The following is a 112,698-nucleotide window of genomic DNA, read 5'->3' as shown; positions in this document are numbered from 1 at the left end:
AAAATATTTCGTTCCACGATGAATTCAAGTTTTTGGTCTTAAATACAAAGCATGAAAATATATTAAGAACTTAACATTCAATTTAATTGAAAACTCACAATCAGAATTTTGTTTTTCTTATCCGTGATTAAAAGATCAAAGTATTTTTTTTAACAAAGTTTGGAATCAGAATATTGCTTAAGTAACCGTACCCCCCCCCCCTTTTCAAAGTGAAATGGTCGTACCTTAGTAGAAAAGCCCGAGAATATTCGATGGAAAATGACTGGTTCTTTGTAAACCGATTAAAATGAAACCAGTTGTTTTCCTGTTCGGAAATGTGGGTTGAGGACTGATATTTTTTAGTGCCTGCAAGAATTCGAGAGTTTTGCATCTATAAAACAAAAAGGTAAGACAAAAGTAGCTGCATTTTAGTATGACACAGGTTTACCTCGCTGCGGTAAAATGGTTTACATCGCATGACACAAATTATAAGATGAAACAACTGGCAAATGTAAGCCGGCCGGCTTGGCATACGTTGGCATACTTTCATTTTCAATTTCGCCGGGATTAAATAAAGTAACGTTGTCATTGCAAATTCACAGTGTTAATCATTTTATTTCACTTTTATTTTAGTTGTTTTTATTCTGATTTTTTTGCATTTTATTTTAATTTCTTGTAATGCATTGTTTTACGTGATAATGAGATGCGCATAAAATATCCTCAATAACATTGAAGGTTCAAGGCCAGGTTGTTTATCGTTTGTGCGTCTTGTTATTGCTGATACAGGTGTTTCGAAATAATTAAATGACGTATATATATCTTATATTCTTTTACTTATCTGTCTGCTATCGTGTAGTAATTGCACAAACATTGCAAACAATGAAAATTACGTGCAATTGTTATTGTATTTTGTTAAACAGCTATTGATATTTTTAAAAAGTTGTAATTTTGTGAAGATCTGGAACTAATCTACTATCAGTTAAAGGTAAAACCTGTATAATGTGATAAATTAGTCATTATAGAGGTAGGATATAATTATCAGGTGAAAACAAGTGTGAGACAAGTTTTTTTTATAGATGTATATATGCTCAAACATTTAATTGTTGCGGTGTCTTTTAAAAGTATATATATATGCATTTATTTTAAAAAATCTTGTGTTGCACCAGAGCTTTATAGCTCGTGGTTCTATTTTTTCTTTTATCTTTTTTTAGGGAAATGTCAAGTTACTTTTCTGGAAATTTTCCAGTATATATAATACAAAAACATAATTATATTTAGGACCCCATATTTTTTTTTTTGATAAGTATGTATTGCCTCTTAATGTCTTTTTTTTTTAGTGTTGTAAGATTGCTGTCTGATTCATTAGTTTATATCTCACATTTCTTTTAATTGTATTCAACCTTTTTTTTTTAGAATGATGAATTTTAAAAATCTTAAGAAATTCAAGAGAAATTGGTCATTTGTAAAAAGTTGTGACTTCCAGATACAATCATATTGAGAAAAGTTGTGACTTTCGGGAAGGATTAATTGAAAAAGTTGGCCTCCAGGTAGAATCATTGAAAAAAGTTTTGTGACTTTCTGGTAGAGTCTTCTTGAAAAAAGTTGTGACTTTCAGATACAATCATATTGAAAAATTTTGCGACTTGCAGGTAGAATCATATTGAAAAAAGTTGTGACATTCAGGAAGAATCATATTGAAAAATGTTGTGACTTTCAGATAAAATCATATTGAAAAAAGTTGTGACTTTCAGGTAGGATCATATTGAAAAAAGTTGACACTTTCAGATAAAATCATATTGAAAATGTTATGACTTTCAGGTAGGATCATATTGAAAAAAGTTTTGTGATTTTCGGATAGAATCATAGTGAAAAATGTTGTGACTTTTAGGTAGAACCATATTGAAAATTGTTGTGACTTTTAGGTAGAATCATATTGAAAAATGTTGTGACTTTAAGGTAGAATCATATTGAAAAATGTAGTGACTTTTTAGGTAGAATCATATTGAAAAATGTTGTGACTTTCAGATACAATCATATTGAAAAATTTTGCGACTTGCAGGTAGAATCATATTGAAAAAAGTTGTGACTCTCAGGTAGAATCATATTGAAAAATGTTGTGACTTTCAGATAAAATCATATTGAAAAAAGTTGTGACTTTCAGGTAGGATCATATTGAAAAAAGTTGTGACTTTCAGATAAAATCATATTGAAAATGTTATGACTTTCAGGTAGGATCATATTGAAAAAAGTTTTGTGATTTTCGGATAGAATCATATTGAAAAATGTTGTGACTTTTAGGTAGGATCATATTGAAAATTGTGACTTTTAGGTAGAATCATATTGAAAAATGTTGTGACTTTCAGGTAGAATCATATTGAAAATTGTTGTGACTTTTAGATAGAATCATATTGAAAAATGTTGTGACTTTTAGGTAGAATCATATTGAAAATTGTTGTGACGTTAAGGTAGAATCATATTGAAAATTGTTGTGACTTTTAGGTAGAATCATATTGAAAAATGTTGTGACTTTCAGATACATCATATTGAAAAAATGTTGTGGCTTTCAGGTAGAATCATTTGAAAAAGTAACTTTCAGGTAGAATCTTATTGAAAAATGTTGTGACTTTCAGGTAGAATCATATTGAAAAATGAGTGATAATAAAGCTGCGGAGAACACTAGTGTGTTTAGCCCAGAGAAAACTCAGTATTATGAGGTCCACAATATAGTGGTTCCACATATTGGACCAGTTCCTATTGCTAAGGGAGACTTTCACAAACTTCCTCAAAAAGTACAGAAATTCATTGCAAAATGGGTGAGTACATGTATCTAAGACATATGAAATTTTATGAACAAAAGGTGAAAGTCTTTGAGATTCCATTTGATAATTATAGTATTCATTGATGAGCATGCAGAGTATCATGCATACAATATATGCCAATGTTAACCCATATTTTTGATATAAAAAACATATCTGTCGGATGGGTGTATCTACAACTGTATTTTTGTGGAAAAAAATTGCACACCTTATTGTTACTGGCTTGACCACTTTATTTATACATACTCCAGACCTCTTCTCTTCCTTACCCAATATAGTGCAGTAAGGTGAAAATTCTTTAGATTCTATCCATGCCTATGTCCAGCAATTTATTTCAATAATTTATTTCAATAATATATACTTGGATATTCAAGGTACAAAGTGATGTGTATGTGGATAACCATTCTTGACCAAGAAGACTATTTTATTAGAAATTACATAAGTTGCAGAAATTGTGCATGGCATATGAATCTTTCTGTTCTTCCTATAACTATGGCATAGAAACATACATTACATTCAAAACATTGCCTAAATTTGTTTTGTTGCTTAATACAATGCATTGCACAATGCAAAATGAAAGTTGTTTAAGCAATCTCTCAGTGCTCAAGTGCTTTGATTTATAAATGATATCTTTTTGACATTTTTTTTAAGCAATATTTGCTGTCTTGATCTATAGAATCTATTTTTTTAAAAAGGTTGACATTTGTGCACCAAGAGCTTTGTACATCTGTGATGGTTCTAAAGCAGAGTCTGATGAGATCATACACAAATTGGTAGAAAGAGGTGTTCTAACAGAACTTAAAAAATATGAAAACTGGTAAGTTTATTATCCTTCAATTTTAGACTTCCCTTTCCAAGGTATCAACTTAATATTCTTGTGCAATGTTAGGGACGACATCAAAGATCGATGTCGGATAAAAAACTTAATCAAATAGTTTGCGGGTGGGGGGTAAAAATCGCTGCAAGTTTTGTTATCCGACATCGATTTTTGGATTGAAAAATATGGACTCGTTTGGCTCGAACATATGTTTGGACTTTTAAACCAAATGATTGCCATCAAATCGTACCGGAAAGCAAATTTTTGGCTGAAAGTATTTGGGCGAAATTAATCATAGTATCTTATGTCGTTCAAACGCTTTATCGATCGTGAATTTTGAATGATACGAAACCATATACAGATCAACACAGACTGTTTTGGTCCACACTGCATGGTGGCATTCTAAAACAATAAAAAAAATTTTGAATTGTGTTAATTATTTTATTATTAAAATGAAAACTGAAATATAAATTCAAATAAAAAGTTGAAAGTTATATAGAATTTTTTGAGACAGCGGTCAACAGACATTGAATAGAAATTACATAGATCATATCACATTCACTACATTCATTTGGGATCATTGTGCATTTCCCTCTCTCCACAGTTGGCACAAATGCACTGCCCTGTCATCATCATACATTTCAATGGACCACTACCTAGTTTAAAGCTATATATTTTATATGAAACAATGAACTGTTTTATATTCATTCGAGAAAAGAAACAAAAACAATCAAAACCATAAACCCACTATCTATACATGCCAATAGTGGGCAGATGAAAAATGCAGAATCCACTCTGACTGTAGTGTTTATAAAGTTATAATTTAACAGAGCCTTTTTTTATGCATACTAAAAAAAAACATCACTTTTTTCCAATATTTTTTAAAAGTGATGTCCAAGTCAATATACAGAACAAACATACATTGTTGAGGAAAAACAGGACACATGATACAAAAATTATACTCTGAAAGCATATGCCCATATTGGTCAATCAATTTTTCCCAAATTAAGTTAAGATGGGGGGTGGGGGGTCAGTGAAAAAACTATGTGAATTAAGTTTTTCATCGTACATTGAACTTTTGATGTCGTCCCTTACTTGTAACACCATTTTTGTCGAGCCTGCGACTTTTGTCGCAGAAAGCTCGACATAGGGATAGTCATCCGACTACAGCGGCGGCGGCGTTAGCTAGCTTCTTAAAAGCTTTATATTTTAGAAGGTAGAAGATCTGGATGCTTCATACTATGTATATGGATGCCTCATGTTACGAAGTTTCAGTCAGTCACATGTCCAATGTCCTTGACCTCATTTTCATGGTTCAGTGACTACTTGAAAAAAGTTCAGATTTTTTGTAATGTTAAATTCTCTCTTATTATAAGTAATAGGATAACTATATTTGGTATGTGCGTATCTTGCATGGTTCTCGTGCCCGTCAGACAGTTTTCACTTGACCTCGACCTCATTTCATGGATCAGTGAACAAGGTTAAGTTTTGGTGGTCAAGTCCATATCTCAGATACTATAAGCAATAGGTCTAGTATATTCGGTGTATGGAAGGACTGTAAGGTGTACATGTCCAACTGGCAGGTGTCATCTGACCTTGACCTCATTTTCATGGTTCAGTGGTTATAGTTAAGTTTTTGTGTTTTGGTCTGTTTTTCTTATACTGTATGCAATAGGTCTACTATATTTGGTGTATGGAATGATTGTAAGGTGTATATGTCTAGCTGGCAGGTGTCATCTGGCCTTGACCGCATTTTCATGGTTCAGTGGTCAAAGTTAAGTTTTTGAGTTTTGGTCTTTTTTTCTAATACTATATGCAATAGTTCAACTATATTTGGTGTATGGAAATATTTTATGATCTATATGTCATTCACATAGGTTTTTATTTGACCTTGACCTCATTTTCAAGGTTCATTGCTCAGTGTTAAGTTTTTTGTGTTTTGGTCTGTTTTTCTTAAACTATAAGCAATAGGTCAACTATATTTGTTGTATGGAAGAATTGTTAGCTGTACATGCCTGCCTAGCATGGTTCATCTGACCTTGACCTCATTTTCATGGTTCATTGGTCAATGTTTAGTTTTCTTGATTAAGTCTGTATCTTAGAAACTATAAACAATAGGTCAACTATATTTAGTGTATTGAATGATTGTAAGGTGTACATGTATTTCTTGTTTGGTTTATTTGACCTTGACCTCATTTTCTTGGATCATGTTAAGTGTATGTGATAGTTGTAGTAAAGCTTTATATTTAGGACTATCAACATAATATCAATGATTAGTAAAGAAGGCGAGACATTTCAGCGTGTGCACTCTTGTTAATTAAATGAATCAGCCTTCAATTCCATGGTTGATATTCAGAGTCATTGGCAACGTTCAATTGCAGTTTTCCACATTTCTGAAGTATTCCAAATGTTTTATTTTTTAAAGATTTCAGTGTCATCAGATTAGGGATAACAGTTCCATATTTGTGGCGGCGGATGACATTTTAGCGAAAAAATCAGACGATTTAGCGCTAAAGTATAACCATTTTAGTGCTAGATTGTTAACACGTTTTAGCTAAAAGTGAAATTATCAATGCCCTTTTTAGTGACAGAAATTAATTCATAGTAAAAATATCAAGTCCATTGAAATATACCACTTAATGTGTAAAAAGTTAACTCAAATGTCCATTCCGTTCTAGCAAGGAATATATATCCCAGAAAATGTAATGTCTCTTGATATACCCCCTATACAATACTGTTCATAAATTTTTTTATAAGAACTGTTCCTTCTATTTATCTTGCCCAGATTGAGATGCAGATTTATCGATACTGCTTATTTTAAAATAAGTTGTTGTTTGTAATTTGACGATAATTAGTTTAAAATTAACCCCACATATTGTACTTTATTTGACGATAATTAATTTAAAAATAACCTCACATATTGTACTTTTATTTCCTGTTACATCATTTCTTTACATGTTTAACCAAATTGTAAATGCAAACAACTTTAACATTAATCAATCATGAATTACTGTTTTAGTATGGTGAGTATTATTCAACCAGGTAAGTTTTCTCTAAATTGGGCTATCAAAAAGACTGGTGAATGGATTAATCCAGCACTAAAATGGGTCTGTGCTAAAATGTTCCTTTGTAGTTTTAAATATTTCGCCAAAATGTCCTGAGCCCATTTGAGGGTCTGAATGGGGTTTACAGAATAGAGAACAATGGACAAAAAGTGCAGAATGAATGCAAAAAAAGTAAAGAATAGAGAAAAATGGGCAAAAAATATCAAGAATAGAGAAAAAATGACCAAAAAAATTAAAAGAATATAGAAATGAAGGACACTCCATCAAGGCCCTCATTTACAGTACTTTAAATACTTGTTAGAAAAGAAAAAAGAACCATCTACTCAGAAAATGTTTAAAAAGTTGCCGCTGTCCATTTTGGATTTGATGTCTGTAAATCTGCATTTACGATTGTCAAATACTCAACTGATAGTGGCTACTCTTCAAATACTGCACACTGATTGAATAATACAACAGTACAAACAATCAGAAGACCTCTAGAGGGCAGGCAACATATAGTCTTCAATAGTAGACCTCTAGAGGGCAGGCAACATATAGTCTTCAATAGTAGACCTCTAGAGGGCAGGCAACATATAGTCTTCTATAGTAGACCTCTAGAGGGCAGGCAACATATAGTCTTCAATAGTAGATCTCTAGAGGGCAGGTAGCATATAGTCTTCAATAGTAGACCTCTAGAGGGCAGGCAACATATAGTCTTCAATAGTAGACCTCTTGAGGGCAGGCAACATATAGTCTTTAATAGTAGACCTCTAGAGGGCAGGCAACATAGTCTTCAATAGTAGACCTCTAGAGGGCAGGCAACATATAGTCTTCAATAGTAGGCCTCTAGAGGGCAGGTAACATATAGTCTTCAATAGTAGACCTCTAGAGGGCAGGTAACATATAGTCTTCAATAGTAGACCTCTAGAGGGCAGGTAACATATAGTCTTCAATAATAGACCTCTAGAGGGCAGGTAACATATAGTCTTTAATAGTAGACCTCTAGAGGGCAGGTAACATATAGTCTTCAATTGTAGACCCCTAGAAGGCAGGTAACATATAGTCTTCAATAGTAGACTTCTAGAGGGCAGGCAACATATAGTCTTCAATAGTAGACCTCTAGAGGGCAGGTAACATATAGTCTTCAATAGTAGACCTCTAGAGGGCAGGTAACATATAGTCTTTAATAGTAGACTTCTAGAGGGCAGGTAACATATAGTCTTCAATTGTAGACCCCTAGAAGGCAGGTAACATATAGTCTTCAATAGTAGACTTCTAGAGGGCAGGAAACATATAGTCTTCAATAGTAGACCTCTAGAGGGCAGGTAACATATAGTCTTCAATAGTAGACCTCTATAGGGCAGGCAACATATAGACTTCAATAGTAGACCTCTAGAGGGCAGGTAACATATAGTCTTCAATAGTAGACCTCTATAGGGCAGGCAACATATAGACTTCAATAGTAGACCTCTAGAGGGCAGGTAACATATAGTCTTCAATAGTAGACCTCTAGAGGGTAGGCAACATATAGTCTTCAATAGTAGACCTCTAGAGGGCAGGCAACATATAGTCTTCAATAGTAGACCTCTAGAGGGCAGGTGACATATAGCCTTCAATAGTAGACCTCTAGAGGGCAGGCAACATATAGTCGTCAATAGTAGACCTCTATAGGGCAGGCAACATATAGACTTCAATAGTAGACCTCTATAGGGCAGGCAACATATAGTCGCCAATAGTAGACCTCTAAAGGGCAGGCAACATATAGACTTCAATAGTAGACAGATTATTGTCTATACAATATGTCAAGCTCTAAATCTTCCCAGTCCAGAAAAGTTGTGAATAAATTAAAGTGAGACAAAGATCTGAATCAGAACATTAGAGAACTTCATGACTCATTTGACACAAGGAAGAAAAAAACAGAATCTAGTTAACACTCCCTTCTAGCTCACCTGGCCCTGTAATAGATATGTAGGCTCTGTAAACAACAAAAATGGCCAATGGACATGATGGAAGCTATATTTTTGTCAGGTGAGCAATTCAGGGTCTTAGGAGCCTCTTGTATGAATGACAAGTGGCTCATGATACAGTTTGCCAATTGATCTGTCTCTGATTATAATAAAGTTATTTTAAAATTGATTTTTTCGCAGCTTCCTGTGTAGAACTGACCCTGCTGATGTCGCTAGAGTGGAGGCTAAGACATGGATATCAACAGAACAAAAGTATGATACAGTCCCTCATGTTAGGGAAGGTGTCAAAGGTATTTTGGGACAGTGGATTTCACCACCAGAAATGGAAAAAGAGATGAATGACAGATACCCTGGCTGTATGAAAGGTAAGCATAAATAGTATATCCACTATGTCATAGACAGTATCACAATGTGTAAAGTTGTTTATTAAATCATTTGCTCCTGGTTTTTGTGGGAACTGTAGTAGAAAGAGAGAAACTGTAAACAGCAAAATTGAACAGCAGGACAAGGTCTGCAAAAAGCCAATACATGTATGGCTAAAATTGTCATTTGACTCCTTATGACTTTTTGCCCTTGAGAGATGATTTTTGCCCATTTGTGTGCTTTTGCAGAAATTATAGAAGATAGATTGAACTGCATACAGGAGTTAGTGCCCTTGTAAATGATAATTTCTAGCCTTTTATTGCCAGAAACTATCAAGAAATCTTCTTATTGCATTGTATTAATTTTATGCTAAAATGCCAGGTGAAAGATACAGCTCCTTGGAGGAACCACTATTTTTTTTGTTTTTCTTTTAATCCATTCATAATTCTTTGAAATATGCCCTTTGAGAATTTTTTTCATAAAATTTTGCTATGTCACTGTTGTATGTCTTACTTTTACTGAATTTCAATATACTATCATGTACATTTCCATGTAAGAATCTGTCAAGTATGATCCAATAGGTGGAAAATTTACTTATTTTATTTCATTAAATAGTTGCCGTTTTGATAGGTCTAAATTACAATTTAGATACTGTCAAATGTAGATGGCAAATTGATACAATTAACATAGATATGTTTGAATATCAGTCAGTGAAATATGAGCGTAGCTCAACGTTTTTAACTTCTTTTTTACCAAAGCTATATTCAGGCATAACAAAGTTTTTGACTCTGTTCAGTATATGACGTATTGCATGAACAATCAGTAGAACAGGAGTACAGATTTTTATTTTCAGGAGAACTTGTGATTCCATTAAGTATGGGACCTATTGGAAGACCTTGAATCAGTAAAATTGGTATATAGTCCACATATTTCTAGCTATGTATTTGTTTTTTTTTCAGGCAGGACTATGTTTGTGATTCCATTCAGTATGGGGCCTACTGGAGGACCAATCAGTAAAATTGGTATACAGCTGACTGATTCTAACTATGTATTATTATGTATGAATATTATGACCCGTGTGTCACCAAAGATTTGGGAGACATTAGGAGATGGTGATTTTGTCAAATGTATACACTCTGTTGGCTGTCCTAGACCTGTTACAAGTGAGTATTATGACATCCCTCTCCCCATAAGAAATTGTTAACTATGTCTTGAAAGGTACATGTATGATAGCTATCTACTTCAGTGTTAAATTTGAAATTGATGGCATAATTATATAGTATGCATTTTGTCCACTTCAATCTGAATAGTAAACACTTATATTGATCTTTTTTTGTGATAATTTTTATACACCCGTCAAAATTTTGACGAGACATATTATGGTATACAAATGTCTGGCGTCCGTCTGTCTGTCTGTCTGTCTGTCTGTCTGTCCGTCTGTCCTGCGTCCACATGTCGCACCGTAACTTGAACTTGAGAATGACTTATCCAAATTTCATGAAACTTAACATAGTTGTTTCTTATGATGGTCAAACGATATGTATACTTTTTGGTGAAAATAAGATTAAAACTTTTTGAGTTACGGGACTTTGTAACTAAAACAGGGGGTGTCACATGTCGCGCCGTATCTCGAAAACGATTTATGATTTTTGATTAAAACTTTACACACTTCTTAATTATATTAATCTTAAGATCTGTATACTTTTTGGTGATGATTCAAAATTTTATTTTAGAGTTATTGATTTTTTTATTAAAAAAAGGGGGGTTTTCACATGTCGCGCCGTATCTCAGAAACGATTTATGATTATCGCATAAAATCTCACACACAAGACGACGGGCGTATCATACGCTCGTGGTGCAGCTGTTTATTCATATCATGCCTCTTGCTTGCAATAGTAAATTATCTCTAGAAACTAAGGGCCCATCAATGATGTCATAGACAAAATAGCAATAAACAGATTATCAATGGTCTTTCAAACTTGAGGGTGTTTCTCGACCACATCTCATCTTAGGGCTATTGCCCTTCCATGAGGTTGTAGCTGAGAAACACCCTCTCAATTGAAAAACCATCAATATTCTATAAGAATGGATAATTTACAGATGTAAATGATTTATTCTAGTATATTATTTAGTGAAATAATTTAATACTCAGTCAAACCTGTCATAAATGTTCCATCTTTTAAGCAAAAACCTCTCTTATCAAGTCACCTTCTTTTTAAAACATTGTAGGTCAGTTTTCTCTGGTACCGAGGATGACCTTTATTTACAGGTTTGTCCTATCTATCTATATAAGAAATTGATGACTGTGTGATGAACTCTTTATCTTACAGGAAAGGTTGTAAACCACTGGCCATGTAATCCAGAGAGAATCATGATAGCTCACAGACCAACACAGAGAGAAATCATGTCATATGGTAGTGGGTATGGTGGAAACTCCTTGCTTGGAAAGAAATGTTTTGCCCTTAGAATAGCCAGTGTTATTGCTAGAGATGAAGGATGGCTTGCAGAACATATGTTGGTAAGTCCTTAGAATAGCCAGTGTTATTGCTAGAGATGAAGGATGGCTTGCAGAACATATGTTGGTAAGTCCTTAGAATAGCCAGTGTTATTGCTAGAGATGAAGGATGGCTAGCAGAACATATGTTGGTAAGTCCTTAGAATAGCCAGTGTTATTGCTAGAGATGAAGGATGGCTTGCAGAACATATGTTGGTAAGTCCTTAGAATAGCCAGTGTTATTGCTAGAGATGAAGGTTGGCTTGCAGAACATATGTTGGTAAGTCCTAAGAATAGCCAGTGTTATTGCTAGAGATTGAGGATGGCTTGCAGAACATATGTTGGTAAGCCCTTAGAATAGCCAGTGTTATTGCTAGAGATGGAGGATGGCTTGCAGAACATATGTTGGTAAGTCCTTAGAATAGCCAGTGTTATTGCTAGAGATGAAGGATGGCTAGCAGAACATATGTGGGTAAGCCCTAAGAATAGCCAGTGTTATTGCTAGAGATGAAGGATGGCTAGCAGAACATATGTTGGTAAGTCCTTAGAATAGCCAGTATTATTGCTAGAGATGAAGGATGGCTTGCAGAACATATGTTGGTAAGTCCTTAGAATAGCCAGTGTTATTGCTAGAGATGAAGGATGGCTAGCAGAACATATGTTGGTAAGTCCTAAGAATAGGCAGTGTTATTGCTTTAGATGAAAGATGGCTTGCAGAACATATGTTGGTAAGTCCTGAGAATAGCCAGTGTTATTGCTAGAGATGAAGGATGGCTTGCAGAACATATGTTGGTAAGCCCTTAGAATAGCCAGTGTTATTGCTAGAGATGAATGATGGCTTGCTGAACATAAGTTGGTAAGTTCATGAACGTTTAGTTTGAATAGGAGATTGTGCTATCCAGTATGATTATCCTTAGACTATCTAATTTGATTATCCTTGAACTATTCAGTATGATTACTCCTAGACTATCCAGTGTGATTACTCTTATACTATCCAGTATGATTATCCTAAGACTATCCAATATGAGTATCCTTAGATTATCCAGTATGTTAACCCTTAGACTGTCCAGTATGATTACCCTTAGACTATTCAGTTTGATTACTCTTGGACTATCCAGTATGATTACCCTTAGACTATCCAATATGATTATCCTTAGACTATCCAATATGATTACCCTAAGACTATTTAGTATGATTACTCATAGACTATCCAGTTTGGTAACTTTTAGACTATCCAGTATGATTACCCTAAGACTATTTAGTATGATTACTCTTAGACTATCCAGTATGATTACTCTTAGACTATCTGGTATTATTACCTTATTATTCTTAGACTGCACAGTATAATTACTCTTAGACCACCCAAAGTATGATTACTGTTAGACTATTCAATATGATCATTAGACTAACCGGTATGATTATTGATAAACTACCACATATGAAACCCTTAGACTACCCAGTCTAATTACTGTTAGACTACCCAATATGGTTACTGTTATACTATCAGTATGATTACCCTTAGACTATCTAGTATGATTACTGATACTCTTTGCTATAATGAAAACGTTGGGAAAAGTTCTGAATTTACAGTACTTTAAATACTTGTTAGAAAAGAAAAAAGAACCATCTACTCAGAAAATTATTCACCCTGATATACTTTTCAGATTCACACAAATTTCATGGAAGTTGAAAATTCATTTCCTATTTAATATAGATCTTTTGATTGTAGAATATGAAGATTGAGATTAATTTTTGTCTATTTTTTCCAGATTATGGGACTTAAAAATGATAAGACAGGTGAAGAAAAATTTATTTGTGCAGCTTTCCCCAGTGCTTGTGGTAAAACAAATTTAGCCATGTTACAGCCATCTGTTCCTGGATACACAGTCAGAGTCGTAGGTAGGTATGAGAAGAACAGTTTGCAGGTCTTATAAACTAAACATCTTGTCTAAGAATTAAGTCAAGAAAAATCTGTAGAATATAATTTTTGATTTTAATTTTTATGCTGTAAGATAACTTAAGCATAATATTTCTTCAGGTAATATGACATTTATTTTGCTTTTTGCAACATTTGGCTAATGTGCTCACACTTCAGGATAATGTTTTTGTAATCCGTTATTACAGTGACACAGGCCTTAATCCTGTTGTAATCTACTTAAAAAAGCATATATTTATTAAACCCTTCTCTTGCAAGATATTTTTTATGTTGAAATATATACTTATTTTCATGTCCAAAATTTTCTTACTTTTTCCCATAATATTTCAAAACACTAGGAATTTTTTTTCTGCTTGGAATTTGATTTTTGTCATGCTCTGGGTATGATAAAAGCGGCATTGTATTTTCCAGTCTGTGCTTCTGTCCATTTATTAGTCCATTTTTAGCTCACCGTACCGGAGGAACTTGGAGCTTTTGCCATCACTTGGCATCCGTCGTCGTCAACCATCCGGTGTAAACTATTTCAAACATCTTCTCTGAAACTACTGAACCAATTCCAACCAAACTTAAGCTGAATGATCCTTAGGGTATCTAGAATAAAGTTTGTGTTTTATTTTTTGTTTCGTCAAAAAACATGGCCGCCATGGCTAAAAATAGAACATAAGGGTAAAATGCAGTTTTTGGCTTATATCTCAAAAACTAAAGCATTTAGAGCAAATCTGACAAGGGTAAAAATGTTCATTAGGTCAAGTTCCTTCAGCCCTGAAATTTTCAGATGAATCTAACAACCCATTGTTGGGTTGCTGCCACTAAATTGGTAATTTTAAGGAAATTTTGCAGTTATTGTCCTTTAAAGACAATTTTTTCACAATTTGTTCATCTAATCTAGTGTGCTTACTTTAAGAAAATCTTCTCCTTTGAAACTGCTGAATCAATTTCAACCAAACTTGGGCTGAATGAGTTTCATAGCATCTTGTATAAATTTTGTATTTTATTTCCTTGTACGTCAAGAAACATAGCCACTATGGCTAAAATGGAACATAGGGGTAAAATGCATTTTTTGGCTTTTGAAGAAAATATGACAGATACAAAGAACATTTAAATGGCACTCATTAATATATATTGAAAAGCAAAAATAATCGTTGATGAAAGATTTAAGCAAAAAATTACAGGTGTGCGATTCAGGCTCTTGAAAGCCTCTTTTTCAGTTAGCCCTACCGGTCTTGAGGGAATTTTTTTTTGGCAGCATCATTTTCATTTTTTATTTTCAGAAAAAAAAAACTGAAATTCCAAATGATTGACTTCTAGTTTTTTCAGTGTTATGGTACCGACCAGATTTTAGAACTACAAAATCCTTACTTCATGTACAAACTTCTGTTACAGGTGATGATATTGCATGGTTGAAGTTTGATAAAGAGGGTACCCTGAGAGCCATCAATCCTGAGGCAGGATTCTTTGGTGTAGCACCAGGTACCAACTTTAAAACCAACCCTAACGCCATGAAGACATTCCAGAAAAACTCCATATTTACAAATGTAGCTGAGACTGCTGATGGAGGATTTTTCTGGGAAGGCATGGAAGATGAAGTAGACAAGGTATTTATCCATTTTTATGACCAATCCACAATAATGAAAATGGTTTTTAATTAGTCCTTGCTGTTTTCCCAAATGTATGTACAGATTTGGTAAAGTTTTGTGCTGAAGATAGCTGTCTGTAATTCATTGTAATACAACAATGGTGTTCATTTATGAATGACCAAGTTCTGTTCACTACAGTATAGCCAACAATTTGGTAAATACAAGCTATATTTTATGCATGTTTACTTTTGTGTTTAGGTCCATTTTTATGTATTTCACCCTGACAATCTCCTCATATCACCCAACAGCAGTTCTGGACTGTTACCCTTTTCTGGTGTAGGAAATATTTAATGCATTGGTGATTATGCTTCTTTGCATCTTTTGTTTTTTGTTTTTTCTAGAACATGATGATAACAACATGGTTGAATAAGAAATGGCAGATTGGATCCCCAGGAAAGGCAGCACATCCTAACTCTAGATTCACTGCCCCAGCTAGTCAGTGTCCTAATATACATCCTGATTGGGAGAAACCAGAGGGAGTTCCTATTTCTGCAATTATCTTTGGTGGAAGGAGACCTACAGGTAAGAGTTAGGGGTACCAGAGGGAGTTCCTATTTCTCCAATTATCTTTGGTGGAAGGAGACCTACAGGTAAGTTTTGAGGGACACCAGAGGGAGTTCCTATTTCTGCAATCATCTTTGGTGGAAGGAGACCTACAGGTAAGAGTAAGAGGTACCAGAGGGAGTTCCTATTTCTCCAATTATCTTTGATGGAAGGAGACCTACAGGTAAGTGGTACAAGGCATCAGAGGGATTTCCTATCTCAGAATTTATATTTAATGGGAGACGACCTGCAGGTAGATTCTTAGGGTATGAGAAGAAGTTATTATCTCTGCATATATATGTGATCAGAAACATTCATGTAGGGTCTGAGAGGCACCAGGTGATCATTAGATGAATTTATCTTTGATGAGAGGAGACCTACAGAAAGGACTTCATATCAGCAGTTATATTCAATTGAAGGAGACCTACAAGTAGGTTTCTCAGAGGCAAAGGGAGTTACTATCTTAGAATGTAACTATGGTGATAAAATGTCAAAATTTCTGTTAGTCATACATCAATAAAAAAAACGGAAATATAGTAATTGATTGGTAGGATTGTTTATAACTGATATTACCTTTGTGTGTAAGTAGCATATGACTACAGTATATTTCTAACACAAGAGCAGAACTACTTGATTGGACCAATTTTGTTGTTGAACATATAAATGCATGCAGGACAGTTACAGGTAAAGGTTGATTTGTAAAAACTTGGCAAAACATAAAGGGAACTATTGTTTTCAAAAGCCATTATGACTAAAGTTTATTTTCTCTAAGATTAATTCCTTTCTTGTTTTACTTGGTTACAGGTGTACCATTGGTGTTTGAGACTTTCAGCTGGCAACATGGAGTATCTGTAGGAGCCTGTGTAAAGTCTGAAGCTACTGCAGCTGCTGAATTTAAAGGTAAAATAATTTATAATAACCAGTTATAGTATAGTGTTATAACATAAATTGGTGGGTATCAGTTTTTATGGTTTTAGCAAAAGTGGCACCAGGAGCATTTTTCTTTCCTATTTTCATATGAAAGCAAAAGAAAATTTGCATCAGATGAATATTGAAGTAGGAAAGGGTGAGAAAAGAAGTATATTTGGCAACACATATAAACATAGCAATTATATTTGTATAATTTACAGTCTATATAAATAAGAAGATGTGGTATGAGTGCCAATGAGACAACTCTCCATCCAAGTCACAATGTATAAAAAGTTAACAATTATAGGTCAAAGTACGGCCTTCAACACAGAGCCTTGGCTCACACCGAACAGCAAGCTATAAAGGGCCCCAAAATGACTAGTGACTAGATTAGATATATTGAAGATTTGAATGACAGCAATAAAATTATTATAAGTACACCCTTCCTGTATCACGTCCTCTTACAATATTTAGATGTCAATTTTGTGATTTAATAGTCTAATGGTTATGCTTTATACAACTTATTCAATTATATCTTGAATTTAGAAAAGGCTATAAAACACTTGCAAAATTAAAAAATATGCCAGTTGTACAATATGGTCTTCTGATTGTTGAAGGCCGATCTGTGACCTATAGTTGCTTTCATCCAAGTCCTATGATCTCTTGTGGATGTAGTTGTTTCTTTGGCAATCATACCAGCCGAACAAAGATTTTCTATGCAGGAAAAACATAACTGATGACAATGCTAAAATAATGGGTTCACACTAGCCTGCTAATCAACCTATATAGATTTGCCATTTGTTTATTTTTTGCACACAGTAACTCTTACATTAATAGTGAAATACAAATAATTCTGTCTTCAATTTTTATTATAAAAAAGACCACATTGTTTCCATTTCATTTGAAAAGGTTTTATGAAATATTTGATTGTGTCAATGTAATCATTACATTTCATTATGGTAAATTTTTTTTTTTAGGAAAGATGATCATGCATGATCCAATGGCTATGAGGCCATTTATGGGATATAACTTTGGAAATTATCTAAAGCACTGGTTAGATTTGGAAGCCAAACCACACAAGGTAGGAAAAAAATATGGTCTGCTTCTCCAAAAATTCTCATACTTCACTTTGTAGTGATTCTTGGAAGTACTTCTCAGACACAGCATAATTTTCCAGAAAAAGATGAACTAATGATTTCGTGAATTAGTGACAAAGTTCAGCATATTAAAACTTAGAATTTTGTGGGAACCTCAGTAACTTTAAAATGTTTGACTTGACCTTAAATTGTTTGAGTTCAGCTTTCAAGTATTGTTCGTTTGATTGATTTTAAAAGTACAGAATGACCTTGAGTTATGTGCTCGTATGAGGATAAAAATGGCTAGATATATATAGTAGTTATGATTATTGTTTTTACATAATTTGTTGACCTTATAATGTAACTAGAGTACAAGTTTCCTGTTAGGGACTACATTTTATGGCTATAAATGTGTTTCTGATCATTCTGATATGACTGAACTTTTTTAGGTTCCTAAAATCTTCCATGTGAACTGGTTCCGAGTAGATGAAGAAGGTGAATTCCTATGGCCAGGTTTTGGTGACAATATCCGTGTATTGGATTGGGTATTAAGAAGATGTGCTGGAGAGGAAGGCATTGCCGAGAAAACTCCTGTAGGTTTTATACCCAAAAAAGGTAAATATTGAAATTATATTTAGGGAAAATACCCATAGGTTATGTACTAAACAAGGTTGAATATCTCTCATACTGCCTTAGCTTTTATAGCTAAGAAAGGTAATTGACACAGAAAAATCACCCATACTACAATAGCCTATACATATATCCTCAAGAAATGGTTAATACTGGCAAAGAAAAATCACTCATAAAGCCATAGCTTATATACCTTAGAAAGGTTAATACTGGCAGAGATAAATAACCTGTACTGCCATAGATTTTATGCACAGGAAATATAAAAACTGACATTAATTTTGAGATAACACATCAAAAAAAGATACACTAATTTTGGAAACCAAGTAAATAAAAAAACGAGTGCATTAAAGGAAGTTCAATAGAACAGCCAAAAGTATATATGTATTTTTTTGGGGATTAATTTTTTCAGAGTCATTTAATTTGACCAACCTTGGTGATCTTAAATGGAATGAACTGTTCAGTATTCCTAAATACTATTGGCTGGACGACATCAGAGAAAGCAAAAGATTCTTAGAAGATCAAGTAGGAACAGATGTACCACAAGTTATCTGGGATGAACTTGATGAACAAGAAAAGAGACTACGGGAATTACTGTAAAACATTTGTTGACCAGGAATCCATGTCTTGCAAATGTTTTGAGTCAAGGTTACTGAAGTGTTTGGTGGCTTTTTCACAGTAGACAGAGATTGAAGTGGTGATAATATATCAAAATATCTCGTTATTTGTTGTTATTTGTTAAAGACATATATTTTATATACATCGTTAAAGATGCAATACAAGTGCTTTTAGTAAATAAAGAAATATTTATCAGATTAGATGTTGACCGTAAAGTATATACATGTGTTATAGTTTGTTACAATTCTTGTTATTAAAATGTCTCAGAATCAGATCACTTCATGTTTGATCATATGGTCAAATTTGTGATTGTTAAATTTTTTTTCATGTTAAGTGAAAAACATGTCAAATTTTTAATGAAATAGATTTAGATATTTCAAAACTGATTTTAATACTAACTTTTGTTTTATAATATTTTTCACTGTTATCTGAATTATGAAATATTAGAAATAAAATTGATTTTTCCAAATTTTAGTAGCAAATTGCAAGAACTCACATATAAGCATTTATCAAAAGTTGCCACCATTTGTTGACAGATATTCCAAATAATCCATATTAAATCCACGTTAACAAAGGAAAATAGAGCTGTCTACATTTAATTTGAAAAGTGTAGTTTTAATACAGTATAAAAATTACTCCAGACATGAAAGTTTTTTTTAAACATTTATAAGCAACTTTTGTAGGTACTGATTTTATATGATTTGACTATGTTAAACCATACTTGTTTTAATTGTTTGCATAGTTTAGAGGTTTTCTCATATTTTTATGTCTGACTTAGTACATCAACTTTGTTTTATGCCATTAGAGAACATGCTAAATCCAAGCCTGTATATGTGGCATTATGGACCTTACACCATATTTTTATGTTTGACTTAGTACATCAGCTTTGTTTTATGTCATAAGAGAAAATGCTAAATGTGGCATTATCAACCTTACACCATATTAATATCCGTAGGAGATTTCTAGGTTATACTGTTATAGTATTTTCAAGGTATGTTGATTGTGACTGAAATCCCAAGAAGATAATCATTTTATATCGGATAGTTAAATCCTTAGTTAGTCAATCAAGTGGTGCTATAAGTACAAAATTTACAAATGACCATTCCACTGTTGTTATATGTGATTTTAGAAACCTTAAAATATCAGTTTAGATCCTTTGTTTCAATTATGATAATCCAATGGTTTTAGTCTATTTTAGCTAAATATCAAATATTTCTTGGCATTATTCAGACGTGATGATTGTGTTCTTGGCTTTCTGGGAATAAATACAATTTCTGGTATTTTAAAAACTTGATTTTATAGCTAAAGCTTTTATATATATACAGAGTAGCTAATTTCCGAAAGCCATTTTCTAATTGTACACCATTCCTGCAGTATATATAGGTGCAATTTTTATTATATATACATTTATTTACGAGATTTTTACTCGCACAGAATACCCGGTATTAAGCATTACGTTTTATTTAGTTATTATATATTTTTGTTTTTGTTTATCAACTTTTTTTTGGATAAATTAATTGATATTGTTAGATGTAGTCATTCCATAAAACATTTCAAATGTAAAACTATGATACATGATATTAAAGTTGAAGCTTCATTTTCCAGAAGGCAGTGTAAGATTTGTTCACTTTTGCCAGCCTTTAATGTCATCAAATGCCTTTGCCTGCAATAAAGGTGTTACTTTTTTGGAGTAACAATTGTCTGCACCTTAATTAAAATTGATTAGGTAAATTGAATAAGTATGTATGCTGCATCATTTAGAAGAGTAAACAGTTGAATATGCACCCATGCATCTCAGTAACAGTGATTAAGTTACTTTTTAATTTATATATAGGCTTGTTAAATTGATGAATCTGAGTTTTTTGGGAAATAATTTTCCTGGGGAGGGGGGGGGGGGGGGCAATACATGGTGAAATGAGAGCCTTTATCTCATATAATTATGTCCTGAATTTGCAAACAATGTTTGCCATTGGACATTATTCAAACAACAATCAATAAATCTTTAGATAGTTTATTTGTTACATTTCCATTTCAGCAAGAACATTTATCCTATTAAAATTTCAAGTTTTTTCTGTGATTAGTTTTTTTTCTTTGTGCCATTAAAAGGATTAATATTATGTTATTTTTTATTGTGAGAAATCTCTTTCAAAATATCAATCCTGTATCTTTAAGGAGAATTGTAATGGTTTCCTTATATTTATATTGTTACACTATTGTTGATATATAAGTGTGCAAAAATAAAGTAGTATTGCTTGAAATTGTTTTCTCTTTGGATAATTTGCCATATGTTCTCTAGATGTATTTCTTTTTGTTCATTTGTGTTAGGTTGCTGTCTCAACGACATGTATCCAAATATCTTCTTTTACTAATATATGTCATCACTATGTCATATTGATACACAACATTGTGGAGTAAATTTCAATGACACAGCAGCCAAACAGCACAAATTTATCAAAAACACAGATAAACGTCATCCAGACAGGAAAACTATTTAGCAATATTTGTTCACTATTTCCTACATTTCATGCCATATTGGCTTTGGATTATTATCCAATCTAGTCCATTTTTTTCAATAATCTTAGTATGATGATAATGAAGCTTTCTTACCACAGGCTTCCTGTTTAATTTGATGTGGCTTAGTAACAATTTGGTCACTGAACATTATTGTAAGACATTGCAGCTCTGCCATACATTTCATCAAGGTTTTAGTAGTAGTTACAGTAGCAGTTATATGTTGTGGTTAAATGGGTCAAATAAGGATGGTTCATATCTAGCAGACTACATAAATGATTTAAAAAATATCTGATATATAAAACTTCAACAACTCAAAATCATTGATGATTCGTTTGACATACAGTGGGTGCCTAGACAACACTAGAACAAGATACTAGTAAATTTATAAATAACACTGACAAGACAGGTGTTCAAACAACACTATAAACTTGATGTGTGTAATTAACACTGCAGGCAAAACAGGTGCAATAAAGAACACTGACAAAACAGGTGTAAAAACATCACTTAAAACAAGATGTGCACAGACAACACTAACATGACAGGTGTACAGACAACACAAACAAAACAGGTGTAAAAACAAAATTGACAAAACAAGTGTAAAAACATCACTGAAAGCAAGATGTGTACAGACGACATGAACATGACAGATGTACAAGCAACGCTGACAAAACAGGTGAAGAAAGTGTACAAACAACACTAACAATAAGGGTGCACAAACAACGCTGACAAAACAGGTGTACAGACAAAACTAAACACAAGGTGAATGTACAAACAACACTGACAAAACAGGTGCACAAACAACACTGAATACATGATAAGTGTACAAACAGCACTGGCAGGATATGTGTAGACAACACTGAAACCAAGATAAGTGTAAAAACAATGCTTATAGATAATGCTATCAAAATTTGAAATGCAAGTTTTAATTTTTGCGACCCTGTCTCGTTGCAATTTTCTCAATAATAAAAAAAAACATTACAAATATTTCCGAATTTACAGTATGTAATCAAAGCTGCAAGTAAAAAAGTGTACAAAAAACACTGAAAACAAGATGTGTATAGACAACACTGGTAAGAAATGTGTACAGGTAACACTGAAAAAAGATAAAATGTACAAACACAGACAAGACATATGTACAGACAGTTATAAAAACAAAATTTTAAAGTGTACAAACAATATTGACAAGACAGGTGTAACAAACAGCACTAAAAACAAAATAAATGTACCAACAACACTGACAAGACACGTGTACAAACAACACTAAAACCAAGATAAGTGTTAAAACAACGCTGACAAGTCAAGCATATAGACATCACTGAACTAAGATAAAATGTAAAAACATTGACAAGACCGATGTACAGACAGTTATAAAAACTATATTTTTAAGTGTACAAAGAATATTGACAAGACGGGTCACTGAAAATTTAAATTAGTCACTATGACTATTCAGTTAGTCAAATATTAGCCGAAAGGTAGTCAACAGAATATATGACTACCCATCATGTCATTATGACTACCTACATAGTCAATTGACTATGTTAGGTGGTCACAGCACCACGTGGTGTAGAGTATCGGTTTTCACGCGCACTCTTTCGCGTTCCCTTTGTTCCGTAGATCGTGTACATGTAAACAAACCAGGAGGCACGAAACTGCTATTTTGTCAATTAAACCAATTGTTTAAAGTAAGTATCATGTACATTTGTTTTAATTCTAACTTACAAAAAATTAAATTTGAGAAAAAGAAATGTAATGAATGTAATATATCGGCACATGTTGACGTAAATTAATGACAATACAAAACAGAGGGAGATATGTATACGGGATATCAATTTTGATACACATACAACGTATTTTCGATTGAAAAGAGTATTTAGCGATATCTATTTTTCACCTGATCAAAAACTGTTAAAAATAAACACTGCAATCGATATTCACAACAATGAATTAAAAAAAAACCCTCAGGGTAGCTGTCAAGATCCTGGTGCTTACATTACAATGCTGTGATATAACATGGGTGGCTGTCAAGATCCTGGTGCTTACATTGCAATGGTGTGGTATAAGATGGGTGGCTGTCAAGATCCTGGTGCTTACATTACAATGTTGTGTTATAAGATGGGTGGCTGTCAAGATCCTGGTGCTTACATTACAATGTTGTGTTATAAGATGGGTGACTGTCAAGATCCTGGTGCTTATATCACAATGTTGTGGTATAAGATAGGTGGTTGTCAATATCCCGGTGCTTACATTACAATGTTGTGGTATAAGATGGGTGGCTGTCAAGATCCTGGTGCTTACATTACAATGTTGTGGTATAAGATGGGTGGATGTCAAGATCCCGGAACTTATATTACAAAATAATGGTATAAAATGAGTGACAAAATCACTAGATCAAAGATTTTAAAATTTGTTTTTTCTTTTAACTTTTACATGATTTTTTATTGTTATATTTTAGCTTCTAAAATGATATAATTATATTTTTCAGCAAATGAAGACATTGCTATTTGTATGAACACAGCTTAGAGATTTTTGACCAGAGAGATTATTACACTGACACAGTTGATACCGAAAAAATATCTGAAATAAACACTTCAACTTAACAATGAGTTTATAATAAATATATTTTCTTTATTTGATTTTTAGACTTCAATATATGTCACTGAGTAATGGCAACACATGAAAATCATGAAGATATAGGAAGGTCTTGAACACTTTGTGGTCCTATACGGTTTCGATGTTAGTTTTGCTGTTGTGGTATTTTTAATGATATTATATTCCAGATGTATTTGTCAATCCTATGGAAGAGAAACAACAAAAAGTAGAATAACAGACGAATGAAACATAAAAGTACAAAACAGATAGAAACACACACAAAGTAAATTGGTGGAACAAAAAACACAACACAAATTAAAATAACAGTCTAACAGTCGTGACTATTCACAGTAATCATGTTGACTAAACAACATGGTCACTTTCGACTATTTCAATAAGTCATATGGACTGCATTCAATTGTCAAACTGACAAATGTGCATAGTCAATTGAACAATCCAATTCGGCATAACGAGTATAACATATGGTCATTTTGACTTCCAAACATAGTCATAATTACCACCCTACTCAGTCAAATGTGACTACCCATCTAGTCAAACGACAAAGAGCATAGTCAAAATGATTAAAGTGCATTGTCATCTAGAGGACAGTCAAAATGACCAATTAAATTGGTCAAATTGACTAATTTATGTTTTCAGTGGTGTAACAAACAGCACTAAAAAAATGTACCAACAACACTGACAAAACACGTGTACAAACATCACTAAAACCAAGATAAGTGTACAAACATCATTAGAAGCAAGACAATCATGCAAATAACATTGACAAAACAGGTGCACATGTAACACTGACAAAACAGATATACAAGAAACACGAACGTGAAAGGTGTTCAGACAACACAAGTGTGCAAACAACACTGACAAAACAGGTGCACTAACAACACTGAAAACAAGATAAGTAAACAAACAACACTGACAAGTCAGGTGTAGAGACAACACTGAAAACAAGATGAGTGTACACACAACACTTGCAATTCAGGTGTACATACAATACTGACACACGTGCACAAACTACACTGAAAACAAGGTAATTCTACAAACAACACTGATAAGACAGCAGTAGAGACAACATTGAACAAATAGATGCACATACAACACTGAATATGAGATAAGTGTACAAACAACACTGACAAGGCAGGTGCACAGACAACACTAAAAATCACCAGGACTGTAAATTCAAAAATGTGTGAGTACATTTATTATTTCGATTGTTGAACAAATGTTGATTATTGCGATTTCAGGAAATGTTGCATATAGATAATGCTATCAAAATTTGAAATGCAAGTTTTAATTTTTGCGACCCTGTCTCGTTGCAATTTTCTCAATAATAAAAAAATCATTACAAATATTTCCGAATTTACAGTATGTAATCAAAGCTGCAAGTAAAAAAAGTGTACAAAAAACACTGAAAACAAGATGTGTATAGACAACACTGGTAAGAAATGTGTACAGGTAACACTGAAAAAAGATAAAATGTACAAACACAGACAAGACATATGTACAGACAGTTATAAAAACAAAATTTTAAAGTGTACAAACAATATTGACAAGACAGGTGTAACAAACAGCACTAAAAACAAAATAAATGTACCAACAACACTGACAAGACACGTGTACAAACAACACTAAAACCAAGATAAGTGTTAAAACAACGCTGACAAGTCAAGCATATAGACATCACTGAACTAAGATAAAATGTAAAAACATTGACAAGACCGATGTACAGACAGTTATAAAAACTATATTTTTAAGTGTACAAACAATATTGACAAGACGGGTGTAACAAACAGCACTAAAAAAAAATGTACCAACAACACTGACAAAACACGTGTACAAACAACACTAATACCAAGATAAGTGTACAAACATCATTAGAAGCAAGACAATCATGCAAATAACATTGACAAAACAGATATACAAGAAACACGAACGTGAAAGGTGTACAGACAACACAAGTGTGCAAACAACACTGACAAAACAGGTGCACTAACAACACTGAAAACAAGATAAGTAAACAAACAACACTGACAAGTCAGGTGTAGAGACAACACTGAAAACAAGATGAGTGTACACACAACACTTGCAATTCAGGTGTACATACAACATTGACACACGTGCACAAACTACACTGAAAACAAGGTAATTCTACAAACAACGCTGATAAGACAGCAGTAGAGACAACATTGAACAAATAGATGCACATACAACACTGAATATGAGATAAGTGTACAAACAACACTGACAAGGCAGGTGCACAGACAACACTAAAAATCACCAGGACTGTAAATTCATAAATGTGTGAGTACATTTATTATTTCGATTGTTGAACAAATGTTGATTATTGCGATTTCAGGAAATGTTGCATATAGATAATGCTATCAAAATTTGAAATGCAAGTTTTAATTTTTGCGACCCTGTCTCGTTGCAATTTTCTCAATAATAAAAAAATCATTACAAATATTTCCGAATTTACAGTATGTAATCAAAGCTGCAAGTAAAAAAAGTGTACAAAAAACACTGAAAACAAGATGTGTATAGACAGAACTGATAAGAAACGCGTACATGTAACACTGAAAACCGGATAAGTTTGTAATCAATACTGCACGCAAAAAAGGTGTGCAATCAACACTGAATCCAGACGTGTACAAACAACACCAACAAAAAAGATGTACAGACAACACTGAAAGACAGGTTTTCAGATAATGCTGAAAAAGAGGCATTATATAGTTGACTATACGTTATAGATTTTGCTCATAGTTGAAGGGTGTATGGTGATCTACAATTGCTTACATCCACGTGATTTGAACTCTGGTAGATTGTTTTCCTATTGGCAATCATACCACATCTCTTAATTTTATACGCTAACAAAATAGTTGTACAAATAACAATGAAAAGTAACAAAGCAAACGTGTGTCTTTAATAATACGAGAACATAACAACTTCATATTTTATATAAGCAATAATAAACAATTATACTGTTTTAAAGAATGCTCACATTCATAGAAAGCAATACCAGAGTGCTAAACCTCGGCTCCTGATATGAAATTATGCCTTTTTTTAATCTAATGCTATATCATATAACTATATTCCAGTTGATTTTCAATACATTGCGCTTCATATCAGGACCTCCTTGATAAAAGGTTAATACACACATCAAAGTTACTGGTATATAATAATTTCTTTAAATTTTTTACGGACACAATTATGAGATTGTTGTCCATTATACGAAAAATATTGTGTCACAGATGACAACTGATATATTACATTGACTATGACCCGGTTTGGGCAAGGTTTATATTATTCGTCTGCATTTCAATCTATAGACCGACTGAAAACGAGTCCACCATTTGTTTTCTGTCGGTAGCCACCTTCGAGTACATTTGCTGCAGCTACTTGTTGAAAAATAAGATACGGCTTTATCTGGGTTTTTTTCTCGTTACCAGGTCGTCTCCAAAACAAAGTTTCCTGCTAAGATATGCACAGTTAGTTTAACAGTTTCTTATTTAGTGTTTTAAGCGAAATTATGTGCACATTTATATTTTTAAAAATGTTTCAATTAATTTCTAGGTTTAAATGATTAAGTAGAATATCTAATCATGCAGGAATACAGTTTTAGTGCTTTATTCTATGTTTAATTTTGTGATTTCGTGTTGCACGATATGCCGATTTGTTTTATTACATCAAGTTTTGGTGCTTTATTTTTTGCTTTAATATTGTGGTAGCATTTAAGTTTGATATGCTTTCATCTTACTGCATATATTATGTATATTTTTATATATCTCAAATGTACTGTATTGTTTTATGTAGTCGATTCAACAGCTTTTCAAAAGTATGTTTTTTTTATATAAACATTGTTCTTCAAGTCACGACTTCAAATAAAACTTTTGATTTGACTTTGACTTGAAACCAAAATCGTTACCAATACTTTCTCCAGAGCTCCATATATAGAAAACCCCTTTTTGGGGCATCTACTTTCTACAAATTGCACAGAGATTCCCCTGACCCTGGCTAACCTGTCGGGTGTTGGTGAACACGGCCAATTATATTGGTAAGAATAAAAGAATAATAAGTTTCATTTCAAGGTAACTATCCTTTTCCAGAAAGTGACTATTTTAAATAACAGTGACCTTTAACTTTGATATATTGACTCCAAAATCGATATGTGTCTCAGAGTCCCTCTTTCCTAGACCTTCCATCTACATAATCTTCATTTCAATCAAGCAAGGGAAACTCAAGATACCATTTGGAAACGGATTTTTTCAAGAAGTTTGTATTTTTATAACATTCAGTAGCAGTGACCTTCAACTTTGACCTATTACCAAAATAAACAGGTTACAGTATCCACACAGGCACATTTTCTCTGAAAAAAAAACCCTTACATGTATGTATCTGCCTATAATTTTCGATATTTGTATAAGCTTAGTACCAATCAGACAAGAGAAACCACCAGAAAACCATTTATCTATTATAAAAATTAGTGACCTTGAACTTTAACTTATTGACCCCAAAGCGATAAGTGTCTTCCTCTTCCCTATCTCTTTCATATGTATAAGTTTTCGTATCGAACACGGAAGGATGAACAAACAGACGGACGCACAAAGCAATGACTATATTTTCCGATTTTTTCGTGGAGCAAAATAAAAAAATAATATCGTTTAATTTCAATATATGGCGGGAAAATCAGGGGAGTTAACAGTAGCTTCCATTTGTTTCTCTCTGGACTTTTCATGTCGAAGAAGCCGGTTTGGTGTCATCCCAGGTCACTATTCATCATTACATCTTAAAATTATATCTAACAGGTAAGGCACATTTTACAGTTTATTGATAATTGTCTATTACATTGATGCAAATCATCTACATTTGAAAATTACTTTAAAAAGATGAATGAAAACATTGCCGATTGCAAGTTGAATTTCTTCCTTGTGCATTTTTATACACCGGCACTTTTTACGATGTTGCTGATTTTTAACTTGGGTAAAAACCTTGTTTTACGAAGTAGCACTAAAATTAACTTTGTTATTACATATTTTTAGGGAAATGAATTGTCATTTCAGAAATTCAAACTTAATTTATCAGTGTCTGCAAACAATAATACGATGCGCATAAAATAACCTTCGGCGATAAGTTCAAGGCCAGGTGAATAGTCTATTATTAGTTTATTGAAACAGCTGATTCAGGTATATTTGAAATGTTAAATTCGAACCCAGATAATACCTTTGATTCTTTATCTGTTAATTTCTGATATAGTGTATCTGGGACCAAAACAGTGTATTTGTCACCTACCTCTATTTGGTACAATTTATTATGTTTCTACAGAGACATTATATACACATATAGGCCTATATGTATATATGTCTCTGGTTTCTATTTCATATTACTTTAACACATTTGTTAAAAAATATTTACAAACCAGGGTTTAAAAGAGGCAAAATTGTTTGAACATTAATTGATATGGACTGAAGTTGTGTTTTGTTTTCTCCTTAAGTGAATGCTTAGAAGAAAAAAAACAATTACTTTCAGAGAATCTGCAGTTAAATTAACATGTATAGCAAACAAAAAATAAAATATTTGTGTTTGTATTATCAGAAAATGAAAAATGCTGCACAACAAAAATATAACCAAATTAACAAATAAACATGTAACAACTCTGCTTCTAATGCTACCAAGTTCATTAAAATCTGACCAGAAATGACGACCCCAAAAAATGAAATATATACATGTACTAGCTAATAATAATATAATAAAAAATCACAACTGACAATGCTTTAAAGTGAGAAGTATGCAATCTTGTAATTACTCTAATAATCTCCCAAGACTTCAAACTGTAATTAGTAGGAGGAACAAAAGAACTCTTCTGATGCATTCTTGGTAGAGAAAATTTATGAATAATATCCCGTGTGTTGACATGTTTGAAAAGCATGGTCAAATCAAATAGGCCTGTACAAAAATATTTGTTATTTATCATGTTTGATTAAGAATATTTTCATTTCACTTCCCTTGCTTCATTCTATAACAACTTTAAATTGCAATGTGCTAAAACTTTTCACTTTGCAACTTGGAAAAACATTTGAGCCAATAGGTATGGTGAAAGGACAAAGCCTATGTAATATGCACAGTAAATGTTAAAGTGTTGGAAATATGGTGTCCTAGTCTGCAGCTCACTTAGTTATTTTTGGGGAGGAATGTTATGTTACAAAAATGTACACCATGTAAAACACAAACCTGTTCCATGTATTTAGATAGCTATACATAACAAAACCTGACTTTTATAACTCTGACATTTTAGAAAAACTCTTGACGCTTGCAAAAATTCTGTGTTGAAGTGCATATAGATATAAGGTACATGTAGTACATGTGAGTTTATATTTATATAAATGATACATTTTTTTTTGTAATGAAGTAAGCTATCATGATGTGTATGAGTTTGTTATTCATCCCTCACCATTTTGTACTCAGAAAAAAAAATCTGAAACCAGGAGATTTTATTGACACTTTCAGAGAATCTTCAGTAACAAATTCCATTATGTATGCACCTCCATATTTGGAAGGTTTGATAGGATTTTTGTGTTCTAAACATCAAAACATTTAGAATTGGGCACCCACAAACATGTTTAATCTCGCCATATCTGTAAGTGCCAGTTCCAAGTCAAGAGCCAGTGATTCAGTGGTTTTGCTTGATGCTGTATATCATATTTTTTTTACATAAATCAGGCTGTCAGTTTTCTCATTTATATTATTTGAATTGTTTTTCTTTTGTCATGTCAGAGCCTTTATAGATTGCTATACAGTATGGGTTTTGCTTATTGTTGAAGGCTGTATGGTGACCTGTAGTTGATAACTTCTGTCTCATTTAGTCTATGGAAAGAAGTCTCATTAGCAATCATACCACATCTCTTATTTTTATATTTATATACCGGTACTCTAGTTTGAATAACTACTGTGTGTCATGAAAATAAATTATTTTCATTTCCCATGTAACCTATAGAATTTAAAGTGAAAGTTATACATAAGAGGATGAAAAGAATACACTGATTGACGATAATAAAAGAACTTTTTAACTTAGAAAAAATTTACTTTTTTGCCTAAAGAATATAATTTGTAGATCAATCCCTGCCACATTCATTATAGATAACAACTACATTTTCACTAATCTTGCAAAATGATCAATTTACTGTAACAGCTAATAAAATTAAACACGGCACAGAATAGATTTTATACGAAGTAATTGTGATTGACATATTGGGGTAAATTGAAATACTCATTCTACAAATATCAGGACATAATATTAAATAGTAAATAGTTCTGATCCATATGAAAAGAAAACAAAAGGAAAGATCACCACAGTTGGTAAGCTTTGTTTAGACCAAAACTGTATAAAAAATGAAGATTGACCCTAGTGACTGTTTAATATATCAACTGTCTCTTTCATACTGACACTAGTTAGAAAAAAATACAGTTTAAGTAGTAGCAATGTTAAGAATTGTACAAACATGTATCATACTGTCAACTTCACTTATCCTGTTTATATCAGCACATTTGTCCTTGATGTAACCTTGTACTATCATTAACTCATTACCAGTACATATATAATACTTTTAGTTTCACCTGGCTGGTGAAGTTACAAAACAAATGTATTTTGTTATTTCCTCCTTTAGACTTTTTCATTTAAATGTCTGTGAAATTTTCTGTTACTGGGAAATGATGAAATATAACAGTACATTATTGATTAAAATATCTGTTATATGACATTTTATGTTGCAATTTAAATGATTAAATTTTTATAATATGAATGAATGGAGTATAATATAATTCACATACTCTTATAGTTAGGCTATTGTATTGAAAGGAGGGGGGAAAAGAGTTATCTGAAATATGTATGATGTGATAAAAAAAAGTATATATCCTATGATCAGTAGGATTTAAATATGGGTGGATAGTTGTTTCATTGGCAATCATACCACATCTCCTTATTCTTATTATAATTTCAGTCGCAGATATAATTATTATTAAGAAAATTTTAATCACCGTCATCACATGTACAGATGCCCAAAAATGGGAAATAACACTAGAAGGGATCCTTAAAAGATATCTTATTGGCCATTACAGAATCTCATACTGAGATTTAAAATTCTTAATGCTTAGGATTGTCTAAACTTATAAAAAGCTTTGCTTGCAAATAACAAAAATTAAAAAAATATGATCCAGATGAGTCAACAGACATGATTCGTAAGGTTGTTTTACTTCATCAAATGTTGATTTCTTTGCACTTTTTTCCTAAGCACCTTTACTAACTTCACTCAAGAGAATTCCTGCTTTTGCAGGTCATGATTTAAGTTTTTTACTACCTAACTTATGGTGCTTTATAGGTTTTAATAGGGTAAGAGACAGAGAAATATTGACAAAGGGCATACTTTCAAATGAAGGGTACATGGTCTTTTAATTCAGAACCTCTTAGTTTAGTTTAACCAAATATCTTTATGCCCCTGAATTACTTCTTTAATAATTTATATGCAATTGCAGTAAAGAACCTTGATCTTATAGACATTTATAGTTTTTGGTGGGGTTGAGTTGCTCAGTCTTTGGTTTTCTATGTTGTGTTTTGTGTACTGTTGTTTGTATGTTTCTTTTTTAGCCATGCTGTTGTCAGTTTAGCTTCGACTTATGAGTTTGAATGTCCCTTTGGTATCCTTCGCCTCTCTTTTTCCCAACATATGGTTCAGTTACAGTAAATTTAAGTGTGTCCACTCTTATTTCCAGTACATAACATCTTTACCCAGGCCAACATTTGTATAGTCTAAAGATCTTAAATAATTTGAATAAACTATCAAATAAGTGACAATGTGTGATAATTGTCAATTTTAATATAATAGTATTACAGAGGTCAAAATAATGAAGAGAATGATGATGTTTACATAGAATTAGGTCATTGTTTTATGAATGAAGTACATGAGTGATGTACCCTAGACAACCTATAGATACAATGTCTGTTTTCTATTAGTACTTGTGAAACACCTATACATTATATATCTTCTTCTTTATTGTGTTTGGTATATATACATCTGTAGTATATACTCCTTGGTAAAGTTCTACTTATATTGTGGACAAAAGATGTTTTTTTTTTTGTTTTTTGTGATAGTTGATGACTTTTATGTGTTGTGTTAACAATGGTTTGTGTAACGCTTTAAGCTTTGCGTTGTGATGCTTTAAGCTTTGCGTTAAATGACAGTTTCCAAATATACCCCAGAAGTCAGAGTATCAAATCTCATTTTAGTGACAATTGTGTAAGTCCTAATCCATTTTCAGCCATTTTGACCAGCAGATTGTTATGAATAGTTTATAAAAGCAACAAAATGGATTTATTCAAGCAACAATATGGACATGCTCCAGAGGATATGTGGGATATGGGTTCCCAGTATGGATATATGCCATGGCTTGGAGCAGACATGCTTGAAAATCTAGCAGATAGAATTGACATGGTAGAGTAGCTGTACTGTTGGTCATGTAAACTATGGATAAGTTAATCTAAAAGTTCTTTGTTATTTAGACATTTTTATTGTGGATTTCAGTTTTCAAACTAAACAAAGTAGCTCTTTCATTAGGTAAAAGTTTTAAAGGAAGAATTCAATTAAAAGAGATTATAAGGATTTAAAGGTTATTTGGGGCTACTTTATTTTATTTAGATAATGGGTTGTCTTAAAGTGACCTTTAGGATGAGACTTCATTTTTATACGACCGCAAAAAAATTTTTGTAGTCGTATATTGGTATGACGTTGGCGTCGTCGTCGTCGTCGTCCGAAGACGCATTGGTTTTCGCACTCTAACTTTAGTTTAAGTGAATGGATCTCTATGAAATTTTACCATAAGGTTCAATACAACAAAAGGAAGGTAGGGATTGATTTTGGGGGTTATGGTACCAACAGTTAAGGAATTAGGGGCCAAAAAGGGGCAAAAAATAAGCATTTTCTAGTTTCCAGACAATAACTGTGGAACGGTGTATGGATCTCTCTGAAATTATACTACAAGTTTCCATACGACAAAGGGATGGTTAGGATTTGCTTTGAGGGGTTATGGCTCAAACCGTTTAAGAATTAGGGGCAAAAAAGGGGGAAAAACAAGGTTGTCCTGGTTAATGGACAAATACTTTAGTACAAAACATAATTTAAAGCAGTGTAAGGGAGATAAATCAAATACATCATTGAAATTATCTCCCTTACACTGCTTTTAAATCATGTATAAAGTAATGGTTAATGAACAATTAAGATAATTTAAAACAGTGTAAGGGAGGTAATCCAAATACAACGTTTTGGTTACTTCCCTTACACTGCTTTTAAATTATGTTTAAAGAAATGCATATTTATAAAGGAAGACCAGTAAAAATATCTGCAAATGTTGCATCTTTTTTTTTTACAAAAAAATCCATATGAAAGATTTGACACTATATTTTAAATTCTATTATAAAATAGATTAAGTTAGCACTATGGTAAATTTAAATAGGTAATTATGGTTTGGGGGAAAAAATGGGGGGGGGGGGTAAAAAGAAATTGTGGGGGGTCAATTTTTTCTCATTTCAGATTTCAGAAATTAAAAAGAATTATTCTTCAAATATTATTTTTTTTTCAAATTTCAAATATTGAAAAATTTCAAGAAGTAATCTTTAATTGCACAGTATGGCGCATTAGATTTGTAAAATCTTTGACCACATTTATTTATTTGTTATGCCGAATCTAACGATGTATTTAGATTTTTAATTTTGGATCCAGTTTTCAAATTGGTCTACATTAAGGTCCAAAGAGTCCAAAATTAAAATTTGTTTGATTTTAACAAAAATTGAATATATGGGGTTCTTTGATATGCTGAATCTAAACATGTATTGAGATTTTTGATTTTTGGCCCAGTTTTCAAGTTGGTCCAAATTGGGGTCCAAAATTAAACTTTGTTTGATTTCAACAAAAATTGAATATATGGGGTTCTTTGATATGCTGAATCTAACCATGTATTTAGATTTTTTATTTGTGGACCCCGCTATCAAATTGGTTCATATTGAGGTCAAAAGGGTCCAAAATTAAACTTTGTTTGATTTCATCAAAAATTGAATTATTGGGGTTCTTTGATATGCCAAATCTAACCGTGTATTTAGATTTTTAATTTTGGGTCCCGTTTTTTAAATTGGTCTACATTAAGGTCCAAAGGGTCCAAAATTAAACTTAGTTTGATTTTAACAAAAAATGAATTCTTGGGGTTCTTTGATATGCTGAATCTAAACATGTGTTTAGATTTTTGATTATGGGCCCAGTTTCCAAGTTGGTCCAAGTTGGGGTCCAAAATTAAACTTTGTTTGATTTCAACAAAAATTGAATATATGGGGTTCTTTGATATGCTGAATCTAAACATGTATTTAGATTTTAGATTTTTGGCCCAGTTTTCAAGTTAGTCCAAACTGGGGTCCAAAATTAAACTTTGTTTGATTTCAACAAAAATTGAATATATGGGGTTCTTTGATATGCTGAATCTTACCATGTATTTAGATTTTTTTATTTGTGGGCCCGCTATCAAATTGGTTCATATTGAGGTCAAAAGGGTCCAAAATTAAACGTTGTTTGATTTCATCAAAAATTTAATTATGGGGGTTCTTTGATATGCCAAATCTAACCGTGTATTTAGATTTTTAATTTTGGGTCCCGTTTTTTAAATTGGTCTACCTTAAGGTCCAAAGGGTCCAAAATTAAACTTAGTTTGATTTTAACAAAAATTGAATTTTTGGGGTTCTTTGATATGCTGAATCTAAACATGTGTTTAGATTTTTGATTATGAGCCCAGTTTTCAAGTTGGTCCAAGTTGGGGTCCAACAAAATTAAACTTTGTTTGATTTCAACAAAATTTGAATATATGGGGTTCTTTGATATGCTGAATCTAAACATGTATTTAGATTTTAGATTTTTGGCCAAGTTTTCAAGTTGGTCCAAATTGGGGTCCAAAATTAAACTTTGTTTGATTTCAACAAAAATTGAATATATGGGGTTCTTTGATATGCTGAATCTTACCTTGTATTTAGATTTTTTATTTGTGGGCCCACTATCAAATTGGTTCATATTGAGGTCAAAAGGGTCCAAAATCAAACTTTGTTTGATTTCATCAAAAATTGAATTATTGGGGTTCTTTGATATGCCAAATCTAACCGTGTTTTTAGATTTTTAATTTTGGGTCCCGTTTTTTAAATTGGTCTACATTAAGGTCCAAAGGGTCCAAAATTAAACTTAGTTTGATTTTAACAAAAAATGAATTCTTGGGGTACTTTGATATGCTGAATCTAAACATGTGTTTAGATTTTTGATTATGGGACCAGTTTTCAAGTTTGTCCAAGTTGGGGTCCAAAATTAAACTTTGTTTGATTTCAACAGAAATTGAATATATAGGGTTCTTTGATATGCTGAATCTAACCATGTATTTTGATTTTGGACATTGGACCATAATAGGTAGATTAAAAAAATTGAAGTTCTTAGACCACATTCCTTCTGTGTCAGAAACCTATGCTGTGTCAAATATTTAATCACAATCCAAATTCAGAGCTGTATCAAGCTTGAATGTTGTGTCCATACTTGCCCCAACTGTTCAGGGTTCGACCTCTGCGGTCGTATCAAGCTGCGCCCAGCGCAGCATTTTATTAACAAGTCAGTTTCCATGAAAAAGCTTTCTTTTTTTGTACCTGTACTTTAATGAATTCTTTGAATATCATACACTTTTTTTTATCATGTTTATTTAATGAATTAAAACCAGAATTATCAGAAATATGCTGGATAATGATAGAAGTTAATTAACAGAGAACTTTATGAATTATCTGTGGATATCAAAATTCATTTACTATCTTGCATGGAATGTACACCAACTCACTAGATTACTAATGAATTGGCAATCATATAATGAAGCGTATTTGCAACTGAAAACAGTATGGACCTGGTATCTGTAAGAAATGCTTCCATTTCTTTTGTCCTGGTTGTTAATGTGAAACTGAATTTTCTTCTTGTCTGTTCATACATCTATAAATGCGACAGTTTGAGTTGTAAATTGGTTTACTTTTGGTTAGGTTATGCACAATGTCATTTTAATCCAGGTATCTGCATAATTAAACAGTCTGTTATTTCAAGTGCAAGCTAGCTTGAGGTTAAAAAGTACACCTTCGTTAAGCAATATTTGGTTCAACACATTTTTTTTAAATTTTCTGTGTTACTTGAATCTGTTTACTTGTTTGACAGTGCTTTAATCTGCTTTAATTTACCGTCTTGGCTTAAAATTTTCTTTAATTTTCCTTTTCATTTGCCAGAGCTTTAGTTTGCTTTTTCATTTGCCAGTGATTTAATTTACTTTCTTATTTGCAAATAATTTAATTTGTTTTGTTATTTGCAAGTGCTTTAATCTGCTTTTTTATTTGCCAGTGCTTAAGTACATTTGTTATATGTCAGCACTTTAATCTGCTTTCTTTTTTTACCAGTGCTTTAATCTGCTTTCATATTTGCCAGTTCTTTATTTTGCTTTCTTATTTGCTAGTTCTTAAATCTACTTTCTTCTTTGTCAGTGCTTTTATCTGTTTTTTTTCCTAATCTACCTTCTCATTTGCCAGTTCTATTTTCTTTCTTTCTTATATTATGATACCAGGGTACCGTTTCACAAAGCCTTCGTAAGTCTACGTGTCATCGTACCTTCATCGTATATAAATTGTAGGTTTGACAGCCGTTTCACAAAGCCGTCGTAAGTTAAGATGAGCGTAAATAATACGTAAATCCTGGCGTAACTTACTACAGCTATACCCCGTCGTATCTCTATCATAGTTTTTCCGCAAATATGAATTAAACCATATCTAAGAAACTTTATTCTCGATCAAGATGGCGCAAATGTTAGAAGACGAAGAAGAATCTTCAATATTAGAACCACACTTTCTTCGTTTGATCATTTTGAAAATGAAATGGATATTATATCCAGATACAAACTGGATAGACACAGTATCAATGAAATAACACTGGCAATAGAAGCAGATATAAAACATGATACAAATAGGTCCCATGCACTTACTCCTGAAACGCAGGTTTTGTTAGCTTTGCGCTACTCACTGGTACTTCGATAAAGCGCCCATTTTATGACGCTGATTTGTCCCACCGTAACAAAGCAAAACTAACGACTTCGAGCTATATACCCGTAGCTTATTATACTTATATCTGAGATTTTTCGACAGTAAACATGTATCGCATAACGAAAACAGCATAGTGGAATTTAATTCAATATCAACAAGCTGAATAACAAAACCTGTTTTAAGTTAAACAACAATAATAATTATGTCAAAAGGTACATTTTTCTGCAAATGAAACTTAACTGGTTTTGTTTATTTTTATTGGACTTTCTTTTAATTCTTTTTCAACGATAACGCATCATCAGCAACTTCTTATTTCTTGTTTGAAAATTCTTCTCTTGGTCATAAATCTGCATGAAATATTTGCCACTGTACGTTTAGAAAACAATCAATCATATCTCCTCTAAAATTGCAGTACATTTTGTACTATAATAACTTTAGACATTATCAAATAATTGTTAAAAAATTCGTTTAATCCTTTGATCAGATATAAACACGTCTCGTCACTCTCCTATTATTTCAAATTTCAGATACAAAGAAAAAAAGTATTATTGAATATCAAAGGAAGTAACCCATCAAAGATACGAGGCTTGTGTTTTGTCTACAAATGAAAAACATACGAACACACCCACTCACCTGATTGGCTCGTCCTCACAAATATAAAAATTCAAAATATAAAAACAATTATATACAAAATAAAGGATAAGTTCACCCCGGAAGCCTCACAAATGCCAAGGCAACGAACGAGAAACCGGAAAGGACATACTTGGATTCCAAACCAATACCGCTAAATGCCCAGCTGTATTCCTGGTTGAGGAAAGCCAAAAATCCTACAATAAAGCATCTCGGAAAGGAACTACCGATCCATTAGGGGAACAACAGCTAAAACCCTCAGACATCAAATAGATTGGTCTGATAGTTTCCCACATGGAAACTACTAATGGATCCCATCTGACCACATGTCTCAAACAAACCTGAAAATATCTGCAGAAACTTTCCTCAAAAATATAATCAAAAACATAAAATATAAGATGTAAGGATAACAATATTTATCCATGAAACCAATTTGGCAAAACAATTTCAATGATGTTGTCAATGATTCTCTCTGCAAACATTTTCACGTCCGCTCTCATCGGCATGCTTGACTCATCTATCTGTGAAAGAAGAGTGTGCAATATTCCGATATAAATAAACTACGATTCACACCTCCTGTTTACAGCTAGAGTTCCGTTTTACGATACACTTACGATGATACACAGTGCGTAACTTATGATCAACTTAGTAGTCCTTTACGATGCCTTTGTGAAACACACGTAACAGGACCGTAGAACCACACGTAAACGGATCGTAAAATGATACGGTGATCGTAAGTTAAGAAGGCTTTGTGAAACAGTGGCCTGGTTTGCAAGTGCTTTTAACCTACCGTACTTCTTATATGTCAGTTCTTATAACTACTTTCTTGTTTTGCATTGATTTGATTAACTGTTTTATTAGCTAAAGCTTTGTACTACTTTCTAGATTGCAAATAAGTTATCTTCTTTCTCATTCATATTTGCAACTTCATTAATCTAGTTTTATATTTAGTTATGTCTTTGAACTCATAACTGACCTACAGCTTTGCACAAACATAAAATGTATTAATTTTGTAACAATGCACAAGTGATTGAAATATTCATACTACAGCATAATTAGATCATACAAAGCTTATTTATAGTTATACCACTTTAAACCAAAAGTAATTTTAGCTCCATTATTATTATGCCACCCATTGGAATTGAGTTGGGGCCAGGGGCATATACATTTACCCAAGTCTCACTGTATAAATGTCTCTCTGACTTTGGCTAAATTTTATGAATTTCTATATTTCTCAGAAACAAATGTTTGAGTTGTTGTGACCCTAACTTCATACTTGAGTGAGTTTGATAAAGTTTAATGCTGAGATTTATTTCTCAATATTTACATTACTTTATATTAATATTCAGTACAATTAATTTTTCAAACATGTTCAGCACTGCATGTCTGTAATATTTCAGAAACTTTGAGCTAGCTCTTATATATTACAACACACTAACTGTTCAGTAACATTTTGAATACTTAGTTAAAATTGGACCTAAATCTTATACTGTAGTCATTTATGGTAAACTTTTGTATGTAGGTCAAAACCTCAGAAAATTCGGAAAAATTTTCCTTTGTAGAATACAAAATTTATGTTCAATCCAAAAAGTCACCAGGGGATACATTTTCTGTTTGACTACTTATGCAATTAGCTGTTTCAGAATCTAATGCATTCTGGGTAATGTTGTCAAAAGTGTACACCAAAACATTGTGATTGGTTAAAAATGTCTTGAACTATAGAAATTTAACTAATTTCTTGATGATATTGTCACTCGCAACTCGGGACATGGAAATAACAGGCGTCCCTCTGACTGTGCGTCCGTCCTTCCAGTCTTGTTAGCGCTCTCACGTGTACAATTCTTAACATATTTTCATGAAATTTATATCAGCAATGTCTTGGACGAGTTCCAAAAGTGCTGATCAATTAGTTTTAAAGAGTTATACATAAAATTGAGAATGGAAATGGGGAATGTGTCAAAGAGACAACAACCCGACCATAGAACAGACAACAGCAGAAGGTCACCAACAGGTCTTCAATGCAGCGAGAAATTCCCGCACCCGGAGGCGTCCTTCAGCTGGCCCCTAAACAAATATATATACTAGTTCAGTGATAATGAACGCCATACTAAACTCCAAATTGTACACAAGAAACTAAAATTAAAAATAATACAAGACTGACAAAGGCTAGAGGCTCCTGACTTGGGACAGGCGCAAAAATGCGGCGGGGTTAAACATGTTTATGAGATCTCAACCCTCCCCCTATACCTCTAGCCAATGTAGAAAAGTAAACGCATAACAATACGCACATTAAAATTCAGTTCAAGAGAAGTCCGAGTCTGATGTCAGAAGATGTAACCAAAGAAAATAAACAAAATGAAAATAATACATAAATAACAACAGACTACTAGCAGTTAACTGACATGCCAGCTCCAGACTTCAATTAAACTGATTGAAAGATTATGTCTTCATCATATGAATATCAGGCACAATCCTTCCCGTTAGGGGTTTAGTATCATACCATCATAACATATATGAGAAGAACATAACCCGTGTCATGCCATACATGCTCTCATGTGTACAATTCTTGCCAGATTTTTATGAAACTTATATTATAGGTTTATATTAGCAATGTCTTGGACAAGTTGGAAAATCAGTGCCTATCAGTTATTTTGAAAAGAGTTATGCCCATTGGAAACATTAATTTTATGGAAAATTGCATTGTTAGAGCTCTCATGTGTTCAATTCTTGCCAGATTTTAATGAAACTTATATCATAGGTTTATATCAGCAATGTCTTGGACGAAATCAAAAATTAGTGCTGATCAATTATTTTTATGAGAGTTGATGTTCCTTGGAAATATAAATTATATGGAGAATTACATTGTTAGTGCTCTCATATATACAATTCTTTCCAGAATTTTATGAAACATATATCATAGGTTTATATCAGCAATGTCGTTGACACTTTCCAAAATAAGTTCTGATCAAATATTTTTAACCAGTTATGCCCTTGGAAATATAAATTTTAATAGAAATCACATTGCATTTGCTCTGAAGCCTTCATTACTCTTAAGATATTAATAAAAGTTTTAAAGAACAAAAAAAAGTGTTTTTTTTTAGTTTTTGCCCTTGTGCCTTAATTGTATAGATAAAATATGTGCAACGCAGGGGACATAACTCTCTTCTTTTATTTTCACTTTTCGGTACGATCAATAAAATTACCCATAGTTCTTTAGATTCTGAAACGGCAAATTAACTATATTTCACTTTCTGTGTTATAGTAACAGTACATTGTAATTATATTGCACAATACATTTCTTGAACAATTTGAATGATTTTTTGGCAAAGTAGTAGCTTTTTTCACACACCTTGTAACTCAAGCATCCATGTTAACAGGCACATCATCTAGGTTTCACTATTTTGACATTCAAACAAGTACTGTTATGAAACAATAGATATACTATAGATGTAAATTTATATTATACAGAACATATTTGCATAATATATTGTGCTTAAATTTGGTTTGGTTAACAGTCTCCAAAAATTTGTTGAGAGTAGGTATATGTCACGTGTTATCACGAATCCTATTTTACATGTGAATAGATTTACAACAAAGAATGACATTTCTGTGAAAGGAAGCATTTAATAAAAACGTATATCTACAATAACACGTGATAGCTAGTTTCTGTTATGATCTCCCCCCCCCCCCCCCCCCCCCTTTTTCCCCATTCATATGTTAGAATTACCAGGGGAATGTGTTCTTCCCTTAGTAATGAAATGTTCCACTTGCCGTAGCCACAATCTTGTCCTCCTTCTCTCGTTTGTGACATCATCCAATGCGACCAGATTTTTACTTGCCCTTTGGCAACAGGATAGGTGGTGCTAGTGGAGCAGGAACTCCATACCCTTCTAGAGCATCTGAGTTGACACCTTTTAATAATTTATTAATTATATGGAAAGTTGCCTTGTGAGCGCTCTAATGTGTACAATTCTTGCCAGATTTTTATGAAATTTATATTATAAGCTAATATCTTCAAAGTCTCGAACAATTTCGAAAATCAATGCCTATCAATTATTATTAAAAAAGTTATGCCCCTTGGAAATATTGATTATATGGAAAATTGCATTGTTAGTGCTCTCAGGTAGAATTCTTGCCAGAATTTTATGAAACTTATATCATAGGTTTATATTAGCAATGTCTTTGACACTTACGAAAATAAGTGCTGATCAAATATTAAACGAGTTATGCCCCTTGGAAATATTAATTATAATGGAAATCACATTACTTTTGCTATGAATCCTTTTTTTCTCTAAGATATTTATAAAAAGTTTTAAAGAGTGAAAAGATATTGCCCTTGTACCTGGGATAGATAAAATATGTGCAAGGTGGGGGACATTGGAACTCGGTTCTTATATTAATGAGTATTTTTTGTCAGTGTGGATACAATTTGCGACTAACTTCTCTCCTTAGTGATACATTATCAACTCCTCACTGAAAAATATCTGCTTAATTGTTTGAGCGATATTATAGTACTCAGAGAAAAATTGACCTTAAAGTGTCAAAAATAGGTGATGGACAAAACCAGAAAGGTCAGTTATCTACAAAATCTTCAGACATGAAAAAGTGAATTTGAGATAATTGAAATGCTTGTTTATCAGTTTATGGTAGATTTTTGTTTGTTTTTTATCTAAAATATTAAATATAATTATTAATATAATATCATTATTTGTAGACACGCAGAGAACACAAAATGACCAGTGTGTTTGGTAAAGAAGAAACTCAGTTTTATGAGGTCCACAATATTGTAGTCCAGCATATTGGGCCAATACCAATTGCCAAGGGAGACTTCCATAAACTTCCTAAGAAATGTCAGAAGTTCATTGCAAAATGGGTGAGTTGAGTAAAATGAAGGTACTGAAAGTTTTATGAAGAAAATATTATTGAAATTTTGTTGTCCTTTATTTGTTCACCTTATTGTTCTTTGCGGAAGAAGAGTATGCTTTCAGATTGGCTTTTGTATGAAAATAACTGTACAATCAATCAAGCAAGCTATAACTAGTTTTTAGCTCACCTGGCCGGAAGGGCCAAGTGAGCTTTTCTCATCACTTGGCATCCGTCGTCCGTCGGCGGCGGCGTCGTCATCGTCCGTCGTCGTTAGCTTTTTACAAAAATCTTCTCTGAAACTACTGAGACAAATTTAACCATACTTGTCTATAATCATTATTAGGGTATCTAGTTTAAAAAATTTGTCTGATGACCCCGCATTCAAACCATCATGGCCGACTTGGTTAAAAATAGAACATAGGGGTAAAATGCAGTTTTTGGTTTATATCTCTGAAACTAAAGCATTTAGAGCAAATATGACAGGTGGCAAAAATGTTCATCAGATTTAGATTTATCTGCCCTGAAATTTTCAGACAAATCCGACAACACGTTGTTGGGTTGCTGCCCCTGAGTTAGTAATTTTACAAAAATTTTGCAGTTTTTTGTTATTATCTTAGATATCATTATAATATCTAATATCCAATACTATTAATTATGATTTTAACCTTATTTTACATGATTTCCAAAGCATCAGTAAATACAGGTGAGCGACACAGGCTCTTGAGAGCCTCTAGTTTAAGTAACTTTAAATAGTGCCAGGTAAGGGGACAGCAACTCAATATTATCATCTATAATTATATGTCTTAATTTCAAACCAAAACCAATACACAGTATTAAAGGGGATAGTGGTGTCATCCCGAATTACCGGAAGAATAAATACTGAATCCAGAATTCACCTAAAAGATAAAGCATTCTTTCGCAGATGCTGAAAAAATTAATCATCAATTCCTGAATCCTGATTAGTGTAAATCTGGAATTCCAAAAAATGAAGGTCCAATCATGACATCCCTTAAATGGTCTTTCAGACCTTCTATATAGTGCTAAATCAGAAATATGTACCATTAGGTCCATTACAGTGAGTCTATATTTATATAGTCTTCTATGCTGTTTTCTTTAAAAAAACAATTATTTAGCATATTTAATTTTATTGAGGTTATGATACTCGAGTTGATACCAAATATTGATGAAAAGTTTCATATTGTTGAATTCTCACACACGTTGTCCTTTCAACCACATTATTTGTATGCTACACCTGAGTTTGAATATTATATGTATGCCCTCTTATTTGTGATAAGAAAGAAACTCTTCCTTAAAGAAAAATACATCTATTTCTAGGTTGACATTTGTGCACCTAGAGCATTGTACATCTGTGATGGTTCTGAAGCAGAGGCTGATGAAATCACACACAAACTGTTAGAAAGAGGTGTTCTTACTTCACTTCCTAAATATGAGAACTGGTAAGGTGATTATCCTCAACCCTTAACTGGATCTCCCTTCTTGTTTAACATTATGTAGAAAATTACAGAAAAACATCCACAGTACATTCCTGTGAAGGAATGACGCTTATAATTTTTGATATTGGATGTTTTGTGATTATTATTTATGTCTTAGCTGACTGACAGTTGCCCCATTCGCAATGTAAAAAATAATAATTATTTTCTCAGTTCAACAAAATATTTTTTCATATAGATTTCTATTTTGATTTTGTTTTAAAATTATTTGATTTCTATCTTAAAAAAAAATTGAGTAAATAAAAGAATTTTTTGAATGTAGAGAATATCAAAAGGGGAATAACTCATACTGTGTTCACTATGAAATGTTATATACATATAAATGAACTCAATGGAATTATATTCTGTGTACTGTTAATGAAGCAAAATTGATATTAAAATCTGTAGTCACTGTCTGCCTTGGAGAAGACTCAAGCAGATATACAATTAGAATGTTTAAAATATGACTGACCTTTTGTTAAAAAATTCAAATGTCTTGATTATTGTGTGACTATATTATGTTGCATGTGTTATATTTAGATAGGGATAACAAAGTAGATTTTCTTTAATTATTTTATTAAGTTTTCCAATTAAATATGTGTTATGAGGAAGAACAAATTTGTATATGAGCATTTTACTTAATGTAGGTATCACCTACTGATTAATGAAAAGATGTATTGATGATGTTATGAATAATAAACATATTTTGTTTACTGGTATATACTTTTTCTTTTGAATACATTCATTATTAGTCAGCATGACCATATAAAGTTATAGAAATACATTATAAGTCAATGACAAAGTTGATATAAATGTAGGTCTTTTATCTATATGCTGTTCAACTTTCCTGCACACATACTATTTTGGTTGAATGTGTTTACAATGTATGTAAACATTTTTTCTTTTTCTTGTGTTTTATAACAAAGAAAACCAAAACAGGACGTTAGTGTATACAAGCCAAAAAACAAAAGAGATGAATGTATAAGTGAAAAAACTGTGATGGAATTTCTGAGGGTGATTGCTTGTTACCATTTTTCATGTGTGCTTGTTGTTCTAATATGCTCATAGAAACACGGTGTAGGCCAAATATTTGAAGAAGCTGCTGTTAAATGTCCTTCACTTATTTTCACCAGCTGTTCTCATGACAGCAATGTAAGGGATTTCATGCTTGCATTTCTTGCATTTCTTGAATATCATATATTTATGAAAAGTTTAAATTACCCCGAAAAATATTTGTTAGAGTTATTGCCCTTTTTCAAAAATTCTAATTTTTCAAATGGTTGCATCCAAAAAACAGTCACATCTTTTTTTTTTTCATTTTATGATGTATTTTACATTATGCCTTAAGAAAGAAATACTTTATGAAAATATTCCTTTTTTGATCATACATAACAACTTCTTGTGTAGAAAGCTGTACAGTGAACTGTTGATGTTAACATCTTAATTAGCAAATTAATTTCATTTGTAAACTATGACAAGGTTTGATCTTAAAGTTCTATGGATTGTTTTATTACAGCTTCTTGTGTAGAACTGACCCTGCTGATGTCGCTAGAGTGGAGGCTAAGACGTGGATATCAACAAAAGAAAAGTATGATACAGTCCCTCATGTTAGGGAAGGTGTCAAAGGTATTTTGGGACAGTGGATTTCAGAGCCAGATATGGAAAAAGAGATGAATGACAGATACCCTGGCTGTATGGCAGGTAAATATATCAAATAAAAAAACTTAATGTAACAAATGAGGACTTTTGAGGATTAATTAACCTTCATACTGATAGGAACCAGATGACATGAAAGGTCATGTGACTAAGCAGCCATTGGTTGTTTTCACTTCCTTTTCAATCACTATTCTTACTATTATAACAGCTAACAAATAGTGATACACATTTTCATTGTTGTAAAAATGGAAAATTCAAGAAAATAAAAAATCTTGAGAAAGAAAGAAGACATATTTTTTTACCTTAAAATTACAAAAAAATTTAAATGTTATTTGTTTTTAGCTCTTTTGTCAGCTTTTGCTATCATTTTGAGTCTGCCATACATCTGTCTGTTGTTTGTCATCCTTCGTCCTTAACTTTTCTTTTAAAACTTCTTCAGTGAAATGCTCATTCATTGGTGTCAAAGTTTGTCTGTCAACTAAAAAGTCTGTGATTTTCGTCTAGATTAATTAACCAAGATGGCTGCCATTTCTTCAAGTAGAACATAGGGTTCAAACTACAGTTTTGGCTAGTATCTTAAAAAACTATCATTATGACAATATCTATCTATTCTGAAAATTTGACAACCGGTTTTATTGCCTCTAAAATGTTGATTCTAATGTTTTTTGCAGTTTTGGCTGTTATATTAATAACTATTGGTAGTAGGTTATAGATGTAAATTGAAAAAGTAGTCAGCAACACAAAGAGTAACTATAGTATGTGCATGTAAAAGTCCAAATGAGCAAACTGGGATTTTTTTTTCACCAGGTGAATGATATAGGCACACTTGTTAAATTACAAAATGTATATAAATGTTATGATCTACAGTAATGTATGTTACAAAGTCCTAACAGAAAATTATTTGAAAAGATCAATAAAATCCAAAACTGAGCATTGTTTATAAACAAATAACCTGAATAGTATTGTAATCTTAAAAGACTAATTTTCCTTTAGGAAAGGTTATGTGATTCAGTTAAGACTTATCAAAGGTTAAGGCAGTATAATTAGTGTACAGTTGATAGACTTTAACTGTTTAGCAGTGGGAGCTATTGCTATCACCTGGTTTCTGTCATCTGTTGCCCATTAATTTTGTCATCGTCTGTCTTCCCACAAAACCTTTCCTCAGAAACTGCTGGGCCAATTACAACTAAAGATTGCCACAAATATCCTTGGGGTACGTTGATCCAGCCTGCTGAACCAATTTATATAAAAATAAGGATATGTTGTATGATTGCCAATGAGACAACTATCCACCCAAGTTCAAATGAAGTGGATGTAAGTAATTATAGGCAACCGTATGGCCTTCAACAATGAGAAAAACCCATACTGTATAGTCGGCTATAAAAGGCCCTGACATGAAAAATATAAAACAATTCAATTGAGAAAACTTACGGCCTCATTTATAACAAAACAATTTACGAAAAACAAATATGACAGACATGAACCAACGACAACCACTGAATTGCAGGCTCCTGACTTGGGACAGGCACATAAAGAATGTGATGGAGTTAAACATGTTTGTGAGTGCTCAACCCTCTCTCTAACCTGAGGCAGTGGTGTTACAGCACAACATAAGAACAAACTATAAAAATCAGTTGAAAATGGCTTAACTCATCAGTTCGGTACAAAGCAGAAAAACATCTAACAAAAACACAGACCGGACGTAGTGTCTATTATCTTGAGAACTGTTATTACTATTTTTTTTTATTTTCAGGCAGGACTATGTTTGTGATTCAATTCAGTATGGGGCCTACTGGAGGACCAATCAGTAAAATTTGAAGAATACTCCACAGATTTCTAACTATGTATTTGTTACTTTCAGACAGGACTATGTTTGTGATTGCTTCAGTATGGGGCCTACTGGAGGACCAATCAATAAAATTTGTAGAATAGTCCACAGATTTCTAACTATGTATTTGTTACTTTCAGACAGGACTATGTTTGTGATTGCATTCAGTATGGGGCCTACTGGAGGACCAATCAATAAAATTTATAGAATAGTCCACAGATTTCTAACTATGTATTTGTTACTTTCAGGCAGGACTATGTTTGTGATTCCATTCAGTATGGGGCCTCCTGGAGGACCAATCAGTAAAATTTGTAGAATAGTCCACAGATTTCTAACTATGTATTTGTTTTTTTCAGGCAGGACTATGTTTGTGATTCCATTCAGTATGGGGCCTACTGGAGGACCAATCAGTAAAATTGGTGTACAGCTGACTGATTCTAACTATGTATTACTATGTATGAAGATTATGACCCGTGTATCACCACATGTTTGGGAGACATTAGGAGATGATGATTTTGTTAAGTGTGTCCATTCTGTTGGTTGTCCTAGACCTGTGAAGAGTAAGTATTGTTTGTAAAATATCTATTTTTTGGTAAGGCCGTGGCTAATATCTAATTCGTACAAAAACTATGTGTTAAATAGCCATTTTTAGGTCAAGTACATCAACTTCCACATGTGTATGACATCGTAGTAACATCACACATTTATGCGTCAGTGTGAAAATACTCAAAATGAGTCCAACCATTAACCAGAAGAAGAAGATACAAGCGACCTTTCTACACTAAAGTGTTCAGATTTTATCATTTTGTTCATTTATCAATAATATTAATGTCATTTTGTAATGCCTAAATAATTTTACTATTTTTGTAGTTTTATGGGCAAAATAATGGCTCTTTTCATACCTTCTCCTTTCTGTCCCTATCCAGCATTCTCTCATTTTCCAGTGGCTGTTGAAATATTTTGCCCTTCGTTTACTTTGAAGAGCCTTCTAAATATCAGATATATATTTAAATTTGAACTTGTTTTAAATATGGATGAAATATTAACCACTAAATGTTAAGCAAACAATGATCAATAAGATAAATCTATATTCATAATTTTGTCAAGACAATATATCATGACAATATCATTAGATGTAAATTATGGAGGAGCTCTTACGATGTCAAATATAGTAATTATTTTAAAGATGGTTTATCTTATGACAGGAAAGCAACATTTCTTCTGAATGTGAATGTTTTAAGCTTCCTTTGTTTTACAGGAAAGGTTATAAACCATTGGCCATGTAATCCAGAGAGGATAATGATAGCTCACAGACCTGAACAGAGAGAAATCATGTCATATGGTAGTGGGTATGGTGGAAACTCGTTACTTGGAAAGAAATGTTTTGCCCTAAGAATAGCCAGTGTTATTGCTAGAGATGAAGGATGGCTTGCAGAGCATATGTTGGTAAGTCCTTAGAATTGCCAGTGTTATTGCTAGAGATGGAGGATGGCTTGCAGAACATATGTTGGTAAGTCCTAAGAATAGCCAGTGTTATTGCTAGAGATGAAGGATGGCTTGCAGAACATATGTTGGTAAGTCCTTAGAATAGCCAGTGTTATTGCTAGAGATGAAGGATGGCTTGCAGAACATATGTTGGTAAGTCCTTAGAATAGCCAGTGTTATTGCTAGAGATGAAGGATGGCTTGCAGAACATATGTTGGTAAGTCCTTAGAATAGCCAGTGTTATTGCTAGAGATGTAGGATGGCTTGCAGAACATATGTTGGTAAGTCCTTAGAATAGCCAGTGTTATTGCTAGAGATGAAGGATGGCTTGCAGAACATATGTTGGTAAGTCCTTAGAATAACCAGTGCTATTGCTAGAGATGGTGGATGGATTGCAGAACATATGTTGGTAAGTCCTTAGAATAGCCAGTGTTATTGCTAGAGATGGAGGATGGCTTGCAGAACATATGTTGGTAAGTCCTTAGAATAGCCAGTGTTATTGCTAGAGATGTAGGATGTCTTGCAGAACATATGTTGGTAAGTCCTTATAATAGCCAGTGTTATTGCTAGAGATGGAGGATGGCTTGCAGAACATATGTTGGTAAGTCCTTAGAATAGCCAGTGTTATTGTTAGAGATGTAGGATGTCTTGCAGAACATATGTTGGAAAGTCAGTAGAATAGCCAGTGTTATTGCTAGAGATGGAGGATGGATTGCAGAACATATGTTGGTAAGTCCTAAGAATAGCCAGTGTTATTGCTAGAGATGTAGGATGTCTTGCAGAACATATGTTGGTAAGTCTGTAGAATAGCCAGTGTTATTGCTAGAGATGTAGGATGTCTTGCAGAACATATGTTGGTAAGTCTGTAGAATAGCCAGTGTTATTGCTAGAGATGTAGGATGTCTTGCAGAACATATGTTGGTAAGTCCTTAGAATAGCTAGTGTTATTGCTAGAGATGAAGGTTGGCTTGCAGACCATATGTTGGTAAGTCCTAAGAATAGCCAGTGTTACTGCTAGAGATGAAGGATGGCTTGCAGAACATATGTTGGTAAGTCCTTAGAATAGCCAGTGTTATTGCTAGAGATGGAGGATGGCTTGCAGACCATATGTTGGTAAGTCCTAAGAATAGCCAGTGTTATTGCTAGAGATGAAGGATGGCTTGCAGAACATATGTTGGTAAGTCTGTAGAATAGCCAGTGTTATTGCTAGAGATGAAGGATGGCTTGCAGAACATATGTTGGTAAGTCCTAAGAATAGTCAGTGTTATTGCTAGAGATGAAGGATGGCTTTCAGAACAAATGTTGGTAAGTCCTTAGAATAGCCAGTGTTATTGCTAGAGATGAAGGTTGGCTTGCAGAACATATGTTGGTAAGTCCTTATAATAGCAAGTGTTATTGCTAGAGATGGAGGATGGCTTGCAGAACATATGTTGGTAAGTCCTTAGAATAGCCAGTGTTATTGCTAGAGATGAAGGATGGCTTGCAGAACATATGTTGGTAAGTCCTTAGAATAGCCAGTGTTATTGCTAGAGATGTAGGATGGCTTGCAGAACATATGTAGGTAAGTCCTCAGAATAGTCAGTGTTATTGCTAGAGATGAAGGATGGCTTGCAGAACATATGTTGGTAAGTCCTCAAAATAGCCAGTGTTATTGCTAGAGATGGAAGATGGCTTGCAGAACATATGTTGGTAAGTCCTAAGAATAGCCAGTGTTATTGCTAGAGATAAAGGATGGCTTGCAGAACATATGTTGGTAAGTCCTCAGAATAGCCAGTGTTATTGCTAGAGATGGAAGATGGCTTGCAGAACATATGTTGGTAAGTCTGTAGAATAGCCAGTGTTATTGCTAGAGATGAAGGATGGCTAGCAGAACATATGTTGGTAAGTCCTTAGAATAGCCAGTGTTATAGCTAGAGATGAAGGATGGCTTGCAGAACATATGTTGGTAAGTCCTTAGAATAGCCAGTGTTATTGCTAGAGATGAAGGATGGCTTGCAGAACATATGTTGGTAAGTCCTTAGAATAGCCAGTGTTATAGCTAGAGATGAAGGATGACTTGCAGAACATATGTTGGTTAGTCCTTAGAATAGCCAGTGTTATTGCTAGAGATGAAGGATGGCTTGCAGAACATATGTTGGTAAGTCATTAGAATAGCCAGTGTTATTGCTAGAGATGAAGGATGGCTTGCAGAACATATGTTGGTAAGTCCTTAGAATAGCCAGTGTGATTACTAAAGATAAGTGATGGTCTGGTGAATACATATTGGTAAGGGTTTTATTCCTGAAAAGGGTTTAGAAAACAGTAATAAGATTGAATATTGTGAGATATTAATGGTGGTCCTACACATCGAAGACACAATGATAATGTTTGTAAAATGGTGGTCACTTTTCATATATACATAATACAGCTTTTGACTTTTACACCTCTCATCATTTTATTTATAAGTCTCTTCTAAATGAAGCATTTCCTAGTGTAGTAAATTCAGAATATCAAAGTGTATTTGCTGTAAAACTGGTTGTAGTTGAATTTTTACAGATCATTTAAGTTTTAATGTCATTTTTGTCGAGCCTTCGACTTTAGTCGAAAAAGCGAGACATAGCGATCCTACATTCTGTCGGCATCAGCGGCGTCCACAAATATTCACTCTGTGGTTAAAGTTTTTGAAATTTTAATAACTTTCTTAAACTATCCTGGATTTCTACCAAACTTGGACAGAAGCTTGTTTATGATCATAAGATAGTATTCAGAAGTAAATTTTGTAAAAATAAAACTCCATTTTTACCGTATTTTACTTATAAATGGACTTAGTTTTTCTGCCGGGAAATATTACATTCACTCTGTGGTTAAAGTTTTTAAAATTTTAATAACTTTCTTAAACTATCCTGGGTTTGTACCAAACTTGGACAGAAGCTTTTTTATGATCATAAGATAGTATCCAGAAGTAAATTTTGTAAAAAAATAAATCCATTTTTTCCTTATTTTATTTTTAAATGGACTTAGATTTTCTGCCAGGAAACAACACATTCACTCTGTGGTTAAAGTTTTTAAAATTTTAATAACTTTCTTATACTATTTTGGATTTGTACCAAACTTGGACAGAAACTTGTTTATGATCAAAAGCTAGTATCTAGAAGGAAATTTTGTAAAAAAATAAATCCATTTTTTCTGTATTTTACTTTTAAACGGACTTGGATTCTCTGCCAGGAAACAACACATTCACTCTGTGGTTAAAGTTTTTAAAATTTTAATAACTTTCTTATACTATTTTGGATTTGTACCAAACTTGGACAGAAGCTTGTTTATGATCAAATGCTAGTATCTAGAAGGAAATTTTGTTTTCTTCCAGTTAACATTACATTCAGTTTGCAGTTAAAGTTTTTAAACACTTATTAGATTCATAACCTATCCTGGATTTTTACCAAACTTGGACAGAAGCTTCTTACAATCAAAAGATAGTATCAAGTGGAATATTTTTATTGATTTACTTCCTCATTCTTGTTGAGCCTGCGATTAACAGAAAAAGTAGGCGAGACACTGGGTTCAGTTTGGTTACTTCCCTTACACTGCTTTTAAATTATATTTAAAGAAATGCATATTTATAAAGGAAGACCAGTAAAAATATCTGCAAATGTTGCATCTTTTTTTTTTACAAAAAAATCCATATGAAAGATTTGACACTATATTTTAAATTCTATTATAAAATAGATTAAGTTAGCACTATGGTAAATTTAAATGGGTAATTATGGTTGCAAACTCCATTGAAAATTTGAATTGAGATTATGACCATATCTTGAGGGAAAGAATTTTTTGCGGAAAAAGGGGGGCGGGGGGTAAAAAGAAATTGTGGGAGGTCAATTTTTTCTCATTTCAGATTTCAGCACTTAAAAAGAATTATTCTTCAAATATTATTTTTTTTTCAAATTTCAAATATTGAAAAATTTCAAGAAGTAATCTTAATTGCACAGTATGGCGCATCAGATTTGTAAAATCTTTGACCACATTTATTTATTTGTTATGCCGAATCTAACCGTGTATTTAGATTTTTAATTTTGGGTCCACTTTTCAAATTGGTCTACATTAAGGTCCAAAGGGTCCAACATTAAACTTTGTTTGATTTTAACAAAAATTGAATATATGGGGTTCTTTGATATGCTGAATCTAAACATGTATTTAGATTTTTGATTTTTGGCCCAGTTTTCAAGTTGGTCCAAATTGGGGTCCAAAATTAAACTTTGTTTGATTTCAACAAAAATTGAATATATGGGGTTCTTTTAAATGCTGAATCTAACCATGTATTAAGATTTTTTATTTGTGGGCCCCGCTATCAAATTGGTTCATATTGAGGTCAAAAGGGTCCAAAATTAAACTTTGTTTGATTTCATCAAATATTGAATTATTGGGGTTCTTTGATATGCCAAATCTAACCATGTTTTTAGATTTTTAATTTTGGGTCCCGTTTTTATACGACCGTAAAAAAAAATTTGTGGTCGTATATTGGTATGACGTTGGCGTCGTCGTCGACTGAAGACACATTGGTTTTCGCTCTCTAACTTTAGTTTAAGTGAATGGATCTCTATGAAATTTTACCTTAAGGTTCAATACCACAAAAGGAAGGTGGGGATTGATTTTGGGGGTTATGGTACCAACAGTTAAGGAATTAGGGGCAAAAAAGGGGCCAAAAATAAGCATTTTTGTAACTTCCAGACATAACTTGTGTGTTAGTGTATGGATCTCTCTGACATTGTACCACAAGGTTCCATATCACAAAGGGAATGCTGGGATTGATTTTGGGGGTAATTGCCTCAAAATTTTAGGAATTAAGGGCCAAAAAGGGGCAAAAAACAAGCAATTTTCTAGTTTCAGGACAATATCTTGTGTGTAAGTGTATGGATCTTTATGAAATTGTACTACAAGGTTCCATATCACAAAGGGAAAGCTGGAATTGAGTTAAGGGGTAATTGCCCAAAACGTTAAGGAATAAGGGGTCAAAAATAAGCATTTTTCTAGTTTCCAGACAATAACTTGTGTTCAAGTGTATGAATATCTCTGAAATTGTACTGCAAGGTACCATACCACAAAGGGAAGGCTGGGATTGATTTTGGGGGTAATTGCCTCAAAATTTTAGGAATAAGGGGCCATAAAGGGGCAAAAAAACAAGCATTTTTCTAGTTTCAGGACAATAACTTGTGTGTAAGTGTATGGATCTTTATGAAATTGTACTACAAGGTTTCATATCACAAAGGGAAAGCTGGGTTTGAGTTTGGGGGTAATTGCCCTAAACGTTTAGGAATTTGGGGCCAAAAAGGGGCCAAAAAACAAGTATTTTTCTAGTTTCCAGACAATAACTTGTGTTCAAGTGTATGGATCTCTCTGAAATTGTACAGCAAGGTACCATACCACAAAGGGAAGGCTGGGATTGAGTTTGGGGGTGATGAATCATAAGGGGGTTAAAAAAAATTGGGGGGTGGGGATTTTTTTTCCTTTTTTTTCTTTAAAATTTTCCATTTTAAATTGGTTATTTCTGATTTATATATAAAAGCAAATAATAATGATATGGTTTGAATAGGTAAAATAAAAATTTTTAAGTTCTTAGACCACATTCATTCTGTTTCAGAAACCTATGCTGTGTCAAATATTTAATTACAATCCAAATTCAGTGCTGTATCAAGCTTGAATAGTGTGTCCATACTTGCCCCAACTGTTCATGGTTTGACCTCTGCGGTCGTATCAAGCTGCGCCCCAGCAGAGCATTTTATTTAAATTGGTCTACATTAAGGTCCAAAGGGTCCAAAATTAAACTTAGTTTGATTTTAACAAAAATTGAATTCTTGGGGTTCTTTGATATGCTGAATCTAAACATGTGTTTAGATTTTTGATTATGGGCCCAGTTTTCAAGTTGGTCCAAGTTGGGGTCCAAAATTAATTTTTTTTGATTTCAACAAAAATTGAATATATGGGGTTCTTTGATATGCTGAATCTAACCATGTATTTAGATTTTTTATTTGTGGGCCCCGCTATCAAATTGGTTCATATTGAGGTCAAAAGGGTCCAAAATTAAACTTTGTTTGATTTCATCAAAAATTGAATTATTGGGGTTCTTTGATATTCCAAATCTAACCCTGTATTTTTTTTTTAATTTTGGGTCCCGTTTTTTAAATTGGTCTACATTAAGGTCCAAAGGGTCCAAAATTAAACTTATTTTGATTTTTTTAACAAAAATTGAATTCTTGGAGTTCTTTGATATGCTGAATCTAAACATGTGTTTAGATTTTTTATTATGGGCCCAGTTTTCAAGTTTGTCCAAGTTGGGGTCCAAAATTAAACTTTGTTTGATTTCAACAAAAATTGAATTCTTGGGGTTCTTTGATATGCTGAATCTAACCATATATTTTGATTTTGGACATTGGACCATAATAGGTAAATTAAAAAAATTCAAGTTCTTAGACCACATTCTTTCTGTGTCAGAAACCTATGCTGTGTCAAATATTTAATCACAATCCAAATTCAGAGCTATATCAAGCTTGAATGTTGTGTCCATACTTGCCCCAACTGTTCAGGGTTCGACCTCTGCGGTCGTATCAAGCTGCGCCTAGCGAAGCATTTTATTGTAGTTTGGTCTGTTTCTGTGATACCATAAGCAATAGATTAATTGTCTTTGGTGTATGGAATGATTGTAAGGTATATGTCCGTCAGGCAGATTTCATCTAACCTTGACCTTTTCTTCATGGTTCATTGGTCAATGTTAAGTTTTCATGGTTATGTCTGTTTCTCAGAAACTATAAGCAATAGGTCAACTATATTCTGTGAATAGAATGATTGCATAGTGCAAATGTTGTCTGGCAGGGATTATCTGACCTTGACTACATTTTCATAAATCAGTGGTTATGTTAAGTGTATGCGATACTTGTAGTAAAACCTTCATACTGTAAATTCAGAAACTATTGTGTGCATTTATTATTGTGATTTTTATAGAAAGGACAAAAATGTGAAATTATCATTGCTATTTCAGGAAAATCTGCATACACTTCTATGTATTAAATACAGAAAGCAAGTTCTTATTATTGCGATTTTCACCCAATTCCCATTATTTGCAATTATAAAAACCTCGCAATAATTTCCGAATTTACAGTATTAAAGACTCAAGATTCAGAATTAAATTAAAATTCTATCGTGATAAGTTAAGCAGGCAAGACATTTCAGCCCAATTGTTAAGATATGGAAATTGTATTATAATGCTTATTTTTTCCTAAATCAGATTATGGGACTTCAAAATGAGAAGACGGGAGAAGAAAAATTTATATGTGCAGCTTTCCCTAGTGCTTGTGGTAAAACAAACCTAGCCATGTTAGAACCATCAATTCCAGGGTACAAGGTCAGAGTTGTAGGTAGGTTTCACAGTCTACATGCCACTGGACGTTAAAAGACATCAATCAATCAATCAATCAATCAATCAATCAAAGTCGATATGTATGAAAAAAGGGACAATTTAAGGTTGTAGCTAAACAAATTAATTACTTAACAATTGTAATATGTGAGTGCGTTTGGGATCTGTCCTACACCTTATTCCTGTTTTCTGATACTTAAAATTACGATTCGTGGTATGCTTAGCTTGACAAAATGTGCAACTTTTTGTTTCCAACTGCAACATATAATACTCTTACACATTTTAATGCTATCAATTAAGGGGTGATTCTTTTAAATTCATACATTATTATTATAGACATAGTATATTTTTTCCCCAGGTGATCCATTAGAAATTTTTTATATTAATATGTACTGGGCCAAGTTTTTGCCCTTGAAATGTTGATTCAACAGTTCAAGTACAAAACCTTGACCCAGTACATCAACAATGTACAATCCATTAAAACTAGAATACTCCCATAAACATTGTTTCAGTGTGTAGTAGCCAGCAACTGTAATGAGAAATTCTGTTACAATTACCCTTATGAAGGGCTGGTCTTTAGATAGGGGACATCTATACTGTATCAGAGTTTTAAGGTTTTTATAACAGGTGATGATATTGCATGGTTGAAGTTTGACAAAGAGGGTACCCTGAGAGCCATCAATCCTGAGGCTGGATTCTTTGGTGTAGCACCAGGTACCAACTTTAAAACCAACCCTAATGCCATGAAGACATTCCAGAAAAACTCAATATTTACTAATGTAGCTGAAACTGCTGATGGAGGATTTTTCTGGGAAGGCATGGAAGATGAAATCGATAAGGTATTGTTACATACTACTTTTCTCTGGCTCTACAAATTACTGAAATTTGGTGTAAAGCTTTGTGTGAGCATGTTTTTTACAGTTTGATGCATTTTCAGATTCATCACTCCACAACTGCCTTCTTGTTTACCAAATATTTATATATTTTTAGAAATAATGGTAATCAGTAGGCAAGTGTAGACCAATGTTTAACCGGATTTTTGAGGTAAAAATCGGTTATTGATTTGGGGATGTACGGCGGGCGAGCGCTCGGCTGCCAAACAGTGTCCGTTCATTAACATGAAAACGCTTCGAAGAATTTTTTCAAATTTAGATATGTTGTTTCCTGTGACTAAATGAAGGTCAAGTTCAATTTTCATGATTTTAGCTTTTCTCGTTGTTCAGTTATACCCCTTTCCCAAGAATTCGATTTTTGATGAATTAATCCATTTCTGTACAAAGGGAAATAATTCATTTTTTAAAAGATTTTTAAAAGACATTGTATTAATGATAAATGACATTGATTTTTTTTCCTTTTCTTTGGTAAATTGATTGAAGAATTTTGTGGTAGGTTTGTTTGTTATCCTGTATAAACTAATTTTCTGAATGCTATATATATAATTTTTTTTTATGAAGTGAACTCCTTTAATTAGATAATAATCTATTTTTATTAAAGGATATATTTCATTACATTACATTGCACAGATAAAGTTGATAGATAAGTTGCAGATCTATATTAGTTTGTGACAAATAAAAGAAAAAATATTTGGAACTATAATTATATTTGATTATAATTTGAAAATAGATATACATTGTGTTACATCATATCTAATTTAAGAGAACTATTTTTAGTGAAATCAAATCTAATGTTAGAGTACTAGATGTTAAACCATATTTCTGTTCAAAGGGAAATAACTCAAACTTATTCCATGAACCAGTAATGATAACATCAAAATTTCTTTATAACTATTTTTTTTAAGTCATGTGTGTTATGAAGGTAGATGTCACAGTTGTTATGTGGTTTTTTATTTTTGCTATGTGTGTTAATGTTTAATTTTTACATGATCCTGTTTGGGGTTCAGATTTGCAAATATCATTTTCATTATTAATTAGATAATAATCTATTATAAATATTCAATCACAATCCAAATTCAGAGCTGTTTTAAGCTTAAATGTTGTGTTCATACTTGCTCAACTGTTCAGGGTTCGACCTCTGCAGGAAAATCTGGTTTGCTGTCACTCGACAGCCTCTTGTTTATGGAATAATGGATAGAAAAGTACCCATTATTAAGTTATAACTAGTTAAATCTCCATGGTGACCTGCATCTGATAATATAAAATATTCTGCTTGTGAAAGAACATGATACTATATGAAGAATCTTCTCAGTGTACAAGGAGTCATCTGATTTTACTTGTTCAGTTTTAATAAAATCAGCTTTAAGGCATGTTTCATTTATCAAGTTAAAATTTGCCACTATTTTTTTTAGAACATGGCTATAACAACCTGGTTAAATAAGAAATGGCATATTGGAGCCCCAGGGAAAGCAGCACATCCTAACTCTAGATTTACTGCCCCAGCTAGTCAGTGTCCCATTATACATCCCGATTGGGAGAAACCTGAGGGAGTTCCAATTTCTGCAATTATCTTTGGTGGAAGGAGACCTACAGGTAAGTTTTTTGAGGTATTGGAGGGAGTTCCCATTTCTGCAATTATATTTGGTGGAAGCAGACCTACAGGTCAGTACTAAGAGGCTCCAGAGGGAGTAACTATCTCAGCACTTATATTTGGTCGGAGGAGACCAACAGGCAATATCAAGGATTTGGCATTATTCTATCAAAGACTGTTACTAATGTTACCTTTGTAACTTCAAAGTGTTTATTACATTGTTGTAGTCATATGAGCAAGGAGAGTCATTAAATACAATAAGAACTGTTCACACATTTTTTTTTACTGCACAGCAAAGTACTAATCATAGTAACAATTCAAGATATTGGTGCCATGACCAGGTGTCAAGGATTTGCCATTTTTCTTTCAACATGCTAATTATATTTTTGTAGTCAAATGAGCAAAGAGACTCATTAAATGCAATTAAACCTGTTCAGAACAGGTGTAATACCACCATTGATTTTCCCCTATTAGTCTTTGTTAAATTTGCACTTTTCAAAAAATTGTGCAGAATTTATCTTTGTTTCAAATAAAGAAATACTTGGCATGAGTAAAGTTTTATCCTGTCCAGTACTATAGAAAAAATTTCACATAACATTTCATTGCATATAAGAAAATAACCATCACTGGAAGTTAACCAATCAAATTTTCCCCCTTTTTTAACCTGTATACAAGCTTTAGTAACCATGTAACCTCAAGTTTCCAAATTATTCTATAGAAACCCCAAATAAAAAAATAATGGTGCTTTGAAATACCCAAGATTTATGTTTATGACCCAGAAATGTTTTACTGCAATGAAATGTAGGATCAATTACCTACAACTGTCAAATTCAAGGGAATATTTGTTTTCTACCTATTTTCGTATGCAACCGGATGTGACATACTATGATTTGGTGGTATTACACCTAAAGAAGACTTTTTTGTTAAATAAACTGAATGTGACTTTTTTCCTTTGTAATACTGGTTATTTCAAGCATTCCTGTCAAGTTTTGTCATAATCAGTTCAATAGTTTGAGAAAAATCTAGTATAATGTAAGATGACATCTACAGCGATTCGAGCAAAATATCTTCAAAAAATCCAAACCAAGCCGCATCATGATAGAATATAGTGTGGACCAATAAATGATCAAATATTTATCTCATCTGCCTACAAACAGTTGAATATGATACAAAAGATGACTTTAGGATGATAAATACTACTAATGGACCTCTTTGTCTTCCTTATAAGGTCTCTTTTGGTCCATTTATACCTCTCATTTCCTCAAAACTTCTACTTTTTAGGCCAATAAATAAAAATTTTAGGGTAACTTTCACTCATTTATGATAGAAATGTTATAATAAATGATTAATTGAAGTATTCAATCTGAATGAACTATCCGTATAAAAGTTTACTGTCTCCAAGGAGGTTTCGATAAGTCCTTACGTAAAACTTAAATTTACGCCGCGTTCCAGAGAGGGACATAAAAAGCTCTTTTGGTGAATAATTTGTTGTTACTGCTTTAAAAATAATTTCATTTACTTAAAACTATATATTTTTTAAAGTATTTCTTAGGAAAAATTTTCTAGTATAGCAGAATATAAGAAATAAGGAGAAAAAGCTCCCCAAAGCTCTAAGTATGGCTTGTTCTGTCAACTAATATTCATGGTAAAGTCCTATTTCAAGGAAATTTTCTCGTAAAATGTGTTTTGGAGACTCAATCCACTCAGAATATTTCATTATTTGTAATATTTCACTTAAATAGCAAGAAATTTTAACACATGAGAGTACTCACAAGGTCAAAGGTGCATGTACAGCTTCCCATATTAGGTGTAATACCACCATTGATTTTCCCCTATTAGTCTTTGTTAAATTTGCACTTTTCAAAAAATTGTGCAGAATTTATCTTTGTTTCAAATAAAGAAATACTTGGCATGAGTAAAGTTTTATCCTGTCCAGTACTATAGAAAAAATTTCACATAACATTTCATTGCATATAAGAAAATAACCATCACTGGAAGTTAACCAATCAAATTTTCCCCCTTTTTTAACCTGTATACAAGCTTTAGTAACCATGTAACCTCAATTTTCCAAAATATTCTATAGAAACCCCAAATAAAAAAATAATGGTGCTTTGAAATACCCAAGATATATGTTTATGACCCAGAAATGTTTTACTGCAATGAAATGTAGGATCAATTACCTACAACTGTCAAATTCAAGGGAATATTTTTTTTCGACCTATTTTCGTATGCAACCGGATGTGACGTACTATGATTTGGTGGTATTACACCTTCACACATATTTTACTATAAAACTAAGTACTTACCATACCCATTCAAGATAGGCAAGTTTTGAGAGGCAACAAAGCTAGCTTAAATCTCAGCACTTATATTTGATTGGAGTAGACCTATCGGTAGATTCTTGAGGCACCAATATTTGTATATGTCAGCTCCATTTTTAATTGAAGGAGACCTCAGGAATGTGTTGAAATGCTCCAGAGAATATTTATATCCCATCGCTTTTATTTTTTGGTTGAGGTTGATATGGAAGGCACTAGAGGATTTTTTTCTCAGCCTTGGGTTGTAGTAGGCTCACAGATAGGCCCAATAGGTAGTTCATTTGTGATATGATGCTAAAAGACAGGTTCTGAGAGGAACAAGATGGAGTTCCTATCCAAACAAGTGTCTTACAGATTGTGAAAGTCACAATGGAGTTCTCAGTATACATCTTTGTTCTCATTATATATCTATCAGGTGAAAGGATATTACAGATAGGTTTAGAGAGGTACCAGAGGGAGTTCCTATCACAGTTTTGATATAGAAGAAGACCTACTGTCTAATTAAAATCATCAGATTTTTTTATGGAAATCAACTTGAAGGTATGATTTTATTGGCAATATTTTCAGCAGGTTAAACAAATATGCAACATGTCCTTTTGAGATATCAAAGATAATATTTTTGATATGATATTTTTACAGGTGTACCATTGGTGTTTGAGACTTTCAGCTGGGAACATGGAGTTATGGTTGGTGCTTGTGTTAAGTCAGAGGCCACTGCTGCTGCTGAATTTAAAGGTTTGTAATCTTAAACAAGGATAAAAAGCTTATTGAGATCATGCTCTACTGTGTGCTACATTGTCAGATCCATCACCTAACAACTTCCTGGTTACCAAAATACTTATGTTATATTACACATGATGGCAATTTATAAAACTTTCATCACATTTTTTTCATGAATTACAATTCAGGGCTTGCTGAAATCTGGTATCAAACTAAATATGAGCATTCTATCCATGTGATTCATACAGTTAACTCTCGTTGTCTGGAACTCGGTTGACTCGAAATTTCGGATGAGTCGAAGTTTTCCTGTGATCCCAAACTTTGTTCCATATAAATATATGTATTTCGAATCCTGATGAGTCGAAATTTCTGTTGACTCGACTCAAAATTATGGTCCCAAGATTAGTAAAACCATTCAAATTGCATTATTTATCTCAAACTAAAACACACATGTTAAAACATGACCTCGGGGATTTAAATCTATTCATAGCCAGAAATTAGTAGTACTTTTTCTAATTAATATTCATAATATGTAAATGAGAATTGTACCACGTGATAAAAGTTTGAACTGGACTGGCTTGATATCATTAAAATCTTTAAAACACAGATATTATAAGTTGCCCGTCACAGAGTCCTTGTTTATAATCACTCTGATATTTCTGTAAAGTTGTCAGGCGGTCAAAATCAAAACAATGAACGCTAATTTAGTGAATTTTTCATGTTTTCGTGAGTTAATTCTTCTTGAAATAGAGGCATTTTAACTTTACGAGGGAACCTAGAGTTCAAAGACTACACATACAAGGTTTGGACTTGCTTATTCTTTTGACATTCAAGTTTCAAGTTTCACCCCGGCAACCTGTATTTCTAATGACCTTGTTAGCCAATTTTTAACACGAAGTTTGCAAATTTGACGTTTCAGCCATTTTAGCCTGTATTTAATACTGCAATGTTAAAAGCCTCTCGCTTTGATTTTTAAAATAGCTCAGGAACCTTGATTTTTGCAACGCCAGTCATTATATTTCGTTTAAATGGTGTATATTGTTGTGTATATTTATTTTCTGCCCCGGCAACCTGTCTATCACTTAAATCAAAGTTAAAACAGACATTTTTTCTAAATTCCCTATCATTTCAATATAATTTCTGTGACCCGTATCCGATTTCTTTAGTATAATATTCAAATAAGCAAAGTGGCGTTGATTTCTGGATATGTGAAGTGTTCGCCTGACAATACATGTGTAATTAAATTTCCAGTCACTGACCACTGTATTGATTTATGACATTCTTTTTCAACCTAAGATTGTCTTTGATCACCATGATAAATAATTAGTGATGCATTGTTATAGTTATTTATAATGTTTAAAAAATAATTAACCGTAGTCATACATTTATGAGCTTGGTTGTGCATAAAGTGGGGATTAAGACTTAGTGATCAACTCAAAACTACTCAATCGGCATCTTTAATCTTTTTATACGACCGCGGTCGTATATTGGTATGACGTTGGCGTCGTCCGGCATCGTCGTCCGAAGACACATTGGTTTTCGCACTCTAACTTTAGTTTAAGTGAATGGATCTCTTTGAAATTTTACCATAAGGTTCAATACCACAAAAGGAAGGTGGGGATTGATTTTGGGGGTTATGGTTCCAACAGTTAAGGAATTAGGGGCCACAAAGGGGCCAAAAATAAGCATTTTCTAGTTTCCAGACAATAACTGTGGAACGGTGTATGGATCTCTCTGAAATTATACTACAAGTTTCCATACCACAAAGGGATGGTTAGGATTTGCTTTGGGGGGTTATGGCTCAAACCGTTTAGGAATTAGGGGCAAAAAAGGGGGAAAAACAAGGTTGTCCTGGTTAATGGACAAATACTTTAGTACAAAACATAATTTAAAGCAGTGTAAGGGAGATAAATCAAATACATCATTGAAATTATCTCCCTTACACTGCTTTTAAATTATGAATAAAGTAATGGTTAATGAACAATTAAGATAATTTAAAACAGTGTAAGGGAGGTAATCCAAATACAACGTTTTGGTTACTTCCCTTACACTGCTTTTAAATTATGTTTAAAGAAATGCATATTTATAAAGGAAGACCAGTAAAAATATCTGCAAATGTTGCATCTTTTTTTTTTACAAAAAAATCCATATGAAAGATTTGACACTATAATTTAAATTCTATTATAAAATAGATTAACTTAGCACTATGGTAAATTTAAATGGGTAATTATGGTTGCAAACTCCATTGGAAATTTGATTGAGATTATGACCATATCTTGAGGGAAAGAATTTTTTTGGGGAAAAAAAAGGGGGGGGGGTAAAAAGAAATTGTGGGGGGTCAATTTTTTCTCATTTCAGATTTCAGAAATTAAAAAGAATTATTCTTCAAATATTATTTTTTTTTCAAATTTCAAATATTGAAAAATTTCAAGAAGTAATCTTATTTGCACAGTATGGCGCATTAGATTTTTAAAATCTTTGACCACATTTATTTATTTGTTATGCCGAATCTAACCCTGTATTTAGATTTTTAATTTTGGGTCCAGTTTTCAAATTGGTCTACGGTCCAAAATTAAACTTTGTTTAATTTTAACAAAAATTGAATTTATGGGGTTCTTTGATATGCTGAATCTAAACATGTATTTAGATTTTTGATTTTTGGCCCAGTTTTCAAGTTGGTCCAAATTGGGGTCCAAAATTAAACTTTGTTTGATTTCATCAAAAATTGAATTATTGGGGTTCTTTGATACGACAAATCTAACCTTGTATTTAGATTTTTAATTTTGGGTCCCGTTTTTTTAAATTGGTCTACATTAAGGTCCAAAGGGTCCAAAATTAAACTTAGTTTGATTTTAACAAAAATTGAATTCTTGGGGTTCTTTGATATGCTGAATCTAAACATGTGTTTAGATTTTTGATTATGGGCCCAGTTTTCAAGTTGGTCCAAGTTGGGGTCCAAAATTAAACTTTTTTTTTATTTCAACAAAAATTGAATATATGGGGTTCTTTGATATGCTGAATCTAACCATGTATTTAGATTTTTTATTTGTGGGCCCCGCTATCAAATTGGTTCATATTGAGGTCAAAAGGGTCCAAAATTAAACTTTGTTTGATTTCATCAAAAATTGAATTATTGGGGTTCTTTGATATTCCAAATCTAACCTTGTTTTTAGATTTTTAATTTTGGGTCCTGTTTTTTAAATTGGTCTACATTAAGGTCCAAAGGGTCCAAAATTAAACTTAGTTTGATTTTATCAAAAATTGAATTCTTGGGGTTCTTTGATATGCTGATTCTAAACATGTGTTTAGATTTTTGATTATGGGCCCAGTTTTCAAGTTTGTCCAAGTTGGGGTCCAAAATTAAACTTTTTTTTATTTCAACAAAAATTGAATATATGGGGTTCTTTGATATGCTGAATCTAACCATGTATTTGGATTTTTTATTTGTGGGCCCCGCTATCAAATTGGTTCATATTGAGGTCAAAAGGGTCCAAAATTAAACTTTGTTTGATTTCATCAAAAATTGAATTATTGGGGTTCTTTGATATTCCAAATCTAACCGTGTATTTAGATTTTTAATTTTGGGTCCCGTTTTTTAAATTGGTCTACGGGTCCAAAATTAAACTTAGTTTGATTTTAACAAAAATTGAATTCTTGGGGTTCTTTGATATGCTGAATCTAAACATGTGTTTAGATTTTTGATTATGGGCCCAGTTTTCAAGTTTGTCCAAGTTGGGGTCCAAAATTAAACTTTGTTTGATTTCAACAAAAATTGAATATATGGGGTTCTTTGATATGCTGAATCTAACCATGTATTTTGATTTTGGACATTGGACCATAATAGGTAAATCAAAAAAATTCAAGTTCTTAGACCACATTCTTTCTGTGTCAGAAACCTATGCTGTGTCAAATATTTAATCACAATCCAAATTCAGAGCTGTATCAAGCTTGAATGTTGTGTCCATACTTGCCCCAACTGTTCAGGGTTCGACCTCTGCGGTCGTATCAAGCTACGCCCAGCGAAGCATTTTATTGTACTTTATCTTGTAGAAACTGATTAAAATAAAAGAAAGTGAAAAGAAATCTAAATTTTCTCAAATCTCTTGTATACGAGAATGAACGATTTTGTCAACTTGAAATCACTCTAAGATCGACTTTTTCAGCTAAAAACTACGGGAAAAAATTGTAACTGTATTAAGAAATAAATAAGAGACGAAAATTCATATGATTTTATTATAATAATTAAAGAACATTACATTCAGATACATCGATCTAAGGCCAAATTAACTATCCCCTTCCAAAATTCATCAGGATTTATTTAAGCCTTACTAAGCTAATCAAGAGTTGTATCCTTTCGTCTGTCAAACTTCCGGTATTACTTTGAGTCGAACTACAGGTATCTCGAAATATTTCTCTGGTCTGGCTGACCTCGAGATAACTAGAGTCGACTGTATATTATATCCATTGCTCATCAACTTCATGTTACTTATAGCATGGGTATCACTTACCTTAGCTGTATTTGGCAAAACCTTTCAGAATTTTGGGTCCTCAATGCTCTTCAACTTAGTATTTTTATTTGGCCTTTTTAATTCTTTGAATTCACTGATTAGTCTTTTGTACAAGAAGTATGTGTCTGGTGTACAAAATTTTAATCCTGGTATCTATGATGAGTTTATTTGAGCAAAATCTCACAGTTCAACTTGTTTTACCTTGACCTGAGTTCTAGAGTGAATTGACCTTAGAATAATTTAAATATTGCATCAGGCCAAATTAATTTAGTGTTCACTCTTGTACTAGAACTATAAACCAACAAACTTATAAGGTACCGAATAGATCTTGACCACTCTAATAATGAAAACTTTTATGTTCTATTTTTAGGAAAGGTTATAATGCACGATCCAATGGCTATGAGGCCATTTATGGGGTATAACTTTGGAAATTATTTACAGCATTGGTTAAGCCTGAATGCAAAACCACACAAGGTAATATCATTTACAAATTTGAAAATTTTCACAAAGAAAAAGAAAAAAAAACATTTCTTGCATGTTATAAGTGAACCAGTGACAACTGATATCAAGTCACTGTACACATAATGTGTTGAATAAATTTATTCATGTCTAGATTTGTTATAAAGGAAATATTTCCAAACATGCAAGCTATAACTCACTTGCCTCGATATATAAGTTCTTATATAAATGTTTTTAAAAAAATCCTGATATTCAGTGCAGTGTATTTTGCTTTGAAAAAAAGGTGTCAGTAGTATATATTTTAGCATTTGCCTGCAAGACCAGTTGTGTACGGTGAAAATGCTGTCCAATTTATTTTTTGGGGGTATTTGTACCATTGGACAAGTATTTACCAAAACTTACTTATCCAAATGCAGTTCTAACTTGTCCAAAAACTAGAATAAAACTTCTTATATTTTGAATAAAAAGTGCAACAAAATAACATCCTTGCTTGGATTTATCAACTTTCCCCTTCATCATCAAGGGGAGTTACAATTTTTAGGCCATGCAATTTATCTTCCCAGCTTTGCAGATAAATTTCAAAGTCTTTTCAGCATAATTTTATATTCAGGTCCCTTGTAAAACCTCATCATGTTGTTCCAGTTATATAAGAAAATTTAACAGACAAAAACAATTATTGATCCTTATTGGGAAAGTTTTAAACCTCTTCTATTAAACTACAAAGCCAAATTATCTTTTCAAATTGTATAGGAATCGTGATTAGATCTTTTAGGAAGCTAATTATTTTGGTGCAAAATGGATGACATACTTGACTGATGCCCCATAAGTTTCCATTCAACCCTATGTGGATTAATGTTTCATGATTTCCAATGAAGTCACTTGTATAAACTAAAGTCAAATTTGCATGTTGAGAAGTTCTCATATATTGCAGTTTAGATTAGTTTTATCAATGTTTTTTTCAGGTACCTAAAATCTTCCACGTGAACTGGTTCCGAGTAGATAATGAAGGGTCCTTCCTTTGGCCAGGGTTTGGAGATAATATCCGTGCTCTAGACTGGGTATTAAGAAGATGTGCCGGAGAACAAGGGATTGCTGAGAAATCAGCCATAGGTTATATACCAACAAAAGGTTAATATACACTGTATTATCATAGGTTATATACCAACAAAAGGTTAATATACAATGTATTATCATAGGTTATATACCAACCAAAGGTTAATATACAATGTATTATCATAGGTAATATACCAAAGAAAGGTTAATATACAATGTATTATCATAGATTATATACCAACAAAAGGTTAATATACAATGTATTATCATAGGTTATATACCAACCAAAGGTTAATATACAATGTATTATCATAGGTTATATACCAACAAAAGGTTAATATACAATGTATTATCATAGGTTATATACCAACCAAAGGTTAATATACAATATATTATCATAGGTTATATACCAACAAAAGGTTAATATACAATGTATTATTGTCTTGCCTGCAAGGAAAGTTACACAGAAGATAAGACACAGGGATACTAATGTGACTGCGACATAAGCTTTTTGTAAAATGTTCAAATGTTATAAAGTAGAAGAGGTACTTCATACTTTGTTTACAGACTCCTTTTTGTCTGAAGTTACCTTCTAACATTTTATTTGTCATTGACCTGTATTAAAACGTTCAGTAACAACATGAACAAACTTGATTTTTATCACTTGATTTTTAACTGGGTTTTCCCGACGATTAATGATTTGGAGTTGTACAGCGGGTGGGTGGACAGACAGGCAGATGTGCCCAACTATTTCTATGCATTAACTTATGGACACTTCAACAATGCTTTTCACATTTTGATATGTTGTAATTGATGACAAAATGGAGGTCAAGTTTGATATTGACAATTTTCACATTTCTAAGGGTTATGCACGGTCATTGGTTGAATGGAAAATTGCACTTAAAGTTGTTTCTGTGCAATAATGTTTGAACCTTTCAACCAATGCTTTTCAAATTTTGATATGTTATTCTGGATGATAAAATGACGGTCAATTTGATATTGACAACCTTCATTTTTACCATTCAGGAGTGATGACCTTTTATCACTTTAACAATGACACTAATGAATGTTATTTTGGGTAATAGTAACTGTATTTGGTATATAGAATCATCGCAAGGTATACATATCTGTCAGACAGGAATCACATGATCTTAATCTAATTTTATAGTTCACTGATCAATGCTTCTCATATATTATAAGTAATAAGTCAACTATGTTTAGTGCATAGATTGATTGTAAGGTATTCATGTCTGTCAAATATAAAAATAAGAAGATGTGGTATTATTGCCAATGAGACAACTCTCCAAAAGAGACCAAATGACACAGAAATTAACAACTATAGGTCACCGTACAGCCTTCAACAATGAGCAAAGCCCATACCGCATAGTCAGCTGTAAAAGCCCCCAAAATGACAAATGTAAAACAATTCAAAGCATGTTTGGAATTTTGAGTTGTTTTCCTCAGCTTTAGAGTTAGAGAATTATAGAAAATTGAGATCATGATGGATGTATAAACACTTTCTACGCTGACTTACTAGAAAAAGCATGTTGCTTCTTGAAGGGGTCTAAAAACATGGATGGCCTATGTTAAATTCAGCTGCTGTTTCACAAAATCCATGCAAGGAATAGCACATGCTTTCTGCAAAGTCTGCATCAGAGATTCAAAATTACCACATTGGCCTGTAGAGTATATTCTCAATGATAAAGGTGATACAGACACAGAAGGTCTTCTTTAGACAACATTATACTCTCTCCTTATTGTGGTTATCAACAATACCACCTTCCATCCCACAAAGGAACAACTCAATAAAGCCATGCAAGCTAGTAACAGTTACAAAAAGGACTGTTAGAAACTGATCCTTAATATTGTTTTCATTATTGTTCTTGCTGAGTATATTACATAAGTTTGTGAATATTTATATATGGAAAAGTCAATAGTCAGTTATTCTTACACAAGAAAAGATCATCCCTGTATTACATTGTTCCACACAATTTATTAAAAAAGTACCAAAAAAGAGAAAGAAAGACATGTACACAATTCATTTTCTACTGAGAGTCCTATTGGCACCAGAGTGAATGTTTATTTTGATAACTTTTGCAGTATCCTAGTCTTATGTGAACAAACAAGAAAAAAACGTTGCTGGTTTTTTGTTCTTTTTCATCTAAAAGCAGGATTTTATATTAGAAAAAAAAAACTTTAAAAAGAGAAGATGTAAATGTATTGTTTTATGCAAGATAGTTTATTGTTGACTCAAGACACAAGATGTCATTTTTTCTCAAAAGAACAGGCCTCCTGAATATCCTGAGCTGTTGATGCACATTGTAAAGTGCTTTAATTAGTATACATACTGTGGATTCATGTTTTGTGGATACCAATTTTTCTGGATTGAAGAACGGTTGTATTTTTGAAGATGCATGATTTCGTGGTTTGGCAAAGTTTGCATACAAGCCTATTTGAAATATCTACTTTGTTGAATACTTAAATTTGTGGTTCTGCAAATACCCACGAAATCCACTAAAGTTGGTACCTCATGAATAATAATGAATTCACAGTTCAATACCATGAAAAGGTATTTTATTTACTTGCCGAGGAGTAGAGAATAGATTATTTTTATTGTTGTAACACTATTTAATCTTCTTTTTTTCAGCGTCATTCAATCTGACTAACATTGATCTTAAATGGGATGAACTGTTCAGTCTTCCAAAACCCTATTGGTTAGATGACATTAGAGAAAGCAGAAGATTCTTAGAGGATCAAGTAGGAACAGATGTACCTAAGGCTATCTGGAAGGAGATTGAGGATCAAGAGAAGAGAATACAGGCAATGGCTGACTAGGATCTTTCAAGTGTATTAAGTCACTGTTACTGAAAAGCTTTGTGACGGAACTTAGTGATAATATCACAGACAGCTTGTTTTATTGTTGTAGCATGTTAGAAACAATTTAGTCTTTATTACAATTGGTACTATATAATAATGTCATGGATGATGCATTAGAACTGCTTTGGTTTAAAAAGATTTACAAAGAGTAAGGTTTCTGTTGTTAAAATCTTATGCATATAAAAGTCTATAAATTGTTTGTTGTGAAGTTCACATTTTATATTTGAGGGTTTTTTGTCCCTTTGTTAAACACAATTTTCACAGTTATGTTTCAGTTTTATTGTAATAACATTTCCAGTTTTAGTATTTTCTATGTACAAGTTTGGAGCTGGTAAATTGAGTTACAAAAGTAATTTTTTGACATACTACAAATTAAGGCAAGAGTTTATAAAGTAGATGTCCAGCAATACAGTGGTATAACAGCATCTTTATATTCATATGCAATATACATGTTTTACTTCAGTTATGTTTTTCTGTAGTATTTAAACACAATCTCTGAAATTGTTTGTGAAAAGCACTGTTTTGAAGACTATTTGTTCAACCTAGAAAGGATAAATGTAAAAGTAGTAGACAATTCAAGAACCATTAAGACGACTACAACAATTTTTGGACATTGCTCTGTTTGATTTGTGGAAAGCATTGTTTTAATAAACCTCAGGCTTAAGATTTAAGAATCTCTATTTGTGAGCAAAGTAATATGTGTATATAATAAGAAAAAAGTGAGATTTCACTTCAATTTTTTCCATTCTTAGAAACTATGTGATATTTTATTGAATTGTTTTATACACAGATATGCTTGTATTTGAAATTGATTGTTCTGCATTAGATTACACATGTATCTTACATGCTATACCTATTTATGCACACTAAATATTTGTTTTAGTCAAACATTTTAATAATTCCCCTGTCAGAATAGTGCTAGCATTTAAATATGTTTTAATTGTTTTACTTTTTTTGTGTTATCCTTATATTAGTGAATTCCATTATTTGTTGTTATGTTTAAGAGATGCATTTCTCCTACTTGATATATTTTACATGGCAAAATTGGTGCAAATATTCTGATGTGTTTAAAGTGGCCATTCAAAATAGTATTATGATTTTCAAATCCAATCCATATATCTGAAAATATTAAAAATATTCTATGAATTTCCTTCTTTTTTTTGTAGTTCTGTATTTTAACAATATAGAAATGTTTCATAAACATATTAATCAATTAAAACATTACTATTGGAGTTGATTTAGAAAACTACATACAAATCTGAAGTGACAAAACACTCAACAGAAATAACAGTTATATTTGAATAGTTACGAATAATTTTTCAGGATAACTTCTTTCGACTAAGAAATAAACTATTACACAGTGCAAATATATTGACAAGAATATATTTGTATTCACATTTTTAAATTTGATACCTCAGTTTAAAAAAAAAAGGGCCAAAGGGATTTAATATTTGTTGTGAAACTTCATAATATGAAATTCTATCATATACCGATAAGGAATTTTCAGGTCTGCCCTGCAGTCAATTTTTGTTTGACAATAATTTGAATTCTTATTATACTCACTGAGCATGGACATCTCTATTACATAATAAGAGGCAGGTGCTTCCTGATGGGTACCCTGAAGGTTTTAACAAGTAATTTTGCATGTTTGCATAACTTGTCAGCCACAATGTCATGTGACTCATCAAGTACTTGCGCTCTTGCTTCAATCCAATTTTTACAGTCACATAACTTATTACGATAATAGCTTTGTGGGATTTAAGAACAGTATGTCTGTAAAGAATGGATTATTATATATTTATTTAATTTTTTTTAAACTTTTCTTGCTTTCTCACACAAGTTCACATGACAAGAAGTTTTATTGACACCATGTTGTTGAAGTTTTTCAAAGTCATAGTATACAGACCCAAATTGACTCTTCTACAGTTGTAGCTCCTTTGGGAGTTTAGAATGAGGCAAGTGCTTCCTGAAGATCCCACAAAGGATATTGCTTTTTGTCTCGCTTGACGGAGTCAAAAAGCAAGACATACTGGTAGGTATGCTGTTTTTTTCGTCGGCGATGGTGGTGGCGTCAACAATGTATTAGTTTGTGGTTAGGTCTAGTTTGTGGTGAACCACAAGTTGTAGGTCAATCATATTTGGTATACAGATGTATTAGCATTGGCACATCTCATTTCCATGGAGATTATTTGGCCCTGCCCCCTCAGTCATGGTCTATTGACTTTGAAACGTTTGCTTATTTTACATGTATTAGTTTGTGATTAGGTCAGTTTATGGGGAACCATTAGTGGTAGGTCAATGATATTTGGTATACAGTTGTATAAGCATTGGCCTATCTCATTTCCTTGGAGATCATTTGGCTCAGATCCCTTAGTCATGCTCTATTGACTGAAAATTTTGCTTAGTTAACATGTATTAGTTTGTGATTAGGTCAGTTCAAGGGGAACCATTAGTGGTAGGCCAATGTTAATTGGTATTCAGTTGTGTAAGCATTAGCACATCTCATTTCAATGGAGAATATTTGGCCCCATCCCCTCAGTCATGGCCTATTGACTTTGAAACTTTTGCTTAGTTTACATGTATTAGTTTGTGATAAGATCAGTTTAAGATGAACTGCTTATGTTAAGTCAACGATGTTTGGTATGCAAATTTATTGGCATTTGTAAGTATCGTTTCCATGGAGATTATATAGCACCACCCCCTCTTCATGGTTCATTGACTTTGAAACTTTTACATAGTTTACAAGTTAATGTTTGTGTTTAGGTTTGTTTAAAGGGAACAACTTATAATAAGTCAATGATATTTGGTATGCAGTTGTATTAGCATTGGCGCATCTCATTTACATGGAGATGGTTTATCCATGTACCTCAGTCATGGTTCATTGACTTTGAATATTAGCCTAACTTGTTAAGTATTGCCATTTTAATTTCAACATTTGCATAATCAAAATTACAAAAAGCGAGACATATCTCTGTGATTACAGTTTATTTAACAATACAATCTTTGATAGTTGGCCTAACCTACAGTTTGTTACCCTTACTCTTATCCAAATACATATTATTTAATCATGTGAATTCAATATATCTAATATTAAATATAACTCGTATGATTTTTATGTAAAAGATAATCTGATTGACCTTTTGGTACATACTTTGCTGCTGTTTTTTTAATTGAAAGTCAAATCATTGATGGTTTTACAGAATCATGTAGGCTTAACTTATAAAATTGAGAATGGAAATGGGGAATGTGTCAAAGAGACAACAACCCGACCATAGAGCAGACAACAGCCGAAGGCCACCAATGGGTCTTCAATGCAGCGAGAAACTCCCGCAACCGAAGGCGTCCTTCAGCTGGCCCCTAAACAAATATGTATACTGTAGTTATCAATGTTTCAAATAAAACAAAAAGTTTATGTTTTTCCAACTTAACAGGAGACAATGTTCTGTTTGTAAATCTGCAGATTGGTATAAAACAGCTGAAGTCAGCTTGTTAGGTGCATCAAAAAGAGAAGTTAGCTATGTAGGTTTTCTGAATTTAGCTTCAAATCTTAATCCTTCCAAAAAATTAGCTTCATATCCCTATTATGTTATAAAGTTAGCTTTTTGACTAATCATGTCTGTTTTTGTTCTGTGGGGTGTATAATTTAGCAGCTACATCTGGTTGGGGGACATTGAATCTGATTCCACATGTTGGAAGAGTGTCATACTCTCTTCCTGTACTAGAACCCTTGCAAGATCTCTTCGAGGGATCTGTAGGTGATCTATTTCAAGGCAAAATTTCTGCCTTATTCAGTGGCAGTCCGACTATCCTTGCCCTTAATCCTGATTAACCGAATTTGCTAAACCTGCCTTTTAGTTTGTTGAGCCTTGCTTATTTAGGAAGGTATACAATGATTATCATGTGTGTATCGTATATGCATTTGTTTATTCATACATTTTTCCATCTTCCACACTTTTTTTTATCTACAAAGAAAGAGGAATGATACACTTTATTTGGTCCCTGAAATTTCAAATCACTTGCCTGTTTTAAAGTAAGCCAGTTGCAAATTTACATAGGCTTGGCATCCCCTTCTTGTTACAAAGTTCTCTTGGCATCCCTCTCCTGTTACAAAGTGAGTCATCCTTCTCCTAGCTGTTACAAAATTCGATTGGTATCCCTCATCTGTTACAAAGTGAGTTAGACATCCTCTCCCGTTACAAAGTCTGCTTGGCATCCCTCTCCTGTTATAAAGTATGCATGCTTGACATCCCTCACCTGTAACAAAGTTAGCTTGGCATCCCTCTCCTGTTACAAAGTTAGCTTGATATCCCTCTCCTGTTACAAAGTTAGCTTGATATCCCTCTCCTGTTACAAAGTTAGCTTGATATCCCTCTCCTGTTATAAAGTATGCCTGCTTGGCATCCCTCACCTGTAACAAAGTTAGCTTGACATCCCTCACCCGTAACAAAGTTAGCTTGGCATCCCTCTCCTGATACAAAAAATGCATGCTTGACATACCTATATTGTAACAAAGTAGCTTGGTAACCCTCTCCTGTAAAAATGTAACAAAGTTCGCTTGGCATCCCTCTCCTGTTACAAAGTATGCTTGGCATTCCTCTCCTGATACAAAGTATGCATGCTTGACATACCTATATTGAACGAAGTTAGCTTGGTAACCCTCTCCTATTACAAAGTATGCTTGGAATCCCTCTCCTGTTACAAAGTATGCTTGGAATCCCTCACCTGTAAGTAACGTAGCTTGGCATCCCTCTCCTGATACAAAGTATGCATACTTGACATACCTATATTGTAAAAAAGTTAGCTTGGTAACCCTCTCCTGTAACAATGTAACAACGTTAGCTTGGCATCCCTCTCCTGTTACAAAGTATGCTTGGAATCCCTCACCTGTAACAAAGTTAGCTTGGCATCCCTCTCCTGTAACAAAGTTTGCTTGGTATCCCTCTCCTGATACAAAGTTAGCTTGGCATCCCTCACCTGTAACAAAGTTAGCTTGGCATCCCTCTCCTGTTACAAAGTATGCTTGGAATCCCTCTCCAGTTTCAAAGTATGCTTGGCATCCCTCTCCTGTTACAAAGTTCGCTTGGTATCCCTCTCCTGTTATAAAGTTTGCTTGGTATCCCTCTACTGTTACAAAGTTTGCTTGATATCCCTCTCCTGTTACAAAGTTAGCTTGGCATCCCTCTCCTGTTACAAAGTTAGCTTGACATCCCTCTCCTGTTACAAAGTTAGCTTGGTATCCCTCTCCTGTTACAAAGTTAGCTTGGTATCCCTCTCCTGTTACAAAGTTCGCTTGGCACCCCTCTCCTGTTACAAAGTATGCTTTGCATCCCTCTCTTGTCACAAATGAGCTGGTTTTCCTCTCCTGTTGCAAATGAGCTTGGTATCCTTCTGTTACAACGTTAATGTGTCATCCTTCTCATGATACAAAGTTAGTCCTTGTATCCTTTCCAGTTACTAAGTTGGTTTGCAGTTTTGGTCCTGTTTTTTTTCTGTCATAAAGAATTGTTTGGTCCTTCATTCTGATCAATTCACTTTGAGTATGCATGAACTATTTGCGACTGAACATCGAGCAAAAACCAAAAAACAATCATTGAAGATGTTAGGTAATATAAGCTTGGAACACAATGGAAGTATAATAGTATTATGTATCGAAAAACACCAGCATTTGTTAATTGTTAGTAATTATGGATACAAAAGGATCAAGATTGGAATAGTTTGCAGAATAAACAACGGTAAAACACAAATAGATTCGTATTTACAAGATAGTACCTATAGTATGAATATTTGTGACGTCAAGCGAATACTGGAAAATTCTACTGTTAGGATAATTTAATTTTAAAAAATGCATACAAAATGCACTAGCAAATAACCGCAAGAAAGGTTTATGCCTGTACTAGTTTATATGTTAATGCGAGAACAACATGCACAATCTAAACTCTTATCTCTTTCAATTTGAGCTTTTTCTTGAAAATTCGACAAATTCGTTCCTTTGTTATTATAGATTGTTCATAAATAACTCGGTATGTAGAATTGTAGATAGTACAACTGTCATACTTATTTATCTTTCAAATGAAATAAACCTTAAATATTTGTTCAGCTAATCTCTTGTAATAAAAGTGAAAGATTTCGAAAATAATTATCTAAGATTTAGTGAAATTACGCTATACAAAAACTACATAAAACACATGGTGTCATTGGTGATCGGTACATGCAGTTCTGTTTAAATACAATCTAAACGAGATATCTTAATAAAGTTTCTTTTATCTTTATGAGTAATTTAAATAACATGAGCATTAAATGCAATATAAGATCATAAAAATGCTCTTCATCTGATTATAATTTTGTTTTAAAATATGGTGCACAACAGTAACTAATACTGAGGCGGGATTTCGCCAATAGTTTCAGCTGTCTGGTTGATGGACACATGTTTTATCAAACCACGAAAATTGCGGATTTGCAGTCGACCGGTTAAACATCTTTCTTTGGGAACGAGGTGAAAAAAGTACAGTTATCTTTAATCAGATATTAAATTTTCAGCAGTGTTTTTATACTGATAGTAATAGTCAGTTAGAAAACGTCATAATACACCTTAGGAACGTCGGATAGTAGTACGATGGCGGAGTCAACGGTGGTCGAAACTATTCATCAAATTCCGACATCAACGTACAGATTTTGTTATAGAGGCGACAAAAAAATTCTGCCGCCAATTAAGTACTACCAGGTTAAGTCTATCGTCCATCGGTATGCCAGACAACAACCACCGAGACAGTTTCCTATAGAGCCAATTACACCACATAGAATTATTCAGGAGGATCCAGGGCCAGCTCTGGGATTAGGGACGAAGGGTTCAAATACACAACAGTAAGGATTCTGAAGCATCCGGCTTTCTTTTAAATAAATTGTTGGGTAACTGTTCGCCTCACTCTTTTTTTTTAAGACAAAAAGCACCTAATGTGTGTTTGACTATTTAAAAGAGCCGCAATTCATAAACTGAAAACATTTCATGTGTGATAAACGAAACCCGTTATATTTTTTATCATAATACAACTAATTTAGAGATATGCTGATTCATTTGCAGATATACTGTCATATCAACGAATAACTTTTATTGTTTTGTAGATATCTAGAACCGAAAACTATAACACAAACTCCTACACCACAGGACATATCTATAGTCAGACCAAAAAGCTCTGACAAAACAAAACATAATGGCAGAAAAAGTCGCGCTGAGAAGTTACAATCAGCTGGTTCGAAGAAAGCAAGTCTTTTTCAAACAAAGTTTGGTCATATGGATTCCAATCTGGTTAATTCATTGGTTCACAAATATCAATGGACGTCTGCCACCAAACAAGCTAATGGTGAAGCGTGTCTACCAGTCATGAAAGTAAGTATATTAAAGATCTGTTTTAGCAACCAAAAACATCAGCTCTAATAAATAGAATTAAATTAAATGTCAAATGTTAAAATATTTAGTATGTAAAGGGTAGTTCTGAGATACGAGCCTCCTCATGGGGTTTTTGATTATGTGATTACTTGGCCGTTTTATAGTGATTATTTTATTATCAGACCAAATATTTCATGATTATTTGATTATTTGATAATCTAGGACTGTATTTTTGATTATTTGATTATATTGTTTAAAAAAATAATTAATGATTATATGATTATATTGGCAAAAAAATTGTGATTATGTGATTACATGGACACTCCCATAAGGGGCCTCAGATATATTACAGATTATTCAATTAATATTTACCATAAGGAGAGGAACAAAGTTCTAACTAAATGACTTTCAATAAATAAAGAAAAAATACTTCTGATTTCCTCGGCACATTTTAGGCTGCTCATCAATTACTAGTACATGTAGTTATAAATCTAGAACTTTATTCTAGGCTCACTCGCCTCCTATTTCAGGACACAATGGTTTTGTGATATTTTTATGCCCAACCTACGATAGTAGTAGAGGCATTATGTTTTCTGGTCTGTGCGTCCGTTCGTTCTCCGTCCGTTTGTCCGTCCGTCCGTCTGTCCTGCTTCAGGTTAAAGTTTTTGGTCATGGTAGTTTTTGATGAAGTTGAAGTCCAATCAACTTGACACTTAGTACACATGTTCCCTATGATATGATCTTTCTAATTTTAATGCCAAATTAGAGTTTTGACTCCAATTTCATGGTTCAATGAACATAAAAAATGATAGTACGAGTGGGGCATCCGTGTCCTATGGACACATTCTTGCTTTAATGACTGCATTGTATGTGTAGTAATGTTTCTTGTTAATGATACCGCCTGTATCTTCAATTCAAATTTTCGGAAATGTCTTTCGTTTAGTAAATTTACATTTAATCTTTGGTTTATTTATTTGATACTGTGTTAGGGTAGAACGAGATTTATCTCAGCCAATTTACGTTTTGTGCGATGTCTCTATAACTGTTTGATCGGAGCAACACGCAGGTTATAGTTAGGGGATCGAGAAATGATTGTCCTTCCGCAGCGCATGCTGTTGGCAATGCACGGTATCAAAAGGATTCACATGGCTCCGACTTTGGTTCTCTTTATAATGTTTTGTGAATTTCAGAATAGTCTTCTTTGTTTATTGTTTATTGGTATCTTGTTATTAATCCTCTTTTTAAACTCCTATATAATCATTTTGTGCAATTAGGTTTCGGTCAGACTTTTGTAAAATTTAGATGGAGAGTGGTACGTCCTCTTTTAAATCAACCCACGAACATATTTTTTGCATTAATATTTCCAAACAGTCAACTACAGTTCACTGTATTTTCACACTATCACAAGTTCAAGTTGACAAATGGTCCTAAATATCTCAGTTATTTTAAAAGAGAACAAAATCAATGCAAATGGTTGTTGTACAGGTTACACCGCCTACATCTGTTATAGAGAAGAAGGCAGATATGATACGTCTCAGTGGACAACGATACGAGTCTTCAGTCGAAGATTGGCAAAATGCTGTGTTGTGGGACAGGATACAACTTAGAGGTTGTGTGTTTCATGAAGATCTCAAGGAGAAGTCAATTGGTATGCCAGAAAGAATCTTATTGAAAAGGTAATAAAATTGAGAATGGAAACGATGGATGTGTCAAATAGATAACCCGAACAAAGAGCAGAAAAACAGCCCAAGGCCACCAATGGGTCTTCAACATAGCGAGAAAATCCCGCACCCGAAGGCGGGCTTCAGCTGGCCCCTAAACAAAAATGTATACTAGTTCAGCGAAAATGGATGTCACACTAAACTCCGAAACATATAAATGAACCAAAATTTAAAAGAACAAACAAGACTAACAAAGGCCAGAGGTTCCGGACAGGCGCAAAAATGCAGCGGGGTTAAACATGTTTTGTGAGATCTCAACCCTCCCCCTATACCTCTAGCCCATAGACTGTTTTAATAAAGTTCGTTGCATACAAATATTCCACTGATTTTTTTAACTAAGAAAAGTATAATTAAAAGCTTTTTGTTGCTATTCGGAAATCATAAGTCAACAGAATTCAGAATCGGTGCGTTATCTATTATACATGGTAGAAATCATTGTTCTGTAAGCTATTTCCTTTTCGATACCAGAGTAATCTATTAAACAACCACCAATCTAAGTTCTTTTTTTCTTTTTTTTTCTTAAGTTTTACAATTTCCAAAGAACAAATGTCTTATTACTAAATAACATATTTTGAAACTTTTTATTGCAGGAATGAATGATGGACGTTTACTATAACTGTAACGCACCTTTTGCATTTTGTCTTTTGACCCTTGCTGGGTGCTTTCCAAAACTCGAATCAAGATATAACACATAAAATAATCATTTTAAAATTTAATCATAATTAATACAGATTGTAGTATTTAAGGTTTGAGATTAAAGAAGTACAGGTCGTGTTATGCTATTAAAAGCTGTACATTTAACTGTTGACCTCGTCAATAGAAGAGAAGTCGATCAAATACTTAAAGATATAATTTACGCGTGTTTATATTTTGATTTTAGGGGAAATTTAACATGTATTCCAGGTTAGTGATATATTTAGATTTCTAATATAATTTTTTTATTTTTCAACATAATTACTCAAAGGCTTCATATAAATAAACGAAGGGTCGTCAATGAGACAGCAAGCGAACGACATAAAGTATCCAAGAGTTATGGTTTATTTCGATGTGAGGCGCGATCCATGATTAATCATATTATTGTAGGATAAATGAAGGAAAACTTACAGAGAAAAGACCAAGAATAAATTCTCCTAAAATTAGAAAGCTTGTAGAAGATAACAAAATTCACAAAATCTAGTAAGTATTTGAAATGACACAACCTAAACACTTTGTTACATATGTCCACAATTGCACACGAAACTATCAATTAAATCAACAGTAAAGGGTTCAGATGTTCAAAAATTGTGAAAGGATCGAAGCACATTAAAGTTATTCAGTCATCTAATTAACCAGTCGATAAACTTGTATCTACCTCATAAAGAAACTAAATATGGATTCCCTACAGTGAAGATGAACAATCTTGTAAATTACAGCGTGCGTCAATGTCCTGGATATGCTGGCTTTATTCCTCGACAACCACCTAAAATAGAAATGGAACGGGAACCAGAGCGACCACATATGACCAGTGTCATGAAGTCTTCGTACAGGTTCGTATCTACTTATAATATAGAAACTATGAAATAGAATAAGTGGATTATCGTCACTTGCACAGTAATTGGATGGTTCTCATCATGACAACCTCTGGTTAACTTGGGAGAAAGTGGGAATAAGATATATATATATAAAGATGTTTGTATAGTTGCTTATGTTGTTAAAGTTTAAACATATTTTATTGTCCAAAAACATTGACAATAGGATTAGACACAAGTTTTGCAACTTAGAACGTCTTCTCCATTACATACAAATAATAAATAACCGAACAAAATAAAATACATAATAATAACATCATAAACAATATTAATATGGAGACATGAAATTAACAAGAATTTAAACGACATGGCTCATCGATTTCTAAAAGTCGAGTTGACCGTAAATTTATATGATAGACCTAGTAGGTTGTTTTAGATTTGGAATATAAATATTCACTCAAAAGGTAAGTTATTATTTTAAAGCAATTAAATTAAATTGTTGTTGTCAACTGATAGGATTTTATATATAAAATCAAATTGATGATCCATGTCTTTGGAAAAAAAATGAACAATTTCATTCGAAGTCAACAAAAGTAATTACATTATTATTGTTATATATTTAACCATAATGTCTATACACTATGAAAAGCGATTGGTGTCTTTGATATAATTCTGCACTTTTGTAAAAATTAGCGTGTTTATATTAATATTAAACATATCATTACCGTACATTAAAGTTTCCAAGTCAGTAGGTATATTTTCTTTTCTAAGTTCCAAAAATAAGATATTCCTTTGAGCTGTATAATTTTTACATGAAAGGAAATAATGTTGAGCATTTTCATATAAATAACCACATTGACACATTGCGTTAGGTTTAATATTTGCGTGATACAGATCCATGTTAAGGGCACTGCATTTGTTTCTTAATCTTGCGTGCAAAACATTTAAATATCTATCGCCAATAGTGAAATATGTAGGGGGTGATTTGTTTTTATAATATTTCTGTTTAATTTTTAATTTAAACATATTTAAAGACAGTTCATTTCTAATGCTTAAATCGAGCGAATTCCACAGTTTAATACTAGATGGAATGAATGATTCTTGATAAAGGGACAGTCTGCTAGAGGTTTGGTATATATTTTGACTGTTTCGTAGATTATAATTGTTTGTTTCTGCAACTGAAGGGGGTATTAAATCTAATAAGTATTCTGGAGCGTCCTCATTCATAATTTTGTAAAATAAAGTTAATTTCTTAACTTCCCGTCTAATTTTTAACTTCTCCCATCCCGTCTCTAAATAAAGGGATTGAGTGCTAGCATAGCTTGTTAAACCAGTGACAATACGTGCTGCTTCCAGTTGTAATTTTTCTAATCTTTCAGAATTTAACTGTCCGCAATTATCCCAAACTTCAGAAGAATATTCTAGAACGGGCCTTATAAAAGTTAAATATATTTTTTCTAAATATTCCCTTTTTAGTCGGAATTTCAAACGTCTAAGAACATTTAATTTTTTTGATACCTTTTCTATTAAAGAATCAATATGCTTGGTCCACTTACAGTCACTGCTAAAAAATATACCTAAATGTTTGTGACTAATAACTGTATCTACCTGAACTCCGCCAAAATCAAAAATCAAGTTATTTTTTGAATTTTTGTTACTAAACAACATGATATTAGTTTTATTGGGATTGAATTTAACTAGCCAATCATTTGCCCAGGAATTAATATTTTGTAGATCGATATTTATCATAGATTGAAGAGTAGTTTCATCTGGAGCGGTATGTCCAATAGATGTATCGTCTGCAAACATTCTACTTAATCCAATCATATCATCTGCAATGTCATTAATGAATATTAGAAATAAAAGAGGACCCAGTACCGAACCCTGTGGAACACCAGCTTTAAGATTACCTAATTCGGAAGTCGCCTCTTTTAATACTACCCTCTGAGTTCTATTTGTTAAGTAACTTTCAAGCCATATTAACAGATTGCCTTTTATACCATATCTTTCTAACTTGTGAAGTAGGCCCCTTATCCAAACTCGATCGAATGCCTTGCTTACATCAGCAAAAGTTAAACTTGTATAAAATTTATTGTCTAAAGCATACACGATAGAATGGTACATCTCAATTAGTTGATGAAAAGTAGAGCAGCCGGGTATGAAACCAGACTGAAATTCATACAAAAGTTTATTAGAAACTAAATGATTGAACATATGTTTATATATTATTTTTTCCAGTACCTTGCTCACGCAAGAAAGAAGTGATACCGGTCTATAATTAGACGGCATTGACTTATCTCCATTTTTAAATAAAGGAATAACATATGCCAATTTCCAATCTTTAGGAAATATATTTTGAGAGAGCGATTTATTAAAAAGAATACATAAGGGAAGTGCAATTTCATTTTTTACTGTTATAAGCATTCTATTACTGATTTTGTCTGGACCAACAGCTTTATTTGGATCTAAAGTAGAAATAATATCTTTAACGTCTTCTAAAGTTACAGTAATTTCTGACAAAACGTTAATACCTCTATCATCGAAGTCAGGCAAATTTTTGTTTTCTTCATCTAGACTAGCTATTGAACAAAAATATCTATTTAGAATATCAACTTTTTCTTTTGCATCATAAGAAAATTCAAAATTATTACTTGGGTTTTGCATCGGTGGAATATCATTTGAAGATCTGTCTTCTTTTAATAAGGAGTTTATGATTTTCCAATATACTCTACTATTTGTTTGCTTGAGTTCATTTAAGTTTTCATTAATATTTTCGTAAAAGTTTTGTTTAATTTGTTTCTTCAAATTATTCACTCGATTCCTTTGGTTTTTAAATTTCTTTTCGTTTGTAGTGCTTTTATTTTTTGAAAATATTTTCCGAAACCTGTCTCGTTTTCTTATTTCTTTACGGAGATTTGAATTAAACCAGATTTTATCATTAGATCGAATAATAACTTCTTTTTTCGGAATGCAAAATTCAGTCACTTTTAAAAATTCGTGCGTAAATATATTGCAAGATTCATGGATGTTAATATCATTATCCAGTAATTTATTCCATTCGACCTCTGAAACCATCTGTTTCATTAAATTATAATCCCCCCTTTTATAGTCCCATATTGTACGTTTGAAACTCTTCGAGTTACTGAACCCGCTTCTGACTGTTATGTAAGTACCTTCATGATCACTTATGTCTCTATTGATAGGTATAATACCCGAGTCAATAAATTGAACGGAATCAGTTATTAATATTGGGTCTAATAAGGACAACGAACCAGTTCGTGAATCAAAATGAGTAGCGTCGTTAATTGTATTAAATAGACCATTTATACTTAGTATATCACTGATACAGTTAGGTAGGTTGAGAAGAAAATTTTTATTTAGATCACCCAAACAAATAATATGATTAGTTTCGTCTAATGCCCTTTTCAACATCATATCGTATAGCGACCAAAAATTGGACGGTGAAAAGCGCTCAGATCGATAAGTAATGTTTATCAATATCACGTGCAATTTTGTTTTCAACTCAAACCACATAATTTCTAGACTTATGTTGTTGCCGCTCGAAAACTCGAAAACCAATATTCCAGTCTCGCTTTGCAAGCAATAATACAAAATCGGCTTGGTTACCAAACACGCGATGGTGTTCCATAAAAAAGCTCAATATCAAAATCATGCCGATTCCCTCCTTCCAAATAACACCACCTCAACCCCCTTATAAAAGAAGAAAAAACACAAAGCAGCATCAATAATTTAAACTGTTACATTTAAATATTGTGCATATGATTGATTGATTGATTGGTTGGTATTTACTTAACTCATCCTCAGCACAAAAAGTTTATATCGCGGCGAGATATTTTGCCTATGTATACAAACAATAAGTTGTTTTGTTGTGTTAAAGAAGTATCAACTTGATGACGAGAAAAAAGACATCTCCGGGTATATATATAAATTATATATATAATCTATTTTCTTTCAGGGAATTGCCAGATAAAGAGTATAGACCACAAAATTTTGCGAGGAAAGGACCAATGTCTAAGACTGTTACACTTACTTATCCGTTCAATCCATTCAACAAAGTCACGTGTGAACCAGTGTTAATGAAATCATACACGCCATGATTTTATAGAATGGCAGTGTTTAAAACAAAATGAAGTAATAATACAGAAGAACATTTCCATTCAATGACAAAGTTTCCCAGTGTATATCGTGTTACGTTGAACTTCATTAAATTTTTATATTGACTTATTGTCTATGTATTAACTTTTTAGTTAATTTTGTTATTGTTTTTGTTCTCTCATTTAAAACATAGTTTTTGTACGTTTAAGAATCAGGTATCAGCCCCTGCAAAATTTACCTGGTCTAAATTTTAAATTATTTGTGAAATATTGCCTTAAATCTAAGGGTCAAAGTTCCGTGACTCTGGAATGACAAAGCCAAAAATTAAAAAATTGAAGGAAGCTTTCTTCCCAAAGTATTCCGTCAATTCTAATATTGTGTTAAAGTTGTATGAGAATTGGTTGAAGCGAACTTGAGTTATTGTAGGAAGTGTTGACGGACAGACGGACTGGTGGACGGTATTGCATTGGTTTACCATAATACGTTCCGTCTTCGACGGGCGTATAAAAACCACACTCATATCAAACAGTAACGTGTTCATATGGAGATATTTAAGGAATGACTGTAATATTTTTTCTGTCTATGAAGAAATAACATAAAAAATGTGGTGCACACTGAATAACGCGCGTAGCGGGTTATTTTTAAGTGTGCACCACATTTTTTATGTTATTTCGAATAGACAGAAAAAATATTACAGTCATTCCTTATAATTTAATTCTAAATTCCATTTTAAACCGGCGTAAACCATGAAAAAACGTTGATGACGTCACGGTCACATGACAAAATTATGTCTATGACTGAGCTGATAAACAAAACAACGTCAGCCAATCAGAAGACACGTTACATCCAAAATTAAATTATATATATATAAATAATAAGAGTGCACACGCTCAAATGCTTTACTGGACTGGTCATGATGGAATTTAAGTTGAGAGTCCTTAAGATAAAGGTTTTACTACAAGTGGCGCAGAAACTTAACATTATCAATGATCCATGTAAATGGAGTAAAAGGCTGATGAACCCTTTCAGAATTATGAACATGTACACCTTATAGTCATTAATGCCATACATCAAACATTAGTAAGCTATTGCTTTCAGTACAAGACGTCATAGTTTATTACTTTGAATTTGCAATTTAATCGGCAGAAATAACAGAACACTCAGTATAATAAATTAAATAACACATATCTGAGAGGGTGATAGACCACATTGTTACCCCTCGAAAAGACATTGTCAACCTTGGCTTCGCCTCAGTTGACAATGTTTTCTCGGGGTAACAATCTGCTCTATCACCCTCTCAGCTATATATATGTGTTATTTATATATTATTATACTTCACGTAAAAATGCAATATTTTGATTGGCTTATACGAGGGTGTTAATTTACTCTATTCTATGGTAAATACTCTATTACCCTTCACGGAGACGCTTGATCAAGTGTGCGCTTTATTAAATACGACTCTATCCTATGGCAAATACTCTATTACCCTTCACGGAGACGCTTGATCAAGTGTGCGCTTTATTTAATACGGATGGTTGTTATGTACAAGACGTCATAGTTTATTACTTTGAATTTGAAATTAAATCGACAGTAATAACAGAACATTCAGTATAATAAATTAAATAACACATATCTGAGAGGGAGATGTTTTTTCAATTTTTCCATTTATAAAGGGGCATAACTCTAGAACGGTTAAAGTGACGCCACCAAAATTCAAACTTGATCTGTGTTTTGTGGTAATAAGCATTGTGTATACGTTTCATAACATTTGGTTGAGGAAAAACTTAAGTAAGAGAACGGAAACTAAAAAATTTGCAATTTTTCCTTTTGTAAAGGGGCATAACTCTAGAAAGATCAAAGTGACGCCACCAAATTTCAAACTTGATCTGTGTTTTGTGGTAATAAGCACTGTGTATACTTAAGTTCCTGCTTTAGTGGCGCACCATTTCTGTCGTATAGTAATATCGTCAAGGACACAACATTTTCTAGAACTAAGTTATTCCGTATAAGTTTCATAACATTTGGTTGAGGCAATCTTAAGTTAGAGAACGGAAACTAAAAATTTTGCAATTTTTCCATTTATAAAGGGGCATAACTCTTGAACGATTAAAGTGACGCCATCAAAATTCAAACTTGATCTGTGTTTTATGGTAATAAGCATTGTGTATGAGTTTAATAACATTTGGTTGAGGCAAACTCAAGTTAGAGAACGGAAACCAATTTTGGGACGTACGTACAGACGGACAAGGGTAAAACTTAATGCCCCCACCGCTACTGCGGGGGCATAAAAACAACAATATTATTGATCAATAAACCATGAAAATAATGCCAAGGTCAGATGAAACCTGCTAGACTGACATGTACACTTTACAATCATTTTACACTGAATATAGTTGACCTACTGTTTATAGTATCTGATCATGAAAATGGACCTTATCAAGAAATTTAACCTTGAGATCGGATCCAGGAAATGTTATATATGCGTTTACGCCTTCGTTGACACCGGATAAGCATCCATATGTCTCGCATTATGCAACTTTCGTCGCAAGCGAGACACAAACAGTGATGTTGGCAATCGTCTTATGATATTTATCTTTGCTGGCCATACTTGCATATAAAAGATATTTTATTGGGGTTTTAGGTAAGAGATTTTTGTTATCTTCGACAAATGTATATCATCGTGATACTTTTAACATGTAAGATTTCAAGAATTCAAAAAGATGGATCACTCTTAAGAAAAATATCAAGTAACAACATGTCAATCGTTGATGTAACGACAATAGACAAAGAAAGAAAATAGTTCTATATAATAGTTGTGTCGTACATGACTTGCTTACTATTCCAACCCTGCTATGATTGTAGATCTATGACGTAGTTTCGACGTCTTGACATTGTACGGAAAACAAACTTTGAACGAAACACTGTAAAACATTTTCAAAAATGATGAATGGAAGTTTTGTGCACTTGTCACCATGTGATACTAGTGCTGAGATAGGTACTGGTGTTTCTATAGCATTTGTGTGTGGTTACGTTGCTAAGGAGACGGAAAACCCAAAGAGTAATGTAAACAAAATAGTCTGGAAGTTACGGAATAACTTAGTTCTGGAAAATGTTGTGTCCTTGACGATATTACTATACGACAGAAATGGTGCGCCACTAAAGCAGGAACTTATTGCTCACAAATACGATAGTATTTTTACTTCGATAAAGAGAGAAACGTTTGAAGACCCTTGTTACCCACATTGCCATCTGAGTAATTCTGTAGAATGGAAATGCAAAGTAGAAAAGGATTTGGTCATTTCGGAATGTGGTGAAATAATAACTTTTCTTCGGAAGAACAAGGATGTGTTCACTCACATAAAGAAGTTGCGACTTGTGTGTTGTCATTATATAAATATACCTGACGATTTACAGTTTATGTTCCGAGTGGCTCGCAGACTGACTACACTAGAAAAAGTAGACGAGAACAATGTCGGAGCAGTCTTTGATTTGAATGAGCCTGGAAACTACCATGGATATACACCTTGGAGATTTTCTATTGGGAACTGATTTTTGGACGAAGTATTATTCAATCACCAACAAGTTACCTTATAACACGGACTACTCGTGACTTTATCAAAATACGGCCGATCATTTTTTTCAATTTTCAAAATAGACCACAATCAAATATGGCTGCCATGTAGTGTGCATTTTGATACAATTGTAGACTATACGGTAAATTAATCAAAAGGGCCATCTATGTGATTGCCTTTCTAACGAATAAAACCATGTTTATCAGTAAAGTTGTATGCCAGGCGTGCATTTCGATAACACAACATATACCAGTGGGTCTAGAATCAGCTGGAAGGCAAAATCGAATAAGTGCATAATTTCAATACTAAGTTTATAATGCTATATCAAATCAGAATGGTTCGGCTTTTCTTTCTTTTATGGGTCCCTGTGATCAGAGTAATAGGGGTTAGTTTACGTTATGGTTAAAAATTAGGGTTAATTTTAAGATAGGGACATTTATGGCTTCTACACACGAAACTTGTTTATTGTGTAGAACGTATATGGTCTATTATAACGTCACAATATAGTCGGGCACTGTGTTAAGGTTCAGACAAGATGATGATGATAAATTGGTCTTTTTTAGGGGGTGGTCCGGGGTTGGAACCCCCTTTTTTTGACGATCAATGCATTTGAATGGGGACATATAGTTTGACCCCCCTTTTAAAAGTGGCTGGATCCGCCCCTGAATATTATCAAGTATTTATGGCACATCTTTTGTCACTTTAAGATTTAGGCTGATTCAGCCCCTGAAACTGAGAGCACTGCAAAATTCTTCAGTTTTAAGTACACTGATACGACAGTTTGATCCCATAGTGATTTCATGCGAAAATTTGCACACGAGCTATGACAAGATCTCAGCTCAAATCTTAATAACAATCATGCCAAGATCTGAGCTCATACCTAAACAACAGTCATGGCAAGATCTCAGAATTGGATAGTTTTTGCACTTTTTACAGGTAATGATGTTGCCAAGGATTCACTTTTGATGTTGTCACAATGCTAAGGTAAACAATCAATTCTATCATAAAATTGAGGTTGTCCTGGAATATATCTAAAACTAGCACATGGACCCCCTTTTTTAATCAATTAAAACCTGAAAAAAATTCATAAGTCCTAATTTTTTTCTGTGTGCATTTTCCGCATTTATTTAAAAAGTTGTCAAAATCTGTTTCAACAAAAATAATAATTGCATGTTCTCAAATGATTTAGAATTTATCAACTTATTATGTTTCATAACTTGAATGCCTACAATGTATGAAACATTTTAAAGAAAATTTGGAAGAAACTCCCTCTTTTGTTGCTAAAGTTTTAGTACTCTTCTTGACTGTTGTAAAAATTTGATATCAATGATATGAGGGGATGACACATTTTTGGAATGTGGGATATAGGGGGTAAAAAAATTACACAATAAAGTGGCATTGAAATGAGCACCCCAATGTTACCCCCTCTGATCTTACTCCTCAAATATTTTAGGACAAAATGAAACTAAAATATCTAAAAAGTAAATAAGTCATCAAAGTATGTATATTTTTTTCTTTTCATATCAAAAGAGGTATGGCCAATTTCCCTTTTATTTGTTTCACTTGCAGGGTAGAAATATAAAAGTTGTCAAATCCTACTAGAAATTGAACATTGAATATAGTCTATATCATATAATTTAGAAAAATTTGAACAATTTTATACAATCCCATAAAAATCAAACATTAATCAGTGCTTAGTGTTGCTGTAAAAGGCATTTTAATACTAAATTGTGAATTAACATGTTTTTATTGTCTCGCCTTGACGGAGTCAAAAAGCGAGACTTAGGTATGCTGTTTCCGACGGCTGTGTCAACAATGTATTAGTTTGTGATAAAGTTGATATGCAGTTGTGTTAGCATTGGCACATCTCATTTCCATAGAGATCATTTGGCCCTACTCCCTCAGTCATGGTCTATTGACTTTGAAACTTTCGAAAACTTTACATACATGTATTAGTTAGTGATTAGGTCAGTTTATGGGGAACCACTAGTGGTAGGGCAACTGTATTTGGTACGTAGATGTATTAGCATTGGCACATCTCATTTCCATAAAGATTATTTGGCTCTGCCTCTTCAGTCATGGTTTATTGATTTTGAATGTTTTGCATAGTTCACATGTTAAAGTTTGTGATTAGATCAGTTTAAGAGGTACCACTAATGTTAAGTCAATGATATTCTGGTATGCAGTTACATTAGCATTTGCAAGTCTCTTCTCCATGGAGATTATATGGCCTCATCCCCTCATCATGGTTCATTGACTTTGAAACTTTTACATTGTTTACAGGTTAAAGTTTGTGTTTTGGTTAGTGTAAAGGGCACCACTTATAATTAGTCAATGGTATTTGGTGTGTAGTTTTATAAGCATTGGCATTTCTCATTTCCATGGAGGTTAATTGGTCCTGCACATTAGTCATGGTTCATTGACTATGAATGTTTTGCATAGTTTACATGTTTAAATATTGCCATTTGGATTAAAAATATGTCATTATACTACCAAAATTACGAAAAGGCAAGACATATTTTTGTGTCAACAGTTTATAAACAAGGGGGTTGTTTTATTGGTCTCTTCGGTACATCTCCAGAATGTCTTCTGGTGAAGAGTCCAAAAAAATGAATCTGGACCTCTTCTGGAGATATTCTATGGAAGATCAATAAAATAAAAATGCAATTTGCCGTCGAATATAGCAGGTTTTTGTTATGTTGGATGACATAAATTAAGTTTACGATTTATTTTAGAAAATTAAGATACGTCCAGTAGACATGACTGTAAAAGTGTTCTCTTGTTCGTTACAATTTTCTTTATGCTTTCCTTTAACTCAATTTTGCTAAACAAATCAGGCTTAACCCCCACTATTTGATTTTTAAGAATAATTTTAAACTGCACAAGAATTCGTCAATGTTTGTCTGGACTATGACTGATCAAAAAGGAAATCTTAGTCTTTCCATTTTTTTTTAAAAGTAACCGAACTGGATTAACAAGATATCAGAAAGTTCGAAAAAATCGTTTTTTCTCTGGCGGTCCTTGAAGAAAATCTTCTGGTCCTAACTATTATTTCTAATGCAAAATTTCGATGGTCAAAACCTTCGGACTACCACTTTTCAAATTTTTTTTATTGTACATATGGATCTATATGTAATAAAATTGAGAATGGAAATGGGGAATGTGTCAAAGCAGGAACATATATATATAGATATACTATTCCCAGGTTAAAGACACAACAACCCGACCAAAGAGCAGACAACAGCCGAAGGCCACCAATGGGTCTACAACGTATACCAGACGTTTCTTAGACTTTTATTTAATAAATCAGTTGGTTGTGTACTGATTGATACTTAAGTCTGTGAGAACAAGATTTATTTCAGTACTAGTTGCAACTAGCTTTGAACAAACTTCTAGTAATTGCAAATACTCTTAGTTCGATGCTTTGAGTCTATTGTCTTCATGTTAGTTGGCCGGAATCTTTTGTGTGTCTTGTACCGATCTTTTGAGTTAATCTTATTGCAACTGATTTGCGCAGGTTGTTCTTATATTGAACTGCTACACTACTGTTTCAGCTTCGGGGAGGATTGAGCGCTCACAAACAAGTTGTTGTACTGTTACATCACTGTCCCAGGTAGGGGATGGTTGGGATCCCGCTAACATGTTTAACGCCGCCACATTCTGTATGTATGTGCCTGTCCCAAGTCAGGAGCCTGTAAGTCAGTGGTTGTCGTTTGTTGCTATGTTACTTATTTGTTTTTCGTTCACTTTATTTTGTACATTAGTTAGGCCGTTAGTTTTTACCATTGAATTGTTTTACATTTGTGATTTCGGAGCTTTTTATAGCTCACTATGTGGTATGGGCTTTGATTATTGTGACATATGGCTGTTAATTTCTGTATCATTTGGTCTCTTGTGAAGAGTTGTCTCATTGGAAATCATACCACATCTTCGTTTTTATATAAAACACTGCCATATTCTTTATGAACCTGTCCCAAGTCAGGAGCCTGTAGTTTAGTGGTTGTCGTTGGTTCATGTCTCAACTCATATTTGATATTTTGTAAATTGTTTTGTTTTGTATAATTAGGCCGTTAGTTTTATCGTTTGAATTGTTTCACACTTTTAATGGCCTTTTATAAACAGCTTTACAGTATCGGGTTTCGTCATTGTTGAAGACATTAAGGTTGCCTATAATTGCTTACATCCACTTCATATTACGATAGTTGCCTCATTAGCAATCATATCACATCTTTAATTCGTTTTTATATAATTTACCCGAATTTTTTTATCTCGTGTTTTCCTGAACATGCATGAAATATTTGTCACTGGGCGTTAAAAATTAGCATGATCAATTTAAACTTGTGTTTAATAAGAGAAAACCATCTGATAATTATTTATTTGTTGGGATGGGGGACAGGAGGATTTCGTATATGAATATGGTTGCCTGGTTAGAGCTAAAAAATAGGCATGATTAGCGACAAATTAAAATGAATAATAATGCCCTCTTTCCTTCTTCATTAATTCCTCATTTATTTAAATTGACTACTACTGAGCCCAATCATGAGTGTTGAAAGTACCGTAAAACACCAATGAATCAAAATCCCTCCCCTAGAATTCAAATAGTTGTCCCTTAACTGTTATTGTCCGTGTAGTTCTTATATTCATCCAGCTTATCGTCCTACAGAGATGTCCTACTAAGGCTGTCATACCATAAAAACGTTTATAACACAGCTCACATTCTAATATATCTTCATTCATGAATTTATTAATGTTATTTAGACTAAACGACGCCATGTTTGTTTTGTGCCTCTGCCGTCTAAACCACCTATTTAAAAAGAAGAGGTGGAAGAGAGCCAGAAGATCTTCCTAATTCAAAAAAATAGAAATGGACCTCTTCTGGCTCACTACCGAACAACAAAAAACACACCCAAGGAATTATTTGAATCTGGAATAATTTTGAATTCTGGAAAATTGATGAGAAATTTATGATGAAAACTAACCCAACTAAATAGGGTTAGCCATGCACGCATGGCTAAGGGGGATAGTTAGTTCATACTGAAATGATAGTGAAAGTAAAATATAATATACAAAATTTGGTTTTGATTAACAATGTCCTTCTTAAACATTTTTGGGATAAAAACTCAAAATTTGCCTATATCTGTCATAATTGCAGTTTTGGGCTATCTTCAAGCATTGGCAAATTGTTGTACTATTGAGAAGGCCATAATATTGTTAAAACCTCAAAGTACACATAGGAACTGTATACTGTGAATTTTAAGTAAAGTTGACAGACTTTTTGAAAATGGCACTGGTGTGAAATTAAATCAGGGGAAATTGGTCCTACCTCTTTACTTTTAAATACCTGGAAATTTGAAAGTTTAGTACATTTTTTTCCTATTTTAATATAATCAAAATCAAATGGCAGCACAGAATTTGAAAACCAATAAATACATTTCCTATTCCATGTTTTAATCACATTCAGACAAAACAAAAATCATAAGACTTTCATGTTAAATAAGTTTATTTTTTCCTTTTAAATTTCTCTATCATCAAATCTTCCTCAAATTGTCTACCACTAGCCTCCACATCATATCCTAGTATCTCATTATAATATTTTGGTAGTCCAAATTCACCAAAGTCTAAAACAAAAGGTCTTCTTTTAATCTGTATATCTCCTCTAACAAAGCGTATATAACCTGAAGGTGGGAAACGTTTTATATCTGAGGGTCGAAATGTAAAGTTCTTTGTCCAAAGGAACCATCTTGGAACAACACCAATAAACAAGTCAGAATCTATATGCTTATACATTCTGATCATTGTAAATCTGTAGATTTTAGTAAGGCAAGTAATCAGAATAATGGCGAAAGCTGAACCTCCAATAATGAATGGAATTTTACTTTTGTCAATGTGTACTTTTTCTTTTTCTGGATCAGTAAATCGACTTTGAATCTCAAAAATTGTTGTACCTGCTATAAGTGACATTAATGGTACAAGAAGTCCAATTAGTTTTATAAAATTTTCATAAGAGCTTTGAAATATGAAAACAAAGTCATGTGGTACCTTGTCTTTTTCTTGGCGACCCTTAGATCTTGGTTCATCAGGTACTACATGTAAATGTTTACAATGAATTCCTAATATTTTGTCTTTTTCACATAGAATTTTATTGCTTAAAGTTACATATTGTTTTCCTGGAACCACTGTAACTGCCGGAACTGGATACCACTTGATTTTATTCTGAAAAAAAAAGAACACTTAGAATACTTTGTCTGAACATGCTGAAACTGCTGACATCCACGGCCTGTTTGGGGCAAGAATTTGGGACATGGTTCAGTCCCTCAAAAGCAGGTTTTCAGACTACAGATCAATTTCAGACTTTTTGCAAAAATAAAACATTTTTACTAGGATGATAATAAATTTGGAATTTCATTAGTAATTGGAAAATACTATAAGCCAATAACTATAACTGACCAATATTCATAATTTAATGAACTGGTTCATATTTATACTATTTTAAAATATAATACATGTACACAAAATGTATTATTATCATAACTGTGGACAAGCTTGGTAATAATGTGTTCAAAGTCATAGGTTTCAGGTGATAATTTTTTTTCATGATTTAGGTTCATGTTGATGTGCTGTGGATGAAGCAGCTTAGATTAGGGTTCATGTTCACGTGCTGTGGGTGAAGCAGCTTATAAGATGCATGTTGATGTGCTGCAGAAGAAGCAGTTCAAGTAAAGATTCATGTTTGTGTGCTAAGGATGAAAAAGCTAAGATTTAGGTTCATGTTTGTGTGAAGTGGATGAAGCAGTTTAGATTCTGGTTCATTTTTGTGTTTTGTGGATGAAGCAGCTAAGGTTTAGGTTCATGTTTGTGTGCTGTGGATAAATCAGCTATAGATTCAGGCTCATGTTTGTATGTTGCAGTGGAAACAGCTTAGATTCAAGTTCATGTTTGTGTGCTGTGGATGAAACACCTTAAATTCAGATTCATGTCCATGTGCAGCAGATGAAACTCTTAATATTCAAGTTCATGTTTGTGTGCTGTGGATGAAGCAGGTTAGATTCAGGTTTATGTTTGTGTACTGTGGATGAAGCAGGTCAGATTTAGGTTCATGTTTGTGTGCTGTGGATGAAGCACCTTTAGGTTTTTTTGGTCTCATGATTGTGAGCTGCAGATGAAACACCTTAGATTCAGGTTCATGATTATATGTTGTGATGAAACAGCTAAATAGATAAAAATTTAGGTTCGTGTTCATGTGCTGTAAAATCTGACAACTTCTCACATTTGACTTGAAGTGTTTTACAGTAAAATTCTACTAGTCAACAATATATCAACATAGGCAGTTCCTTCAAATCAGGCTACTTTTCCTAATATATTACTAGCTTTTAAGTATGTGTATGTAGTCTGGATGCACTGTTCATATAAGATGAAAAAAGTCAGAAACAAGATTGTAGATACATGTAAAAGCAAAATATTGATCTTACATACCAATGCTAGAGCTTGTATTCCATTGTAGCCACACCAATGTAATGGCCCCAATCTGTTCATACATTTTAACAGGGACACAGACATATTTGCTGCAGAATTATACCATATCTAGTTTTATGTTTTTTGCCTGAAAAGAGAACATACATGCATGTAGTGCTGGAAAAGCTAGTTCATTTTCCTGGAATTATCTTGAAATATAACACCACAGGAATGGTCAAGGTACACATGGTCCAGTTTTGTTCATTGAGGCTAATAAACACAATATATTTAATGAATACATGGAGATGTAGAATATACATCAACGAGACAGAAACTCAAAAAGGTAAATAACTCATTTACCTATAATTTCAAGTTTCAGTAAGAAAAGTTTATCCAAACAAGTAGCCTAATCCTTTTATGGAATTCTAAGTAAATAGCTGGGGTTTTTTTTCTGCTTTTGGCTGCCAACCCATTATGAACTTAAACCAGAAGTCCAACATATTTCATATATCAGACATGTTTACTATCTATTTTCTTTAACCATATAATTATATGTAACTGAAGAGCATGATTCATATTACAAATCACTTTGAAAGAAGTAAGAAGTACTTCTCTAGCTCAACCGCTTACGGCTGGCAAAGTATCTATTACACATACAAAGGGAGGCAATCCCGTCACAATTCTGCCAACTCAAGAGTCATTTTACTATAATGATATCTTCAACACTTCCCTGGCTAGGTAATTCTTCTAACTGTGTCAGGGTTTTTATTGTTTGGCGCCAAATGAAACTGTAGAGCATGACTTATATTGCAAAATCACTTTGCCTCCTACGGGACCTCTGTGTTACAAGGCTGACCTCTAACCGACTGAGCTAAAAAAGTAGTTCCCTAGCTCAAACGCTTAAGGCTGTCTAAGTATATATTACATATACTAAGGGAAGCAATCCCGTCACACTTATAATTTTATGACCACATTCTACATGTATTACAATTTACAAGAAGTGCTCCCCATCCTTGAATGTTTAGCACCAACTTTTGGATTTCCAGCACCAATATCAATTTTTTTAAGCACAAACCTTTAGATTTTAGACTCTTACTACATGAAGGTACAAAGAATTTTATCAGTAAGAGGGATTGGGAAAATTTCTCATGGACAGTGTGCATACACCGACCGTTCTGAAATATGTTGCATGCCGCATGCCAAGAGATTTTGATAGATTTTCTGTCATGCATCTCGTTCAATAAGGGGTATAGACTATCTCTGTTTTAGTACCTTGGTTACAATAAGTGAGGAAAATTGAAAATCAATGTTTTTTTTTTACACACAAGGTTGTGACTGGTTAAAATAATTCAACAGGCAACCAGTTTTATTTAGGGTATACTAAAAGACTGAACGCGGACCTGAAAAGTCCCGAATAGACCTGAAATATACTGGCTAATTCATTAAAATATATGTAACTTTTGTTTTCCAATTACTTAGATTCTAAAATACAACATAAGTATGAATAGTGAAACTAAAGTATAAATGTAGACAATATAGAGTATAGTTTTAATTGATTTACCAATCAGTTTATCACTTGTCATCATCGTTCTATTTCCAATACAATTGATTTACCTTTAGGCAAAAAAACATGTACCTTGACTCGTATTTTTTAACAATATATTTTTAATCGCCAACCGTTAATTTCTAATTGATTTTTTCTGTTCCTTTGATGTGGAGGTGTGAAAATGTAGGGACAATTTTCAATTTGATACGTTTTTTGTTTTTCAATTTTATATATTTATGAATGTTATGTTATATTTATATATGTTACGTACATGTGTGTACGTTATTTCCAACTTTTCCCGAACACTAATATTTGCTACTGTAAAGCCAAAAATTCAAATGATTTATCGTTCGTTCCGAACATAATCATATGTTAAATCCGATACCCAACCGTTTATAATTTTCCTTTAAATTTTGCTCGTTTACATGTTTTGAAATTTGCACTTCTTTTTATTATTTTCAAGAAAAACCACAATTCGTCCCAAATCTAAGTTCTATCGAACCTTAATGAACCTAGCATGTGATGGCTCGACAACCTAGCTGAAGCTGTTCTTGATTTTTTTTCGATTTACTTCGACTTGTTGAGACAAATGGGCTTTCTTCCGAAGTATAAATGTCGTTATAAATTCTGGTAAAATACAAAAGAGACATTGTAAAAGTCAGCAACTAAAAGCATTAAGAAATGCAACCGTTGCAAATTTGGCCATCCAAATATATCAAAGAAATTCTTAACATTTTCTGCAAGATAGTAACCAGATGCGAAAGTTAGCGTTCAAATGGTGATCTCATGTTCCTGATTTTATTTTTGCTTGCAACCATAGATATGATCGTTTACCGTAACATTTAGGTCGCACACATCAAAGAAAAGAGATTATGATGAAAATGATGACTGGCTGTTAAATGTCCAGTGGCAAATTAAATGAATATTCAGGATGAGAACATGATAATGTGATATGAATATAAACCCTGCTTTGTACTAGACTGACATGTTCAGTCTGATTATAACGTGTTAGTCACAATGAAATAGTCCACAGAAAGATATGCCACCCTACCGGCAGGACACATTTTCTGACACCGAGCAAACCAGTCTTAGCTCTTAATCCTATATGCAGTGTGCTTAGCGGAGAAACAGCAAATACAAATGTTGAACATTAATCCTATATGCAGTGTGCTTAGCGGAGAAACAGCAAATACAAATGTTGAACATTTGTATTTGCTGTTTCTCCGCTAAGCACACTGCATATAGGATTAAGACAAATGTTGAACATTTGTATTTGCTGTTTCTCCGCTAAGCACACTGCATATAGGATTAAGAGCTAAGGCTCAATTTTTTTTCACCGCCGGGATTCGAACCCACGCCTTTTCACACTCGGGGCTAGCACGCTACAACAAAACCACAGAGGCGCGAGTAAAAAAATGAAATCAGTTTTGTAAACCCTGTGTTACCACTTGTTTTGACATTTGTTACTACCTTAATGACCTTAATTTAAAAAAAAAAAATGAAATATCTTTAAAGTTCGTTTTGGTAAGATTGTCTCGCTTATCACACTTTTAAATCTGTTCTTGATTGATGGGATATTGCTGTGTATGGCAAGCCGTTTTACTATTTATTCTAAATTCAAGATACCTTATAAACTATATAAGATATCTTATAAAATATACGAGATATCTTATAAAAGAGGGGCGAAAGATACCAAAGGGACATTCAAAGTCATAAGTCGAAAATAAACAGACAACGCCATGGCTAAAAAGGAAAAAGACAAACAGACAAACAATAGTACACAAAACACAACATAGAAAACTAAAGACTGAGCAATACGAACCCCACCAATAACTGGGGGTGATCTCAGGTGCTCCGGAAGGGTAAGCAGATCCTGCTCCACATGTGGCACCCGCCGTGTTGCTCATATTAGTATAAACCCGGTAATAAGTCTAATTCGGTAGGTCACATTCGGGAAAAGGGGACGGGATTGTAGTTACGACATTAGGAACATATCCGCTATCATTTGTGAAACGGATATTCCGTAACGGTCAACCAACTCGTGATGGCGTCCGTAAAATTTACGAAGGGATGATTTCAATTTCACCACTTGGAACTCTTGGTTTAATAGCTTCCTTGTGAGCAGCAACCCTCTATCAAGGAAATCATGATAGGAAATACAAGCCCTGGAGTATCGTATCAACTGGGAGATATATACTCCCTATGCAGGCGCAGCTGGAATGTTGCTACATAAAAACGGAAAGTTCACAATACGGAAGCTGAAATCATCTCTTTTGTCATAAAGTTTTGTTTTCAACCGACCCTCGTTGTCAATTTCTAGATGTAAGTCAAGATATGAGGCACACTTAACTGTATCTGTTGTATCCTTTATCTCAAGTTCGATGGGATAGATGCGTTCAATATAGTCACCAAATTTTGAATTATTTAGTGAGAGAACATCATCTATGTAGCGGAAAGTAAAGTTAAAGAATACTGCTAACATCTTTTCTTCATCCTGTATGAAGTCAGCCTCATATGAATATAGGAATAAGTCGGCTAGAAGAGGGGCACAGTTGGTTCCCATGGGAATGCCGATTTTTGTTGAAAAAACACGTTCTCCAAACGTAACAAATATGTTGTCAATCAAGAAATCAAGCATCTTGATAATGTCAGTTTCAGATAATGCTTTGTTAGAATCAGAGTGATTTTTTTACAAAGTAGGATTTATCCCTCCCTTAGACCAGATACTTGGCCATTCTTTTTTTATGAAACAAAGCAGGACCAACTCTCTCAATTTGTCTTTTAGTTTGGAATGGTGAATACTTGTGTAAAGTGTAGAAAAGTCAACTGTTTTATTACTATTGCAAGATGAAAGAGTCTTAGATTGTATGTACTCTAAAAGATCTTTGGAATTTTTTAGTATCCACATCTGATTCACGCCACCTCTTGAATAGGTAGTTTCACAATAACTTTGAAGCCCGGCTTTGATTGCTGATAAAATTAATGTTAATAATTTAGAAAGAGGTTTCGTGGAGCACTTGGAAGACCCAGCACTATACCGTTGTTCGTAAGGACACTTATGTAGTAGGTACGATATCAAGTTTAAAGTTCACAAGCTTTATTTATAGACGAATATCAGTATACATAAAACATTTATATCGTTAAAAACAAGCACGTTTAACTGTTTTCTGCAGTAAATATCTAAGTCTCTCCTCATAGATCATGTATATCATTTTTCCGCACTTTCTTAGTTCATTATATTGTTGTAAATACTTCTTGTCTCTATATGTTAATTTATTACTATGTCATGAGAATAAATAAGTCATTATGGCATCACAGCCATGTCTTATCCCACAGTGAGAAGTATGAACCACCCGGCAGAGGCCATGATCAGTGATATCAACTACCGTTTCTAGAATTCATTGCCACCAACAGTCGTTCTTTTTTCTATCAACCATAAGACTGGAACGATTTACCATCGGAGCCTAGCTATAGCAGGATTAACAGTAGATGCCCGAGCAACCTCACCCCACCCCACCAGAGACATATAATACAATGTGTTACATGTATATGCTTCTGACTCCACTAACTGTATATCAATAATACGGTTTTTATTTACGTACATACCCCAGTTTGAATTTTAAATTTTGGTTAATTGATTCTGTTTCTCGGTGAGCATGTAGCATCAAGCCTGCGAAAACGCGCAAGTGTCGATGTACAGTTTAATATGGCCACACAAAAAGCATGTCAATTATTTGAACTGTCATCTGTCGGACTATAATATTTATATAATGTACTTGTCATCAATTTGTCATCAATTTTCCGTATGATTATCTTTTGTTTTAAAATGTAATTATGTTTCTACTAATCCGATAATTGATTTCATTTCTACGTGTCAAAGACAATTTATGACAATGGACATTAATTACTTAATCCCTAGCAACATGTTTAACTTTATTATTATGCCTTATGTACTTCTTAAAAATAATTTATAGTCAGTTTTTGGAAAGGTGCGTATAAACACCGGCTCAGTATCGTAACATCATGATGTATATTCTTGTTGGAGCGTTAAATTGTTAAACGGCTATATAAAACGGAAGCAGAAAAAGAGGAGGAGGAAGAAGAAGGAGAATAGTAGAAGAACTTGGGAACACATTCAGACAGAAATACGACACGATCAGGTTAGAAACTCAAAGTATATGCATGAAGCTGTGATGCTGTGAATTAAAGTAGATATTTAAAAACTTTAAAATGTCCCTTGTGTGAAATACTTATAGTGTTAAGATGGTCCTTATTCTTTATTTAAACACGATTTTATGCGGTGATAAAAATAATTATCTTTTCATTAACTGTAATCTAAAGCAGCTAAAATATCATTTTATTTGATTGATTGATTGATTGTTGGTTGCTTAACGTCATACACTTGTTATCTAGTACGATTGGACGACATTAAGCTGTTATAATGACGTCACAATACATTGAAGTGATATAAATAAATGAATAAAAAGAAATATGATCCTTGAAGTTAAAAACAATTTCAATGACCAAAATAACTTCCAGTTAAATCTTCTTTATGTGTGGTACGGATCAATGAATTTATTCAAAAGAAATGAAACCCTCGAGACATTTAATAAATATCCATGAATAAAAATGTCGTCATAATACAAATATTGTGTAGTAATAGCTGTATATCAACAATCAAATCTGATACACATTCTGTTTACTTGGAAGGATATTTTGATTATTTGTAATTTCAAGAAGGCTACAGATCGAGATTTATACCTGGATTTTTTTAAAAACTAAATTCTGTTGTTGGAATAATTCAGGTGAGCCAGTACATGCTAATTTCTACTATTATACATTTTGTTATAGGTAAATATTCTTTTTCCTATTGATTAAAAAACTGACCATTTCAGAGTTTTAAGTGAAAGGCATAAGTGTGTATAAGTTTTAACATTCTTTTCTAACATTTAAACATTGACAAAAATTTTTACAGATGTTCAAGAAGTACCTAAGGATTAGGATAGGTAAAATAAAAAAAATATATACAATAACTAATTTTTATTTACTCAAAATTATCCAAAATGAATGAATTTTAGTTTTTTTTAAATTTTATACATACTTTAAGCTAAATTATCCTTTGCACTGAATATCTCATTGTAAATTTTATCTTACAAAATCATTTAATGAAATCAAGCATCAGTTAAAAAAAACAAAAAACAAAAAACCACTTCAGATGATCTACTACTAGCCTTGGGGACAGATAGCAAACATGTGTGAAACCTTTCAATTGTTTATAAATAGTAGGTGAATGACATAGTCGTCCATACAAGTCCCTCATGGGTATAGAAGTTAAGTGCACCCGTAATAGAAGTGGAAAATAACATAGTATATCATGCTATAATTATTTGGAAATCGAAACGACAAAGGTTTAGTTTGCTATATATTTATAGTTTGTTTTGTGTCATTTTAGTTTTTTGATGATTTATTCACAACTTTTCCATATTTGGGCAAGATTACAGAGTTGCAAAAATTGTATAATAAAGATAAAATTGAGAATGGAAACGGGGAATGTGTCAAAGAGACAACAACCCAACCAAACAGCCCAGTGCTGCCAATGGGTCTTCAATAGAGTCTTGTCTTTATGTTGATGACAGATTATGTTGACATGTACGAGGAAAGTTTATGACGACCTGTACGAGGATAGTTTGTGATGACCTGTACGAGGACAGTTTATGATGACCTGTACGAGGACGGTTTGTGATGACCTGTACGAGGACAGATTATGTTGACCTGTACGAGGATAGTTTGTAATGACCTGTACGAGGACAGTTTGTGATGACCTGTACGAGGACGGTTTGTGATGACCTGTACGAGGACAGATTATGTTGACCTGTACGAGGATAGTTTGTGATGACCTGTACGAGGACAGTTTGTGATGAACTGTACGAGGACAGTTTATGATGACCTGTACGAGGACAGTTTGTGAGGACCTGTAAGGACGGTTTGTGATGACCTGTACGAGGACAGTTTGTGATGACCTGTACGAGGATAGTTTGTGATGACCTGTACGAGGACAGTTTGTGATGACCTGTACGAGGACAGTTTATGATGACCTGTACGAGGACAGTTTGTGATGACCTGTAGATATTAATGATGACCTGTACGAGGACAGTTTATGATGACCTGTACGAGGACAGTTTTTGATGACCTGTACGAGGATAGTTTGTGATGACCTGTACGAGGACAGTTTATGATGACCTGTACGAGGACAGTTTGTGATGACCTGTACGAGGACAGTTTGTGATGACCTGTAGATGTTTATGATGACCTGTACGAGGACAGTTTATGATAACCTGTAGATGATTGTGTCGTTTGTTTGATATCTGATTGACGTTTATCACATATCCCATTCTAATCCGACCCCCCCCCTTTATTTTCAAAATGTTAATGGGACAGCAATTATAACATCACTTATCAACCAAAATAGTAAATGAACAAGTCCGTGTTGCTCAGTGTTTAGTTTTCTATGTAGTGTTTTGTGTACAGTTATTTGTCTTTTCGTTTTGTTGCCATGACATTGTCAGTTTATTTCGATTTATGAGTTTGAATATCCCTTTGGTATCTTTCGCCTGTCTTTAACAATATATTAATAGTTAAGGTAAACACATAGAAATGATTTGCCTTTTCCCATTGGAATTAACATTTTCATATTTCGTAGCAATATATAACGCCTTTACAGCCTGTGCCAAAACACACTAGCCCTACTGAGCCCGTGACTATCAAAATAAATTCGGGCTAGTGAAATAAATATAGTTACACACATCGAAGTATTTTCTTTAAATGAGCTTTCGATGATCTGATGAGTTATGCCCTTTTCAACTGATTTTTATAGTTTGTTCTAATGTTGTACTGTTTCACCACTGTCCCTGGTTAGGCGCTATATATATAAATATAGATATGTGCCTGTCCCAAGTCAGGAGTCACCACTGTCACTGGTTAGGCGCTATATATGTTTGTCGTTTATGTGCTGTATATCATATGTGTTTTTCGTTTTTCGTTTATTGTTCTGTACTTCTTCTTCTTCTTCTTGTTCTTGTACACAGATCAGGCCGTTAGTTTTCTCGTTTGAATTATTTTACATTTGTCATTTCGAGCCTTTTATATAAATAGCTTACTATGCGGTATGGGTTTTGCTCGTTGTTGAAGACCGTGCTGTGACCTATAGTTGTTAACTTCTAAGTCTTTGGTACTTCTACGTCTTTGGTCTTTGGTGGAGAGTTGTCTCATAGGCAATCATACCATATCTTCTTATTTTCATAATTCATGTATAAATGTTTTTGGTATTGACTGTGCATTGTTGGTGCCTTACAAGGATCAATATAATAAGAAGCCACAGAACAAGTATGAACAAAGTATAACAGTCATATGATTGTTAGGAGCACTTTTAAAGTTGATTTGAACAATTAAGTAGACCTGAAGGAGCCGAGGAGAAATACAAATATATTTGAAAGGATTTTTATGTAATTTTTTCTTTAGCAAAGTTAAATGTCTATCTATCCTTAAGTCCTTGAACTAACAAAAGAATCAAATCTTTCATAAACATAAAGTCTATCAACATGTATATATAAGTGTATTAGTATTCAATACCTGGTATCAAGGTATCAGTTATGTATATAAAAACTCAATATACCAGTACAAAAGTAATTCATTTGTAGAATATTTACATTATTGATATGAAATAGAATTTATTGTCAACTTTTGTGTATTGATGTATGAAATATTGAGCGCCAAGTAATTAATAATTCAACACAACACTTTTCCGATAATGTATCTTGTTGATCATGATATTTGTCTCTTGAAATCAGCATCAAAATGGCGGATTTCATCAGGTGAATTAAGGTAAGCAAATATTCGTTATTGTTTAAAAAAAACTGCATTGAAATTTTGTCGTACTGGTTAAAAGACTATATTTCTATACGAGTGATCATCAAACGAACATTCAATTCACAAACAGTCGCCATTTTTGCTAATCATGGTAGCTTATGATATATATTATAATGTTAATCAAATACTGTAACTTGAATATTTTCCACAAGATTGGAAGGGACAGCACGTATTTTGAAATATAGTAAATAGTAGTAAGATATGAGAATTTTAAACCATTAACAGTGTTGTTTTTAGTTATGTAGTATATAATTCATTTTTCGTCAGATTATGATGCATTTTTTTCTCTTGAAATTGTTCTTATTCACCATAACATATCGAACGTATGATTTACTTTCACAGAGCTTAAGAATAAATCAACCCCGAACATTTCCGACCGTTTTTTGTGGAAAACTTAACAAACTTGCTACAATGGGCTCTACATATCGACATAATACACAAATGTCAGCAAAAATACCGTGAAAATCTTGATTTTTAATCGATTAACTTAAAGTCAATTTGCTTTAAGTCGCCCGTATTTGACAGCTGATCATCATCACCCCTCATAACTTTAGAAAACCGTATGAATAAATGTTGTTTGCCTAACGTCCAGTGGCAAATATTTTACACGTATTCAGACATGATCATGAATAAAAGGAAATGTTCTGTATACGTTCATGCGATGGCAAAAAATAAAGCAAAAAAAAAATCAACAACAACAAAAAATCCAAAAAGGCATCTAGAGATCATGGTCTGTAAGCATGACATTTCTTAATTTCGTGGAAACATACAATAAGGTAAGAATTATATGTATATCTAAATGTCATCTTTTTGATATGTTTATGATTTTATTTCTATTTGTTTGTTATTAAAACATTTGTAATGTTTTATTGTTAATAGATTGGACACTGAACAATTGAAATAAGATTCTGAAAGTTGGACCTTAATTGGTAGTGAAAGTCCGGGTTTACTAGTACACAGGTACTGCACTTGTGCATCATAATATGTCTTCTTTCTGGAACATGATTTGCTTTCCCCGAAGAAGATTTACATCTGGGCAATCTAAAAGTAAACAAAGACAAAGACGGCGTAATAAGGGGAATGTAGTTACCTTACAAAGGCGGAAGTTACTGGACGATACTGGACATTTTCAAGATACACAATCCGTCACTGCCCACGAAACTACACAACCCGCAGAGAAACCACCTCAAACTAATGTTCCTAATAAAAGAAGGCGTGTGCAGGACATATTCAATACAGATCCACATTCCCCGGCACTTCGCGACAGTGAACAAACATTTATAGATCCTTATGAACATAAACATAGTGACAATTTCACACACATGAAAGTTCCTAGTCTATTTATTGACAATAACCGTCCTAAGAGACCCCATAGTGACATAAATAATGTTGAAAGTATGTATGGATATGTTCCAAAAACGATGCAAAATTTATACACCTCTACAGCATTAGAGGGACAAAAGATTGAAGATTATTTCTCTAGTTTACACAATGATATTTATTTTTCTAAATTTGCAAATTCTGAGGCAGTAACCAAAGACAAAGCTGGAAGTGTTTTACAAAGAATACCGTTTACGCGTGCGTCAAGTTCAGCTTCCGCCCAAGAGGAAAAAGTTTCGTTACTAGAAGAAAACGACCCTGTTGATGAAATGGACATAAGTCAGTTTAATGATGTAAAACAATGGCAAAACACGTTAGCGCCAAGGACAGAATACAACATGGAAGCAAGCTTTCATTCTATGCTTAACTCGGTAGAAGAAGTTCTGTACTAGTACGTTTACTTAGTACAAGAATTTGTATAGTAAGAAGGATTGGAATCTCGTGGACTTTTGCATAGACTGTATTATAATGTCTTATGCAGCGAGTACGTAATATTCAATTCAATTGATGTGGAAATTACATTTCATTGCAAACAAATGACCTTTGTTCGTAGGAGTATAAGATTTTATATATATTTTTTTTAAATCAGGTTAAACTACTACAAAATTCACATAGAAATAGTTGTGATTATACTATTAATACAAAATAACTTCTTTTTTGGAAAATGGTCCATTTTCCACAACTATAACCGTTTTTTCCATAATTTACCTTGGCCATAACACCTGATCCACGATTTTATTGTAGGCATTCAATATAATTATTTGCACCATTTGATTATGGAACATTTTGGATCGTTGGCCAAGGTTTTTCTAAAACTATTAAGTCCGAAAAACACAAAATTATCATATTTTGACAATATATATGTCTTTGAGCTTATAAGATGGCCAAGGGGTTTAGTACTGTATCCGTTTGATTGTTATGATAATTGTGTCAATCGATGACGTTAGATGATTTGAATTGTTAGCTTTAATTAAAAACATTTCCGATTTGCCAGTAATTTTACTACTGCAGGGTACTGTACAAACAATTTGTGATTGTTTTATTTGTTCAATATTTATTATATTAAATTTTTAACTACTGCAAATAATTGCGCAAATCTTTTTATATTCATAACACAGTTATAGAATTACTTTTTTTAGATTCTACAAAGCCGGTACTTTCAATCGATTTAGTAGGTTTACTGACTAAAATCGACGAATGTTAGAATGAACTCCAGCTGTTGTTCCTTATCTCACTTTATTACCTTAAGCTCATCTTGCACACGTCTAGATTATCATAATAGAAATCTGAAAAAGTCACAAGTATGAAGGATAGTTTTTGACTAAGTAAAAGGAAAGAAATTCGTGTCATATATATATATATATATATATATATATATATATATATATATATATATATATATATATATAAGTCTAGAGATGTGCACAACGATACTAATATAAGATTGTATTATACGAAGATGTTGTTAATAAATCGTGTTGACAAATATTTCGGCTTAACAAATAGCCTTCTTCGGTGTCAATTATTTTAACAATACTGATAATATGTATAAAAATAGCTCAATAATACAGGTAAGTTTTGGTCTATTGATTTAATCCAAAATCCTGAACATCATAATATAAAACAAAAGTCAATACTCAAATATACGTGACTGTGTATATTTACAACCCAAAATGAGTGAAAAATAAAACTTAGTATTTTTTATTGATGCCGTTTGGATGATGTACATTTAGTTCCTTTATCCAAAAGCTTTCCCGAACCTGTCGCTGGGCATCACTCCAGTGAATGTTCTGTTCAATCACTAGGATCTTCATCCGGTTAAAGTCATCAAGTGTGTGACCAGACTGTCTGAAATGCTGAGAAACTGGGAGAAGTGGCTTCTTAGAGATATCACTCCTATGGCCATTGAGGCGTTTGTGGAAAGGCTGCTTTGACTCACCAACATATTGGAGGCCACAAACCGAACATTCTAGAATGTAAATAACATTCATACTTTTGCAGTTAACATTGCAAAATATCTTATAGTTATTTTCGGTTGCCTTACTGTGAAAAGTTGATGAGTGATGCATCTGTAGGCAGCATTTGCAGCGTTTTTCATCACACGAACGACATTCTCCAGAAGTACTTCTATTATCAGACACTTCAGCCCGCACCAGCAGGTTACGCAGACTATTGGGTTGCCTAAAAGCTATCATGGGAGGCTCGGGAAAAATCTTGGATAGTTTGGAATTCTTTTCAACTGTTTTCCAATGCTCACGAATGACACCGAAGCTGTTTTTGAGAGATGGGTGGTAAGTAAGAACACATGGAGTCCTTTTATTTTTCTTTTTATATTTGTATTCTAACAGTTTACTCCTTGGAATAGTTTCCGCTTTCTGAAAGATTCAGATTTTATCTTTTACCTAAAATTCATAAGACCAGTGAAATATCCACCTACTGAATGCCTGGTCAAAATGCTCACGCTGGTACTCAAAAACAACAACTTCACTTTTGATGGAGACCATTATCTGCAAGTTAATGGAACTGCTATGGGCACCAAAATGGCTCCATCATATGCCAACATATTTATGGGCAAATTAGAAAAACAACTCCTTGAATCTTCCATCGAAAAACCGCTTTCCTGGTTTAGATTTATAGATGATGTGGATATGAAATGGAATAAAAGTGACGAGGATTTAGATACATTCATCACTCATGCTAACAACATACATCCAAGTATCAAATTTACTCATGAGAAATCTAAATCCAAAATCACCTTCCTCGATACCTCCAGCTCGCTCACAGATGGCATCATATCCACTGATCTATATTCTAAGCCTACTGACACTCACCAATATCTGTCCCCTAAAAGTTGCCATCCTGCTCATTGTACTAAGAGCATCCCGTACAGTCAGGCACTCAGAGTCAAGCGAATATGTTCCAACTCAGAAACAACTAAAAAACAACTACGTCAACTCGAAACCCGCTTGAAGAGAAGGGGCTACAAACACAAAACTATCCAAAAAGGCTTTCAGAAAGCGGAAACTATTCCAAGGAGTAAACTGTTAGAATACAAATATAAAAAGAAAAATAAAAGGACTCCATGTGTTCTTACTTACCACCCATCTCTCAAAAACAGCTTCGGTGTCATTCGTGAGCATTGGAAAACAGTTGAAAAGAATTCCAAACTATCCAAGATTTTTCCCGAGCCTCCCATGATAGCTTTTAGGCAACCCAATAGTCTGCGTAACCTGCTGGTGCGGGCTGAAGTGTCTGATAATAGAAGTACTTCTGGAGAATGTCGTTCGTGTGATGAAAAACGCTGCAAATGCTGCCTACAGATGCATCACTCATCAACTTTTCACAGTAAGGCAACCGAAAATAACTATAAGATATTTTGCAATGTTAACTGCAAAAGTATGAATGTTATTTACATTCTAGAATGTTCGGTTTGTGGCCTCCAATATGTTGGTGAGTCAAAGCAGCCTTTCCACAAACGCCTCAATGGCCATAGGAGTGATATCTCTAAGAAGCCACTTCTCCCAGTTTCTCAGCATTTCAGACAGTCTGGTCACACACTTGATGACTTTAACCGGATGAAGATCCTAGTGATTGAACAGAACATTCACTGGAGTGATGCCCAGCGACAGGTTCGGGAAAGCTTTTGGATAAAGGAACTAAATGTACATCATCCAAACGGCATCAATAAAAAATACTAAGTTTTATTTTTCACTCATTTTGGGTTGTAAATATACACAGTCACGTATATTTGAGTATTGAGTTTTGTTTTATATTATGATGTTCAGGATTTTGGATTAAATCAATAGACCAAAACTTACCTGTATTATTGAGCTATTTTTATACATATTATCAGTATTGTTAAAATAATTGACACCGAAGAAGGCTATTTGTTAAGCCGAAATATTTGTCAACACGATTTATTAACAACATCTTCGTATAATACAATCTTATATTAGTATCGTTGTGCAAATCTCTAGACTTATATAATTTTTTCCTTATCTGCACAGTATCGTCTATTCTAGACGATCCGGTACATAGTAAATTTGCTGGTTGGTCCTTTTTATAGACTTCTATATATATATATATATATATATATATATATATATGTTAGAGGGGTCTAAATACAGCACAAACAACATTTTCCAAAAGACCAAAAAAGTGAAAAAGTATATTTTAACAAAACGCATTTGACTAACAGGTCGAACAACAAATGTTCTTAAACCCTGCTGACTGCCATTGGCGATTGCCAAATAAACGGATCACAAG

General features: G+C 33.2%; 3 protein-coding genes and 3 long non-coding RNA genes across 14 annotated transcripts; 4 read left to right on the top strand and 2 right to left on the bottom strand.

The window, feature by feature from the left end:
- The first annotated feature begins 225 nt into the window (after positions 1-225).
- Positions 226-4,017, top strand: LOC127702345 (uncharacterized). Of its 2 annotated transcripts, none has more exons than XR_007982380.1 (3): positions 226-385; positions 2,610-2,792; positions 3,491-4,017. It is a non-coding gene; the product is annotated as an uncharacterized LOC127702345 (long non-coding RNA). The 2 variants fall into 2 exon arrangements; XR_007982381.1 differs by lacking the exon at positions 226-385 and adding an exon at positions 789-964.
- A 2,790-nt stretch (positions 4,018-6,807) lies between these two features.
- LOC127701825 (uncharacterized) lies at positions 6,808-8,545 on the bottom strand. Its single transcript, XM_052205791.1, has 4 exons — positions 8,513-8,545; positions 8,320-8,422; positions 7,425-8,280; positions 6,808-7,229 (listed from the first exon to the last, which is right to left on the bottom strand). The coding sequence occupies exons 1-3, from the start codon at positions 8,543-8,545 to the stop codon at positions 7,427-7,429; spliced, it is 990 nt and encodes a 329-aa protein (XP_052061751.1). The 3' UTR covers positions 6,808-7,229; positions 7,425-7,426.
- On the top strand, positions 8,406-72,973 carry LOC127702344 (phosphoenolpyruvate carboxykinase [GTP]-like). 4 transcript variants are annotated; one of them, XM_052206481.1, is made up of 13 exons: positions 33,126-33,423; positions 43,414-43,572; positions 44,901-45,022; positions 46,572-46,756; positions 48,896-49,099; positions 49,798-49,985; positions 57,280-57,409; positions 58,036-58,247; positions 59,714-59,894; positions 62,850-62,945; positions 67,809-67,912; positions 68,860-69,025; positions 71,598-72,973. In XM_052206481.1, the coding sequence occupies exons 1-13, from the start codon at positions 33,298-33,300 to the stop codon at positions 71,783-71,785; spliced, it is 2,061 nt and encodes a 686-aa protein (XP_052062441.1). In that variant the 5' UTR covers positions 33,126-33,297; the 3' UTR covers positions 71,786-72,973. The 4 variants fall into 4 exon arrangements, with proteins under 4 accessions (XP_052062443.1, XP_052062444.1, XP_052062441.1 ...); XM_052206482.1 differs by lacking the exon at positions 33,126-33,423 and adding an exon at positions 39,412-39,432; XM_052206483.1 differs by lacking the exons at positions 33,126-33,423; positions 43,414-43,572; positions 44,901-45,022; positions 46,572-46,756 and adding an exon at positions 8,406-8,988.
- Positions 72,974-78,439: 5,466 nt separating this feature from the next.
- LOC127701464 (uncharacterized) lies at positions 78,440-86,681 on the top strand. The gene is made up of 6 exons (XM_052205331.1): positions 78,440-78,688; positions 78,947-79,211; positions 80,697-80,887; positions 82,016-82,108; positions 82,345-82,458; positions 86,417-86,681. The coding sequence occupies exons 1-6, from the start codon at positions 78,441-78,443 to the stop codon at positions 86,556-86,558; spliced, it is 1,053 nt and encodes a 350-aa protein (XP_052061291.1). The 5' UTR covers position 78,440; the 3' UTR covers positions 86,559-86,681.
- An 8,874-nt stretch (positions 86,682-95,555) lies between these two features.
- LOC127701595 (uncharacterized) lies at positions 95,556-98,947 on the bottom strand. 5 transcript variants are annotated; one of them, XR_007982118.1, is made up of 3 exons: positions 98,853-98,947; positions 97,602-97,728; positions 95,556-96,341 (listed from the first exon to the last, which is right to left on the bottom strand). It is a non-coding gene; the product is annotated as an uncharacterized LOC127701595 (long non-coding RNA). The 5 variants fall into 5 exon arrangements; XR_007982117.1 differs by lacking the exon at positions 98,853-98,947 and adding an exon at positions 98,190-98,495; XR_007982120.1 differs by lacking the exon at positions 98,853-98,947 and adding an exon at positions 98,211-98,495.
- A 7,793-nt stretch (positions 98,948-106,740) lies between these two features.
- On the top strand, positions 106,741-109,519 carry LOC127700673 (uncharacterized). Its single transcript, XR_007981684.1, has 2 exons — positions 106,741-107,007; positions 107,932-109,519. It is a non-coding gene; the product is annotated as an uncharacterized LOC127700673 (long non-coding RNA).
- The last annotated feature ends 3,179 nt before the right edge of the window (positions 109,520-112,698 follow it).

Source organism: Mytilus californianus, unplaced genomic scaffold, assembly GCF_021869535.1.
Source record: "Mytilus californianus isolate M0D057914Y unplaced genomic scaffold, xbMytCali1.0.p SCAF_5, whole genome shotgun sequence".
NCBI lineage: Eukaryota > Metazoa > Mollusca > Bivalvia > Mytilida > Mytilidae > Mytilus > Mytilus californianus.
Note: the sequence above shows the minus strand (reverse complement) of the source record. Positions and strands in the feature narration are given on the sequence as shown.

Excerpts from the sequence above, each read along its gene's own strand:
- LOC127701825 (XM_052205791.1), bottom strand. The coding sequence starts at position 8,545 with ATGAAGTTCTCTAATGTTCTGATTCAGATCTTT. Across the intron at positions 8,423-8,512 it reads ATGTTCTGATTCAGATCTTT|TCTATATGTTGCCTGCCCTT; the intron begins GTCTCACTTTAA and ends CTACTATTGAAG. Across the intron at positions 8,281-8,319 it reads ATGTTGCCTGCCCTATAGAG|GTCTACTATTGAAGGCTATA; the intron begins GTCTACTATTGA and ends TGCCCTCTAGAG.
- LOC127702344 (XM_052206481.1), top strand. The coding sequence starts at position 33,298 with ATGGATTTATTCAAGCAACAATATGGACATGCTCCAGAGGATATGTGG. Across the intron at positions 33,424-43,413 it reads TAGCAGATAGAATTGACATG|ACACGCAGAGAACACAAAAT; the intron begins GTAGAGTAGCTG and ends CATTATTTGTAG. Across the intron at positions 58,248-59,713 it reads TGGAAGATGAAATCGATAAG|AACATGGCTATAACAACCTG; the intron begins GTATTGTTACAT and ends TATTTTTTTTAG.
- LOC127701464 (XM_052205331.1), top strand. The coding sequence starts at position 78,441 with ATGGCGGAGTCAACGGTGGTCGAAACTATTCATCAAATTCCGACATCA. Across the intron at positions 79,212-80,696 it reads CGTGTCTACCAGTCATGAAA|GTTACACCGCCTACATCTGT; the intron begins GTAAGTATATTA and ends GTTGTTGTACAG. Across the intron at positions 82,109-82,344 it reads AACAAAATTCACAAAATCTA|CGTGCGTCAATGTCCTGGAT; the intron begins GTAAGTATTTGA and ends TGTAAATTACAG.